We start from the raw sequence: 121,896 nt of genomic DNA, 5'->3' as shown, positions 1-121,896 counted from the left end.
CTCCAAGGTCACTAGCAGCGGTCTAACACCTTCGCCAAGTGGCCAGTCTTCTGGCGAGGGTCTAGGCAGTGAGTGTTGCCAGGCAGGGCACGACACCAATCATCCAATCCAATAGGGCGTCGCATCGCATCCACTTTCCGTCAATGCACCTTCCAGAAGGGATCATTGAATTGCAATTAGAAGCAGGGGACCCCCACCCTGGGGCTGCTGTGACCAGTAATCCCACCATAAGCCCCCACCTGAGATCAGCTTACTCACCACACGATCCATACAGGGACATTCAGCTGTTTTTAGGAAGACATTCTAACTTTACATGTCTCAAGTTGGATTGCAATAGCTGGGTGCCATCCCTAATTGGTCACATCAGTGCAAAATGCACGATATTCATGTCTACTTTTCCCCTTAAAATTAGCCAACACAGCAAAATATAAGCAGAAGCAAAATACCGTGGAATGAAATAAAACCGGAAAATGCTGGAAATACTCAGCAGGTCAGGCAGCATATGATTGAGGCAGCCACAACAGCCTGCAAATTTCTATGCTTACCCTGGCTGGCACCATATCTTGCCTGAGTACTGCAGTTGGCATAAGGAGTCTGGGGCATAAGGATTGAGGGGGGAAATTCTGGTGTATAAGCCCGAGCAAATCATTGCCAATGAGGACAAAGTTAGAGGCAGAACCAGTGAGTGCGGCACTGGTAGGCAGTGGGGAGAACAAATGTAGTTGGACACAGAAGTTGTGTAATGTGGTTTCTTTTTGCTCCATGCTCACAGGGATACACCAGTGTCTGTTGCTGAAGGGGCTTCTCTAAAATAAATCAGGCTCAGGCAGATATTTGCAGTTGGGCCCGGCTGCTTGTTTTTTTTTTGGCGGGGGGAGAGCTTCATTTAAGCTCTCGACTGCAGTGATGCTCCTTGCCAGGCTGTCCAGCCCCACAGTGTCGAGCCGCGTCCCTTTCGTTAACCTGCGCCTTTCCCAGCAGCTCAGCGGACCTTCCGCGCTCGACTTGAGGACGTTCATCGCCTGCAACACCGAGCCGGTGAGCGACCACTTGACCCCGGAGATCAGCCTGCGGCTCCTCACTCCGCGGTGCCCGTTCTGGACCCAGAGACCCGAACTGTGGCCCTTCCGCGACCCCTACTGGGCGATCTACTGGCCGGGGGGACAGGCACTGTCCAGGTACTGAGCGGCACCTCCACACGGAGTGGACTGTTTTACATTGTATCCCATGAGCGGTGGCTTGCATTTATTTATGTCTATATAGCAAGTGATTACACTTCAAAAATCATTAATTAGCTTTGAAGCACTTTGGGATGTCCTGAGAATAGAAAAGGCGCGCAATATAAATGCAAATTCTTTCATATGTGAATCCAAAATTCTCATAAGATCCTGATGTTTAAGTTAAAACTTTGGTACAAACCGTTCTTAACCAATTAATTTTGCCAACTGTCTCCCTTGAAGGTGGGGCGGGGGTATAGTTCCATCGGGAGCCATCTGGCAATTTTGCTTCGCATGTCAGCCCTGACAGTGAGTGTTGGCAGGCTATTTAACTACAGAGACCATCACAGCCGAGCACCAATCCTGTCCTCACCTGACACCCAACACACATGGCATTTCCCAGAATGGACCACTGGCTAGCCGTCCGAAGTGCCAACAATTTTCCCCTCTTTTAAGACTCGAGGCAACTTTTAATTTCACCCTGGCTGAGATCAGGTAACTCGGCACAAACTAGGGATTGAATCAGGAGACCCTCCTGCTGCTGTGCTCAGCAGCTGACGGGAGAAACCTGCTGAGCTATTCCAGCACCCTCGTTTGACATCTTAAAGAACCAACAACCTGCTGAGATCATTATACACACCATTCCGATACACGTAAAGGCTGCCTCTGTATATAGGCTGCATCCCAAACATGAGCCCACCCCAGGAAAAGAATATAGTTAGCTTGCGTATAGGCTACACTGATTTTTCTGCTTTTAAGAAATGTGGCCCTCTACAGGTCAGTTTGGTAAAAGGTTGCAAATTCCAACACATCACTTGATAAAAATCAAGTTTATCTCCCTCCTTCCCTAAACCAAAATAAAATGACACATTGCCCCTTTAAAATGTGGACAGCTAAATATGTACTAACACTGAAACATCTGATGCTGATTATTTTAGCTGCAGAACAATTTGCAACTGTTAATGGCATCTTGCCATTTCTCCATGCCATGGTTTCTGTACTGTAATTTATTTTTTATTCAGTCACTGGATGTGGGCATCGCTGGCAAGGACAGCATTTATTGCCCATCCTTAATTGCCCTTGAGAAGGTGGTGGTGAGCCGCCTTCTTGAACCGTTGCAGTCCATGTGGTGAAGGTACTCCCACAGTGCTGTTAGGGAGGGAGTTCCAGGATTTTGACCCAGCGACGATAAAGAAGTGACAGTATACTTCCAGGATGATGTGTGGCTTAGAAGGGAACTTGGAGGTGGTGGCCTTGTCCTTCTAGGTGTTATAGGTCACGGGTTTGGGAGATGCTGCTGAAGAAGCCTTGGCGAGTTGCTGCAGTGCATCTTGTAGATGGTACACACTGCAGCCACGGTGCGACGGTGGTGGAGGGAGCGAATGTTTAAGATGGTGGTTGGGGTGCCAATCAAATGGGCTGCTTTGTCCTGGATGGTGTCGAGCTTCTTGAGTGTTGTTGGAGCTGCACTCATCCAGGCAAGTGGAGAGTATTCCATCACACTATTTACTTGTGCCTTGTAGATGGTGGAAAGGCACCAATCGTACAAATATTAGCGAAGGCGTGCAAATATTTGCTTAAAATAGTGTAGTTGAGATCACGTGGGGTGGAGAGGTGCTGTGAAAATGGGAACACATTCAGGCCTATTTGCTTAACACAACAAGAAGCTGTGTATTCATGGTACCTGCACAATTTATTCATTGATAAAAGTATGGAAAGACTGAAGCTGACTGCACTACTGAAGTAAGTTATAGTCCTGAGGTGAACTTATCCCCTTTTGCCGTAGGACTGAGTTTGTTGAAATGTCAACGCTGGATGCCACTTTAATAAGCAGCAGAAACAAGTTCAACAATTGAAATTAGTATTTCATTTATTATAGTCCTGATGTAATACCGTTGTCACTTGGCTTACTGTGTTTGATGTATTCATACCAAATAGGTAAAAGTCATACTTAAGACAACATCCTTTAAAGTCGCAAAGTACTTTTTCGGCAGCACCTCCCAAACCTAGAAGGACAATGGCCGCAGGAGCATGGTAACATCATCACCTCGAGCTTCCCTTCGACGTCACACAACATCCTGACTTGGACATATATCGCCGTTCCTTCATCGTCACTGGGTCAAAATCTGAGAACTCCCTACCTTCTTCTTCATCTTAGGCAGTCCCTCAGAACCGAGGATGACTTGCTTCCACACTAAAAATGAGTTCTCAGGTGACTGATGAGTCCAATGTGGGACCTACAGTCTCTGTCACAGGTGGGGCAGACAGTGGTTGAAGGGGTAGGTGGGTGGGGTTCTTGGGTTGACGTGCGCTCCTTCCGCTGTTTGCGCTTGGCTTCCGCTTGCTCCCGGCGAAGAGACTCGTAAGGTGTTCAGCGCCTTCCCGGATGCTTCTCCTCCACTTTGTGTGGTCTTGGGCCAGGGATTCCCAGGTGTCGGTGGGGATGTTGCATTTTTTCAAGGAGGCTTTGAGGGTGTCCTTGAAGCGATTCCTCTGCCCACCTGGGGCTCTCTTGCCATGTCAGAGCTCCGAGTAGAGCGCTTGTTTTGGGAGTCTCGTATCGGGCATGCGGACGATGTGGCCCGTCCATTGGAGCTGATTGAGCGTGGTCAAAGCTTTGATGCATATTTGGAGCATCTTCACAAGGACTGCAGCAGTTCAAGAAGAAGGCTCACCACCACCTTCTCAAGGGCAACTAGGGGTGGTCAATAAATGCCGGCCTTGTCAGCGATGCCCATAACCCGAGAATTAATTTTTTTAAATGCACCTCTTAATTCCTCACCTCATATTCCTATTCCTGCACTATCCAGTGCTCTACAGCTACCAGTGACAGACCCATAACCACCAGTATTTCACCCTGGTGTTATACAGCTCAAAATGCTCTCTCCAGACACAATCTGGAAGAACAGATCTGTGCTTTTACTACTCTGTTTCTCAGTTCAAGATATATATATAGATATATCTTTCATCTTGCATACAGTGTGTGCCTCCTGTAAGTGTCACACTTACTTCCTGTAGCATTATCCCTGTCACACTTAATTGATAATACCTGTAATATTGGAAGACAGCATTTCTGAGCAATGCTACAGGAGATCTGGTAGTATAAAGATAAATTCCAACTATGCTGCATTCTAATTTACTGAAATTCCAGTGACAGCACTAAACTAGATATAAAATATTTGTAGACTTCAACTTAGCAGTAAAATTGATGTATTACACATTAGATTGCAAAATAAACATGCCTGAAGGACACTGCTCCTTGTGAACAAAATTGTTTTATTTAATCACTTAGTGTTTAGTAGCGTTAATACCTCTCTCCCTGCTTTCAAAAATGATCTCTTCGACCGTGTCACCTTGCAATTCCTTCACTTTCTGCTTGGCGTCCACCTGTCCTTGTAAAGCTCTATAAGTGCGTATGTTTTTCTGTCAAGGGCACTTTAGAAAACGTAAGTTGTTAAATTGTACTGAAAGAAGGAAGACTTGCATTTATATAGCACCTTTCACAACCTCAGGATGTCTCAAAGTCAAGTAAGTACTTTTAAAGTGTAGTCACTTTGAAGCTCCCACAAGCAGCAAAGAAATAAATGATCATCTGTTTTAGGTGTTGTTTGAGGGAGAAATATTAGCTAGTACATTGGAAGAACTCCCCTGTTCTTCTTAGAATAGTGCTGACGTAAGAAAACTACTAGGCACTTGGTGGCATAGTGATTAGCACTGTTACCTCACAGTGCCAGGGACCCGGGTTCGAATCCGGCCTCGGGTGACTGTCTGTGTGGAGTTTGCACATTCTCCCCGTGTTTGTGTGGGTTTCCTCCGGGTGCTCCAGTTTCCTCCCACAGTCCAAAGATATGCGGGTTAGGTTGATTGGCCATGATAAAAAAAAATTGGCCCTTAGTGTTAGGGGGGATTAAATACGTGGGGTTACGGGGATAGGGCTTGGGTGGGATGGCTGTCGGTGTAGGGACCGGGTGTTAGGGTTTGGATGATCAGCCATGATCTCGTGAATGGCAGAGCAGGCTCGAAGGGCCGAATGGCCTACTCCTGCTCCTGTCTTCTATGTTTCTATGTTGGTCTGAGTATTAAACAAGGCTTTAATCAACTGTTTTTCAACATGGAGATCTAGTTGTGTCCTTCACTAGTTCCTGTAAAAGAATGTCCTGCACAAGCTGGGCCCATGCCCGAGTATTTATACTCTCCCTGGAGAGCGCCACCAGCAGGTCGCCCAGTATTATTACATAAGTCATTTTCACATGAATGACAAGATTCATGTCAAGTGCCATTGGATCTTTTACACCCACCTGAGATGTCTAACAGCCAGGGCCTCAGTTTAACATCTGATCCAAGTGCAGGACTCCTTCAGTACCATATAGTTCCTGGAGTGTCAGCCTAGATTTTGTGCTCAAGTCTCTAGAATGGGGCTTGAACCCACAACCTTTACTGACTCAGAGGCGAGAGTGCTACCACTGTGCCAAGGCTGCTACAAAGTGGTCACAATACATGAACACTTTATCAGTGATCAATCTAGGCTTCAGTGATCCTGGGCTACAGAGGAGAATATAAGAGCCTCGGCTCCGGATTGCTGTCCAGTGACCCAATGGAGAATGTTGACATTGCATGAGGAGAGGATCAGGCGTGATTGAATAGCCTGTCGTCGCTCATGGACATTAAGAATGGTTAGTAGGAAAAGGTCCCATAGGGCAAGTGGCAGCTGTGGAAAATGTACCCTAAGAAAGAGTACGCCATCGGAAGTGGAAAGACGGGAACGGGAGAAAATTGTCTTGCAATGGTATAGTGATGCAGAGATACTGGGTGTCCAAGTGTCCTAACTCGCTTGTTCTAAACATTGTTCTTAGATATCTTTTGGATAATCCTGCAGTCACAAAAGCAAAGAAGGTGTTGGACCTGGGAAGTGGCTGTGGTGCCTCTGCCATTGCAGCTTTTATGAGCGGAGCAAGACACGTTCTTGCCAATGACATTGACCCAAGTAAGCATAAGTGAATCGGAAAAACTGACATCCAATTGTGTCTGTAGTCATAAGAGAATCAGAAGCACAGTATATAGAAAGTCTTGGGTTCAATTTCAGTGCTGGGTCAATTGAAATTTTCAAGACTGAGATCAATAGATTTTTGTTCGTTAAGGGTATCAAGGGTATATGGAGCAAAGGCGGGTAAATTGAATTGAGGTACAGATCAGCTGTGAACTAACTGAAAGATGGAACAGGCTCAAGGGGCTGAACTCCTGTTCCTAAGTCTTGTTAGGTATGGGCTCACAGATGCCAGTTGCTCTCTGCTACATTGTCCTTCTGTCAAATCTTTACGTGTGTACCTAAGTCACTGAGTGTTGACAGATTGTTTCACTGTGAAGGGCATCACCATCGAGCCTGATCCTACCCAGAATTCACATTCACACACTGCAGGGATCAGTGGTCTAGTAATCAGGACCAGGAATCTTGGATGATTTTTTATTCCCCCTCCCTAGCTCAGGAACGAAGTGGATAATTGCAGCACCTGAACTGATGTCCTATCTGAGATCAGCTAACTTAGCAAGGATTGTAAATCGAACCTAGGACCTTCTGATCTGTACGGCTTAGCGCCACACAAAAAGGTGAATTTAGTCAGTGTTGAAAGCTTTCAAAATTACAGCACTAAACAAACTCATAGACTGTACTCACTCTTTTATCATTGTGAAACAAAGTAAATGTGGGCCGAAAACAGTGGGCAGTCACTAGAAATAAAACAATTTCATATTAATAGCAACACAGGAACAGATTCATGAAAGCACAGTAGGAGTCCGTATTTTATAAGACACAAGGCAGACAGTTATGTGAATATGAGGCCATTTGGGAAGCATAGAATTTCGAAACAGAAAAAATGACAATCACATACTTGGCAGGAATCCAGGAACAATTTTCAAATAACTTAGATTCTTAACCCAGAAACAAAATGAGTCTATGCCTTTTCGCTGCAGGGCTCCTGTAATGTTTGGTATGGTATTTGTTTTGTGTTTTTGAAATGACTGGACCAGAGATGTAGGAAAGATAAGGAACTTTAATACTGTTCACTGTGCCTGCCACAACACTCAGATGCCAACACTCTTATTCTGCTCTCTCATCAATCTATATATGTAAAAAAGGATACTTCTGTCTGTCATTCCGTCTGTCTGTCTGTCTTGAATTAACTCGAAAGTTATAGAGCGTACCTACACGTGCGTTACGTCGAAAGAAAGCTGATGATTCCAGAACCGTCCTAAGCATATTTACGTTTCGGCCGGACAAAAATTGCGCCCGCGGTATCCAAAAAACGTTCAACATTCCGCTCATTATCCGCTCATTAGCATCGAGTGACGTCGAGGTGGACCAATCGTACGGCGGGTTCCTGGCGCGTGCGGCCGGGCCCTCCTATGGTCGAGTGATGGGACGATTGACCAATCCTACGCTTCGGTGACCTGACGGTCCACCAATCGGTGCCTGTGTGGGCGGGCCTTATCGTTCTGAACCGAGGTGAGTCGCCGCCATCTTGATTCCAAACTTTTCATTTCTTTTTCCTGCTTTCTGCGTCAAAAAAAAAAGTTCCTTTTAAAACAGAAATTCTTTAAAAAAAAAGTTAATTACTTTCAGAAATTGTTTTAAAAAAAAGTTAATTACTTTCTAAATCTTTTATCTAATCTCATTAATTTTCCTACCTTTCCCCGTTTTTGCAGATAGGCCTCTAAGCCTGGGCGTCTGTTGCCAGCCATGCTGGACCCTAGGCAATTGTTTTGTGGGAAGCTCCTCCCACCCCTCACCCCCCCCCCCCCCACTTCGGTCTCCCCCATCACGTGATGGTTGACCAATCCTATGGCATGTGTGGGCGGGGCCTGATGCTTAATAAGACAGAATAAATAAAAGTTACTTTAGTCTTCGCGAGCACTGGAGTGACTGCAGCAACTATTGCAACGTAAGTGAAGAGATAGAGAATAAATAATTCAGTTTTTATATCTTCTAACTTTATATCTTCTTTCCTTAAAAAACTTTTGGTTTTTAAAAGGCGAAAGTTTTTTAAGGAAAGAAGATATAAAGTTAGAAGATATACAAAAACCGAAAGTTTTTCACGAAAGAAGATATAAAGTTAGAAGATATACAAAAGCCGAAAGCTTTTAAGGAAAGAACATATAAAGTTAGAAGATTTCCGATTTTGTACCTTGCAGCTACTTTTAAAAAAAAGAAATTTTGCAGTTTTTAATTAAGAATTTTTTTTTTTCCGTGCTTCCAACCGACATGAGAAAATGGCCGCCGGCTTCTTCACGCACCTTCAAGGCTGGCCGCACCCACCCTGAAGGCTGGCAGACAGCTTTTTTTTCTTTCTGCCCCCGCCCCCTATCCCCTCTCCCCCCCCACCCCCTCTCAAGGGTTAACCCGGCAACCGGCTCTGGAGATCGGGAGGGGAGGAGGGTTAACCCGGCAACTGGGCCCGGCCATCTTTCATCCTGGCAGCAGTTCAATGCAGCGACACCACAGCGCCATATTTGCTCCTGGCGGCACGACAATTTCCTCGTGAAACCATCTTTGATCATGGCGGAACTTCAATGTGGGCCCGAACAGCGCCATCTTTAGTCTGGGCTGCCCGGTTTCTTCCTCCTCCCCCCCCTCCCTCTCTCTCCCCCCCCCTCCTTCTCTCTCCCCCCTCCCTCTCTCTCCCCCCCTCTCCCTCCCCCTCTCTCCCTGCCCCTCTCTCCCTGCCCCCCTCTTCCCTGCCCCCCTCTCCCTCCCTCCCCCCCTCTCCCTCCCTCCCCTCCCTCCCCCCTTTCTCCCTCCCTCCCCCCTCCCTCCCTCCCCTCCCTCCCCCCTCCTCCCTCCCCTCCCCCCTCCCCCCTCGCACCCCCTCCTCTCCCTCCTCCCTCCCCCCTCCTCCCCCTCCCCTCTCACTCCTCCCCCCTCCCTCCCCCCTCTCCCTCCTCCCTCCCCTCCCCCCCTTCCCCTTCCCCCCTCCCCCTTCCCCCTCTCCCTCCTCCCTCCCCTCCCCCCTTCCCCCCTCCCCCTTCCCCCCTCCCTCCTCCCCCCCTCTTCCCCCCAGTCGCTCTCTCTCTTCCCCCCAGTCGCTCTCTCCCCCCCCAGTTGCTCTCTCTCTCTCCCCCCCCCAATCGCGCTCTCTCTCTCTCTTCCAACAACAACATGCCCTCGAAAAAGCCTCGGCACTGCCGGGCACTCCAGCTAGTAGTCAATAATTCGACTGTCAAATTACACGAGTTTATCTAACACTTAAAGAAATTGGTTGAGAGAGTTTTCTTGCAAGCAGTATGGTGGGTATTTTTTTGGCAGGGTGGAGGGGTGTGGGCGGTGGAAAGAGAAAAGATTATGTTCCTGCCTATAAAGGCACACACCATCTCTTCCCATGTCATCCTACTTTGCAGATCCACCCCATACCAGGTCCTTCAGCTGAAACAGTAGAGTTGACAGACTGATTCCTGGTTACCACCCCAGTATTGTTCTAATGCTCTCCCAGCCCTGTCTCATATTGCCTGTCAACACTCACTGTCTGGGTTTACACATGAAGAATGGCCATTTGGGTGAGGTACTGGAGGAAGCAACGACCCTTTGGTATCTCACCCGAACAGTCGCTTTTCACTTGTGAGTCTTGATGGTGAGTATCAGCAGGCTATTCCACTATGATGTGGGACAGTATCAGACAAGTCCAATCCTATCCTTTCTGATGTCCAGTCACATACCCGTGACAACTGGATAATGAGCAGAAGCAGGAACTTTGGTCAGTATTATCCTTCCTAACTGAGGCCCGTATTGATGACCCTATTGAACTAATTGAGCAGGAGCCGACTGCAAACAGTGAAGACTCGGTTTAAAAAATAGTCCCGCCCAGAGCAAAACATCCAAGGAGGTTAGATTATGCTTGCACCATTCGATCCACTAGGGCAAGGTCCTCACATCACTGCTGCAAAACAACAGCCATCCACAGTGTGGGTACATCACTGCCTGGAAGGTTATTTACTCGAGGACTGAGGGCAAGAGTTAGAATCCTCATTTTTTTTTATTCGTTCATAAGAACATAAGAAATAGGAGCAGGAGAAGCCCATTCGGCCCTTCGAGCTTGCTCCACCATTCAATGAGATCATGGCTGATCTTCTGCCTCAACTCCATTCACCTGTCCCTATCGCCATATCCCTTGATAGAAACATAGAAGATAGGAGCAGGAGTAGGCCATTCGGCCCTTCGAGCCTGCTCCGCCATTCAATGAGATCATGGCTGATCATCCAAATTCAGTACCCTGTCCCTGCCTTCTCCCCATATCCCTTGATCCCTTTAGCCTTAAGAAATATATCCAACTCTTTCTTGAATATATTTAATGAACTGGCCTCCACCGCCCTCTGTGGCAGAGAATTCCACAGGTTCACCACTCTCTGGGTGAAGAAATTCCTCCTCATTTCAGTCCTAAATGGCTTACCCCTTACCCTTAAACTATGACCCCTGGTTCTGGACTCCCCGGCCATCAGAAACATCCTTCCTGCATCTAGTCTGTCCAGGCCTGACAGAATTTTATAGGTTTCGATGAGATCCCCTCTCAATCTTCTAAACTCCAGTGAGTATAAGCCCAATCGACACAATCTCTCCTCATACGTCATTCCTGCCATCCCAGGTGTCAGCCTGGTGAATCTTCGCTGCACTCCTTCCATGGCAACGTCCTTCCTCAGGTAAGGCGACCAAAACTGCACACAATACTCAAGGTGTGGTCTCACCAAGGCCCTGTACAACTGCAGCAAGACATCCTTGTTCCTGTACTCGAACCCTCTTGCTACGAAGGCCAACATACCATTTGCCTTCTTAACCGCCTGCTGCACCTGCATGCTTACCTTCAGCGACTGGTGCACAAGAACACCCAGGTCTCTTTGCACTTCTCCTTCTCCCAATCTATTGCCATTCAAATAATAATCTGCCTTCCTGTTTTTGCCACCAAAGTGGATAACCTCACATTTATCCATATTATAGAGCATTTGCCATGTTTCTGCCCAATCACCCAACCTGTCCAAATCGTTCTGGAGTTTCACGACATCCTCCTCACAGCATACCCTCCCACCCAGCTTTGTGTCATCTGAAAATTTGGAGATATTACATCCAATTCCCTCGTCCAGATCATTAATATATATTGTGAACAGTTGGGGTCCTAGGACCGATCCTTGCAGTACCCCACTAGTCACTGCCTGCCACTCGGAAAACGACCCGTTTATTCCAACTCTTTGCTTTCTGTCCGCCAACCAGTTCTCTATCCAAGTCAATACCTTGCCCCCAATCCCATGTGCCTTAATTTTGCACGCTAATCTCTTATGTGGGACCTTATCGAAAGCCTTCTGAAAGTCCAAATATACCACATCCACTGGTTCTCCCTTATCTATTTTACCAGTTACATCCTCAAAAAATTCCAGTAGATTAGTCAAGCATGATTTACCTTTTGTAAATCCATGTTGACTTTGTCCGATCCTGTCACTGCTTTCCAAGTGCTCTGCTATTACATCTTTTATAATGGACTCTAGCATTTTCCCCACTACCGATGTCAGGCTTACCGGTCTATAATTCCCCGCTTTTTCTCTACCACCTTTTTTGAATAGTCGGGTAACATTAGCTACCCTCCAATCCATGGGTACTGTTCCAGAGTCTATCGAGTTCTGGAAGATGACCAGCAATGCAGCTACTATTTCTAGGGCCACTTCCTTAAGTACCCTGGGATGTAGATTATCAGGCCCTGGGGATTTATCGGCCTTCAGTCCCATCAATTTTCCTAACACCATTTCCCTACAAATACTGATTTCTTTCAGTTCCACCCTTTCATCAGACCCTATGTTCCCCAGCATCTCTGGGAGGTTATTTGTGTCCTCCTTTGTGAAGACAGAACCAAAATATGCCCTTACTAGTCAGAAATCTATTGACTTCTGTTTTGAATATACCCAATGACTCAGCCTCCACAGCCCTCTGGGGTAGAGAATTCCAATGATTCACCACCCTCTGTGTGAAGAAATTTCTTCTCATTTCAGTCCTGAATGGCTAACCCTTTATCCTGAGGCTGTGGCCCCTGGTTCTAGACTCCCCAGCAAGGGAAACATTCTCCCAGCATCCACCCTATCAACTCCTGTAATAATTTTGTATGCTTCAATGAGATCCCCTCTCATTCTTCTGAATTCAAGAGAATACAGGCCTAGTTTATTCAAACTCTTCTCATACGTTAGTCCCGCCATCCCAGGAATCAATCTCGTGAACCTTCGTTGCACTCCCTCTATGGCAAGTATATCCTTCCTTAGGTAAGGAGACCAAAATTGTACACAGTACTCCAGGTGTGGGCTCACCAAGGCCCTATATAATTGGAGTAAGACTTCTTTACTCCTGTACTCAAATCCTCTTGTAATGAAGGCCAGCATACCATTTGCCTTCCTAATGGCTTGCTGCACCTGCACATTCACTTTCAGTGACTCATGTACAAGGACACCCAGGTCCCTTTGAGCATCTGCATTCCCAATCTTTCACCATTTAGGAAATACTCTGCCTTTCTGTTTTTTCTACCAAAGTGGATAACTTCACATTTATCCACTTTATATTCCATCTACCATGTTCTCGCCCACTCACTGAGCCTGTCGAGATCCCCTTGAAGCCTCTTCACATCCTCTTCACAACTGATACTGCCACCTAGCTTTGTATCATCAGCAAATTTGGAAATGTTACATTTAGTCCCTTCATCCAAATCATTGGTATAGATTGTGAATAGCTGGGGCCCAAGCACCGATCCTTGCGGTACCCCACTAGTCACAGCCTGCCATCCTGAAAAAGACCCGTTTATCCCTACTCTTTGTTTTCTGTCTGTTAACCAATTCTCAATCCATGCTAGTATATTACCCCCAATTTCATGTGCCCTAACTTTGTTCACCAACCTCTTGTATGGGACCTTATCGAAGGCCTTCTGAAAATCCAAATACACCACATCTACTGGATCCCCTTTGTCTATTCCACTAGTTACATCCTCAAAGAACTCCAATAGGTTTGTTAAACAGGATTTCCCTTTCATGAATCCATGTTGACACTGCCCAATCTTACTATTAGTTTCTAAGTGCCCAGTTATTGCATCCTTTATAATAGATTCCAGCATTTTCCCAACTACAGGAAACTTTGGTTTATCCGGAGTTTATATGTCCGGAATACTCGATCTAACAGCAAAAATCAGGAGCCGTTGTTTTAGTTCTCGCTCCTTTTTTTTTCCCAGTCAGGCACTGCAAGGTCTGTAGCTATAGCAACAGCTTCAGCTAGAGACGCTTGCAGCTGCAGCCGACTGTTTTGAAGCTGTTGCAACAGGGTTTGTTGATTCACACGGAACTTTTCAGTTCCGTATGTTTCAACATTATGCTGGTATGTCCAGCACTTTTGATGGTACGGCACTAGCTCGGTCCCGTCAGTGCCGGATATCAGAAAGTTTCCTGTACTGATATGAGGCTAACAGGTCTGTAGTTCCCCATTTTCTCTCTCCCTCCTTTCTTAAATAGAGTTACATTTGCTATCCTCCAATCTGCAGGACCGTTCCAGAATCTATAGAACTTTGGAAGATGACAACCAATGCGTCCACTATCCCAATGGCCACCTCTTTCAAAACCCTAGGATGTAGGTCATCTGGTCCTTGGGATTTATTGACTTTTAGTCCCATTAATTTTGCTAGTACTGTTTTTTTACTAATAGTAATTTCTTTAAGTTCCTCATTCTCGCCACACCCTTGGTTTTCTCGTATTTCTGGGAGGTTTTTTGTGTCTTCCTCCGTGAAGACAGAAACAAAGGCCTAGAAATTGAGTTTTGGCGCAGCCAGGGCTTTAGCGCCGGAAGTTAGTGCCGGAGCTAAGTCGCGCTGGTCGGGCCCAAAATTCAATAGTTCTGCGCCCAAACGGCTGCCGGCGCTGCTGAGAGCTGTTTGCGCCTGAAAACTGGCGCAACGCGCTGAATTTCGGCGCTATTCCGGCGCTGCGGCGCCCGCTGCGGTGCGGCAGGTTCGGGAAGTGCAGGCCTCCTCCTTCCCTTAAGGAGGAGCTGCCTGCACCCGGCCGCGGCCCGCGAAAATCTTTTTAAAAATGAGCCCGGCACCTCGGACAAGTGCCGGGCTTGCTTCTGTTCCGGGGGGGGGGGGGAAGTCCGGGGAGGGAGCTGCGGCCAGGCGGCCGGCGGGAAAGCGGCCGGCCGCCGCGGGGCCTTTAATGCGCCGGCGCAAAAACATGTTGGACTCTGTTGCCAGAGTCTTAGTTGCGGCTGCCACGGGCGAGGCGGCCGCAACTGAATTTCGGCGCTGGGGCCCGTCGGCATGGCAACCGGGACGCTGCGCACACCGATGACGTCATCGGTGCCGGCGCAGCGCTACCGGTCTACTGCGGCGGAAGGGCCCCAGGCAATTAGGCGCCGGCGCCAATTGCAGCGCTAGGCCCTCTAGCGCCGCAAAATCGGCGCTAAGGGCACTGAATTTCTAGGCCAAAGTATTTAATTAATTTCTCTGCCATTTCCTCATTCCCCATTATAAATTCTCCCGTCTCTGACTGTAAAGGACCTACATTTACCTTTGCCAGTCTTTTCCTTTTCACATACCTATAGAAGCTTTTACAATCCGTTTTTATATTTTTTGCTAGTTTGTGCTCATATTCCATTTTCCCTTTATCAATTTCTTGGTCCCCCTTTGCTGATTTCTAAAAAAATCCCAATCCTCAGGCTGACCGCTTTTTCTGGCAACTTTATAAGCTTCCTCCTTTGACTTAATACTAGCTTTAATTTCTTTTGTTAGCCATGGTTGGATCACTTTTCCTTTTGGGTTTTTATGCCCTAGAGGAATATATGTTTGTTGCAAATTATGCATTATTTCCTTGAATGTTAGCCATTGTATGTCCACCTTCATACCTTTTAGTGTCGTCTCCCAATCTACCACGGCCAACTTGTCCCTCATACCCTTGTAGTTTCCTCTGTTTAGATTGAAGACCTTAGTTTCAGATTGGACTACATCACTCTCAAACTTAATGTAAAATTAATGGGATGTGGGCGTCGCTGGCAAGGCCAGCATTTATTGCCCATCCCTAATTGCCCTTCTTGAACCACTGCAGTCCGTGTGGTGAAGGTACTCCCACAGTGCTGTTAGGGAGGGAGTTCCAGGATTTTGACCCAGAAACGATGAAGGAACAGCGATATACTTCCAAGTCAGGATGGTGTGTGACTTGGAGGGGAACTTGGAGGTGGTGGTGTTCCCATGCGCCTGCTGCCCTTGTCCTTCTAGCTGGTAGAGGTCCTGGGTTTGGGAGGTGCTGCCGTAGAAGCCTTGGTGAGTTGCTGCAGTGCATCTTTTAGATGGTACACACTGCAGCCACGGTACGCCAGTGGTGGAGGGAGTGAATGTTTAAGGTGGTGTTTTAAGATGGTGGATGGGGTGCCAATCAAGTGGGCTGCTTTATCTTGGATGGTGTCGAGCTTCTTGATCTGCACTCATCCAGGCAAGTGGAGATTATTCTATCACACTCCTGACTTGTGCCTTGTAGATGGTGGAAAGGCTTTGGGGAGTCAGGAGGTGAGACACACGCCGCAGAATATCCAGCCTCTGACCTGCTCTTGTTGCCACAGTATTTATGTGGCTGGTCCAGTTAAGTTTCTGGTCAATGGTGACCCCCAGGATATTGATCATGGGGGATTCGGCGATGGTAATGCCGTTGAATGGCAAGGGTCGGTGGTTAGATGCTCGTTTGTTGGAGATAGTCCTTGCCTGGCACTTGTGTGGCACGAATGTTACCTGCCACTTATCAGTCCAAGCCTGAATGTCGTCCAGGTCTTGCTACATGTGGGCATGGACTGCTTCATTATCTGAGGAGTTGCGAATGGCACCGAACACTTGCAGTCATCAGCGAACATCCCCACTTCTGACGTTAAGATGGAGGGAAGGTCATTGATGAAGCAGCTGAAGATGGTTGGGCCTAGGACACTGTCCTGAGCAACTCCTGCAGCGATGTCCTGGGGCAGTGATGATTGACCTTCAATCACCAGAACCATCTTCCTTTGTGCTAGGTATGACTCTAGCCAGTGGAGAGTTTTCCTCTCATTGCCATTGACTTCAGTTTTACTAGGGCTCCTTGATGCCACACTCGGTCAAATGCTGCCTTGATGTCAAGGGCAGTCACTCTCACCTCACCTCTGGAATTCAGCTCTTTTGTTCATGTTTGGATCAAGGCTGTAATGAGGTCTGGAGCCGAGTGGCCCTGGTAGAACCCAAACTGGGCATCAGTGAGCAGGTTATTGGTGAGTAAGTGCTACTTGATAGCACTGTTGACGCCACCTTCCATCACTTTGCTGATGATTGAGAATAGACTGATGGGGCGGTAATTGGTTGGATTGGATTTGTCCTGCTTTTTGTGGACAGGACATACCTGGGCAGTTTTCCACATTAGTCATAGTGCTCGATTTTCATTGAGCCGTGGAGTTCACAGAACATCACAGAAACCCCACAGTGCAGATAGAGGCCATTTCGGCCCATCGAGCCTGCACCGACACATATCCCACCTGATCCCCGTAACCCCTACACCAACACATATCCCACCCTATCCCCGTAACCCCACGTATTTAATCCCCCTAACACTAAGGGTCAATTTATCATAGCCAATCAACCTAACCCGCACATCTTTGGACTGTTGGGCTTGGAGGCGTGCGGGGGGTTAAAATCGCAAAAACTGGCGGCCGGGACCCCCCCCCGGCCGTCTGGTTCCCGACTCCGAGCAATTTTACCTCAGGCATGTCTGATGGTCCCGACTCCGTCCCGCATCCAACAGGTGGGACAGGTCGTTAAGGCCCTTAACAACCACTAAATGGCCTCTATAATCCTATTTTGAAAGACCCATGCGAATTTAACCCTTTTCCCACATGAAACACGCCTGGTGGGAAACACGAATGTGAAACCTGGCGGGAGCACTATTGGATTGCTGACTATCAGCTGCAGGTCAACCATTAAAGAGGAGATTTGATCAGCCATCATTTGCAGGTGGCAGGTCTGGGGCAACTTTTAGAAGGCTTAACCACACCTGTGGAAGGTTGGAGCCTCACATCCATCTCCAGTGTGACCTCCTGGGAAACCCCTCTCACCACCTTCACTCAGCGCTTCCTCAATGGAGGCATATACCAGAAGCATGGGAGCCATTTATTTCCTTCCCATCTGGGCATTAGAGGAGCTCGAGCACCAGCCACGGCAGCAGCAGAACCAGGATCAACAGCAGCACCAGCAACAGCAGCAGCAGCAGCAGCAGGAGCACCAGGCTGCTGCTCACCCACCTGAGGCTGCACAGGCCAGAAGGGGCCAGCGCCTGGAAGCCCATCGGCGCAGGAGATACCCCCCAAACAGGGTCCACAGACGCAGGGTCAGTTATCTCAACATGTCTGAGCAGCAGTGCCAAAGGCGGCTCCGACTTTCGCGAGAGGTAGTGACTGACATCTGCGCAATGCTACAGCAAGACCTGCTGCCCAGAAGACCAGGTGGACAAGCATTACCAGTGGCCGTCAAAGTCACCACCGCACTCAACTTTTTTGCCTCAGACTCATTCCAGGGATCAGCAGCAGACATCAGCGGCATGTCCCAGGTGGCCACACACACTTGCATCACGCAGGTAACCGATGCCCTCTTTGCCCTCGCACACAATCACATCCATTTCACCAAGGATCGAGCAAGTGTCATGGCGCAAGCGGTTGGATTAGCTCACCTGGCAGGCTTTCCAAGGGTGCAGGGCGTCGTTGACTGCACACATGTGGCCCTTAAGGCACCCCATCGCAATCCAGGTATTTTTGTCAACTGCAAGGACAACCACTCCCTTAACGTTCAGCTGGTGTGTGACCACAAGAAGGAAATTTTGCATGTTTGTGCCATGTACCCTGGCAGTTGCCATGACTCCTTCATCCTGCGCCAGTCTAGTGTGCCTCCGCTAATCAGTCCGCCAGACCAACTTAACGGATGGCTACTTGGAGACAAGGGCTATCCCCTGAGGACATGGCTAATGACGCCGTAGAGGAGACCATCCAACGAAGCTGAGGAGAGCTACAACTCCAGCCACATGTCCACCAGAGCCATAATCGAGCAAACCATCGGTTTGCTGAAGATGCGCTTCAGATGCCTGGATAGATCAGGTGGAGCCCTGCAGTACTCAGCAGCCAGGGTCTCCAGAATCGTTGTGGTTTGCTGTGCACTTCACACCATGGCACAGTGTCGTGGCTTGCAAATTCCTGAGGACCAAGTGGCTCCTCACATGGAGATGATGATGATGGAGGAGGAGGAGAAGGAGAAGAAGAAGAAGAAGAACAGGAACATCAACCAGTGGCAGCATTACGTGAGAACATTGCTGCCCGGGATGCAAGGAACGCACTCATCCTGGCCAGATTTGCTTAGCCTAGTCAAACAAACACTTTTGCCTCGCAGCTTCTTACCAGAGCATTAACAATGGCCAAGAACCAGAGGATTCCTAGCACTCTGACCACCATACTGACAGTTGCAAGTATGCCTAAGCCCTCAATGTGGAAGTCCCACTAGCGAAATGACAGACGATACAACTGCAACATTTGCCATCAGAAATTTTATGTACATTAACGAAGTGATGGCATTTTTGCAGTAAACACAAAATTGCACCCAAGTGACTACCCTTGTGACTATTTGTGCAGAATGTTCCTCTTGCGCGTGCTCCTACGTGGTGCCTCCCCTGTGGCTTCAGCAGATGTGGAGACCCCTTGCTCACTTTGCTGCTGCTCCTGTCTCAACACCTTTGGCGGGCGTCCTCTGGGGTGGCGAGCCTGTGAGGGCTCGTCAACAGTCTGCTGCTCCTGCGGCTGTGCAGGGGTTGAGACGCCTATCTCACTTGGGTGTGGACTCCGGTGGGGCTCTGACCGAGGGCTCTGCAGTGGCATGGAAGTGTGAGCGCTTGGAGGAGCCCCCACTTCCTTGAGGTCTGCCACCAACTTCCCTCTCATGGGTCAGGTCCCCCTCAGCATCTGCAAGTGGCTGGAGAGCACCTTGCTGCACATCAGGGGGGCCATGGGGATCCGTATCTGCAATGGCAGTCCTACTCAGAAGAACTTCCATGAAGGTCTGGTTTCTCTGTTCTCTGTTCAATAGATGCCCATCGCTCCTCAAGAGATGTTATTCTGTTCTGAACAATGACCATGTTTTCCATACCCTGCCGACTAAGCTCCTCCATGGCCATAGCCATCCTCTCCTCTACCGTAGCCATCCTTTCCTCTGCGGTAGCCATCCTTTCCACGGAGGTTGCCATCCTTTCCGTGGTGATGCATTCATGCGCCAATGACTCCACAAAGGCTCTCGTCATGGTCGCTATGGACTCCTCCATTCGCTCCACACTCGCAGCGACCCTAGAGACAAAACCTGCCAGAGACTCCTGCATCTGTTCCTGGAGTTCCATCACCGCTGATCTCATGGATGGACCCAGAGGCAGAGGGTCGACATGCTACTGCGCCGAGCTGGCAGAGTCCTGCGCCCTCCGACTAGGACTCTCCACCGCTGTCTCTGTCTCCACAATCTGCTGATGCTCACTTGTGAGCTGTGATACACCAGGTGACAACACTACTCCAAGTCCCGAAGGTCCCACCGAGGTGTGAGTGTCTGCGCTGGTGCTGGGTGCGCAGGTTTCTGGTGACGCTGCACCCTCAGAGGTTGCAGCTTCCTCTGAGGAGTCTGGCTGCTCAGCCTCTTCTTCCTGGCTAGGGGGGATGGATGCTTGTGATGGTCCTGTGGGGGAGTAAAGGAAAGAGTCAGAGATGTGATGCAAAGGCTACATGCACATAGCTTTTTGCAGATGCTCATAAGTGCATTTGTTACAGCTTCACATTCATTATCAGTGACTCATGCAATGTCAAAGAGAGAGATGGGAAACGTTTCTGTCACCAGCTTGCTGTGTTGTACCCGTCTGTCCGTCCCCCACGCGCGAATCATCCTCAATGCCCATAATTTCCAGGAGGGCCTCCTCCCAGGGGGTCAGGTGGGCTACTGAGGCTGTCCCTCCTCCTGTCCTGGCTCGCTCTCTTTTGTTGTGAGCTCTCTTTTCCTGCAATGAGGGAGACAAGTGGAGGTTGAGTGAGAATGAAGGAGTGAGTGTAGAGATTGCATAGCATAGATACTTAGGAGACAAAGATGGAGTGAGGTTGCAAGACCAAGGGCCCTCCCTGTGTGTTGTCAGTTGTGTTCAAAGCATCAGAGTGATAGGGAGTGTGAGGGCTGCATGGTGGAATAGTTATGTGAATGTGAGCATAGAGAGGGAATGGGTAAGGGTGCATGGATGTCAGTGTCAAGTGGGATGTGCAGGAAGAGATTGCTAAAGCGGAGTGCTGGTGAGGAAAGGCAATGGGGATCAGATTGAGGGTGATAGGAAATATATACTCACTTTTCCAGTGAAGGTCATGAAATCTTTTCCTGCACTGTATCCAGGTTCTGCGGGTGACTCCCAAGGAGTTGACCTCCTCAGCCACCTGCATCTACACTGCCTTGGTCTGAGTGGGAGGCCTCTTCCTCCCTGATGAAGGGAAGAGCACCTCCCTGTTGGCCGTAGCCCCATCGACTAATGCCTGCAGTGCCACCTCGTCAAAGCGAGGAGCTGCTCTTGCCCTGCCGCTTGTCATATTTGCTGCAGCTCCCTCACACTGCACAGTCAAGAAGCTTGGCAGTCTGCAGAAGAAGCAAGGCTTGCTGTGGACCTTAAATGCAGCAGCAATGATTATGTCATTGGAGGGGACTTTCAGTCATGAAAAACCCATTTGCAAAGGCTTCCCACATGTTGGAAATCAATTGGCCACTTAAGTTAAAATTGCATCAATCTCCCACATCCATTTAGATTCGTGTGGGAAACACGAAATTCGGATAACACAACACCATCCCGCACCTGAGTTAAAATCCCCCCCATAGACTCATAAAGTTATACAGCACAGAAAGAGGCCCTTCGGCCCATCGTATCTGTGCCAACCATCAAGCCCTGTCTATTCTAATCCCATTTTCCAGCACTTGGTCCGTAGCCTTGTATGCTATGGCGTTTCAAGTGCTCATCTAAATGCTTCTTGAATGTTGTGAGGGTTCCTGCCTCTATCACCCTTTCAGGCAGTGAGTTCCAGATTCCAACTACCCTCTGGGTGAAAAAGTTTTTCCTCAAATCCCCTCTAACCCTCCTGCCCCTTACCTTGAAACTATGCCCCCTGGTTATTGACCCCTCTACTAAGGGGAACATTTCCTTTCTATCTACCTTATGCCCCTCATAATTTTGTACACCTCAATCAGGTCCCCCCTCAGCCTTCTCTGCTCTAAGGAAAACAACCCCAGCCTGTCCAGTCTCTCTTCATAGCTGAAGCGTTCTAGCTCAGGTAATATTCTGGTGAATCTCCTCTGCACTCCAATGCAATCACATCCTTCCTATAGTGTGGTGACCAGAACTGCACACAATATTCCAGCTGTGGCCTAACTAGCGTTTTGTACAGCTCCATCATAACCTCCCTGCTCTTATATTCTATGCCTCGGCTAATGAAGGCAAGTATCCTATATGCCTTTTTAACCACCTTATCTACCTGTCCTGCTGCCTTCAGGGATCTATGTACATGGACACCAAGGTCCCTCTGATCCTCTGTCCTTCCTAGGGTCCTACCATTCATTGTGTATTCCCTTGTCTTGTTAGTCCTCCCAAAATGCATCACCTCACACTTTTCAGGGTTAAATTCCATTTGCCACTGTTCTGCCCATCTGACCAACCCGTCTATATTGTCCTGTAGCCTGAGGCTTCCCTCGCTATTTACCACTCCACCAATTTTCGTGCCATCTGTGAACTTACTGATCATACCTCCTACATTCATATCTAAATCATTAATGTACACTACAAACAGCAAAGGACCCAGCACTGATCCCTGCGGTGCACTACTGGACCCAGGCTTCCAGTCACAAAAACAACCTTCGACCGTCACCCTCTGCCTCCTGCCGCTAAGCCAATTTTGGATCCAATGTGCCAAATTGCCCTGGATCCCATGGGCTCTTACCTTCTTGACCAGTCTCCCATGTGGGACTTTGTCAAAAGCCTTACTGAAGTCCATGTAGACTACATCAACTGCACTACCCTCATCCACACACCTAGTCACCACCTTGAAAAATTCAATCAAATTGGTTAGACGTGATCTCCCCCTGACAAAGCTATGCTGACTATCCTTGATTAATCCTTGCCTCTCCAAGTGGAGACTAATTCTGTCCCTCAGAATTTGTTCCAATAATTTCCCTACCACTGATGTTAGGCTCACTGACCTGTAATTCCCTGGTTTATCCCTACTACCCTTTTTGAATAATGGTACTACGTTAGCTGTCCTCCAGTCCTCTGGCACCTCCCCTGTGGCCAGAGAGGTTCTGAACATTTGTGTCAGAGCCCCTGCAATCTCCTCCCTTGCCTCACACAGCAGCCTGGGATACATCTCATCTGGGCCTGGGGTCTTATCCACTTTTAAGCCCGTTAAAACCGCTAGTACCTCCTCCCTCTCAATACTAATTTGTTCAAGTATATCCCAATCCCCCTGCCTGATTTCTATGCCTACATCGTCCTTCTCCATAGTGAACAGATTCATTTAAACCCACATCTTCCGGCTCTACACACAGATTGCCACTTTGGTCCCTAATGGGCCCTACTTTTTCCCTGGTTATCCTCCTGCTCTTAATATATTTATAAAACACCTTGGGATTTTCCTTTATTTTGCCCGCCAGTGTTTTTTCATGCCCCCTCTTCGCTCTCCTAATTTCTTTTTTAAGTACCCCCCTGCACTTTCTATACTCCTCTAGGGCTTCCACTGTTTTTAGTCCTTTGTATCTGCCAAAAGCCTCCCTTTTTTTCCCCTAATCCATTCTTGTATATCCCTTGACATCCAGGGTTCCTTGGGCTTGTTGGTCCCACCCTTGACCTTTACGGGAACATGTTGGTGTTGTACTCTCTCTATTTCCTTTCTGAAAGGCATTGTTGGATAGATGCCAGTGTTATAGCTGGAGTGGGACAGCTTGACTAGAGGCGCGGCTAGTTCTAGAGCACAAATCTTCAGCACAACAGCCGGGATGTTGTCGGGGCCCATAGCCTTTGCTGTATCCAGTGCGCTCAGCTGTTTCTTGATATTATGTGGAGTGAATCGAATTGAAGACTGCCTTCTGTGGTGGAGGGACCTCAGGAGGAGGCTGAGATGGATCATCCACTGGGCACTTCTGGCTGAAGCTGGTTCCAAACGCTTCAGCCTTGTCTTTTGCACTCAAGTGCTGGGCTCCACCATCATTGAGGCTGGGGATATTTATGGAGCCCCCTCCTCCCATTAGTTGTTTAATGGTCCACCACCATTCACGACTGGATGTGGCAGGACTGCAGAGTTTTGATCTGATCCGTTGATTGTGGGATCGCTTAGTTCTGTCTACAGTATTTTGCTTCCACTTTTTAGCATGCATGTAGTCCTGTGTTGCAGCTTCCCCAGGTTGGCACTGCATTTTTAGGTACGCCTGGTGCTGATCCTGGCATGCTCTTCTACACTCCTGATTGAACCAGGGTTGGTCCCCTGGCTTGATGGTAATGGTAGAGTGAGGGATATGCTGGGCCACGAGGTTACAGATTGTGGTGGAATACAATTCTGCTGCTGCTGATGGCCCACAGCGCCTCATGGATGCCCAGTTTTGAGCTGCTAGATCTGTTCTGAATCTATCCCATTTAGCCCGGTGGTAGTGCCACACCACACGATGGAGGGTGTTCTCAGTGTGAAGACAGGACTTTGTCTCCATATTGACTGTGCGGTGGTCACTGCTACCAATGCTGTCATGGACAGATGCATCTGCGACAGGGAGATTGGTGAGGACGAGGTCAAGTAGGTTTTTCCCTCCTGTTGGTTCTCTCACCACCTGTCGCAGGCCCAGACTGGCAGCTATGTCCTTCGGAACTCGGCCAGCTCGGTTAGTAGTGGTGCTGCCGAGCCACTCTTGGTGATGGACATTGAAGTCCCCCACCCAGAGTAAATTCTGTGCCCTTGCTACTCTCAGTGCTTCTTCCAAGTGGTGTTCAACATGGAGGAGGACTGATTCATCAGCTGAGGGAGGGCAGTAGGTGGTAATCAGCAGGAGGTTTCATTGCCCATGCTTGACCTGAAGCCACAAGACTTCATGGGGTCCGGAGTCAATGTTGAGAACTCCCAGGGCCACTCCTTCCCGACTGTATACCACTGTGCCGCCACTCCTGGTGGATCTGTCCTGCCCGTGCGACAGGACATACCCAGGGATGGTGATGGAGGAGTTTGGGACATTGGTCGATTCTGTATGACTATGTCAGGCTGTTGCTTGACTAGTCTGTGGGACAGCTCTCCCAATTTTGGCACAAGTCCCCAGATGTTGGTGAGGAGGACTTTGCAGGGTCGACTGGGCTGGGTGTGCCATTGTCATGTCCGTAGCCAGAGCCGAGGTCAATGCCGGGTGGTCCTTCCAGTTTTATTCTTACTGTTTTTCGTCGTGGTTTTTTACAACTAAGTGGCTTGCTAGGCCATTTCAGATGGCAGTCACATATAGGCCAGACCAGGTAAGGACAGCAGATTTCCTTCCCTAAAGTACATTAGTGAACCAGATGGGTTTTTATGACAATCCGATAGTTTCATGGTCACCATTACTGATACTAGCTTTTTAGCCCAGATTTATTTAATTTACTGAATTTAAATTGCCCAGCTGCCGTGGTGGGATTTAAACTCATGTCTCCGGATCATTAGTCCAGGCCTCTGGATTACTAGTCCAGTAACATTACCACTATGCTACCGTTCCACAACTTTCTTCCAGTATCTCCATTATGTCTGCTCTGATGACTCCAATTTTCACACCGAGTTTCTGAATTGCCCTTTTTCTTCAGCTGAGATTTTTCCTCCACTGTGGTTGACAGAGGCTTGACCATATTTACCCCATTACATATGCTTCTGCTGTCAGCCCCATTCTCTCCTCACATGGACAGGGCCACCCTTCCATCCCACTAGCTTCTGCATTCACCAGTTCATCTTCCACCATTTTTGACAACTACAATATAATCACACTACCAAGCGTGCCTGCCCCTCCACTTTCTGAATTCCAGAGGGACCATTTCTTCTGCGGTATCCTTGTTGAAAAGATCATAAAAAATACAGATAAGGAAGCATTCGACCCATCTTAGCTTGTCCATCCACAAAGTTCCTAGAGCTCCCCCATTGCATCCAACAGCTTCTTAAACGATTCCAGGGTTTTCGCTTCCACTATTATGCCCAGAAGTCCACTGTGTGTGTTACTCATTCTTGTTCTTCTACCAGCTGTTGATTTGCCACTTCCCACACCATTGTCCAGGGCCTCAAACACTCCTCCTGAGAGACAGGAACTCAATACACTTCCCCCTGTCTATTATATTGTAATCATGGCTCACTACCAAATTAAGGTCGGGTGATCATTTTGCTGGACACCTCCAATTTGTCCATAAGTATGATCCTGACTTCTTGGTGGCCACCTCTTCAACTCCACCTCCCATTCCTACTCTGGCCTTTCTGCATTTGGTCTCCTACAAGGTTCCAAACAAGCGCAACGCAGTCTTCAGGAACAGTGTCTCATCTTTTTTCCTGGGCACTCTGTAGGCTTCTGATCCGAACAATGACTTTAGCAACTTCAGACCTTAGCTATCTCTCCCATTACTTAGAAACAGGGGTGCTAGGGATGCATGGCAGTCCTGTCAGCTTCTGGAGGGGGTGGGGGGGGGGGGGAAGGGAGACATAGTGATGCTTTGGGTGTTGAATGTGGACTTTTTTTCAGAACATAGTTTCCTTTGTGTGTGCTGGCAGACCGGACGTGTGTTTCCAGCATCTTCTCTTTTAATTTCAGATTTCTAGCATTGGACGTTATTTTCTCTTTGTTTCCATATTCTTGTCTGTTTCATGCACCTCCATTCTGGAGAGTTAATTTTGTGTGTATCTTTCCTATGCCTTTTCACTGCCTTCCTGAACTCGATGAGATGATCTTTGCATATCACTCACAGTTGTCACCTCTTCCCAACTTTTCAAAACACAAATGACGAAAGGTCAGCGACCTGAAACGTTAACCCTGTTTCTCTCTTCACAGATGCTGCCTGACCGGCTGAGTATCTCCAGCATTTTGTTTTTATTTCATATTTCCAGCATCCGCAGTATTTTCTTTTTGTACAAGTGTTTAATTCACTGCCTCCTCTCTTCCAGGGATGCCCACCTTGAAGAAGTTTTGCTCTTCTCTCCGACGGGATTTCCGTTTGTCTCTTTTACCTTGTTCATCTTCATTGCTTTCTGTCTCCCTTCTCGTGTTTGATCAGGTATCTACCAAAACTCGCTTTCACAGCCACATATCTTTCCTCAGCAACTGTATCCGGCTCCGACTTACTCCACGTGGATTCCAACTGAAATTTTACCCTACGTATTTTGGATCCACCCAGGACTACAGATATCTCCAAGATATTCAGCGTTCCTCGAACCACTGCTCTCGCCGTATCCTGAGATCCACGCTGAATGCCATGAGCCGCCACATGAACACTCTCGACCTCTCTCTTCAGCAGCACCGACTCACTCGATCTCAAAGCTGTCTTGGTCCGCAGTTCCATTTCATCCTTTGCCTCATCTGGCGCTTTAACAAAAAACTTTCTTTCTTTTCAGGTGTCAAGGATCGCAAGCTTCATTAACTCTTGGACACCAACACCCCTCCAGAACCTTCTTCCCCTTCACTTTCCTCTGACCCCATCCCTTCTCCCAATCTCACCCCCTGCCACGTTTTCACTATCCCCATGGACCCCGAACGATCAGTCCTTAGAAAAGGCCTGACCTTCATCCCCTTACGCCCCCACCTCAAATGAATTTCGAGCTCGGCACAATGCGGAGCTCTTTTTCCGCCACCTTCGTCTCCGTGCCCACTTCTTTGGCCAAGAGTCTTTCTCCCACACGGCTGACCCTTTCTCCCGTTTTCAGAATTCCCGTTCTACCTGGACCCCTCCCCCTGGCCTCTTACCCTCTCTAGATCTTTTCATTGCCAACTGCCGGCGTGACATCGGCCGTCTCAATTTCTCTGCTCCCCTCTCTCACTCCAACCTACCTCCCTCTGAACCTGCAGCACTCTATTCTCTCAGATCCAACCCCTACATTGTCATTAAACCTGCTGACAAGGGTGGTGCTGTTGTTGTTTGGCGTACCGACCTCTACCTAGCGGAAGCTGAACGGCAACTCTACGACACCTCCTCCTACCTCCGCCTGGACCATGACCCCACTACTGAACATCAAGCCACCATTTCCAAGACTGTCACTGACCTCATCTCTGGAGATCTTCCCCCCACAGCCGCCAACCTCATAGTTCCCCAACCCCGCACAACCCGCTTCTTACTCCTTCCCAAGATCCACAAACAGGACTGCCCTGGTAGACCCATCGTTTCAGCCTGTTCTTGCCCCACGGAACTTATCTCTTCCTATCTCGACTCTATTTTTTCTTCCCACCTACATCCACAACTCTTCCGACGCCCTCCGCCACTTTAACAGTTTCCAGTTTCCTGGCCCCAACCGCCTCCTTTTCACTATGGACGTCCAATCTCTCTACACCTCCATCCCCCACCAGGATGGCCTGAGGGCGCTCCGCTTCTTCCTTGAACAGAGGCGCAACCAGTCCCCATCCACCACCACCCTCCTCCGCCTGGCTGAACTTGTTCTCACATTGAACAACTTCTCCTTTGATTCCACTCACTTCCTCCAAATCAAAGGTGTTGCTATGGGAACCTGCATGGGTCCTAGCTATGCCTGCCTTTTCGTGGGCTATGTGGAACATTCTTTGTTCCAGTCCTACTCAGGTCCCCTCCATCACCTCTTTTTCTGGTACATTGATGACTGTATCGGTGCCGTTTCCTGCTCTCACCCTGAACTAGAAAATTTCATTCACTTTGCTTCCAATTTCCACCCTTCCCTCACCTTCACATGGTCCATCTCCGACTCTTCCCTTCCCTTCCTCGACCTCTCCGTCTCCATCTCTGGGGATAGGTTATTGACAAACATTCACTACAAGCCCACTGACTCCCACAGCTACCCGGACTACATTTCCTCCTGCCTCGCCTCCTGAAAGGACTCTATTCCATTCTCCCAATTTCTCCGTCTCCGCCGCATCTGTTCTGACGATGCCACCTTCCATACCAGTGCTTCCGACATGTCTTCCTTTTTCCTCAACCAAGGATTCCCCTCTACAGTGGTTGACACATCCCTTGACCATGTCTGTTCTATCTCCCACACTTCTGCACTCACCCCTGCCCCTCCCTCCCGGAACCACGATAGGGTTCTCCTTGTCCTCACCTTTCACGCCACCAGCCTCCACATTCAACAGATCATCCTCCGCCATTTCCGCCACCTCCAACGTGATCCCACCACCAAACACATCTTCCCCTCACCTCCCCTTTCAGCATTCCGAAGGGACCGCTTCGCCCGGCACCTTCCCGTGTAAGCACAGGAGATGCAACACATGCCCTTATACCTCCCCCCTTCCCACTGTCCAGGGCCCCAAACACCCCTTCCAGGTGAAACAGCGATTTACTTGTACTTCTTGCAATTTAATATACTGTATTCGTTGCTCACGATGCAGTCTCCTCTACATTGGAGAGACCAAACGCAGATTGGGTGACCGCTTTGCGGAACACCTCCATTCAGTCCGTAAGGAGGACCCCGAGCTTCCGGTCGCCTGTCACTTTAATTCTCCGCTCCACTTCCACTCAGACCTCACTGTCCTCGGCCTCTTACATTGTTCCACTGAAGCTCAACGTAAGCTCGAGGAACAGCACCTCGTCTTTCGCTTAGGCACTTTACAGCCTTCTGGACTCAACATAGAGTTGAACAATTTCAGATCATACCCTTGGCCCCTATCATATATATATTTTTTCCACACTTTTTTTTTCTTCTCTCCCACATGGCAGCTGTCTTTCACTCTGCCAGCGCAATTTACACTTCATCTGGAGCCATCCTTTGTTTCTTAACCTGTCCCATTACCATCTCCTCTCGCCTTGAATATCTCTTAATGTCTCTTAACCTCTCCTGCCTTCTATCCTATCACAGACCTTCCCTTTTGTTGTTTCATCCCCTCCCCTCTTTCCCAGCTCCCACACTTGCTTAAAAATCTGTTTCAGTTCTGTGATGAAATAACTCTGTGTTCTGGATTGTCCTCTTTTGATTGGACCAAGCAAATTAAACAAATAGACTGTAACTAAGACTGTAACTAATAAAACTTTAAATAAACCTTAGCAAATCAAATTAAAATTTGCTTGTCCAAATCAATTATGCACTCCAGTCCCCGCGGTGCCCACCGGTCGCGGAAGTTCTCAAGCGTGCCGGCGGACACCGCGTGCTCCATCTCCAGGGCCACCCGGGCGTGAACATGGCCGCGGAAGAGAGGCAGGCAATCTGGCTGGATGACCTCCTCAACCGCCCGCTGCCTGGACCAATTGATGGCTCTCTTAGCCAGGCTGGATTGTCTGTTGTTGTACTTGTTAATGTCTGTAAATGTTTTACAGGTGTAACCACTAATGTTCCTCCCTAGCTCCACCTTTATGGATCCTCCTGATTGGTGTGAGTCTTATTTATAAGAGCTGGGTTTTACTCATAAGGGCTGGGTCGGTGATGAATGATGGTTGCCCTGTGTTAACTTGATGCCAAGATTCTTACTTAATAAAAGCCCTGAGTTTGAAGCCTTGACCTGGACAGTGTAGAAGTGCCTTACTTCTTAGCTCTGGGTAATGACTCAATACACACTTGGATTCGTCAGACGGACAGGCCTTTTATTTTACTTCTCTTGCAAGGGGAATCAGCACCTCCACTCAAGGGGTGAGGCTACTATTCCAATGATACAGTGTAAACGTTCTATATTTATACAGTGTAACAAACAAGTTTGATTGAAATCCCTTTGTTCCTCTATCAGGATACATTTTAGATTAATCATCAGGTAGAAATAACATATTGACAGAAGGATCCTGGACACATAAGTCAACCGTTAATCTATAACAGGGCATGAATCGTGTAACCGGAGGTCCTCTTTAATCATATATAAGGGAGGCAAGCTTTGCTTTCGGTCACAAGTTATCAGGTCATTGGTACATCAAAGAAACTCATTATTCCACTTCTACATTCTCATTAGGTGGGCAGGCATCTGTTCTTGGCTGTAGTTCGAGTACGTGCAATAGCTCTAGTTACACATCGACACTTGCCCAGTGTCAAGTCTGAAAACTTTTACCCAGCAAGCACTTGAAATTAACCCCTTATATCATGTAGATTTCCTCAACAGAGAGTCAAGGCAGGGACTGGACCTGCTCAGCTCATTCTCAGCCTTGCTGTCTAAGGAGAAACAGAGTGGAAAGTGGTGGTCTCCTTCTACCATCAACTTCAACTACTGAGGTGCCTGGAGAGAGAGGACAGAGGAGGAGAGGAGGAAGGGGAAGGCGAACTTCATCATCAACCAGGGGAGAGGCCCTTCCCATCACTGCCTCCCCAAATTGGCCTCTTCAGGAGAGGGAGAGAGGGGAGAAACAACCACCGACCAACCTTTTGGAAGGAGGGAAGAATAAGAACATCAACAGGTGGGTGTTATTAGGTGCACTCTCCGAAAGACTTTGTTTTGTAGGTGGGAGGAGGAAAGAAGACAGAAGGCCGGAACACCAAGGGGTGTCTGTGTGTGTGTGTGTTGCTCTTGTAAAACACTAGGCCACACACACCACTATTAAAACACCCCTTCCACTGCCTGACCTGGGACAGCTGGAGCTGCCTAGGCAAAGTCAATCAACCCATTTAAGACCTGGTGTAAAGGACTGAGCCTGGGCATTCTCCAGCTTTCCCGGGTGAAGACATCTTCTCCCCCCACCAGAAGACCAACAACAGACTTTATTTTTCCATTGGAGAGTGCACCCCTGCAGACACCCACCCACCATCCTGAGTGACGACCCTGCCCTTGCAGCCTCCCTCCTTCCCAACCCTCCCTCTCTCTCTTTGCCTCTCTCTCTGAGGCACCTCTATTTTATATACATTAATTGCCACTTGAGCAGAGGGGAGAAGGCCCCTCTCCCAATTTTAGTTAATAAGGGGAGAGGTGTGTCTTCAATTTAACAGCTCCTTCTGCTCAAGAGAAGACACTAATTAACCTGAGGCCATTAACACTTTCAGGCCTGTGACTTGGGGTGAGTGTGACTCTTTAAAAAAAAACACCCATAATGGCGACTACTTCATCGCCGGTGATGGGGTCAGCAAAGTCATATGCGGCGGTGGCAGCCACAGCCACGGCTGCTCCCGCTGCTTCTGCTGCCCCGTCACCTTTCACTTTAATAACTAAAAAGCTTGGGGTGAAGAGCTACACTCACCCCCACATGACTATTGAGGCCTGCGTAAAAGCCATGGCTGGGGTTGTTGGCCCCTCAGCCATTGTCGCGGCCTCAAAAATGTACGGGAAGGCTGTGTTCTTCCTGGGGTCAGAGCAGGCGGTGTCCCTGGCCGTCGCCAAGGGGCTCACCGTGGGCGGGACCTTCCTGCCGGTGGATCCTCTCGAGGCCACCGCACGGAGGATCGTTATTTCCAACGTCCCGCCCTATATTCCTGGTGAGTTCCTCCTCCCCCACTTACGCCATCTTGGGGAGGTGAGGTCGGGGATCACACCTATCCCGCTCGGCTGCCGGGAAGCCAGCCTTCGGCACGTCTTCTCCTTCCGGCGCCAGCTCTTTATTCAGCTGGCGCGGGAGGAGGACACTGACGGGGCTTTCGTCGTCCTCCACGAGGGGACCGCCTATTGCGCCTTTTGGACGGCGGACGGTGTGCGGTGCCACGCCTGCAAGGAGGTGGGGCACATCAGGAAAAACTGCCCCACCTCCAAGGCCGCCGGATTGTCTGGTGCGGCCAAGGCAGGCGCCGCCGCTGCTCCTCTCCCCGGGTCTGGCTGCGCCCCCCAAACAACCGATGCGCGGTCGTCGGAGGAGGCCGATGCCATCAAGGCCTCCGGCGGGGGGGAGGGAGTGCGTCCGGGTGGAAGGAAGGCGCGGAGAAAAGCCAGACACCTTAGGGTGGGTCCCCCCGGGGAGGGCGAGCCCTTGAACCTGGAGCCCCTGACAATCGCGCTCCTCGCGGAGTTGGTCGGGGCAGACGAGGGTGGGAGGGACCTCGTGCCCGAGCCTGTGGTCGCGACCGCCGTGGCGGAAACGTCAATACCTGCGGCCGGGCTCGGGCCCGAGGAACCCGACAAACCTGCTCCACCGGAGGGAGCAGAGGAGGAGGCCTCTGGAGACATGGAGGTCTCCCTCGCTCCCTCCGTGCTAAAAAGAAGGCGCGACCCCCTAGAAGAGGAGGAGGACCGGGAGGAGGAAGGTCCCTCCGACCTGGGGGAGTCGTCGCCCACCGCGGGTACTGCGCCCCCCCCCCCCCCGCTGTCATCATCACTGGCGATCGGCAGGGGTCGCCTGTATCTCGGGAGGCTGAGGCAGATGTGTCTGTCCAGCACGTGCCTCCCGGGGATGGGGATGAGACCCTGCTCGTGGGGGGGGGGGGGGGGGTCACGGAACAACCCGCGGCAGAAATTTATATTCTTTCGGTGCCGTTACCCCTCGCCGGGTCGGGCGGCCTGGGGTCTGGGTCGGGCGAGCTCGAGGAAAATGAGCTCACCCAATATGACCCAGACATTCCCCAGGGGCTGCTCGACCTGGTCGAGGGTTTAGTTGAAGGCACCCCTTCCGCTGGGTCGGAGGCTGGTGGCGTGGAGGGGGAGGGCCCCCCGACTGTGTCTCCGGCGCCGGAGGTCCTAGAGGAATTTCCATTTGTTTACTCCCCGATTTCTCCGGACGTTCTGGCGTCTGAGGCGGAGGGGGACTCCGAACCGCTGCCGTCTTCTGGCCCGGCGCCCCCGGAGGAGCCCAGGGAGGAATCCTCTGCTACCGATCCTGGGGGTGGGATCCGGGCAGAGGCGGGGCCGGCCGATGCGGCCGAGCCGTTCGCTGCGCACTGCGCGACGAACGGGTCGGCTGCTGGTGGCGACCCCCCGGAGGAGGACGGGGACTTGGTGATGGGCGCGGAGGACGAGTTGGATACCATCGCTGACGAGGCGACGGATGACCTCGTGCCCCTCGCCGAGTCTCCCCTCATTCCCATCAGGGAACTCCGGGATTTTGTGGCCGTGTGCCAGGGTCGTCAAAACAAGACCCGGCTGGCCCTCGCCAGGTGGTCGGAGCTGGCGCTGCTCATCGGGTCGGTCCGCGCCGCCGTCAAGATCATGGGCGCGGACGTGGACGTGAGCCCACTCGAGCTGCGTCGGCTCAGGTCGATCCTCACTGGGCTGCTGAGGGAATGGCGGTCGACTAGCGGCTGCGCTCCCTCCTCCCGTTAGATGTAGGTAGAGGTTGCGCTATGCTTCTGATATGAAGATAACCATAGCCAGCCTCAACATCAACGGCAGCAGGGAGGCTCGCCGCAGATTTAATAACCTTTCGGTCCTTCGGGACGGGAAGTATGCAGTGTGCTTCCTGCAAGAAACCCACACCGTTCCGGGAGATGAGGCCACGTGGCTCCTGGAGTGGCAAGGAGGGGTCAGCATGAGTCACCTCTCCAACGTTTCCAGCGGGGTGGCTATCTTGCTGGCCCCACATTTTCAGCCGGAGATCTTGGGGGTCAAGGAGCATGTGCCGGGCCGCTTGCTCCAGGTCACTGTTCGCCTGGGGGGCGTGCCGCTCCAACTAGTGAACGTGTATGCCCCTCAGGCCGGTGCGCAGCAAGTGCGCTTCTTTGAAGAAGTGTCCGCTCTTCTGGGCTCCATCGACGTGGGCGAGTGCGTCATCCTCGGGGGGGATTTTAACTGCACCCTCGAGGCGAGGGACCGTCCGGGTCCCCTCCGATGCCCGGCGGTGATGGAGAAGTTGAGGGACCTGGTCGGGTCCTTCGACTTGGTGGACGTCTGGCGAAATCTCCATCCCGACTCCAGCGCCTTCACTTACGTGGGGTCTGGAGGAGGAAGGTCCAGAATCGACCGCCTTTACATTTCCCGGGCCTACGTCTCCTGCGGTCCGGCAGCTTCCATGCGGCCAGTGCCGTGCACGGACCACCACCTGGTGTGGGCGGAGCTCGTTCCGCTGCGCGCACCAGGGGGGGGTCCGTGTACTGGCATTTTAACAACCTGCTGCTGGAGGACGCGCGGTTCCGGGATTCGTTTCGTCGGTTCTGGGCCGACTGGAGAAGGAAGCAGGGGGGCTTCCCCTCCTTGAGGCTATGGTGGGACGTGGGCAAGGCTCACGTCCGTCTCTTCTGTCAGGAGTACGCGAAGGGGTCGACCAAGAGGCGGGAGGCCCGGGTCGGGTGGTTGGAGAAGGAGGTGCTCGACCTGGAGTCCCGTCTTGGTCAAGTCGTCGAGGATCTGGCCCTGCGGAAGGTGTACGAAGAGAAGAAGGGCGCGCTGAAGGATCTGCAGCTCGTCGGGTCCCGAGGCGCGTATGTGAGGTCACGGGTCCAGTTCCTGCGGGACCTGGACCGCGGCTCCCCCTTCTTCTACTCGCTGGAAAAAAGACTGGGGGTCCGTAAGCAGCTCTTGGGGCTGCTGGCCGACGACGGATCTCTGGTCTCGGATCCGGAGGGAATCAGCGCGGAGGCCCGCGCCTATTACAGGGCTCTGTTCTCTCCGGATCCGTCCAGCGAGGATGCGCGCAGAGTTTTGTGGGAGGACCTGCCGAAGGTCGGCCTGGAGGGCGCCGAAGAATTGGACGCTCCTCTGAGTCTGGAGGAGCTGACCGGCGCCCTCCGCCAGCTCTCCAGGGGAAAGTCCCCGGGGCTGGACGGGCTGACCGTGGAGTTCCACAGGGCGTTCTGGGACGTCTTGGGAGGCGACTACGCGCGGGTCCTGGGGGAAAGTTTGGCGACCGGGGAGATGCCCCTCTCTTGGCGCAGAGCGGTTATTGTCCTGCTGCCTAAGAAGGGCGATCTCCGCCTCCTTAAGAACTGGCGCCCGGTCTCCCTCCTCAGCATGGACTATAAAATTTTTGCCAGGGCCATGTCTGCTCGCCTTGGCACCGTGCTGGCCCACATGATCCACCCCGACCAGTCCTACACGGTCCCGGGCCGGACTATCCACGATAACATCCATCTGGTCCGGGACCTGGTCCACCATTCCCAGAGGGCTGGTCTGTCGGTCGCCTTCCTTTCCCTGGATCAGGAGAAGGCGTTCGACAGGGTGGATCACGAGTATCTCTTCGGGACTCTGCGCGCATTTGGGTTCGGGATGCATTTTGTCGCCCGGATCCGACTTCTGTACGCTGTCGCAGAGTGTCTGATTAAAGTTAACGGGTCCTTGACGGCGCCCCTTCGCTTCGGGAGGGGGGTGCGTCAGGGATGCCCCATGTCCGGTCAGTTATACACCCTTTGCGTAGAGCCTTTCCTGCGCCTCTTGCGGAAGAGGTTGACGGGACTGGCTCTGCAAGGGCCGGGCATGGAGCTGGTCCTCTCGGCTTACGCCGATGACGTGCTCCTCATGGTCACGGATCCCGCTGACTTGCGGAGGATGCGGGAATGCCAGCAGATTTACTCGGACGCATCCTCCGCCAAGATCAACTGGGAGAAATGTTCCGGACTCCTGGTGGGTCAGTGGCGGGTGGACTCCCTGCCGGAGTTCAGGCCCTTCGCCTGGAGCACCACGCACCTCCTCTACTTGGGAGTCTACTTTAACCCTGCCGAGGATGCCTGGCCGGCGAACTGGCAAGAGTTGGAGGCCAAAGTCACCACTCGCTTAGGACGCTGGACAGGACTGCTCCGAGTGTTGTCCTACAGGGGTTGAGCGCTGGTCATAAACCGGCTGGTGGCCGCCATGTTGTGGTACCGGTTGGTCACTTTGATCCCTCCCCCTGCGTTTGTTGCCAAGATGCAGAAGAAGCTCATCGACTTCTTCTGGGGCAAAAGGAAGCACTGGGTCTCTGCCGCGGTTCTGAGTCTCCCGCTTAGGGAGGGTGGTCAGGCGCTGGTGTGCCTTCGCACCCAGGTTGCGACTTTCCGTCTTCAGACGCTGCAGAGATACCTGTACGTCGAGAATCCTCCGAGATGGTGTGTGCTGGCGACGTATTTTTTCCGCCAGCTGCACGGCCTCAATTACGACATGCAGCTCCTGTTTGTGAAAGTGGGCGGCACGCGTGCCAGCCTGCGGGAGCTGCCTGTCTTCTACATAGAAACATAGAAGATAGGAGCAGGAGTAGGCCATTCGGCCCTTCGAGCCTGCTCCGCCATTCAACGAGATCATGGCTGATCATCCAAACCCTAGCACCCGGTCCCTACACCAACAGCCATCCCAACCAAGCCCTATTCCCGTAACCCCACGTATTTAATCCCCCCTAACACTAAGGACCAATTTTTTTTATCATGGCCAATCAACCTAACCCGCACATCTTTGGACTGTGGGAGGAAACCGGAGCACCCGGAGAAAACCCACGCAAACACAGGGAGAATGTGCAAACTCCACACAGTCACCCGAGGCCGGATTTGAACCCGGGTCCCTGGCGCTGTAAGGCAACAGTGCTAACCACTATGCTATGGTACAACCAGGAACTGCTATGGGTTTGGAACTACGTTGCTTCCAGGCGCAGCTCTCCCCCGTCAGGAATGGCAGCTATCCTTCGGGACCCGCTGCTCAGGAATCCGCACCTCCACGTTCGCGGGTTCGGGTGGCTGGCGGAGCGCAGGGCTGTGCCTGGCAAGGTGACGAGAGTCGGGGACCTGCTCGATGGCGGAGGAGCGGGCTGGATGGCGCCGGAGGAGTTGGCGCGGCGCATGTCTTGGGCCAACGTCCAGTTCGCGGTCAATGCCATCGAGTCGATGAAAGCGACACTGCGCCCCGGCGCCACAAGGTGTATCAAGGCGGCTCAAGCGCGTGGGGCGATCCCGCCCGAGCTTTCCCCCGTTCGGACGGAATTCCTCATCGGCGCCCGGCCCCGAAACTCCTCGGGAGCCGGCGCCTCACAACTTGAGCCGTCTCGAGGAAATACCCTCCGTGCCTTTTCATTCCGCACGGAAGTATTTTCTGTACGGGCTGCTCCTGCACACTCTCCACTTTGCCATCTTCGCCTGCCGTCCGGACACCGTCTTGCCTTCCGGCGGAGGTCCCCAATGGAGGGCTCTCTATGCGTGAGTCTTCCCTTGTTCTATTGGGGACTTGGCCTGGAGGGTGTTGCACGGAGCAGTCCCGTGCAATATATTTTTAAGTAGGTTCACGGACTCCCAGGCCGCCTGTCTTTTCTGCGGCCTGGAGAAGTCCGTGTTTCATATATACATGGAGTGTGAGAGGTTGCAGCCCCTCTTCCATTATTTGAAGGGGCTGCTCCTCGATTTTTGGTTGCACTTCAGTCCCATGCTCTTGATCTACGGTCACCCGGTGCGGAGGGGAGCGGGCAGGTTGGAGGACCTCCTTGTGGGTCTGCTCCTGGGCCTGGCTAAAAAAGCCATCAATTGGTCCAGGCAGCGGGCGGTTGAGGGGGTCGTCCAGCCAGATTGCCTCCCTCTCTTCCGCAGCCATGTTCGTGCCCGGGTGGCCCTGGAGATGGAGCACGCGGTGTCCGCCGGCTCGCTCGAGTACTTCCGCGACCGGTGGGCGCCGGGGGGACTGGAGTGCATAATTGATTTGGACAACCAAATTTTAATTTGATTTGTTAAGGTTTATTTAAAGTTTAATTAGTTACAGTCTATTTGTTTATGTTTGGTTCAACCAAAAGAGCGCCTTTATGGATCCTCCTGATTGGTGTGAGTCTTATTTATAAGAGCTGGGTTTTACTCATAAGGGCTGCGTCGGTGACGAATGATGGTTGCCCTGTGTTAACTTGATGCCAAGATTCTTACTTAATAAAAGCCTTTAGTTTTAAGTTGTAACCTCATGGATTCAGGCAGTTATTTGGCACATCAATTTTATTAAGTAACAACTTTGGAAGATGGATCGATCTTTGAAACCAGAGCGTCTGGATATCGATCCCCATTCGGCAGATGCATCGAAGAAATTTACGCATTGGCTTCGATGTTTTGAATACTTCATTGCATCGATCGATCCGACGGTTAACAAGTTGGGTCTTTTAACCAACTTGGTAAGTCATCAAACTTACTCTATATTTGAAGATATTACTACGTATGAAGAGGCCCTTGCAGCTCTTAAGGCCCAGTACCTTAAGTCGGTTAATGAAGTATACGCCAGGTATCTTTTGTCTACTCGCAGGCAATTACCCGAGGAATCCCTGGATGATTTTCTGCAGGATCTTAAGGCTTTGGCTAAGGATTGCAACTACAAGGCTGTCTCTGCCATATTGTATCAGGAAGAAGCCATCCGTGATTCTTTCATATCTGGCCTTCGATCTAATTATATTAGACAGAGACTCCTCGAGAATGACTCGTTAGTTTTAAAAAGTCATTGTTACGGCTCGATCGTTAGATGTAGCCCAGAAGAATTTAGAAGTGTATGCATCAGCCCATGCGTCTCTCTCAGCCTCGTGTGTTCCGAGTATGGAGGCATCCATAACGTCAATGGAGCCTCCACTTAATCCTACTGTTGCAGCTGTACCCCATGGGTCTAAGTGTTATTTTTGTGGCCAACCTAAACACTCCAGGCAAAGATGCCCAGCCAGAGAGGCTACTTGTTTTAAATGTAAGAAACGGGGATATTTTAGTAAAGTGTGTAAGGGTAATCCTGTACCTGATGTCTTCTCTGCTGCCGCCTATCGTTTTACTCTAGCCTCGGCTACAGTTGACCAGACCATACCGTGTTCCTTGTCGAAATCTATGATGGACATTAAGATTAATGGTCGTCCTACTGGGTGTTTGATAGACTGTGGCAGTACTGAAAGTTTTATACATCCCAACCTTGTTAACTCCTGTTCATTGAAGGTGTATCCTACTCGAAGTGAAATTGGGATGGCGTCCAAGTCCCTTACTTCAGAGGTAACTGGATATTGTAAAGTCACATTGACCGTTAAGGATACGGAGCATAAGGACTTTAAACTCCTTATATTACCTCAGTTGTGTGTGAACTTAATTTTAGGTTTGGACTTCCAGTGTCAGCATGAGAGCGTTACCCTTAAGTATGGTGGGTCTCAGCCTCCACTCACAGTCTGCAGCCTTTCTACTTTAAAAGTAAGTCCGCCTTCTTTGTTCGTGAACCTTGCTCCTAATTGTAGACCTATAGCGACTAAGAGTCGACGGTATAGTTCAGAAGATAAAACATTTATAAAAGAGGAAGTGGAAAGGCTTCAACGGGAGAGAATCATCGAACACAGTAATAGCCCGTGGCGTGCCCAGGTGGTGGTGGTTAAAACTAATGAAAAGAAAAGACTTGTGGTCGATTATAGCCAGACTATAAACTTGTATACCCAATTGGACGCCTATCCTTTGCCTCGTATTTCTGAGATGGTGAACCAGATAGCTCAGTATCGCGTGTTCTCCACCATTGATTTAAAGTCTGCCTACCATTAACTCCCTATCAAAATAGAAGACCGACCTTATACGGCCTTCGAAGCTAATGGGCGCCTGTATCAATTTCTTAGGGTGCCCTTTGGAGTGACTAATGGGGTATCCGTCTTCCAACGGGAGATGGATCGTATGGTGGATGAATACACGTTGGAAGCAACATTCCCGTACCTGGACAATGTTACTATCTGTGAGCATGATCAAAATCTCGCGAAGTTCCTAGAGACGGCAAAGAGGTTAAACCTGACCTACAACGAAAACAAGTGTACCTTCAATACTACACGTTTGTGTATTCTTGGTTGCGTTGTGGAGAATGGGGTAATCGGGCCGGATCCTGAAAGATTACGCCCACTTAAGGAATTACCTTTACCTCACACTGTAAAAGCTTTAAGAAGGTGTCTGAGGTTCTTTTCGTACTATGCCCAGTGGGTGGCTAGGTACTCGGATAAAGTCCGACCTCTTATTAAGTCGACGTCTTTTCCGCTGTCGGCGGAAGCTCAGGAGGCTTTCTGTAATATCAAACGGGACATTGAAAAGGCAGTGGTATGTGCCGTGGATGTGAAGATCCCTTTTCAAGTGGAAAGTGATGCATCTGATTTTGCATTGGCAACAACTCTTAACCAAGCTGGTAGACCAGTAGCTTTCTTCTCTCGTACATTGCAAGGACCAGAAGTTCGACATTCTTCAGTGGAAAAGGAGGCGCAGGCGATTATCGAAGCAGTCAGGTATTGGAGACATTATCTCGCTGGCCGACGTTTTACGCTTATTACTGACCAGTGATCTGTGGCCTTTATGTTCAATACTAAGCAGAGAGGCAAGATCAAAAATAAGATTTTAAGATGGCGAATAGAACTGTCAACATATGACTATGATATTCAGTACAGGCCTGGAGTATTTAATGAGCCATCGGATGCTTTGTCACGAGGAGTATGTGCTAGTCTAGGTATAGATAAGCTTCAAAGTCTCCACGATGCACTCTGCCACCCTGGGGTTACCAGAATGAACCACTTCATTAAGTCCCACAATCTACCCTACTCTATTGAGGAGGTCCGGACAATGACCAGAACCTGTCGTGTTTGTGCTGAATGCAAACCCTGCTTCTATAAGCCGTCCGAGCCAGCTCATCTTATTAAAGCAACTCGACCATTTGAGCGTTTGAGTCTCGATTTTAAAGGTCCCCTTCCATCGAGCGACCGTAATGTCTATTTTCTTAATATTATAGACGAGTACTCTCGGTTCCCTTTTGTTATCCCCTGTTCGGATGTGACCAGTGCTGTTGTAATTAAATGCCTCTGCCAACTGTTTTCTTTGTTTGGCATGCCTAACTATATACATAGTGATAGGGGTTCTTTCTTTATGAGCGAAGAATTGCGACAGTTTTTGCTATCTAAAGGAATTGCAATGAGTAGAACTACCAGCTATAACCCTCGTGGTAATGGGCAGGTCGAGAAAGAAAATGCGACAGTGTGGAAGGCTATCGTATTGTCTCTGAAGTCGCGAGGCCTGCCGACCTCTCGCTGGCAGGATGTCCTGCCAGACGTGCTGCATTCCATAAGGTCTCTTTTGTGTACAGCGACGAATGCCACCCCTCATGAAAGGATGTTTAGCTTTCCAAGAAAAGCTACTAATGGAGTATCGTTACCCACATGGTTAACGACCACAGGCCCTGTGCTGTTGCGCAGACATGTGAGAGGCCACAAGACTGATCCACTGGTGGAGGAAGTACAACTCCTTCATGCTAATCCCCAGTATGCGTACATTCAATATCTGGATGGGCGAGAGGATACGGTCTCTATTAAAGATCTTGCACCTGCTGGAGTTCGAAAAGAGTTCGACTCAGAGTAGAGTTTTTAATCGTGGTATTGGACCTTTAGAGACACAAACCCTCAGTGTGGAAAACACTGATGATTCTGGAAATTCAGATGACGCGGAGTTGGTACTCCGGGAGGAGCCTCGGCAAGAGTTACATCGTTCCCAGAGGACTATCAGACCTCCTGACAGATTGAATCTATAGCAGGGGGTGAATGTGATGAAATAACTGTGTTCTGGATTGTCTGTTGTACTTGTTAATGTCTGTAAATGTTTTACAGGTGTAACCACTAATGTTCCTCCCTAGCTCCGCCTTTATGGATCCTCCTGATTGGTGAGAGTCTTATTTATAAGAGCTGGGTTTTACTCATAAGGGCTGGGTCGGTGATGAATGATGGTTGCCCTGTGTTAACTTGATGCCAAGATTCTTACTTAATAAAAGCCTTTAGTTTTAAGTTGTAACCTCATGGATTCAGGCAGTTATTTGGCACATCAAGTTCCTGCTTTTTTCCCCAGTTCTGACGAAAGGTCATCAACCTGAAATGTTAACTCTGTTTCTCTCTTCACAGATGCTGCCTGACCTGCTGAGTATCTCCAGCATTTTGTTTTTATTTCAAAACACTTGTTGACTGGCCATTTAGCCTGTTAACTCCCACCCTGTGACATGAGTCAGCACCCTTGACTCATGTTCTCCTTTCACCTCCCCCCGCCTTTGTTTTGGTCAATCCTACTCAATCTTCCAGTTTCCATTCTCACAAAGGATCTTGACCCTAAGCATTATCTGTGATTTTTCTCTCTTTAGATGCTGTTGGACCTGTTCTGTACTTCGATCATTTTCCATTTTATTTTCAGATTTCCATTTTTTCCTCCATTTTTATTCATATTAGCATGGATAATGAGCATATGGGTCAGACAGGCAGAGGGCAGGTCAATAAAGGAAACCAGCCATCGACTTCTATTAGAAATGATGTAGGTGCACAAAAAGCTGCACAAATTTGCAGGTAATGGCTCCATAGGGTGGCTGTATGTATAGTTGCACTGTGATCAACAGGCAATTTATTATTCAAGTGCTGTCTCTTGGTCATCCACAATTCTGCTTGCTCTTTCGGTGCATTTTAACACAAAAAAAATGACAAATTGAACAATTTAAATTTTCTCCAAGTCCTTCTTTGGGAAACATCACAAAAGTGCCAAACCGTGCAATGCCAACGTTCTTCGAGAACAAACATTGCCAACAGCTCAGAAGCAAATTACGCCAAATAAAGGAGACGTCTGTATTTTAGTTTAAACCGTTTTGAAATAGCAGAATTGAAAATGGAAACGGTCTTTTCTTACCAGAGCACAGAAATAAAAGTCAGACACAAGTTGTCTGCAAAAGCAGACCAGGCTGATTGATTAAGAAATTAGTAAGAATACAAGGGCACTTACCAAGGTGCTAGGTGATTTGTACATGGTCAAGGCATTTACAGTCACTCGGAAACCAGAAGCTGTGAGCACTTTGCTCATCAGCATTCTACGCTATAATTCTTATTACTATTTTGTTAATAATGGATGATTGCCTTCTCTGATTTACGAAGCTATTGGATTTATTAAGTACTGGATAATTCACTTAGTCCGTGGATAATCTAATCTCCTTGTTGGGCTAAGATTCACTATGTCCACATATAACTTTGCACGTGGAAGGTCTACAAAGAGACAAACCTAACTGTGTATCCAGAAGTCCGTAATAATCAAGTCTAAAGGTGGTATTTTAACCCCTTCTGGACTGATTCCAATTTTCTTGTTTTTAATTACTGTGCTGATTCATTATTTAAAATCATTTGGCTTCTGTGTATTAATGAAGTTGTACATAAATGTGACTTAAGTGTTTTAGCCTGTACCCATTAGTCTGATGGCTTGCAGTTTTCTGCCTTTTGGGCAAACTGCAGTTGAAGAATAATTGTTTTTTAACTCTGGGCATGCAAACTAATACATGGCACGTGTATGGGCATATGTTGCAGATCAAAGAGTCTCTGCTTATGGAAACTGCCTTTTCACAGTGAGGAAAAAGTCCAAACCATAACACCAGTAAATAGCTTTAATTGATCAAAGTGATTGTATGCAGCTGGCTCCATGCAAACTGTTAATTGCCAATATTCATCAGAGTGATTGTGCGCACAAGTCAAGTCACACGTGCCAATTGGCCCATCACAATAAAGAGGCTGAACCAATGGAAATCTGCCTTTTAGTCTTCATCTCAGCAGCAGAGCTTAAGCCAACCATGTACAAAAAAAAGAGTTTAGGGTGACAATGAATAAAAATGCCACGCCTCCCCCAGGCATAAGAACTGATGAGATGCAGATTAAACAGGTCTAACTGTATAAATTACAAGAACATTACAAAATGTAGCAGATAAATGGGCACCCTGCCATAGAGCAATTAAGCAAAATCAGCAATTTTGAAACAACAGCATAGAAACACAACTAACCTAATTACACCTTCTTAAGGATAAATGTCAGGAGAACAACAGAGGGAACAATTATTTTATGACCAAGCAATCTAGAAAAGCTGTTAAGCAGCTAATAAGCCCAGTGATCAAGCTTAGAAAAAAAGCGGCAATAAATAATTCAATCTTAAGGAATGACCAGAGTTTGATCACAAGAGTCAGTGACGGAGGATTGGGAGAGTGAGTGACTGGTCCTAGAGTAATCCCTTTTGCCATATTTTGAGAAGATGGCAAAAACTAAGCACAGGGTGTAGCCTTGCCCAAAGGATGAAACAAAGGACTTGCATTTATACAGCACCTTTTCAAGACTGAGATTGATTTTTTGTTGGGTAAGGGTATCAAGGGGTATAGAACAAATGCAGGTAAATGGAGTTGAGGTTCAGAGCAGTCATGATCTGATTGAATGGTGGAACAGGCTTGAAGGGCTGAAAGGCCTACTCACTATATTCCAATAGTCAAGCTTGAATTGTAAAGCTGAAGGAAGAGAAGAGTAAGGGGAAAATATGTTCAGAGCAGGAAAGGGTGTGACAAGTCTGGATTTCCAGACAGCGAGGCTCATTTATAGTTCAGGAGTAAAGAAAGTTTAGAGGAGCAGTTAAAATAAATAAAATTAGAACAAGAAAGGCTGCGAGGGAAGTTAGAGGCTAATGAGGAATCACACACAAGAGGATGGCTTTTTCTTGTATTCCATCCAGAGGTGCAAGAGAAGTATTGAAAGATATGGGAGCATATTCAAATCTTGGACAGAATTGGGCTTTTTAGAGGATGAAGAGTGGTACATATTTAGATGGTGTTTAAAAATTGTTTTATTTTGCTCTCCTACAGTTGCAGCAGTCTCCATAGGAATGAACTGCGAACTTAACAAAATATCACCACTGATGGTGGCAACGGAAAGCTTAATTGGAAAGACAGAAGAAAAATGGGATGTGATTCTTTTAGGCGACATGTTTTATGATGAAGAACTTGCTGCTGATCTTCACGATTGGCTCACAGAATACAAGCGGTTTCACAGATCAGAGATTCTGATTGGGGATCCTGGAAGAGCACAGTTCACAAGTTACATTGCACAGAATTGGTTGCAGAAGGTCATAGAGTATGAGCTTCCCGAGACGACCAAGAAGGAGAATTATGGATTGACTTCGAGCACTGTGTGGAGATTTTTGTCATAGGACACAACTGGGATAAGTACTGGGCATTTCCTGTCAGGAGTGGGAATTCTGGCTGACTTTAGCCCAGCAAAGACCCGGAATTGAAACTAGGACCTTCAAATCGGTAACATTCTATCACAGCAGTGGCTTGCTTGAGTTGCATGTAGGGCAGACTAGGTATGGTCTTTCTTTTCTAATGCCAACCCTTTTCTAATGCCAAATTATCGATTCATGAGTTCCAAGTTGCTAGTCCAGTACCATAACCATTACACTACCGTACCCTTCCTGGCATTTAAAAACAAATTACTATTCAGTTGAACCCAATAGTTTTTTTTGTTATCAAGCACACACTTAATTTCATTTGTACCAATATTTATTTGTACATCACAGCAAAACATAATGGGGATGGTGCTAATATATCATACACAACTAAGTGCTACACTGCACATATACAAAAATTCTATACTGTACTCAGCAACTGAACTGAATCAAAATAAACATTTAATTGATAATTACCTGGTCACATAAATTTCACTGCAGAATGCTCAGAACGGCTGTTGCTATTGTATGGAAATTACAGAACATTAGTTGTCAATTACCAAATATTAAATGGTGGAAAAAAGTAAATTCAGTAAACGGTCCACGTCACTTGTTTCATTTGGTTGGGGCAGACTAACTGTTGCAGAGCTTCTCTTGAACGATCTATCAAAAAAGAAATAAAGCATAGCAAAGTTGAAGAGAACATTTATCAGAGTTTTATTCCTCTCCTGAATTTTCTTCCTTTGAAGACGTTAAGTCTTGATGATTCAACAGCTGCCAGTAGCCCTCCCATACCTCACATAAGGAGCCATTATTCACACAAGGCAATGCTGCGAGTGCTGGCAGGTTCATCGATCTTGGGAGGCATTGTAGCCGCACTCGATCATGTTTTTGCCCAGAGTGCAGAAAAATCAGCCAGGTTTCCTACTCCCGATTGCTACCCAATGACAGTAGCTAGAAAGCAAATTTGTGTATGTGTGAACAGGCTGCGATATTGCCATGGTAGATTATCCTATCAGCGCTCGCTCACACATCAAGAACAACCACTTGGGCAAGAGGCTCACAGGGAACACCACAGCCAAGTCTGAACCTGTCCTTACCCTGACCTCCATACATACAATTTCCAGCAGGAAGTGCTGGATAGCAATCAGGAGGAGGCACCATGGCTGATTTTCCCTTCCCTTGCCCCGAGGTGCTGAGGCCTACCGTGCCCACAGCTGAGGTCAGCCACCTCAGTACGGACCAGGGGCTGAACCTGGAATCTTACTGCAAGGCTCAATACCGTGCAGGACGGGGCATGTCCCCAGAGCCCTTGAATCCTTATTTCTTATTCCATTTTGAGTTTACAACAGCAGCAAAATTGAATACACAAGTCAGAAGGGTTGATCCTGCACGCTGACTCACCTGTGATAAGTGGGCACCCATGGAAAAGTAGAATGAAAATGTGGGGACAGAAAGTGAGTACACTTTCCACAGCTTCATCAGTTAGGTTCACGCAGCGGTCCATATGAATCTCCTAAAGAAAAGGCATTTGATGTTAAAACTACTTTGGAAGATGAAGTCTCATTACAAAAGACTGACTTGCATTCATATAGCTTGTGGTCATTTCCCCAGCAACATCTCAAAGCACTTCACATATAGTGAATTACTTGGAGGTGCAATGGTTATTGTTACATAGACAAACGCAGCAGCCATTTTTGCAAAAAGCAAGATTTAACAAACAGCAATGCGATAAATAATTCGATTTTATGGTTTCTCTTTTTGGTGTGTTTGTCATGGGAAGAATGTTGGCCAAAGAAAATGTCCTGCTCTTCAAATAGTGCATGAGTATCCATCTGAACCACAGTATCAGGGGGACAACACTTCTGTTTAACATCTCATCTGAAGGATGGCACCTCCGACAATGTAGCACCCCAACATTGTTGACTCAGCAATAAAACTGTTAAGCAGACATTTAAACAAAACAGCAATGTGTTATTTATCACCATCTACATTTCCAAAATCAGTCAAGCAAGCACAGGCACCTTATGGTAGTCAAGGTTTTTCAGTACCTTTTCTTATAAACAGGAATTACAAGGTTCATATTTTCAAATGAAACAATGGTGCTTTCTTCTGCACTACAGAAGTGCCAGGCAATGAATATCTCCAACAAGTGAGAGTCTAACCACCGCCCCATGACATTCAACGGTATTACCATCGCCGAATCCCCCACCATCAACATCCTGGGGGGTCACCATTGACCAGAAACTTAACTGGACCAGCCACATAAATACTGTGGCAACAAGAGGTCAGAGGCTAGGTATTCTGCGTGTCTCACCTCCTGACTCCCCAAAGCCTTTCCACCATCTACAAGGCACAAGTCAGGAGTGTGATGGAATACTCTCCACTTGCCTGGATGAGTGCAGCTCTAACAACACTCAAGAAGCTTGACAGCATCCAGGACAAAGCAGCCCACTTGATTGGCACCCCATCCACCACCTTAAAAATTCACTCCCTCACCACCAGCGTACCGTGTCTGCAGTGTGTACCATCTACAAGATGCACTGCAGCATCTCGCCAAGGCTTCTTCGGCAGCACCTCCCAAACCTGCGACCTCTTCCACCTAGAAGGACAAGGGCAGCAGGTGCGTGGGAACACCACCACCTCCAAGTCACACATCATCCTGACTTGTAAATATATCGCCGATCCTTCATCGTCGCTGGGTCAAAATCCTGGAACTTCCTCCTAACAGCACTGCGGGAGTATCTTCACCACACAAACTGCAGCAGTTCAAGGTGGCGGCTCACCACCACCTTCTCAAGGGCAACTAGGGATGGGCAATTATTGCTGGCCTTGCCAGCGACGCCCAGATCCCATAAGCGAATAAAAACTCACGTTCAGGAAGGGCAAAAACTCTAACTTCCCCTTGGTGGCGAGCTCTGTTTTTGACGGTGATTATGGTGAATTTGACACCACAATTGTACAGTTGCACCTAGTTGTGGTTCACCTTACTCCCAGAAAGGACAGATGCTTTTGATATCAGGAGGACATAAACAATAACAACATGGCTGAAAACTAGACTCAAATCACTATCTTACAAAGACAGCTGGGTACAATTCAGATGGCATAAACTGGAGAACAGATCCAAAGGATAACATGATTCAGAGCTTTAAAATATTGGAAGGAGTGTCGCTCCTCCCTCGGCCTCCCTCGCCCAGCCCACCCTCTAACTTCTTATTCCCTCCTCTCTCCCCTCCCCATGTCTCCCTTTGGTGTTGGTCAGCTTTTGCGGGTTTTCATAGTTGGCATGTCTGAGGTGGCCAAGCTTCTTTTTTTAAAACCCTGAAGATTGTGGGAGAAAAGGATAGATTGAGGGAGGGAAGGAATTTCAGTTTCAGGTGCTGGGAAAAAATGAGTTAGAGGAGGCGGCAGCTTAATGGATTTTTTTCAACACAGGAAGAAGAGTATGGAGGACGGCGCATTCGCACCATAAGAGATATGAGAGGGGAAAGTTCCAAGCTGCAATGTCAACAGTAGTATTGATAGAACAGAAACAAGGTTGACTGCATTTTTGACTGAGTAATATAGTTGGTTCAATCACAACACAGGATTGTTGGAAAGCTATATATTCTATACATCTTTCAACCCATAGTTGTCAAGTGTAGGAGAGAGAATCCGGATATGGACAAGACTCAAAACAGGGACTAGAGCTCAGGAATAGTACTGCAAAACTTACTTTTAAATTATGGGAACACACTCCATTCACCAATCCAATAACGCCAGCATCTGAAACCTGACGAGGTTAAAAAAAGGGTAAAGATTATCAAACAGGCGTCAAAATAAACCGAAGAGAAACATGGTTGAAAATTAATTGCTGTTAACAGTTTATTCATCTTCAAATTTCTTTAGGCCGACTGCTTTTGATATACGTGCCTGCATGTGCTTCTATATAGCTTACTAGACAGGTTCTGTACGCTCTTGCTTACAATGCCTTTTTGTGGTGTATGGTAATTTTATTCCTGCATAAACCAGTCTCTATTGTGGTTCTCACTGTCATCAAATGCGAATGGTCACTGAATTTTTTTCTCCTCTTTCTGAATGCACCGCATCCTTTCTACGTACAGTTCCACAGGCAGCAGTCGCCGTCCAGTACATTACCTCAGTTGCCATTATTTGTGTGAGCTTTGACATCTTTTGAGAATTGGCAGACTTTTTGACTGCAGTGTGACAGAGAGGAGGGTATCACAGCCAAGCCCTGTACGCTTCTCACCTGATGTCCACACAAGCACTTTTCAGCAGGGATCACTGGGTACAAATCAGAAGTGAGAACGCTTGACTGATTGTCCCTTCCTTACCCAAGGACCCCAGGCCAATTGTAGCATCCCCATCACCGCTCAACTCTGACCTGCTAACTCTACACAAAGGACTGAACCTGGGACCTCTGCTGGTTTGTTTGGCTCAGCAACTCCATTGATAAATTTGCCGACTCTCTCGCAGAGCCTATACCCTAATTTCAAACCCATTAAAATGTCATATCTATAAATCTATTGATATTAGAAATCTTGCATTTAGCACACAACATCCTGTTTGTCAAATGTACTTCCTGTGTTACAATTTTGTCCTGCATGAGTATTACTCAGGGCTGCCAACTCTGGTTTCACCATATGACCTCCCGCCACCAACCGTCCCACCCCCACACTCCCGCCATTGGCCGCCTGACACGTCCATCCTCGCACGCCCTGCCTTCCCACGGGCAATTGGAAAGTGAATTAGATGCTCCTTGACTGTCAAGTCAAACAGGCTTTCCTCTCAGTCTCCGATATTTTTTTTAACTCAAACAAAAGTGTTCAAAAAAAGAGGGAAAAAGAAAACAATTTTGTTTTAATGCCCCGGTCTGTGATTTTTGTCCTGGGCTCGCAGCAGTGTCCGGGAGATTAATTGTTAATTCCTGGAGACTCCAGGGCAATCCTGGAGGGTTGACAACCCTACTATTACTTTTAACAAGGTATGCTTACCATTATACTTACCGTCAGTCCTCACAATGCTAAGTGGTGCTGATGCTCCTCCAAGTTCCATCTCCCAAAACCATTTCTTTAGGTGGTGCTGCAGGTAAATTTTAATTACATTTTATTCCCTGAGCCAAGTAACTGTGTCAAGTAAAGTTTATTTAAATGTAACTTTATTAGAATTTATGTTTATTGCAACTGAATATTAAGTTTACTTCACCCAAATTTTATTTAATTTAACCCATTTACTTATTGGTCTCCCATCATGTGTCTAAAACAGAAAGAATTTGCATTTATATAGCTCCTTTCAGGACCTAGGACATTCCCAAAGCGCTCCACAGCCAAAGAAGTACTTTTCCTGTGACTGCGCCCTGCTTGGCTCCGGCTTCTGGTTGTTCACTTACTGACCCACCCTTGGCCCATTCAGTTTCTTGATCCAGCTCACTCTGCTTTTTTCCACACGAAAGGTTCACTCGTATAGACCAATGCATCAACAATGCCTAACTATTGGGACTGTCGTCTAGGTACACTATTAGATTGACACAAAATATGTTGTATATTAATAGTATGTAATTCATCGAAAGATTGCAACCATGGCAGCCAAATGGACATGTTTAGTACTTGCTGAATTAGAAAAGAATGAAGTATTAAAATGTATGCAAAGTTGAACCCTCTACCACTATCACAAGGAAAGGCTCTACAACAGCTCTTACTAGTAATTAATTTTTTAAAAAGCACATACATGAAATTCAATTCTATTTGAGAATTTAGACATGTTCGCTGAAAATCCCTTAGCTTTCCTTGTGCAAATACCAATACCGCAGCCATGTCCAATTTGGGTCACTCAGTTTCAGACCACAATGCCGCAGTTGTGTCTAAAACAGAAAGAAAGAATTCATATTTATAAAGTGCCTTTCATGACCTCAGAACATCCCAAAGCACTTCATGTAGTCACTGTTGTAATGTAGGATAAAAATGAGATCTCATGAACAGCAATGAGATGGCCAGATAATGTTTTAGTGATACAATATGTTTTATAATTGACCATTGGACTCTTCCGGCTAAATCTATTTATACAGTGTTGCGGCTGCCGCGGAACACGAATGGAGGCCGAACCGATCTGAGGAACACATGGCGTTTATTACATTCTCGAGAGATGGCTGCCCCAGCTCCTCTCTCTGCTAAACCCGAAAACAACTGAGGGCGACACCCGCGCTTTTGAGTACACACTGAGGGCGACGCCCGCTCCTTTGTCATGCCTTAAAGGCAGCATGCTTCTTAAAGGCAAGGTGCCCGATTTATTGTCCACGGACGGAAAAGTGGATTGCGCCCGTTTAGGTGGCGATCCGCCACAACAGCATCTTTAAGGTAGTAAAAAGTCTCAAGGCACTTCACAGGAGCGTCATCAAACACAATTTGGCACCGAGCCACAGAGCTATTAGGGTAAGTGACCAAAAGCTTGGTCAAAGAGGTAGGTTTTAAGGAGCGTCTTAAAGGAGACTAGCACCTGTCAGAAAGGTTGTGAATTTCTTGTGTGTCCGGGATAGTTTTCTACAACAGTATGTCCTAGAGGCAACATGGGGGCATGCCATATTAGATTTAGTAAGGAGTAATGAGCTAGATTTAGTTAACAGCCTAACTGTGCGTGGATATTTATCCAATAGAGACCATAACATAATCGAGTTCAATGTAGCGTTTGAAAGGGAGAAATGCAAAACAGCTAAGATTCTAGATTTAGATAAGGCTGACTTCAACGGGATGAGGCAGAGACTGTCCACAGTAAACTGGGCAAATCTGTTAATGGGTAAAACGACAGAAGATCAATGGGAGATGTTTAAAAAATAAATTGTGATACAGAACCAGTTTATACCCGAGGGACAAGAGCCCTCAAAGAGCCCTACTTGCCAAAAGAAAATAGCTATGGATGACTAAAGAGGTGAGGGACAGCATAAAACTAAAGAAAAAGCATACAAAAATAGCACAGATCCTGGCGAATGGGAAAGTTACAAAGAGCAGCAAAGGGTCACAAAACAGATAGTAAGAGCTACAAAAAGGGAGTATGAAAAGAAACATGCAAGGGATATCAAAATCAACACAGAATTTTTACAATTATATTAGGAAAAAGAGGGTATTCAGGAGCAATTTCCTAATCAGGTCAAAAATTTGCCCTCAATACTATGGGCTTCTACCTTTGTTAACAGTCTCTTATGTGGGACTTTATCAAATGCCTTCTGGAAGTCCATATAAATAACATCCATAGACATTCCCCTGTCGACTAATTTAGTTACCTCTTCAAAAAATTCAATCAGGTTTGTCAGGCATGACCTGCCTTTCACAAATCCTCTTTGGCCCCTTAAAAACTGAAAGCGATGATATTGTCAATGAGAATAAGGAAATGGCGCACAAGTTGAATAATTACTTTGCATCAGTATTTATAGTAGAAGAGGATAGCATGTCGGAAATCCCAAGGAAACTAATATTGAGACAGGGACTCTAAAATTAACGCAAGTAAAATAACAGTAATGAAGAAAATAATGGCACTAAAGAGTGAGAAATTCCCCAGGACCAGATGGTTTCCATCCCAGGGTTTTAAAGGAAGTAGGTGAGCACATTACAGATGCCCTAACTATAATCTTCCAAAGTTCTCTCGATTCAGGAGCCGTTCCTTTAGATTGGAAAATTGCACGTCACTCCGCTTTTTAAGAATGGCGAGAGGGGGAAACCAGGGAATTATAGGCCAGTGAGCTTAACATCTGTTGTCGGGAAATTGCCAGAGTCTATAATTAAGGATATGGTGACTGAACACCTCGAAAATTTTCAGAGAGAGCCAGCATGGATTTGTGAAAGATAAGTTATGCCTGACAAACCTGATTGAATTTTTTGAGGAGGTGACTAAAGTAGGGGACAGGGGAATGTCTATGGATGTTATTTATATGGGCATCCAGAAGGCATTTGATAAAGTCCCACATAAGAGACTGTTAACTAAAGGGAGAAGCCCACAGAATTGAGAGCAAATTATTGACTTGGCTAGGAAATTAGCTGAGCGGCAGGAGACAGGCAGTAGGGATAATGGGCAGGTACTCTAGTTGGCTGGATGTGACCCGCAGGGATCTGTATTGGGTCCTCAACTATTCACAATATTTATTAACGACTTAAATGATGGCATAGAAAGTCATATATCCAAATTTGCTGAGGACACAAAGATAGGCGGCATTGTAGATGAAGGCATAAAATTACTCTTCTTAGGCAGTCCCTTGGAACCGAGGATGACTTGCTTCCACACCTGTCACAGGTGGGGCAGACGGTGGTTGAAGGGGCAGTTGGGTGGGGTGCTTAGGTTGACGTGCGCTCCTTGCACTGCCTGTGCTTGGCTTCCGCTTGCTCCCAGCGAAGAGACTCGAGGTGTTCGGCGCCTTCCCGGATGCTTCTCCTCCACTTTGTACGGTCTTGGGCCAGGGATTTCCAGGTGTCGGTGGAGATGTTGCACTTTTTCAAGGAGGCTTTGAGGGTGTCCTTGAAGCGCTTCCTCTGCCCACCTGGGGCTCTCTTGCCGTGTCAGAGCTCCGAGTAGAGCGCTTGTTTTGGGAGTCTCGTATCGGGCATGTGGACGAAGTGGCCTGTCCATCGGAGCTGATCGAAGGTGGTCAGAGCTTCGATGCTGGGGATGTTGGCCTGAGCGAGAACACCGACGTTGGTGCACCTATCCTACCAATGGATTTGCAGCGTTGGTGGTACCTCTCTAGTGCTTTCAGGTGTCTGCTGTACATGGTCCATGTCTCTGAAGCATACAGGAGGGCGGGTATCACTACTGCTCTGTAGACTATGAGCTTAGTGCTGGGTTTGAGGTCCTGGTCTTCAAACACTCTCTTCCTCAGGTGACCGAAGGCTGCACTGGCACACTGAAGGCGGTGTTGGACTTAGTCATCGACCTCTGCCCTTATTGACAGTAGGCTCCCGAGGTATGGAAAGTGGTCCATGTTGTCCAAGGTCTCGTCGTGGATTTTGATAATCGGGGGGCAGTACTGTGTGGCGGGGGCAGGTTGGTAGAGGACCTTAGTCTTACGTATGTTTAGTGTAAGGCCCATGCTCTCGTACGCTTCGGTGAAGGTGTTGATGATGATTTGGAGTTCGCCCAATGAGTGTGTGCAGACGCAAGCGTCGTCTGCATACTGTAATTCGATGACAGAGGATGGGACGACCTTGGATCTGGACTGGAGGCGACGGAGGTTGAACAGTTTCCCGTTTGTTCTGTAGATTAGCTCCACTCCAGTGGGGAGCTTACTGAGGGCGAGATGGAGCATTGCAGCAAGGAAGATCGAGAAGTACGTTGGTGCAATGACACAGGCTCGCTTGATCCCGGTCCGTACGTGAATTGGGTCTGTGGTGGATCCGTTGGTTAGGATCACTGCTTGCATGTCGTCGTGAAGCAGGTGGAAGATGGTGACAAACTTTTGAGGGCAGTCGAATTTGAGGAAGACACTCATAACTGAGCAGTTATGGGCACCAAATCTTAGGAAGGATATATTGGCCTTGGAGGGAGTGCAGTGTAGGTTTACCAGAATGATACCCAGACTTCAAGGGTTAAGTTACGAGGAGAGATTACACAAACTAGGGCTGTATTCCCTAGAATTTAGAAGGTTAAGGGGTGATCTGATTGAAGTTTTCAAGATATTAAGGGGAACAGATAGGATAGACAGAGAGAAACTATTTCCACTGGTTGGGGATTCTAGGACTAGGGAGCATAGTCTGAAAATTAGAGCCAGACCTTTCAGGAGTGAATTCAGGAAACACTTCTACACACAAAGGGCGGTAGAAGTTTGGAACGCTCTTCCGCAAACAGCAATTTATGCTAGATCAATTGTTAATTTTAAATTTGGAGATCGATAGCTTTTTGTTAACCAAAGGCATTAAGGGATATGGGCTAAAGGCAGGTATATGGAGTTAGGTCACAGGTCAGCCATGATCTCATTGAATGGCGGAACAGGCTCGAAGGGCTCAATGGCCTACTCCTGTTCCCATGTTCCTAGGTCCTAGGAGAGGTAGAGAGGCGGAGAGGTTTAGGGAGGGAATTCCAGAGTTTAGGGCCCAGGCAGCTAAAAGCATGGCCGCCCACGGTGGAGCGATTAAAATCGGTGATGCACAAGAGACCAGAATTGGGAGAGCGCAGAAATCTTGGAGGGTTGTAGGGCTGGAGGAGGTTACAGAAATAGGGGCAGGCAAGGCCATGGAGGGATTTGAAAACAAGGATGAGGATTTTATAAGTCTTTTGTTATCAGCTCGTCAGTTTCCTCCTTCTGCGTAGCTGTTTTTCGCATTGAAAGAACTCAACGTACAGGCAGCAAAGTTACAACTTTCCTTTCAATGAATTTCATAACACAGCTTTAACAGTTTCACAGCACGTTTTTCATAAAGTGTAAGACCACAGAGCTTATGGATCCATTGACTCACGCAACTTTCTGCTGTATTACTTTTACAAGTTTTAGGCTCCGCTTTAAATATTCAGATACAGTGGTAATGGTCCCTCCCGTAAGTGGTCCAAGCATCTTACGTTCAAGATTGTGCCCAAACTGTCCAATTTCTAATTGCACAATAGCTTAACCTGGGGTCTAACAGTAGGATCCCTCATGATCAGAATTGGTAGTTATGCGTTTTGCATGTCGCTCCCCGATCTTTTTGAAGTTGGACTGATGAACAATTAGTGAGATGTTGAGCTGCTTTATTGTAGACAGCAAGTGAATGTAGATCAATGGTTATAATCAGTTCTCACCTAGATTCAACTAACTACAGAACCCGACTTGAGAAGAAAATAAAAAACATACATCACACTATCCTCCTTAATAGTCAGCTCACAACTTTTAATCAGCAGCAGCCTGATTCTGATCAGCTCGGAGCTTCGGATGAGCGAGTTATCCTTCTCTCGGTCAGGCTTTCTCCCCAGACCCAGCTAGCTGACGCACTCCCATTTTTCCCCCTTGTCCTTTCTCTGCTTGTGGGAAGGATATCCTCCCGACTCCTTCCCCGATCAGTGATTCGCCAGTAGGCCTGCCAACAAAACTGGCTCTTTCCTCTCCCTTTGAGATGTCAGATTAAAGAAACCATCTTCTGCTATACTCGGAAATAGACATGAACCATCCTGGCTTAAAGGATCTAGGATGAGGCAACGGACTCTCGTTTTCTATATTTGAGATGGACCGTGAGCTGCGACATTCCACAAACTGGCTTATCTAGCTTTAATACACATCTTCAATGCCCGTAGCTTGTGATTTTTTAAAACCTGTGCTAATTCACTTTGTTTTAAAACACAAAAATTAACCATTACTCCTTCCCAAATCATTTCCGAGTTTTGATCTCAGTCCAGGCATCAGTGGCCCCTACTGATAAGTCCTTGTTTATGAATATCCAGTCAGAACCAGATCAAACTCAGTTGTGATGCCCTACCCATGGTCAAATAGCCTGCTGTCACTAACCATCTAGGCTCATGCACGGATAAGAGCAAAGTACCAGAGGGCTACCTGTGCCCATGGAACCATACCAACAACAGTCAGCAGCTTTAAAGTACCAGAGGGCTACCTGTGCCCATGGAACCATACCAACAACAGTCAGCAGCTTTAAAGTACCAGAGGGCTACCTGTGCCCATGGAACCATACCAACAACAGTCAGCAGCTTTAAAGGGGGGGGGGGGGGGGGAAGAAAAAAAATCCCAAAATTGTGAGGGAATCACAAAACGGTATTTTTTAAACAAAAAGCACGTTGAGCAACAAGTTGTGGTTAGTGATGTAATTTCTATTGCTTAGTGACATTCTGGTGAAACTGGAAAAAACTAGCAATGAAGCGGACAGTGATGGACTGAATGTCTCACAGACACAGAACTGGATCTTCCACATGAAACTTTCAAATTACTACTGCGTTTGAAGAAGATTACATGAGCTGGATCAGACCTCCGTTTTGGAGAGCTATTGTGACCATTATCTCATTAGTTCCACTAGTTAAACTGTAGCCAGTTCGAGTCATTGTCAGGTTGGTGAGCATCTGTCCATAAAGGTAGTGCAGGGGTCCCCTGTGGCCATCCCCCTCTCAAACAGATATACCGTTTTGGATATTGTTGAGGGAGATGGCTAATCGGGGGAAGGCAGCAGCAGCCAACTTCCTGGCACTATGGGTGGTTCTGCTTCACAGGACGGGAGGAAAAAGAGCAGGAGAGCTATAGTGATAGGGGATTCTATTGTAAGGGGAATAGATAGGCGTTTCTGCAGCTGCAAACGAGACTCCAGGATGGTATGTTGCCTCCCTGGTGCAAGGGTCAAGGATGTTTCAGGGTGGCTGCAGGGCGTTCTGGAGGTGGAAGGGTGAACAGCCAGTTGTCGTGGTGCATATAGGTACCAACGATATAGGTAAAAAACAAGATGAGGTCCTAAAAGCTGAATATAGCGAGTTAGGAGGTAAATTTAAAAATAGGACCTCAAAAGGTAGTAATCTCAGGATTGCTACCAGTGCCACGTGCTAAGAGTAGAAATAGAAGGATATTTCAGATGAATACGTGGCTAGAGGAATGGTGCAAGGGGGAGGGATTCAAATTCCTGGGACATTGGAACCGGTTCTGGGGGAGGTGGGACGTTTTGCACCTGGGCAGGACCGGGATTGATGTCCTAGGCGAGTGTTTGCTAGTGCTGTTGGGGAGGGTTTAAACTAAAATGGCAGGGGTTGGGAACCTGAGCAAGGGGACAGAGGAAAGGGAAGCAAGGATAGAAGCAAAAGACAGGAAGGAGAAAAGCAAAAGTGGCAGTCAGAAAAATCAAGGGTGTAAATCAAACATGGCCACAATAAATAATAATTCTAAAAGGTCTAAGAGTGTTAAAAAAACAAGCCTGAAGGCTTTGTGTCTTAATGCGAGGAGCATTCGTAATAAGGTGGATGAATTAGCTGCGCAAATAAATGTAAATGGATATGATATAATTGGTATTACGGAGACATGGCTCCAGGGTGACCAAGGCTGGGAATTCAACATCTAGGGGTATTCAATATTCAGGAAAAACAGGCAAAAATGAAAAGGAGGTGGGGTAGCATTGCTGGTTAAAGAGATTAACACAATAGTAAGGAAAGATATTAGCTCTGATGATGTGGAATCTGTATGGGTAGAGCTGAGAAATACCAGGGGGCAGAACACATTAGTGGGAGTTGTATACAGACCCCAAAAACAGTAATGCTGAGGTTGGGGTAGGCATTAAACGGGAAATTAGAGACACGTGCAATAAGGGCACAGCAGTCATCATGGCTGACTTTAATCTACATATAGACTGGGCTAACCAAATTAGTAACAATACTGTGGAGGAGGAATTCCTAGAGTGTATACGGGATGGTTTCCTGGATCAATATGTCAAGGAACCAACTAGAGATCAGGCCATCTTAGACTGGGTATTATGTAATGAGAAAGGATTAATTAGCAATCTTGTTGTGCGAGGCCCCTTGGGGCGGAGCAATCATAATATGATCGAATTCTTCATTAAGATGGAGAGTGAAGTATTTGACTGAGAGACTAGGGTCCTGAATTTAAATAAAGGAAACTACGATGGTATGAGGCACGAGTTGGCTAGGATGGATTGGGGAACGTTACTTAAAGGGTTAACGGTGGATAGGCAATGGCAAACATTTAAAGATCGCATGGATGAACTACAGAATTTGTTCATCCCTGTTGGCATAAAAATAAAACAAAAAAGGTGACTCAACCGTGGCTAACAAGGGAAATTAGGGATAGCATAAGATCCAAGGAGAGGACATATAAATTGGCCAGAAAAACCAGCAAACATGAGGATTGAGAGCAGTTTAGGATTCAGCAAAGGAGGACAAAGGGATTAATTAAGAGGGGGAAAATAGAGTATGAGAGTAAGCTTGTAGGGAACATAAAAACTGACTGTAAAAGCTTTTATAGATATGTGAAGAGAAAAAGATTGGTGAAGTCAAGCATAGGTCCCTTGCAGTCAGAATCTGGGAATTTATAATGGGGAACAAAGGAATGACAGACCAATTAAATATATACTTTGGTTCTGTCTTCACAAAGGAGGACACAAATAACCTCCCAGAGATGTCGGGGAACATAGGGTCTAAGGAGAGGGAGGAATTGAATGAAATCAGTATTTGTAGGGAAATGGTTAGGGAAATTGACAGGATTGAAGGCCGATAAATCCCCAGGGCCTGATAATCTACATCCTAGCGTACTGAAGGAAGTGGCCCTAGAAATAGTAGATGCATTGCTGGTCATCTTCCAGAACTCGATAGACTCTGAACAGTTCCCATGGATTGGAGGGTGATATACCTATCAATTCATTCCATGAAAAGCGACGAGTTAAGATAGTAACTATAGGTTTTTATTGGCTAAATAACAGAGCCCACCCTCATGGGTGATCGGTTCCAACAAGGAAGAATACTAGCCAATCAGTCACCTTTATACCTGGGCAAGCAGGCGGAGCCATGGGCGGAGTCAGTTGAGGTATGCCTAGGTATAACACCGTGCGTGGCAAGAGGTAACCTTGTGTAGTGATAACAACAGTGTAAACAGTGATAACAACAGTGTAACAATAGTGAACGGTTGTGAACGATAACAGTGGTTTACCACAGAGGGTAGCTAATGTAACCCCACTATTTAAAAAAGGTGGTAGAGAGAAAACGGGGAATTATAGACCAGTAAGCCCGACATCGGTAGTGGGGAAAATGCTAGAGTCCATTATAAGAGATGTAATAGCAGAGCACTTGGAAAACAGTGACAGGATCGGACAAAGTCAACATGGGTTTACAAAAGGTAAATCGTGCTTGACTAATCTACTGGAATTTTTTGAAGATGTAACTGGTAGAATAGATAAGGGAGAACCAGTGGCTGTGGTGTATTTGGACTTTCAGAAGGCTTTTGATAAGGTCCCGCATAAGAGATTAGTGTGCAAAGTTAAAGTACATGGGATTGGGGGTAAGGTACTGACTTGGATAGAGAACTGGTTGGCAGACAGGAAGCAAAGAGTTGGAATAAACGGATCTTTTTCCAAGTGGCAGGCAGTGACTAGTGGGATACCACAGGGATTGGTCCTAGGACCGCAGATATTCACAATATATATTAATGATCTAGACGAGGGAACTAGATGTAATATCTCCAAGTTTGCAGACGACACAAAGCTGGGTGGGCGTGTGTGCTGTGAGGAGGATGCAGAGAAACTCCAGTATAATTTGGACAGGTTGGGTGATTGGGCAGATGCAGTATAATGTGGATAAATGTGAGGTTATCCACTTTGGTGGCAAAAACAGGAAGGCAGATTATTATCTGAACGGCAATAGATTGAGAAAAGGGGAAGTGCAACGAGACCTGGGTGTCCTTGTGCACCAGTCGCTGAAGGTAAGCATGCAGGTGCAGCATGCGGTTAAGGCAAATGGTATGTTGGCCTTCATAGCGAGAGGATTCACGTACAGGAGCAAGGATGTCTTGCTGCAGTTGTACAGGGCCTTGGTGAGACCACACCTTGAGTATTGTGTGCAGTTTTGGTCGTCTTATCTGAGGAAGGATATTCTTGCCATGGAGAGAGTGCAGCGAAGATTCAACAGACTGATACCTGGGATGGCAGGAATGATGTATGAGGAGAGATTGGGTCGATTTGGCTTGTATTCACTAGAGTTTAGAAGAATGAGAGGGGATCTCATTGAAACTTATAAAATTCGAACAGGACTAGACAGACTAGATGCAGGAAGGATGTTCCCGATGGCGGGGGAGTCCAGAACCAGGGGTCACAGTCTAAAGATAAGGGGTAAGCCATTTAGGACTGAGATGAGGAGGAATTTCTTCACCCAGAGTGGTGAACCTGTGGAATTCTCTACCAAAGGCGGCAGTAGAGGCCAATTCATTAAATATATTCAAGAAGGAGTTAGATATATTTCTTAAGGCTAAAGGGATCAAGGGATATGGGGAGAAAGCAGGGACAGGGTACTGAATTTGGATGATCAGCCATGATCTCATTAAATGGCGGAACAGGCTCAAGGGGCCGAATGGCCTACTCCTGCTCCTATCTTCTATGTTTCTATGTGGGCAAGGGGCTAACAGCAGATGGGTGCAGTCGGTCTCAGGTGCTGCCTGGGAGCCCTCCATTTCTCCGCCTCCAAAAAAACTTAACTAAAGGGGAATTCCCATTGTTTCAGTAACACAGACATACCAATAAAATGGCAGTGCCAGTGCACTTAGCACAATTTCTCCAGAACAGCTAGGTGAAAATAGGGAAGAACAAGAAAAGCGAGATAAAGGCTCAGAAACAGTCTCAAAGTGCTGCCACAAATCCTGCAATAAGGCTTTTTAAACGCATCCCAAGTGAGAAAACAGACAACTCTGCCGAAAACCGGGAATCAAATTCCAGACATCCTAGTCTGTACGATTTGAGACTAACATTTTTATTCATTAGAGAATAGATTGCCAGGCTGACGTGTGTGTCACAAGCTTGGTCTCGAGGGAGCGGAACTGGTGCTGGGTTTTCTGGGGCATCCTAATTTTTTTGTTTGCAAAAGTCAATCAAAGTTATTGTTTGACAGCAAATTTTCTACTAGTACATAAGAAATAGGAGCAGGAGTAGGCCAATCGGCCCCTCGAGCCTGCTCTGCCATTCAATAAGATCATGGCTGATCTGATCCTAACCGCCAATCTACTATCACAGAACCATCTCCTGAATCTAACAGAATTAGACACACGAAATAGGAGCAGGATCAGGCTACACGGTCCCTGGGCCCGCTCCGATACCCACAGGGCCATGTCCGATCCGAACCTAGACTCATGTCCGAATTCCTGCCCGCTCCCCGTAACCCTTAATTCCCTTTACTTCTAGGAAACTGTCTATTTCTGTTTTAAATTTATGTAATGATGTAGCTTCTACAGCTTTTTGGGGCAGCATATTCCATGGACCTACCACCCTCTGAGTGAAGTAGTTCCTCCTCATCTCAGTTTTGAAAGAGCAGCCCCTTATTCTAAGACTATGCCCCCTAGTTCTAGTTTCACCCATCATCGGGAACATCCTCCCCGCATCCACCCAATCCAACCCCTTCACAATCTTATGTTTCAATAAGATCGCCTCTCATTCTTCTGAACTCCAATGAGTAGAGTCCCAATCTACTCAACCTCTCCTCATATGTCCATCCCCTCATCCCCGGGATTAACCGAGTGAACCTTCTTTGTACTGACTCGAGAGCAAGTATGTCTTTTCTTAAGTATGGACACCAAAACTGTATGCAGTATTCCAGGTGCGGTCTCACCAATACCTTGTACAACTGAAGCAATACCTCCCTATTTTTATATTCTATCCCCCTAGCAATGAAAGCCAACATTCCATTGGCCTTCTTAATCACTTGCTGCACCTGCATACTAACCTTTTGAGTTTCGTGCACCAGGACCCCCAGATCCCTTTGTACTTCAGTACTTTCCACTTTCTTGCCATTAAGATAATAACTTGCTCTACGATTTTTCCTGCCAAAGTGCATAACCTCACACTTTCCAGTATTGTATTCCATCTGCCAAATCTCTGCCCACTTACTTAGCCTATGTCCCCTTGCAGGTTTTTTATGACCTCCTCACTCACTACTTTCCCTCCCATCTTAGTATCATCTGCAAACTTTGATATGTTACACTCGGTCCCCTCCTCCAAATCGTTAATATAGATTGTAAAGAGTTGGGTACCCAGCACCGACCCCTGCGGAACACCACTAGTTACTGATTGCCATTCGGAGAATGAACCATTTATCCCAACTCTCTGCCTTCTGTTAGATAGCCAATCCTCTATCCATGCCAGAATATTACCCCCAATCCCGTGATTTTTTATCTTAAGCAATAATCTTTTGTGTGGCACCTTGTCAAATGCCTTTTGGAAGTCTAAATACACTACGTCCACTGGTTCCCCTTTACCCACCCTATATGTTACTTCCTCAAAGAACTCCAGCAAATTTGTCAAACATGACTTCCCCTTCATAAAACCATGCTGACTTTGTCCTATTAAATGATGATTATCCAAATGTCCTGTTACTCTCTCCTTAATAATGGACTCCAAAATTTTACCTACCACAGATGTTAGGCTAACCGGTCTATAGTTTCCAGCCTTCTGTCTACTGCCCTTTTTAAATAAGGGTGTTACATTAGCAGTTTTCCAGTCTGCCGGGACCTTTGCTGAGTCCAGGGAGTTTTGGAAAATTATTACCAATGCATCCACAATCCCTACCGCCACTTCCCTCAAGACCCTAGGATGTAAGCCATCAGGTCCAGGTGATTTATCCGCCTTGAGTCCCATTATTTTACCGAGTACCACTTCCTTAGTGATTTTGATTGTGTTTAGCTCCTCCCCCCCTATAGCCCCCTGTTTGTCCAGTGTTGGGATATTCTTAGTGTCCTCTACTGTAAAGACTGATGTAAAATATTCATTCAGTGTTTTTGCCATCTCCATATTTCCCACCATTAATTTCCCGGTCTCATCCTCTAAGGGACCAACATTTACTTTAGCCACCCTTTTTCTTTTTATATAACTATAAAAACTCTTACTATCTGTTTTTATATTTTTTGCTAATTTACTTTCATAATCTACCTTCCCTTTCTTAATCAATCTTTTTGTTATTTTTTGCTGTCTTTTAAAGTTTTCCCAATCCTCTATCCTCCCACTAGATTTGGCTACCTTATATGCCCTTGTTTTTAGTTGAATACTATCCTTAATTTCTTTACTTAGCCACGGATGGCTGTCTTTTCTTTTACACCCTTTTCTTCTCAGTGGAATATATATTTTTTGGAAGTTGTAAAATAACTCCTTAAATGTACACCACTGATCATGTATCGTCTTACCCTTTAATCTATTTTCCCAATCCACTCTACTCAATTCCGCTCTCATACCTTCATAGTCTCCTTTATTCAAGCTTAGCACGCTTGTTTGAGATCCAACCTTCTCACCCTCTAATTGAATATGGAATTCAACCATGTTATGGTCACTCATTCCAAGGGGATCCTTTACTAGGACATTTTTAATTAATCCTGTCTCGTTACACAGGACCAGATCTAAGTTTGCTTGCCCCCTGGTCAGTTCAGTTACATACTGCTCAAGAAACCCATCCCTAATACACTCAATGAACTCATCCTCAAGGCAGCCCTGCCCAATTTGATTTGTCCAATTAATATGATAGTTAAAATCCCCCATAATTATAGATGTTCCCTTATTACAAGCCTCAACTATTTCCTGATTGATACTCCGTCCAACAGAGTTGCAACTGTTCGGTATTTGCTTTTTGTTTAGCTGGACTTATTTATCTTGAAGCATTCCAGAAGATTACTATTTTTTAATGAGGTATATGTGTTTATATCATAATAGGACTGGTTAAAATATATATCCGAACAAAAGCATCACACAACCGAGGATTTCCAATTGAAAACTGCTGCTTCTGGAGCAATTAAGGGAACTCTGTAAACCTGTTTGTAACTACTTGCTACTATTCTTCCTAAATGTAAAGATGTCAGTTTGAAACTAAAAATGACTTAACATGTGTAAAAAAGCAGCTGTTTTTGAGGACCTAGAATTACGTTACCTGACTGGCACAATAAGAAGCTACTTTGATGCAGCACTTTTAATGTAAATAAATGCCCCAATGTGCTTCACAGGTGGACGTATGAAAAATAGACACTGCGTCTGGAAAGAAGAGATTAAGAAGGGTCTTACAGGATAGAAGTGGAAAGGCAGTATCTTAACTAATGTCTACCCGCTAATTTTCTCCCCATCTCTCCTGAAGGTGCTGACTCATGCTTTAGTACGGTTGCAGAGGCATCAGTCACCCTAGCTGAGTCCAGACAGTGACTGTTGTAGAAGTAATCAGAATAGGAGGGGGAAAAATAGAGACACAAATGAGGAAATAAAGCCTCCAAAACATGATTTGATCTTCAGGAAAGAGCAACATAAAAATCGAAACAAAACTTTCATTAGTTCATTCAGCAATAAAACAAGTTGTGTTCAACCCTACGGGCCTAGAGAAACTGACTGCGGGGGGTATTTCTCCAGAACAGTGACTCAATATAAAAGTACAGTGAATCATTACGTACAAAAGCAAAATACTGCGGATGCTGGAAATCTGAAATAAAAACAGAAAATGCTAGAAATACTCAGCAGGTCAGGCAGCATCTGTGGAGAGAGAGAAAGAGTTAACGTGTCAGGTCGATGACCCTTTGTCGGAACAGTGAATGCAGTGTATTTTATTCCTGCTAAGTTACACTACGCATAAAAATAAAGCATTTTAATTTGTAGGAACGACCTTTAGTTTCACTTGGTGAGGTAACTGTACTAAGTAGGTATCTATTTATTACTTTTCTTTGTCTTTAATTAAGGAACATGTTATGATTTTTATTCCTCTAAGGTGTTATATTGTTGTGAACTGGTTTAGTGGAATATTGATTTATTAATGATGATCTGGTAAGTGAACTTTATTCATCACACTATCAAATTAAATGGTTACAGACGTGACAAGGATTCTCAGATAGCTCAGCGGGTTACTACAGCGAGTAGCTGAACCATAATAAGCAGGATCCCTGCCGAGTCAGCTGGAGTGCCAGAGAGATGCTACAATTGGCCCCAGCGCCCACAAGTTAGGGAGGGCAACAACTGCCCAAAGATCTCCTGCTGAGTGCCATCCAGTGAGCCCTGCTGGAACTGCACGTATATCGAACATTGGGTGATAACAGGCTCAGGCTTGGCTATGCTATTCAGCCGCCTCCCCCATGGTTGACCAACTGGCACCCACCATCTAGGATCACACATGAAGAATGGCTATGTAGACGAAGTACTGGAGGACACCCAGCACCCATGGAACTATATGCTGACAAGAAGCCACTGCCTTTGGGAAAGAAGGGCGAGGGAGAAATCGGCAACAATGTACATTTCAACTGTGGAGCAAATAAGTATACAAACTGCATAATTTATTAGAAATCAAATAAGCCATTCAATTGCCCCCTGTGGCTCAGTGCATAATTGCATTAGTGCAACTTAGCCATACAGACTTTGCACACCCCTTGTTCAATTCTCCTGAGATAGCGGATTTCAGCTGAGGCACAACAGGCTTTGATATCCCTGGACTGGAGAGCAGAAAGAACAGCCAGAATTCCTGATTGCCGTCCCATTACTCCTGTGTGAAAGGTGCCTGTGCGGGCAGCATCAAGCACAGTTGCAATGGCCGCACAGCTGAACTGCCTGCTGGTATATGCCATGTAGAGACAGAGTGGTCACTTGGACCAGGTACCTGAGGACTACGTGAAACCAAACCAGCTCACCATCTACAGGACAGGAGGTACAAGAGGGAAAAAACCAGAAGGAAGATGGACAGAGAAAGCCACATACATTTTTTTCGAAGTAGCAACAAAAATGATTAATCTGCTCATATGATGACTGTACCTTGGTAGCTGAAAAATCGACACTGTGCAAAAACTTGCAGTTCTTCCCCAGTGCGTGTAAACTGGCATCTGTAACGGCCAAGCAGCCACTAATGTTCACTATTTGTAGCAGTCTACATTGTTGTGCGAGGGCTACAATCCCTTCATCCGAAACATTCCGGCATCTTCCGAGACACACTTCCGACAAGCGGGGACAGGACGAAGCAATAACTTTTAACCCTGCGGAAAGCCACACAATCAGAGGTTCATATTTCACAGTGGCACCACATTAATAACTCAGTGAAAAGTTGCAAGTCATTCAATTTAGATTAACAACAAACTTCATGGAATGTCAAACCACTACACAATAAGTCTTTACATATAGGGGCAGTAATTCCTCCCCAAACGCGTGAGTACGGAAGGGGTACTCACGCGTCTGGCCGGAGGAAATGCCGGTTTTCAGCATGCACAGCGCATGCGCTGAAAACCGGCATTTCCTCTCCTCTAACCCAAGAGGTGAAGGGGGCAGCGCGTGCGCTGTAGGGGGCAGTGCGTGCGTCTTGGATTTCCTCTGTTTTGGGGGATTTGCGCATGTGTAAAGGCCTCCGGTCTTTACGCTTGTAAAAAGCACACAAGTATTTATTTTTACAGGTAAGTGGTGTTTTAGTGCAATTTAGAAAAATTTTTTTCCACAGGTTTATTATTTTAAAGAATCGACAATAAGGTAAGTTTAGTTTTAGACCCTTTTCATTAAAAATTAATTTTTTTCAAAAATAAAATTGTTTAAATTATTTTTTTAAACTTATTTATACTTAATTTAATGATTGGGATGTTTTTTAAAATTTTATTTAAAGTTTAAGTAGTGTTTTGGGGTGCAGTACTTCTCATGAGTTTGACAGTTCTTACTCTCAAACTTATGAATGAAGTTTCCCCTCCCCTGATTGGCTGAACAGTGCTCACCTGATCCCAGCCGGCACATCGCACTAACTACGCCGCTGGGTCAGGTTAGCACAGCGCGCCGACATCAGAACCGGGCCACTGACAGGAAATCCACTGTGGGCCAGGTTTCAGATGTCGGCGCGCCGGGTAAGTGCACATCGGGGGCTTGCACGCGCGGCAAGCCCCCGACACCAAGTTCTGGGCCAAAGTCTATATTATCATTCATATGAAGGTTTCATTTTTGTTTGGTTGCTACTTGTGAGGAGGTGGGGTGGGTAGAAAGAAAGAAAAAGACTTGCATTTATACAGCGTCTTTCACGACCACCGGACGTCTCAAAGCGCTTTACAGTCAATGAAGTACTTTTGAAGTGTAGTCACTGTTGTAATGTAGGATACGCGGCAGTTAATTTGCACACAGCAAGCTCCCACAAACAGCAACGTGATAATGATCAGATAATCTGTTTTTGTTATGTTAGTTGAGGGGAAAATATTGGCCAGGACACCGGGGATAACTCCCCTGCTCTTCTTCAAAATAGTGCCATGGGATCTTTTACATCCACCTGAGAGCGCAGACGGGGCCTCGGTTTAACATCTCATCCGAAAGACGGCACCTCCGACAGTGCAGCACTCCCTCAGTACTGCACTGGAGTGTCAGCCTAGCTTTATGTGCTCAAGTCCCTGGAGTGGGACTTGAACCCACAACCTTCTGACTCAGAGGCTACCCACTGAGCCACAGCTGAAAGCAGGAGCCCGGATGGAGCAGAGTAATGGAGGCAGTGGAAATCAGGAGTCCAGACAAAATCCGGAAGTTAGGACACTGTCACTATTCACTTCACAATGTAAAATGTGATTCCCCCCCACCCCTCCACTTTCTACCCAATAAACCGGATAACAATCCATGACCCACACATAATGCCCCATCAGTCACTGCAACTCTATCCCAGAGTGTTTAGTTTGGCGCAGTGATTAGCAACGGTGTGGGTTCTTCCGGTTTTCGGTCAACCTGTGATGTCATCCTTCTGTACATGTGCCGAGCCACCTGATGACACCACTCAGCGTACGCTAAAAAGCTACAGCTCCGCTAGTGACATCACTTGTAATGACGTAACCCTCACCTGTTGTTCTTGAATCAAATGTGCCTCACTGAACCAACCTTGCAGCTCAAATTATATAACATGGACAATACTGTGAATTTGTCAAATTCAGCCTCAGAGAAACGACTACAGCACCCCGCATGATCATAGGCTCACATATTTGAAGGGGCCCATAAGTGGAGTGTTTTCAGAGTCAAAGAGAGGTGGGAAGCTGCTCAATGTGGAGGCCTCACTCCCCCAGCAAGCAGGAGTTTTTGCAGATCATGCTGATAGTGTGCCATGCGTGACTCCAGGTTCACACTGGCACAAACTGGTGTCACACAGCCCGGCTTACCAGACTGCAGTTACTTCACTCACTTGCTTGTCCATTTGGTTAGCCCTAAATCAGGGAACTAGGTACTGTGCTGCTCCTCTACCTGGCCACGGAACTAGTTTTGCGCCCCCTTACTGCGTTCTCTTCGTACCTTGGTACATAACACTTCCAACAATTGCCACCAACCTCTAGGTTGGCAAGGGCCAAAATTCTGTGAGAATCACTGTAAAGCCTTTACAATGGCAGCAGTCATTTCTAGACAAGGTGCAGGGAAACACTGCGATACTGCAGAGCGGGCACAACCTTATGATGCACAAGTCAGTTGGTTGTCTTTTGTATCCCTCAAAAGCTGCTGAATGCTTAGAGAAAAAAACATCTGAGCAGCCTGGTGCCTCCAGAAGGCCCGTTCCTACACCTAATCCGCCCATTCTGTCACAGCATCTTGTTTACTCAAGCAACAGCTTAGATCTTCCCATTCAGGGAGGCGGTATTACTGACAGAGAGCAGATAGTACTGGGTGGATCCCAGAACAGCAGTGAGCAGGAGGGGCTGGTAGGCAACTTTGATGAGACATCTGTCTCTCCCAGAGCTGACATAAGCAAGAGGCCCCAGCTGAGGATTTCAAGACCAATATCTCAGATGCCTAGGCTGTTAAAGAGCAATGATTCAGGAGCATTGGTCTCACATGCAGGCAGTGGAGACAGTCTCTTCTCTTATGGTGCTGATGATGGGACAATTGGAGGAATCCTGAACCCGCATCTGCAATGTCATGAGAAAGGCAGGACATGAAGTGAGGAAGATAGAAACATAGAAGAGAGGAGCAGGAGTAGGCCATTCGGCCCCTCGAGCCTGCTCCGCCATTCAATGAGATCATGGCTGATCATCCAAATTCAGTACCCGGTCCCTGCTTTCTCCCCATACCCCTTGATCCCTTTAGCCTTAAGAAATATATCCAAATCCTTCTTGAATATATTTAACTAGCTGAAGTGCCCGGCGGTGCCGAGGCTTTTTCGAGGGCATGTTGTTGTTGGAAGAGAGAGAGAGAGCGACTGGGGGGGGGGGGGGGGGGGAGAGAAGAGAGAGAGAGCGCGACTGGGGGGGGGGGGGAGAAAGAGAGAGAGCGACTGGGGGGTAGAGAGAGAGCGCGGGTGGGGGGAAGGGAGGGCGAGTGGGAGAAGGGGGGCGGGGGGAGGGGGGGCGGGGGGAGGGGGGGCGGGGGGAGGGGGGGGCGGGGGCGGGGGGGAAGGGGGGCGGGGGGAAGGGGGGGCGGGGGGAAGGGGGGCGGGGGGAAGGGCGGCGGGGGAAGGGCGGCGGGGGGAAGGGGGCGGGGGGAAGGGGGCGGGGGGAAGGGGGCGGGGGGAAGGGGGCGGGGGGGGGAAGGGGGCGGGGGGAAGGGGGGGCGGGGGAAGGGGGGGCGGGGGGGAAGGGGGGCGGGGGGAAGGGGGGCGGGGGAAGGGGGGCGGGGGAAGGGGGGCGGGGGAAGGGGGGCGGGGAAGGGGGGCGGGGGAAGGGGGCGGGGGAAGGGGGGCGGGGGGAAGGGGGGGCGGGGGAAGGGGCGGGGAAGGGGGCGGGAAGGGGGGCGGGGGAAGGGGGCGGGGGAAGGGGGGCGGGGAAGGGGGGCGGGGGAAGGGGGGGCGGGGGAAGGGGGGCGGGGGAAGGGGGGCGGGGGGAAGGGGGGGCGGGGGAAGGGGGGGCGGGGGGAAGGGGGGGCGGGGGGAAGGGGGGGGCGGGGGGAAGGGGGGGGCGGGGGGAAGGGGGGCGGGGGGAAGGGGGGCGGGGGGAAGGGGGGCGGGGGGAAGGGGGGCGGGGGGAAGGGGGGCGGGGGGAAGGGGGGGGCGGGGGGAAGGAGGAAGGGAGGACTTGAGGCTGAGAGACAGGCACGGCCACGCCTGGTTGCCGGGGTAACCCTGCCGCGCCGCCCCGCACTGCCGAGAGCCCAGCTCTCCGAGCCCCGCCCCCCCCCGGCCGAGAGCCGCGCTCTCCAAGGCCCGGCCCCCCCGGCCGAGAGCCGCGCTCTCCAAGGCCCGGCCCCCCCCGGCTGAGAGCCGCGCTCTCCAAGTCCCAGCCGGCCCGCACTCCCGTTGCCGGGGTAACCCGATCCGCACTCTCGAGAGCCCCGCCCCCCCCCCCCGCCCGAGCCGAGCGCGGAATAGAGTCTCACCTGCTCCTGCTGCGCGCGCACCCTGACCCTCGTGGCTGACGCCGTTGCCCCGGGTAACGTGACACGGGGGGGGGGGGGGGGGGCGGGGGAGTGGTGAGGAGCTTAGCAGCAGCCCAGTTACCTCGCTCGGGCCTGGCTGGGCAAGAAAGGCCCAGGCTTTCAGGCCTAAGAAAAAAACGGGCAAAGGTAGGAAAAAGAATGTTCAGGTTAGATAAAATATTTACAAATGAGTGATTTATTTTAAAAGAATTTAATAAATTGAATTTTATTTTGCTGGAAATGTGTATTTGAAAAGAAAGACGCAGAAAGCAGGAAAAAGAATGCAATCAAGATGGCGGTGACTCACCTCGGTTCAGAACGATAAGGCCCGCCCACACACGCACCGATTGGTCGACCGTCAGGTCACCAAAGCGTAGGATTGGTCAATCGTCCCGTCACTCGACCGTAGGAGGGCCTGGCCGCACGCGGCAGCAAGCCGCCGTACGATTGGTCGACCGAGGTCACTCTGTCGCTAATGAGCGGATAATGAGATGCTAATGAGCGGAATGTTGAAGGTTTTTGGAATACCGCGGGCGCGATTTTAGCCCGGCCGAAACGTAAATACGCTTAAAACCGTCTCGGAAGCGTAAGCTTTCTTTGGAGGTAACGCGCGCGTAGGTACGCCCTGTAACTTTCAAGCGCATAGCCCGCCAGACGCACAGGCGATGACAGACAGAATGACAGAATGACAGACAGAATGACAGAAGTACCGATTTATATATATAGATGTATGTATTGGCCTCTACTGCCTTCTGTGGTAGAGAATTCCACAGGTTCACCACTCTGGGTGAAGAAATTCCTCCTCATTTCTGTCCTAAATGGCCTACCCCTTATCCTTAGATTGTGACCCCTGGTTCTGGACTCCCCGACCATCGGGAACATCCTTCCTGCATCTAGTCTGTCCAGTCCTGTCAGAATTTTATAAGTTTCAATGAGATCCCTTCTCATTCTTCTAAACTCCAGCGAGTACAAGCCCAATCGACCCAATCTCTCCTCATACGTCATTCCTGCCATCCCAGGTATCAGCCTGGTGAATCTTCGCTGCACTCCTTCCATGGCAAGAACATCCTTCCTCAGATAAGGCGACCAAAACTGCACACAATACTCAAGATGTGGTCTCACCAAGGCCCTGTACAACTGCAGCAAGACATCCTTGTTCCTGTACTCAAACCCTCTCGCTACGAAGGCCAACATGCCATTTGCCTTCTTAAACGCCTGCTGCACCTGCATGCTTACCTTCAGCGACTGGTGCACAAGGACACCCAGGTCTCGTTGCACTTCCCCTTCTCCCAATCTATTGCCATTCAGATAATAATCTGCCTTCCTGTTTTTGCCACCAAAGTGGATAACCTCGCATTTATCCACGTCATATTGCATCTGCTATGCTTTTGCCCAATCACCCAACCTGTCCAAATCATCCTGGAGTTTCTCGGCATCCTCCTCACAGCACACACGCCCACCCAGCTTTGTGTCGTCTGCAAATTTGGAGATATTACATCTACAGGAGACTTTGGTTTATCCGGAGGTTATATGTCCGGAATACTCGATCTAATGGCAAAAATCAGGAGCCGTTTTCTATAAGTTTTTTTTAGTTCTCGTTGCTTTTTTTCCCTCAGTCAGGCACTGCAAGGTCTGTAGCTATAGCAACAGCTTCAGCTAGAGACGCTTGCAGCTGCAGCCGACTATTAAGCAACAGGGTTTGTTGATTCACACGGAGCTTTTCAGTTCCGTATCTCTCAACATTAACGCTGGTATGTCTGGCATTTTGATGGTACGGCACCAGCTCGGTCCCGTCAGTGCCGGATATCAGAAAGTTTCCTGTAGTTCCCTTGTCTAGATCATTAATATATATTGTGAATAGCTGGGGCCCAAGGACCGATCCCTGCGGGTACCCCACTAGTCACTGCTTGCCACTCGGAAAAAGACCCGTTTATTCCAACTCTTTGCTTTCTGTCTGCCAACCAGTTCTCTATCCAAGTCAATACCTTGCCCCCAATCCCATGTGCCTTAACTTTACACGCTAATCTCTTATGCGGGACCTTATCAAAAGCCTTCTGAAAGTTCAAATACACCACATCCACTGGTTCTCCCTTATCTATTTTACCAGTTACATCCTCAAAAAATTCCAGTAGATTAGTCAAGCACGATTTACCTTTTATAAATCCATGTTGACTTTGTCCGATCCTGTCACTGTTTTCCAAGTGCTCTGCTATTACATCTTTTATAATGGACTCTAGCATTTTCCGACTACCGATGTCAGGCTTACCGGTCTGTAATTCCCCGTTTTCTCTCTACCACCTTTTTTGAATAGTGGGGTAACATTAGCTACCCTCCAATCCATGGGTACTGTTCCAGATTCCATCGAATGCTGGAAGATGATCAGCAAAGCACCAACTATTTCTAGGGCCACTTCCTTAAGTACCCTAGGATGTAGATTATCAGGCCCTGGGGATTTATCGGCCTTCAATCCCATCAATTTCCCCAACACCATTTCCCTACAAATACCGATTTCTTTCAGTTCCTCCCTTTCATCAGACCCTATGTTCCCCGACATCTCTGGGAGGTTATTTGTGTCCTCCTTTGTGAAGACAGAACCAAAATATGTATTTAATTGGTCTGCCATTTCTTTGTTCCCCATTATAAATTCCCCTGATTCTGACTGCAAGGGACCTACGCTTGACTTCACCAATCTTTTTCTCTTCACATATCTATAAAAGCTTTTACAGTCAGTTTTTATGTTCCCTGCAAGCTTACTCTCATATTCTATTTTCCCTTTCTTAATTAATCCCTTTGTCCTCCTTTGTTGAATCCTAAACTGCTCCCAATCCTCAGGATTACTGCTTTTTCTGGCCAATTTATATGCCCTCTCCTTGGATCTTATGCTATTCCTAATTTCCCTGCGGACTCCATTATTTAAGACAGGTAGGAGTGATAAACTAGGAAATTATAGGCGCAAGAGTCTAACATCAGTTGTGGAGAAGTTACTAGAATCTGTTATTAGGGACAGAGTGACTGAGCACTTGGACAAATATTAGCTGATCAGAGAGTGCCAGCATGGTTTATCCAACGAACCTAGTTGAATTTTTTCAGGAAATAACAAACGTGGTAGATAAGGGAGTGTCTATGGATGTTATTTATATGGACTTCCAGAAGGCACCAACAAGTTTCCACATAAGAGACCCTTAACAAAAATAAAAGCGCATGGAATTGGAGGCAACCTAGTGGCTTGGCTTGGGAATTGGTTAGGAGGTAGGAGACAGAGAATAGGGATAATGGGAAAGTACTCAAATTGGCAGTTTGTAACTCGTGGTGTTCCCCAGGAATCTGTACTGGGGCCTCAGCTTTTCACTATATTTATAAATGACTTGGATGAAAGAATAGGGAGCTGTATATCTAAGTTTGCTGATGACACTAAGTTAAGTGGCACAGTAAATAGTGTAGATGGGAGCAGAAAGTTGCAAAGGGACATTGAGAGATTAAGTGAGTGGGCAAAACTGTGGCAGGTGGATGTTAATGTGGGAAGTGTGAGGTCATCCGCTCTGAACCCAAGGAAGATAGATCAGAGTATTTCTAAATGGTGAGAAGTTAGGAACTGTGGATGAGCACAGATTTAGGGGTCTAAGTACAGGAATAACTAAAAACTTGTAGACACGTACAAAAAATAATGTAAAAGGCGAATGGAATATTGGCCTTTATCTCAAGAGGGTGGAATACAAAGAGGTGGAAGTTATGTTACAGCTGTACAGAGCTCTGGTTAGGCCCCATCTGAAGTACTGCTTTCAGTTCTAGGCACCGCACCTCAGGAAGGATATATTGGCCATGGAGGGGGAACAGCGCAGATTCACCAGAATGATACCAGGGCTAAAAGGGTTAAATTATGAGAACAGGTTGTATAGACTAGGCTTGCATTCCCTTGAGTATAAAAGATTAAGGGGTGATCTAATTGAGGTGTTTAAGATGATTAAAGGATTTGACAGGGTAGATGGAGAGAAACGATTTCCTTTGGTGGGCGAGTTCAGATAAGGGGGCATAACTTTAAAATTAAAGCTAGGGCATTAAGGGATGATGTCAGAAAGCACTTTTTTCCACACAAAGGGTAGTGGAAATCTGGAACTCACACCCCCCCCCCCCCCCCCCAATAAAAAGCTATTCAGACTGGGTGTCAATTGAAAATTGAGACTGAGATGGATAGATTTTTATTAGGCAAGGGTAATTAAGGGATATGGAACCAAGGCAGGTAAATGGAGTTTAGATATATGTCAACCATCATCTAATTGAATGGCGGAACAGGCTCGAGAGGTTGAATGGCCTATTCGTGTTCAAATGTTCCTGTGGCATTCCAGGAGGTCAGTCAGACATTAAGAGGAGGGTAGAAGAGCTGTTGTTACTTCTATAATGGCAATATTTACTGCCCCTGTGTGTTTGAATTTAGCAATTGTCCCCGGCACCCTGTTCATTTGAATCCTGCAGGTGCGCTGACAACATAACAATCAGGACCACAGAGGGGTCCTGGGAAGGAAATCATGACAGAAATCAAGGTGGCCAGTTCTGGTGCAGAGTTTTGGCCGAGGGGCCCTGCCCCACTACATTTGCCAGACCACCACCTAGAAATGGGTGGTTTTCATAAGGAAAGTCCAGGCCTTTATACCAGAGGAAGTTGTGAACAGTCTGTTGCTCAGACTTGACTCCCTTGTGCAGTGCTGGTCACTGAGGCATAAGGGAGCTAGTGATGTGCAGTGGCTGGTGCAGAGAAAAGCCACAAGGAAGATCACTAGTGCAGGAGGAAACAACAGATTGAAATGTAGGAATATCAGGGAATCATTCATCATTCAGAGGGATCAACACTTGATTCAGGGCGAGCCAACTGGCCTTGCTCATCCATCGTTATCTTCTGATTTTTTTTGAATGAGGAAGAGAAGGAGCACTGGAAGGGGGATGAGCAGCATTCATAGATACACTTAACCCAAATGGTGGAGCAAAGTAGTAGGAATGAAGAGGAGGCACTGTGCAGTTTGTGTTGCCTGTAATTCCCAACAGCTATTGCTGTCTCAATTGTCCAGTACTGGATGCGCAGAAATTTTCTCCAATTAAATATTGGAAAGACTGAAGCCAATGTCCGCGCCACAAACTCCTATTCCCCAGCTGCTGACTCTATCCCTCTCCCTAGCATCTGTCTGAGACTGAACAAAGTCATCACCCCTCTCCTCAAAAATCAACCCTTGACCCCTCCGTCTTTGCAAACTACTACCCCATTTCCAACCTCCCTTTCCTCTCCAAAGTCCTTGAATGTGTTGTCGCCTCCCAAATCCATGCCCATCTTTCTCAGAACTCCATGTTTGAATCCCTCCAATCAGGTTTCTGCCCCGCCACAGTACCGAAACGGCTCTCATCAAAGTCACAAATGACATTCTTTGTGACTGTGACAAAGGTAAACTATCCCTCCTCGTCCTTCTCGACCTGTCTGCAGCCTGACACTGCTGACCACTCCATCCTGCTCCAACGCCTCTCCACCGTCGTCCAGCTGGGTGGGACTGTACTCGCCTGGTTCCATTCTCATCTATCTAATCGTAGCTAGACAATCACCTGCAATGGCTTCTCTTCCCACTCCTGCTCCGTTACCGCTGGTGTCCCCCAAGGATCTATCCTTGGCCCCCCTCCTATTTCTCATCTACATGCTGCCCTCAGCGAAATCTTCCGAAAACACAGCATCAGTTTCCACAAGTATGCTGATGACACCCAGCTCTACCTCACCACTAATTCTCTCGACCCCTCCATGGTCTCTAAATTGTCAGACTGCTTGTCCGACATCCAGGACTGGATGAGCAGAAATTTCCTCCACTTAAATATTGGGAAGACTGAAGCCAGTGTCTTCGGTCCCCGCCACAAACTCCGTTCCCTAGCCACTGACTCCATCCCTCTCCTTAGCATCTGTCTGAGGCTGAACCAGACTGTTCACAACCTTGATGCCATATTTGTCCCTGAAATGAGCTTCTGACCAAATATCCGCGCCATAACTAAGACCGCCTATTTCCACCTCCATAACATCGCCCGTCTCCGCCCTGCCTCAGCTCATCTGTTGCTGAAACCCTCATCCATGCCTTTGTTACCTCTAGACTTGACTATTCCAACGCACTGCTGGCCGGCCTCCCACATTCTACCCTACGTAAACTTGAGGTCATCCAAAACTTGGCTGCCCGTGTCCTCACTCGAACCAAGTCCCGTTCACCCATCACCCTACATTCAGCTCACTGACCTACATTGGCTCCCGGTTATAGAATCATAGAATGGTTACAGCACAGGAGGCGGCTATTCGGCCCGTCGAGCCTTTGCAGGCTCTCTGCAAGAGCGCTTCAGCTAGTCCCACTCCCCCACCCTTTCCCCATAGCCCTGCAATTTTTTTCCTTCAGGTACTTATCAAATTCCCTTTTGAAAGCAGTGACTGAATCTGCCTCCACCACCCTTTCAGGCAGTGCATTCCAGATCCTAACCACTCGCTGCATAAAAATGATTTTCCTCACATCGCCTTTGGTTCTTCTGTCAATCACCTTAAATCTGTGTCCTCTGGTTCTCGACCCTTCTGTCATAGATACATAGAAGATAGGAGCAGGAGTAGGCCATTCGGCCCTTCGTGCCTGCTCCGCCATTCGATGAGATCATGGCTGATCCTTTAATTCAGTATCCCGTCCCCGCCTTCTCTCCGTAACCCTTAACCCCTTTTGCCCGTAGAAATATATCTAATTCCCTCTTAAATATATTTAATGAGCTGGCGTACACTGCCCTCTGTGGCAATGAGTTCCACAGGTTCACCACTCTCTGAGTGAAGAAATTCCCCCTCATCTCTGTCCTAAATGGTTTAGCCCTTATCCTTAAATTATGTCCTCTAGTTCTGTTCTCACCCGCCAAGGGAAACATTCCTTCTGCATCCAGTCTGTCTAGACCTGTCAGAATTTTATACACTTCTATGAGGTCCCCTCTCAATCTTCTAAACTCCAGTGTGTACATCCCTAAACTACATAGTCTCTCCTCATAGGTCATTCCCGCCATTCCTGGTATCAGCCTGGTGAATCGCCGCTGCACCCCCTCCATGGCAAGAACATCCTTCCTCAGATGAGGCGACCAAAACTGTACACAGTACTCGAGGTGTGGTCTCACCAGTGCCCTGTACAGCTGCAGCAAGGTATCCCTGTTCCTGTATTCTAACCCTTTTGCTATGAAGGCCAGCATACCGTTTGCCTTCTTGACCGCCTGTTGCACCTGCATGCTCGCCTTCAGTGACTGGTGTACAAGAACACCCAGGTCTCTCTGTACTTCCCCCTCTCCCAATCTATTGCCATTTAAATAATAATTTGCCCTCCCGTTCCTGCACCCAAGGTGGATAACTTCGCACTTGTCCACATTATAGTGCATCTGCCATTTATCCGCCCAATCGCCCAGTCTGTCCAAATCGCTCTGGAGCTTCCTGGTCTCTTCCTCTGAGCCCACCCCCCCTCCTAGTTTAGTGTCGTCTGCAAATTTGGAAATGCTGCATCCGACTCCCTGATCCAGGTCATTAATGTAAATTGTGAACAGCTGGGGGCCCAGGACAGATCCCTGTGGTACCCCACTTGTTACTGCCTGCCATTCAGAAAATGAGCCGTTTATTCCAACTCTCTGTTTTCTATCTGACAGCCAGTTCCCTATCCACGCCAAAACTTTCCCCTTTATCCCATGAGCCTCAATTTTCCATGCTAATCTTTTATGTGGGACCTTATCGAAGGCCTTTTGGAAGTCCAGGTACACCACATCTACTGGCTCTCCCCCATCTATTCTACCAGTTACTCCCTCAAAAAATTCCAATAGATTAGTCAAGCACGATTTACCCTTTGTAAATCCATGTTGACTCTGTCCTATCCTGTCCCCATTTGCTAACTGTCAATGGAACAGTTTCTCTCTATCTACTCTGTCCAGACCCCTCATGATTTTGAACACCTCTATCAAATCTCCTCGCAACCTTCTCTGCTTCAAGGAGAGCAACCCCAGTTTCTCTAGTCTATCCACATAATTGAAGTTCCTCATCCCTGGAACCATTCTTGTAAATCTTTTCTGCACCCTCTCTAAAGGCCTTCACATCCTTCCTGAAGTGTGGTGCCCAGAATTGGACACAATACTCCAGTTGAGGCCGAACCAGTGTTTTATAAAGGTTCATTATAACTTCCTTGCTTTTGGACTCTATGCCTCTATTTATGAAGCCCAGGATCCCGTATGCTTTTTCGACCACTTTCTCAACCTGCCCTGCCACCGTCAATGATTTGTGCACATATACCCCCAGCTCTCTCTGTTCATGCACCCCCTATAGAATTGTCCCCTTCAGTTTCTATTGACTCTCCTCGTTCTTCCTACCAAAATATATCACTTCGCACTTTTCTACGTTAAATTTCATCTGCCACGTGTCCTCCGCCCATTTCACCAGTTAAGCAACGCCTCGATTTTAAAATTCTCATCCTGGTTTGCAAATCCCTCCATGGCCTCGCCCCTCCCTATTTCTGTAACCTCCTCCAGCACCACAGCCCCCCATAGATATCTGCCTTCTTATAATTGTGGCCTCTTGCACATCCCTGATTTTAATTGCTCAACCATTGGTGGCCGTGCCTTCAGCTGCCTAGGCCCCAAGCTCGGGAATTCCCTCCCTAAATCTTTCCTCCTCTCTACCTCTCTTTCCTCCTTTAAGACGCTCCTAAAACCTACTTCTTTCATCTGCCCTAATTTCTCCTTATGTGGCTGTGCCAAATTTTCGTCTTATAATGCTCCTGTGAAGTGCCTTGGAACTTTTTACTACGTTAAAGGCGCTATATAAATGCAAGTTGTTGTTGTATTCCGAAAGATACTATCTGCAGCTGTGGAGCAGAGGGCAATGCTGCTGTCCATTGGCCCTATACCAGTCAGCCATCTTCCCCCAAACTCCATGTTTCAACCCTAATCAAAGTCAAAAGTGACATCCTCTGTGACTGTGGTGCACTATCCCTTCTCACCTTTATTTCAGTCGTTTTTAAACATGGTTTAAAATTTAAAGGGACTGTGCATGAAAAATATAATTAGAGGGAACATTGCTGGAGACTCTTAAGCACACAGCAGCGAGAGCGGGACTAGAGGCCAGAGGCAGGGATAAAAGGAGCAGCAACCCGAGGCCCAAGACCAGCAGCGAGAGCGGGACCCAAGGCGAGGATAAAAGGAGCGGCGACCTGAGGCCCAAGACCAGCAGCGAGAGCAGGCCCCAAGGCCAGGATAAAAGGAGCGGCGACCTGAGGCCCAAGACCAGCAGCGAGAGCAGGCCCCAAGGCGGGGATAAAAGGAGCGGCGACCTGAGGCCCAAGACCAGCAGCGAGAGCAGGCCCCAAGGCGAGGATAAAAGGAGCGGCGACCTGAGGCCCAAGACCAGCAGCGAGAGCAGGCCCCAAGGCCAGGATAAAAGGAGCGGCGACCTGAGGCCCAAGACCAGCAGCGAGAGCAGGCCCCAAGGCGAGGATAAAAGGAGCGGCGACCTGAGGCCCAAGACCAGCAGCGAGAGCAGGCCCCAAGGCCAGGATAAAAGGAGCGGCGACCTGAGGCCCAAGACCAGCAGCGAGAGCAGGCCCCAAGGCGAGAATAAAAAGAGCGGCGACCTGAGGCCCAAGACCAGCAGCGAGAGCAGGCCCCAAGGCAAGGATAAAAGGAGCAGCGGAGGGCAAAAAAAATAATCAAGGAGTAACATCACAGGACAGCAGGTAGGTGATTGGTAGGTATTACAATTTGTTCTCTCTCTAAGCTGGGGCAGTGGTTTAAACTAAGAGCTGAGGAACTATTACTATTATTTTATTAAAGTAAATAACTTAACTAGATAAACTAATTAATTAATCCAATTATAAATAATCATTTGAATAAAAACTTTAATTAAATTAATTCAGGCTATCAATAAACAAATAAATAAAAAAGGCTCGAGATGGCAGGGCAGGCTATGTCGGGACTGTAGTCTGTGGGAGTTTGTGGACAGCGAGACTGTCCCGGATTCCCACATCTGCAGCAAATGTCTCTGCCTTCAGTCACTTTGGCTCAGAGTCATTGAGCTAGAGTGAGACACACTTCGAAACAGAAGAGGGGGGAATTATTTCTGGACAGTTTTATCCAGAATACAGTCACACCCCAGAGGAAAGCACAGGTTCAGGAAAGGGAGGGTGTGACTGTCAGGGAGCCGGGTAGCAAGGACTTAGGAGAGGTTGAGGAGGAGGTCCCGCAGACACTGGTCCGATGTACTCGCTACCTGTGAGGACAAGGAGAAAGACTGCGGGGAGGACAGCCACAATGCAGGCCAAGGCACCGTGGCTCAGGTGGCTGTCCAAAGGGGGGGAGCTGGAAGGAAGAGCAGAATAGAAATGTGGTAGTGATAGCAGATTCTAGACACAAAAGGCATCAAGGGGTATGGGGAGAGAGCGGGAATATGGTATTGAGATAGAGGATTAGCCATGATCATACTGAACGGCAGAGCAGGCTCGAAGGGCCGAATGGCCTACTCCTGCTCCTATTTTTCTATATTTCTATAATTAGGGGGATAGATAGCATCTTCTGCAGCCACGAACAAGAATCCCGAAGGGTGCAGTGCCAGAGTAAGGGATATCTCGTGGCGGTTGGAGAGGAATTTGGAAAGGGAGGGAAAAAATCCAGTTGCCGTGGTCCATGGTGGAACAAAACGAGATAGGTAGGAACAGGGAGGAGGTCCTGCTGACGGAGTATCATGAGTTAGGAGCTAAATTAAAAAGCAGGACCTCAAGGTGGATTATTGCCCGAGCCACGTGCAAATTGGCATAGAAACAGTCAGATCAGGAGAATTAACACGTGGCTAAAGGACTGATGTGGGAAAGGAGGTTTCCTTTTCATGGGACACCGGCACCAGTACTGGGACAGGAAGCTGTACGGGCTCCACCTGAACCGGGATGGGACCCGTGTCCTAGTGGAAAGGGTAAACAGGCATGTTGCAAAGGCTTTAAACTATTAAGACGGGGGGGGGGGGGGGGGATCTACAAGAAATGAAACCAGCCTAAATATAAACAAAACTGGAAAGGGGAGCATAGGAGAGAATAAAGTAGAGGACATTGATGGCCAGGGAATAAATACAGCTATAGAACAGGAGTATAAAAAGATGGTTAAAATAAAGTGAGAGGAACGGCTATTAAAAATTAGTTAAACTGTCTGTACAGCAATGCACATAGTGTCCGTAATAAAACAGGGAAATTGGAGGCAATAATACGTTGCGAGGAACCAGACATAGTAGGGATTACTAAAAACATGGCTACAGAAAAATCAGGACCTGGAATTAAACATTGCAGGGTATAACATATTTAGACAAGATGGAGGGGGAAAAGGGGAAGGTGAAGTAGCTGTACTTATTAGAGATAACATAATGGCAATAGAAAAAAGTGACGCAGCAATCAGCAAGACAGAAATAGAATCCATGTGGATAGAGATAAAAGATAATAAAGGATTAATCACACTAATAAGGGAGGTGGAGGAAGAAAGAATAAGGAAATTAGTAAAAAACATAGAATAATCATGGGGCGATTTCAACTACCCAGATATTATTTGGCCAGAAGAGGTAGGGAAAGGGGAAAAGGGAATGCAGTTCCTACAATGTGTGCAGGACTCCTTTCTAACCCAATATGTAAAAAGCCCAACAAGGGAGGATTCGCTATTGGATCTAGTAATGAGTAATGAACCAGAGCAGTTAAGAGATGTAAACGTAGGGGAACATCTAGGCAATAGTGACTATAATATAATACGCTTTAAGAAAATAACTGAGAAGGACATAAGCATGACGAATACCAGGGTAACAGATTGGAGAAAAGTTGATTTTGAGGGGCTGAGAATACATTTGAGAAAATAAAATGGATAACAATATTGGCAAACAATGATGTAGAACAGCAGTGGGAAACATTTAAAATGGTGTTCAAGAGAGTCTGGGGAAAATATATTCTGCTAAAAAACAAGAACAAGCTCAACGCTAATGAGACACCATGGATGAATAAAGACATTAGGGAAAAATTGAGGGTAAGGAAAGAGGCGTACACCAATTACTGGACAGCAAGGAGAGCATGACAAGAGAGAATACGAAGAGATTAGGAGAAGTCAAAAAAAATTAGGAAGGCAAAGAGGAACTATGGAATTAAATTATGAAGGAACATAAAACAAAAGAGAGTAAAATATTTTACAGGCACATAAATTTAAAAAAGTAAGTTGGGATAAGAATAGGGCCACTAAGGGATGGACAGGATAATATCACAGGCAATGAAAGAGAGATAGCAGAAATATTAAATAATTACTTCCCTTCAGAATTTACCAGGGAGACAGAACAGGTGGATATGACATCGGATGAGGAGATTAGAAATGAGTTAACTGCATTTAAAATAAAGAGAAACATTATATAAACTAATCAAATTCAAAAAGAGGTTAAAACCCCTGCTCCAGACAGATTACATCCACGCATTTTAAAAGAATCTAGGGAAGAGATAGCAGAGGCATTACTACACATACTTAATAATTCATTAGAACAAGGTGTAGTGCCAGACGACTGGCGGATAGCTAATGTAATACCTATTATTTAAGAAGGGAGATAGAACATGTCCAGGGAACTAAACCAGTCAGCTTAACATCTGTGGTAGGAAAAATAATGGAATCCCTACTAAAGGAGAAAAAAGAACACCTAGAAACCAAAAATATAATAGTCAACATGGATTTCAAAAGGGAAATTCTTGCTTGATCAACCTCACTGAAGTTTTTGAAGAGGTAACAGAGAACAGACAAGGGTAGTGCAGTAGATGTAACTTGTCTGGATTTTCAAAAGGCCTTCGATAAGGTACCACATAATAGACTAACGAATAAGGTCAGAGCATGCGGAATCAGGGGACAAGTAGCAGAATGGATAACTAGCTGGCTTCAAGACAGAAAGCAGAGTAGGGGTAAAGGGTAGCTGTTCAGAGTGGCAGAAGGTGGGAAGTGGTATTCCACAAGGATCAGCGCTGGGACCACTGTTATTCACAATTTAAACTTTGGAATCAAAAACACAATTTCTAAATTTGCGGATGACACCAAATTGGGAGGGGATAGTCAATACTGAGGAGGACTGCAACAAATTACAGGAGGACATTAATAAACTTGCAGACTGGGCAGATAATTGGCAAATGAATTTCAACACAGATAAATGTGAGGTGAGAAAAATAGGGAGGTCACATATTACTTGGAAAATACAAATCTAAATTAGGTAGAGGAGCAAAGGGATCTCAGAGTACAAATCACTAAAAGTAGCGACACAGGTTAACAAGGCCATAAAATAAGTAAACCAAGCACTAGGGTTTATTTCTAGAGGGATAGAATTGAAAAGCAGAGAAGTTATGTTTACCTTGGTTAGACCACACTTGGAGTACTGTGTACAATTCTGGTCAGCATATTATAAAAAAGGAGATAGAGGCACTGGAGAGGGTCTAAACACGATTTACAAGAATGATACCAAGTGCGAGGGTATACCCATCAGGAAAGGATGAACAGGCTGGGTCGCTTTTCTCTTGAAAAGAGAAGGCTGAGGGGTGACCTAATGGAGGTCTTTAAAATTATGAAAGGTTTTGATAGAGTGGATACAGAGAGAATGTTTCCACTTGTGGGGGAAGAGCAAAACTAGAGGCCATCAATATAAGATAGTCACCAAGAAATCAAATAGGGAATTCAGAAGGAACTTCTTTACCCAGAGAGTGGTGAGAATGTGGAACTCGCTACCACACGGCGTGGTCGAGGCGAATAGTATGGATGCATTTAAGGGGAGGCTGGACAAACAATGAGGGAGAAGGGAAGAGGGTTAAGCTGATAGAGTTAGAGGAGGAAAGCTGGGAGGAGGTTCGAGTGGAGCTTAAATGCCAGCATGGGCTGGTTGGGCCAAGTGGCCTGTTTCTGTGCTGTATATGCTATGTAGTCATATGTAATATCAGAAATCCATGGGCCTGGTCTCGTCACCTGGAGACCAGTTAGTTAATGGGCTCATTTTTAAACAAATGCTCACTGGTCTTATCCTGGAATATTGTGATGCCTCCCAAGGACACATAAAAGGGGAGGGAAAAAAGTGTCTGGGTAGTGCTTCAAAGTACCCTAACATTCTATATTCAAAATACTTAAAACTTATCTTCTTTTAAATATACAGGCTGGGTCCTCTGCTTATCCAGCCAGTGATGAGCTTTCCTGGGGATGGGAGGCACCATATCAGCTCAAGGTTGGTCTGAAATCAGGTTGGCCTTTGTAGTCAATGGAGCGGATCTAAATTCCTCCCTATTGGTGACACCAGGGAGCTGCCGACTAGTGAGGCGGATATGTGACCTGCTCAGGTAAAATTTCATTTGTTTTTTTAAAAAGCTGCATAATTTTTACTTTCCTCCCCCTTTAATAACATATTTGAACATTACCAGAACGTGCTGGGAGCCTTTTAAAATGTATAATATTCACATCACCAGGTGATCTGTTCCCAGGCCACTGGAAACTGTGGGAGGCACAAGCAACTACTGGAGCATACATGGAAATGTGATCATTTCATTCCCACCGAGAATAGGACATTTACAGTCACTGTTACTTTTTTAACCAATTTAATTTCACCGCCTCAAAATCTTGTCTTCACAGAAGATACTGAAGTACCCGGTTTTGTCCTCAATTCCTTCCCCCTCCCCGTTGCGTTCAAAATGAGCTCTAAATCCAAAATACCTTCCGAGGTTATAGACAGCTTGTAGTCGCTGGAACTCAAGTTGATTTCCCTTAGTTGGGTGCAAATCTGAAGCATGACCAACCCATGATCTGTAATGTCACAGTCGCGGAGGTCCAGTTTCTGGAGTCCTGGGTGCAAAACCTGCATGTAAATCACCTACTATCAGTACACAAGTTAATGCTGTATTGGAATGGAGAACAATTCTTAAGTGATAACTGAAACTACGCAACAAAAGAAGTGCTCTACACTGCTTAAGGTTAGATTGCAGAGTTCTTGTGGGTGAGGCAGCGCAAGAGTACAGAAGTTATTCAGGAAGGATTTAATTGCTCCACCAATAGCATAGTAGGTAAAAGCAAATTAGCCACACAGACTAGATGATCTCTGGAGCAAAGCACCTTGGGGGGGGTGGGGGGGGGTCAGATAACTAAAATTTGCCTCCCACGCTGAGGGGGGGAAAAATTAGGGCTCCCCTTCTGATCGCTATATAGTGACTACTGTTGGAAAGTGTGCAAGCATGGACATTGGGTGAGGACAAGATCAGGCTTTGCTGTGATAGAAACATAGAAGATAGGAGCAGGAGTAGGCCATTCGGCCCCTCGAGCCTGCTCCGCCATTCAATGAGATCATGGCTGATCATCTAAATTCAGTACCCTGTCCCTGCCTTCTCCCCATATCCCTTGATCCCTTTAGCCTTAAGAAATATATCCAACTCCTTCTTGAATATATTTAATGAATTGGCCTCTACTGCCTTCTTTGGCAGAAAATTCCACAGGTTCACCACTCTCTGGGTGAAGAAATTCCTCCTCATTTCAGTCCTAAATGGCTTACCCCTTATCCTTAGACTATGACCCCTGGTTCTGGACTCCCCCGCCATCAGGAACATCCTTCCTGCATCTAGTCTGTCCAGGCCTGACAGAATTTTATAGGTTTCAATGAGATCCCCTCTCAATCTTCTAAACTCCAGTGAGTATAAGCCCAATCGACACAATCTCTCCTCATACGTCATTCCTGCCATCCCAGGTATCAGCCTGGTGAATCTTCGCTGCACTCCATCCATGGCAAGAACGTCCTTCCTCAGATAAGGCGACCAAAACTGCACACAATACTCAAGGTGCGGTCTCACCAAGGCCCTGTACAACTGCAGCAAGACATCCTTGTTCCTGTACTCAAACCCTCTTGCTACGAAGGCCAACATACCATTTGCCTTCCTAACTGCCTGCTGCACCTGCATGCTTACCTTCAGCGACTGGTGCACAAGAACACCCAGGTCTCTTTGCACTTCCCCCTTCTCCCAATCTATTGCCATTCAAATAATAATCTGCCTTCCTGTTTTTGCCACCAAAGTGGATAACCTCACATTTATCCACATTATAGTGCATTTGCCATGTTTCTGCCCAATCACCCAACCTGCCCAAATCGTACTGGAGTTTCACAACATCCTCCTCACAGCATACCCTCCCACCCAGCTTTGTGTCGTCTGCAAATTTGGAGATATTACATCCAATTCCCTCGTCCAGGTCATTAATGTATATTGTGAACTGTTGGGGTCCTAGGACCGATCCTTGCTGTACCCCACTAGTCACTGCCTGCCACTCGGAAAACGACCCGTTTATTCCAACTCTCTGCTTTCTATCCGCCAACCAGTTCTCTATCCAAGTCAATACCTTGCCCCCAATTCCCGTGTGCCTTAATTTTGCACGCTAATCTCTTCTGCGGGACCTTATCGAAAGCCTTCTGAAAGTCCAAATACACCACATCCACTGGTTCTCCCTTATCTATTTTACTAGTTACATCCTCAAAAAATTCCAGATTAGTCAAGCACGATTTACCTTTTGTAAATCCATGTTGACTTTGTCTGATCCTGTCGCTGCTTTCCAAGTGCTCTGCTATTACATCTTTTATAATGGACTCTAGCATTTTCCCCACTACTGATGTTAGGCTTACCATTCTATAATTCCCCGCTTTTTCTCTACCACCTTTTTTGAATAGTGGGGTAACATTAGCCACCCTCCAATCCATGGGTACTGTTCCAGAGTCTATCGAGTTCTGGAAGATGACCAGCAATGCATCTACTATTTCTAGGGCCACTTCCTTAAGTACCCTGGGATGTAGATTATCAGGCCCTGGGGATTTATCGGCCTTCAGTCCCATCAATTTTCCTAACACCATTTCCCTACAAATACTGATTTCTTTCAGTTCCACCCTTTCATCAGGCCCGATGTTCCCCGGCATCTCTGGGAGGTTATTTGTGTCCTCCTTTGTGAAGACAGAACCAAAATATGTATTTAGTTGGTCTGCCATTTCTTTGTTCCCCATTATAAATTCCCCTGATTCTGTCTGCAAGGGACCTACGCTTGACTTCACCAATCTTTTTCTCTTCACATATCTATAAAAGCTTTTACAGTCAGTTTTTATGTTCCCTGCAAGCTTACTCTCATATTCTATTTTCCCCTTCTTAATTAATCCCTTTGTCCTCCTTTGTTGAATCCTAAACTGCTCCCAATCCTCAGGATTATTGCTTTTTCTGGCCAATTTATATGTCCTCTCCTTGGATCTTATGATATCCCTTGTTAGCCACGGTTGAGTCACCTTTTTTGTTTTATTTTTATGCCAAACTGGGATGAACAAATTCTGTAGTTCATCCATTCGGTCTTTGAATGTTTGCCATTGCCTATCCACCGTCAACCCTTTGAGTGACATTCCCCAATCAATCCTACCCAACTCGCTCCTCAGACCATCATAGTTTCCTGTATTTAAATTTAGGACCCTAGTCTCTGAGTCAACTACTTCATTCTCCATCTTAATGAAGAATTCGATCATATTATGATCGCTCCGACCCAAGGGGCCTCGTACAACAAGATTGCTAATTAATCCTTTCTCGTTACATAATACCCAGTCTAAGATGGCCACATAGAAGATAGGAGCAGGAGTAGGCCATTCGGCCCTTCGAGCCTGCTCCGCCATTCAATGAGATTATGGCTGATCATCCAAATTCAGTACCCTGTGATATACCTATCAATTCAGTCCATGAAAAGCGACGAGTTAAGGTAGTAACTATAGGTTTTTATTGGCTAAATAACAGAGCCCACCCTCGTGGGTGATCGGTTCCAACAAGGAAGAATACTAGCCACCTTTATACCTGGGCAAGCAGGCGGAGCCATGGGCGGAGTCAGCTGAGGTCAGCCCAGGTATAACAGCGTGCGTGGCAAGAGGTAACCTTGTGTAGTGATAACAACAGTGTAAACAGTGATAACAACAGTGTAACAATAGTGAACGGTTGTGAACAATAACAGTGGTTTACCACACCCTGTCCCTGCCTTCTCCCCATATCCCTTGATCCCCTTTAGCCTTAAGAAATATATCCAACTCCTTCTTGAATATATTTAATGAACTGGCCTCCACCGCCCTCTGTGGCAGAGAATTCCACAGGTTCACCACTCTCTGGGTGAAGTAATTCCTCCTCATCTCTGTCCTAAATGGCTTACCCCTTATCCTTAGACTGTGACCCCTGGTTCTGGACTCCCCGGCCATTGGGAACATCCTTCCTGCATCTAGTCTATCTAGTCCTGTTTGAAACTTATAAGTTTCAATGAGATCCCCTCTCATTCATCTAAACGCCAGCGTGTATAAGCCCAATCGACCCAATCTCTCCTCATACGTCATTCCTGCCATCCCAGGTGTCAGTCTGGTGAATCTTCACTGCACTCCCTCCATGGCAAGAACATCCTTCCTCAGATAAGGCAACCAAAACTGCACACAATAACTGCACACAATACTCAAGATGTGTTCTCACCAAGGCCCTGTATAACTGCAGCAAGACATCCTTGTTCCTGTACTCGAACCCTCTCGCTACGAAGGCCAACATACCATTTGCCTTCTTAACCGCCTGCTGCACCTGCATGCTTAACTTCAGCGACTGGTGCACAAGGACACCCAGGTCTCGTTGCACTTCCCCTTCTCCCAATCTATTGCCGTTCAAATAATAATCTGCCTTCCTGTTTTTGCCACCAAAGTGGATAACCTCGCATTTATTCACATTATACTGCATCTGCCATGCTTCCGCCCAATCACCCAACCTGTCCAAATCATACTGGAGTTTCTCGGCATCCTCCTCACAACACACACGCCCACCCAGCTTTGTGTCGTCTGCAAACTTGGAGATATTACATCTAGTTCGCTCATCTAGATCATTTATTTATAATATATATATATTGTGAATAGCTAGGGTCCTAGGACCGATCCCTGCGGTAGCCCACTAGTCACTGCCTGCCACTCGGAAAAAGACCCGTTTATTCCAACTCTTTGCTCCCTGTCTGCCAACCAGTTCTCTATCCAAGTCAGTACCTTGCCCCCAATCCCATGTGCCTTAACTTTACACGCTAATCTCTTATGCAGGACCTTATCGAAAGCCTTCTGAAAGTCCAAATACACCACATCCACTGGTTCGTCCTTATCTATTCTACCAGTTACATCCTCAAAAAACTCCAGTAGATTAGTCAAGCACGATTTACCTTTTTGTAAATCCATGTTGACTTTGTCCAATCCTGTCACTGTTTTCCAAGTGCTCTGCTATTACATCTTTTATAATGGACTCTAGCATTTTCCCCACTACCGATGTTAGGCTTACCGGTCTATAATTCCCCGTTTTCTCTCTACCACCTTTTTTGAATAGTGGGGTAACATTAGCTACCCTCCAATCCATGGGAACTGTTCCAGAGTCTATCGAATTCTGGAAGATGACCAGCAATGCATCTACTATTTCTAGGGCCACTTCCTTAAGTACCCTTGGATGTAGATTATCAGGCCCTGGGGATTTATCGGCCTTCAATCCTGTCAATTTCCCGAACACTGTTTCCCTACAAATACTGATTTCTTTCAGTTCCCCCCCTCTCATTAGACCCTATGTTCCCCGACATCTCTGGGAGGTTATTTGTGTCCTCCTTTGTGAAGACAGAACCAAAGTATGTATTTAATTGGTCTGCCATTTCTTTGTTCCCCATTATAAAATTCCCCTGATTCGGACTGCAAGGGACCTACACTTGACTTCAATCTTTTTCTCTTCACATATCCACCCAACACTTGGGACAGCTGTCAACACCACTGTCTAGGTTCACAGGTAATGAATGGCACCCAGCTAAATATTCCCCCATACCCACAGAACGGTTTCGCCGTCTCTTAACAGCACTGACACCGGCACCAGGTCGTTCACACTGGATGGTTGTATCTAGCAGCACCAATGCCTCCAATGGCAAAGGTGTTGTTAGAAGCAACCTTGTAAGGTAAAGAACACATTGGTCAGCTGCTGACCGAGAATGGAAAATATATTTTATAAAAGAATGTTACCTACATTATGTAAAACAAGCCACCTTTTTGCTCACCTGACGCATGTTCGCATCTGTAATAATCCCCTGTAAGCTCATCATTCTAATTAATTTGTCTTTCAGGTTTGGTGGCAGACTTTGTACATCAGTGGAATACCTCGGGAGCGACTTTACCAGAGAGCAAATGCATCTGGAAATGAACAAAAATATCACACGGCAAGATTATGTCCAAAATCAGAGACAAGGCACGGGAAGGGCGGATGGTGGGGGAGTGGGAAAGGATGGCCAGAGAGTGTGAGTGAGGAGAAGCCGGGCCGGGGCGACCCACGGGGAATACAGGCGCACTCACAGGTGAAGCAGGGAGGAACCGTCCATCCCGGCCGCCCGTCCCGCACAATAACAACCGTCACCGCGGAGGATCATGGGAAATGGAGGCCGGGCCGCGCGGGGCTCATGGGAAATGGAGTCCGGGCCGCGCAGGGGTCATGGGAAATGGAGTCCGGGCCGCGCGGGGGTCATGCGAAATGGAGTCCAGGCCGCGCGGGGGATCATGGGAAATGGAGTCCGGGCCGCGCGGGGATCATGGGAAATGGAGTCCGGGCCGCGCGGGGGATCATGGGAAATGGAGTCCGGGCCGCGCGGGGATCATGGGAAATGGAGTCCGGGCCGCGCGGGGATCATGGGAAATGGAGTCCGGGCCGCGCGGGGGTCATGGGAAATGGAGTCCGGGCCGCGCGGGGATCATGGGAAATGGAGTCCGGGCCGTGCGGGGGTTCATGGGAAATGGAGTCCGAGCCGCGCGGGGATCATGGGAAATGGAGTCCGGGCCGCGCGGGGATCATGGGAAATGGAGTCCGGGCCGCGCGGGGGATCATGGGAAATGGAGTCCGGGCCGCGCGGGGATCTTGGGAAATGGAGTCCGGGCCGTGCGGTGGATCGTGGGAAATGGAGTCCGGGCCGCGCGGGGGATCGTGGGAAATGGAGTCCGGGCCGCGCGGGGGATCATGGGAAATGGAGTCCGGGCCGCGCGGGGATCATGGGAAATGGAGTCCGGGCCGCGCGGGGGTCATGGGAAATGGAGTCCGGGCCGCGCGGGGATCATGGGAAATGGAGTCCGGGCCGTGCGGGGGTTCATGGGAAATGGAGTCCGAGCCGTGCGGGGATCATGGGAAATAGAGTCCGGGCCGCGCGGGGATCATGGGAAATGGAGTCCGGGCCGCGCGAGGCATAATGGGAAATGGAGTCCGGGCCGCGCGGGGGATCATGGGAAGTGGAGTCCGGGCCGCGCGGGGATTCATGGGAAATTTAGTCCGGGCCGCGCTGGGGATCATGGGAAATGGAGTCCAGGCTGCGCGGGGGATCATGGGAAATGGAGTCCGGGTCATGCTGGGAATCATGGGAAATGGAGTCCGGGCCGCGCTGGGGATCATGGGAAATGTAGTCCGGGCCGCGCTGGGGCTCATGGGAAATGGAGTCCGGGCCGCGCTGGGGATCATGGGAAATGGAGTCCGGCGGGGCCTCAGATGGTGAGCTTCCCAGTGAGGGATTTATATTCGGACGCAAGAGCGAGGCCGAGGCTAATCCGTTGAAGCCGCCGGTGGGTGGATCTATGGAAGCGGGTTTCCTCTCTCTTTCCAAGGAGCGAGTGAGTGCTGGCCTGGCAGTGAGGGTGCAGGCTGTCCACTGGGTCCGGAGCCTACTCCAACCCACCCTCCATGTTCTGCCATTTCAATAGGGCAAGCTGATAAAAACGCAAACAAAATCCATGCTCACCACTATGGAGGGAATGCGTGCACCCAAAACATAGCAGGCTTAAAATCAGTTCTAGCCGTTAAAACAGACATTGTTGGCGAGGTCAAGAGAAGACAATAGGGAAGAGATTTCAGGACAAGCTCCCACACACAGCAGTGTGTTAATGACCAGATAATCTGTTTTAGTGAAGTTGGTTGAGGGATAAATATTGGCCAGGACAGCAGGGAGAACTCTGCTTGTATTTAGAAATGTAGAGCATAGAAAAATACAGGAGGAGGCCATTCGGCCCTTCAAGCCTGCTCCGCCATTCAATATGATCATGGCTGATCCTCTATCTCAATACCATATTCTCGCTCTCTCCCCATACACCTTGATGCCTTTTGTGTCTAGAAATCTATCTATCTCCTTAAATATATTCAGGGACTTGGCCTCCACAGCCTTCTGTGGTACAGAATTCCACAGGTTCACCACCCTCTGAGTGAAGACATTTCTCTTCATCTCAGTCCTAAATGTCCTACCACGTATCCAGAGACTGTGACCCCCCTCGTTCTAGAGCCCCCAGCCAGGGGAAACATAAACATCCTCCCTGCATCCAGTCTGTCTAGCCCTGTCAGAATTTTATACATTTCAATGAGATCTGTAATATATATACCTTTAAGGGGGGAACTATCTTTTACAGCTCATGTATACTGCAGTACCGGCAGTGACCACACCTGTATATAGCACTGAGTAGTAATCTGTACAGATCAGTTCCAGTGTGAGCCACGTTGAGTAAACACCTGTTGTACCGTTCTCCTGCAGCCTGTGTCTTATTATACACGGACACAACATTGGCGACAAGGCAAGTTCGAACCTACCTGCAACTCTGCATCACCTCCCGGGGATTTGTTTCTGGAGATCAGTGGATTGGAGGTCAAGGCCAGAGACTCGGGCGTCGACCACGGGCAACTGCCCAGTCATCCAGCAGAGACTCGAGAATTGCGGGGGAGGCTGTCGAGAGCCAGGCTTGGCTTTCCAGTCGAGGTGATCCAGCGAAACGGGCTGGCAACAGGTAGTGCGCAGACCCTTCCCGGACAGCGGCGGGCTAGAGCCCGACCGAGCGGCATAGCAAAGGGCCAAGCAGCGTCGATGGGGGAAAGAGAGAGAGGGCAGAGCGCACAGGGCGCAGCCGGTGTTCAGGGGCCGAGCAGCTTCGAAGAGAGGGAGAGAGAGACGCACAGAAATCCGCGAGGCGCCGCCATTGCCATGAGGACCGCCGAGAGCGGCGTTGGCAGCAGCGCAGGAGAAGCGTGCGAAACCTACAGGGCGCTGCCATTGCCACGAGAACCGCCGGGACCAGCGTTGGCAGCAGCGGGGGAGGAAGGAAAGCGCGGGAGACGCCATTTTAAGCCATTGGGAGACGCCATTTTAAACCACACCCAAAATGCCGAAGAGTGGCAGTATCACCACATTTGACAATGAAGTCGAAGATTGGACTACATATCTCGAACGAATAGAGGTATACTGCAAGGCAAATGAGGTGTCAGATGACAAGAAAGCGTCGGTATTGTTAAATTTAATGGGTGCAAAGAAGTATGGTTTATTACGAAATCTAGTAATCCCAACGAAGCCAATGGAAAAGAGTTTTGAAGACATAGTAACGATACTACAGGAACATTTAAACCCCACACCGCTGCTGATAGCAGAAAGATTCAAGTATCACAAACGGAACCAGCATAAGGATGAAAGCAATGCTGATTATTTAACAGAACTGCGCAAACTATCGAAACACTGCCAGTTTGGAGCGGGACTGGCAGATACCTTAAGGGACAAGTTTGTGTGTGGGCTTCAAAGTGAAGGAACCCAGAAACGGCTTTTATCTGAAAAGGACCTTACGCTGGAAAAGGCTTTCAGCATTGCGGTATCATATGAAGCAGCAGCACGGGGCGCTGCAGAGATACAACAGAGACCGCAAGAATATGGCACAAACGAAATGTCATATGGAACAGAGAAGTGCTATCGCTGCGGCAGAACAACACACGACCAGAATGATTGCTGGTTCAAAGACAAAGTGCGCAGACAGTGTGGAAAAGTAGGACGCATAGCACGAGTCTGCAAGTCGGGAAAGAAAACCAGCAATAAGAAACCTACCAAAGGAAAGTACAAGAAGGTACATAAGATGATGGAGAATAGTTCAGACGAACAAAAGAGTGATAACGACTCCGAAAGCAGGGAACTGAGTTGCCTGAAACTACATAATGTGATCACAATGGAGGATCACCGAACCATTTGGGTCACTCTGAAGATAGCAGGAGTCCAGGTAAAGATGGAATTGGACACAGGATCAGCCCTAACAGTCATAAACCGACGGGACTATGAGCGGCTATTCTCACACATACCCTTGAGAGACACAAACATTATTTTGAAGACGTACACGGGGCAAAAAGTCTACCCCAAAGGAAAAATAAGGGTGACCGTTATATATAACGGTAAGGAAACACCAAAACTAGACCTGTATGTATTGCAAGATGGAGGACCACCATTACTGGGACGTGAATGGATCCGGAAAATACAACTGGATTGGCATTCCATACAGGCACTGACTGTGGCTGACAAAAAGGATGACGACGTCACACCTGGGCGACTGTCAAAGATCCTAACTGACGTGAAAGAAGTGTTCCAGCAAGGACTCGGAACACTAAAAGGCATGACAACGACGATTAAAATTGAAGAAAACGCAAGCCCAAGACCTTATGCGATCCGCCCAGCCGTCGAAGCAGAGCTGGAGAGTCTGGAGAGTCTGGAACGTTCAGGTGTACTGTCCAAGGTAGACTGGAGCGAGTGGGCTACACCCATCGTCCCTGTGATGAAAAAGTCGTTGAGCAGCACGCCTGGGGAACCAAGGAAGGTTCGCATCTGTGGGGACTTTAAGGTAACAGTGAACCCGGTCCTTCACACCGTACAATATCCACTTCCGCGGATTGAAGATATTTTCGCCTCGCTATCTGGAGGGAAACGCTTCACTAAGATTGATCTGGCCCAGGCGTATCTGCAAATGGAGGTAGAAGAAGCATCAAAAAAATACCTCACAATCAACACCCATAAAGGTCTCTACCAATACAACCGGCTGGTATTCGGGGTAGCATCAGCTCCGGCTATTTGGCAGAGGGCAATGGAACAAGTCCTGCAAGGGATCCCAGGGACCCAGTGTTATTTGGATGACATCCTGGTCATGGGCGAAATGACAGTGATCACCTTGCCAACCTGGAGCAGGTGCTCACTAGATTGCAGGAATATGGGCTCCGAGCTAACCGCCCCAAATGCGAGTTTTTTAGAAAACAGATCTCGTATTGTGGCCACGTTATCGATAAAGAGGGGTTACATAAGTCCCCAGAGAAGATTGAGGCAGTAGTCAAGGCTCCAGCACCAGAAAATGTGTCACAACTGAGGTTGTTCCTCGGGCTGGTAAACTACTACCATAAGTTCTTGCCAAATTTGTCTACAATACTACACCCACTGAACACCCTACTGCAAACTGGGGTGCCATGGAAGTGGAGTGACGAATGTAGACGAGCTTTCCAGAAGAGCAAAACACTAATCACATCACATTACAACCCAGCATTACCAATTCGGTTGGCATGTGATGCGTCACCCTACGGCATTGGAGCAGTGCTGTCGCACAAATTCTCGTACGGCTCAGAGAGGCCAATAGCCTTTGCGTCACGATCACTAACCTCAGCCGAGCGTAACTATGCCCAGATTGACAGGGAGGCCCTCAACCTAGTGTGGGGAGTGAATAAGATCAATCACTATCTGCACGGGCAGAAATTCACCTTGCTGACTGATCACCAGCCTCTTGTCTCCATTTTTAATCCGAAGAAGGGCGTTCCGGTGATGACTGCGCAGCGACTACAAAGATGGTCACTTTTTCTAGGGGCGCACCACTATGAGATTGAATATAAGGGCACGAAACAGCATGGAAATACTGATGGGCTATCACGCCTGCCACTGCCTACTGCAGAGGAAGCACCAGCAGTGGATCCTGTCGAAATATTCCATTTGACTCTAGTTGAATACCTACCGGTAACTAACGCTTGTATCGAAAAGGAAACCCGAAATGACCCGACACTGTCTCGGGTATATGATTTGACGGTGAAGGGATGGCCAGCACATGGCGACTCACTGTTGCCAGCATTCTTGACAAGGAGAGAACAGCTGTCAGTGTGCCGGGGGACCTTGATGTGTGGATCCCGAGTGGTAATTCCACCCAAGTTAAGGGATAGAGTGCTCAATGAGCTTCATGAGGGTTATCTGGGAGGGGTAAAAATGAAAAGCCTAGCCAGGGCTTATGTGTGGTGGCCGGGAATCGATAAACAAATCGAGGACCTGACCAAGAGCTGCTCAGGATGCCAGAAAGTCCAAAATGCACCACCACAGGCCCCTCTACACCCATGGGAGTGGCCGTCATCTCCATGGCAACGGGTGCATATTGATTTTGCTGGTCCATTCATGGACTCAATGTTTTTAATAGCTGTGGATGCGCACTCGAAATGGCCTGAGGTCATCAAAATGTCCTCCACCACCACGGAGAAAACTATTGCAGTCCTACGGACCATTTTTGCCAGGAATGGCTTGCCAGAACAGATTTGCTCCGACAACGGACCATAGTTTGTGTCCGAAGAGTTCCGGAGGTTCTTGAAAAAGAATGGGGTAAGGCATTACACATCCGCCCCGTATCATCCAGCCACAAATGGATTGGCTGAGAGGTTCGTACAAACCTTTAAGAAGGCAATAAAGGCTATGTACAATGACAACATTCCGCTGCAGCACAAGGTGGACAATTTCCTGTTCGCCTACCGGAATGCGACACATGCAGTCACCAACCAGGCCCCAGCCATGATGTTCTTTAACCGAAGGTTAAGATCTCGCCTGGATTTGCTCAGACCAAACGTACGAAGAGATGTTGAGAGTAAGCAATTCCAGCACATCCATGAGAAGCCAACAAGGAGCTTCAATGTAGGGCAACCAGTCTTGGCCCGCGACTACCGAACAGAAAAATGGCAGCCAGGAACGATATGCACACGGCAGGGCCCACTAATGTACACAGTGGACGTTGGGGAGAGCATCGTGAGACGCCATGCTGACCAGATCCTAGAGTCACAGGAACAAGTCAACCCCATGCCTCGCCCATACGTACCTGGTGATGAACCCGACGTACAGGTCGCATCTACCCCAGAAACAGTAGCATCGGAAGCTGATGAACCAACCGACGACGGGGCCAGAATCGCCTCCGCACCAAGAGCAAGACACTCGGGAAAGGCACTATCCAGAAAGGATCAGGAAGCCTCCCCAAAGACTGAATATATAAATAGACTATTTTCAGCTAATGTTGCATGTTAAAAGTGTTAATTGTAATTAGTTTGATATTTAATTGTTAAATGAGTGTTATGGTACTGTTAATCTAAAAGGGGAAGAATTGTAATGTATATACCTTTAAGGGGGGGAACTATCTTTTACAGCTCATGTATACTGCAGTACCGGCAGTGACCACACCTGTATATAGCACTGAGTAGTAATCTGTACAGATCAGTTCCAGTGTGAGCTACGTTGAGTAAACACCTGTTGTACCGTTCTCCTGCAGTCTGTGTCTTATTATACACGGACACAACAAGATCCCCTCTCATTCTTCTAAACTCTAGTGAATACAGGCCTAGTCGATCCAATCTCTCCTCATACAACAGTCCTGCCATCCCAGGAATCAGTCTGGTGAATCTTCATTGCACTCCCTCTATGGCAAGTCTATCCTTTCTTAGGTAAGGAGACAAAAACTGCACACAGTATTCCAGGTGTGGTCTCACCAAGGCCCTGTATAACTGTAGTAAGATATCCTTGCTCCTGTACTCAAATCCTCTTGCAATGAAGGCCAACATACCATTTGCCTTCCTAACTGCCTGCTGCACCTGCATGTTTGCTTTCAGTGACTGGTGTACAAGGACACCCAGGTCCCTTTGTACATCAACATTTCCCAATCTATCACCATTTAAGTAATACTCTACCTTTCTGTTTTTCCTACCGAAGTGGATAACTTCACATTTATCCACGTTAGGAGGAGGTCATAGACTTAGGTAGCAGTGGGGAAATTAAAAACCAGAGCGTGTCAGGAAGGGGCAGAAGGTATGGAGTAAAAGGTAAAGTAATAAAAAGGGCAAAAGCAGGAACTAAGTGTCACAAAACATCTTTGAAAGTTCTCTATCTGAATGCACGTAGCATTCGTAACAAAATAGACGAGTTAATGGCACAAATAACTACATATGGGTATGATCTTGTGGCCATTACAGAAACATGGCTGCAGGGTGACAATGCCTGGGAATTAAACATACCAGGTTATTTAACGATCAGGAAGGACAGGCAGGAAGGAAGGGGCGGTGGGGTGGCTATGTTAATAAAGGAAGGAATCACTGTAATACAGAGAAATGATATTGGGTCAAAAGATCAGGATAATGAAACAGTTTGGGTGGAGGTAAGGAATAATAAGGGGAAAAAAACACTAGTGGGCGTAGTCTATAGGCCTCCGAACAGTGGCAACTCTGTTGGACGGAGTATCAATCAGGAAATAGTTGAGGCTTGTAATAAGGGAACATCTATAATTATGGGGGATTTTAACTATCATATTAATTGGACAAATCAAATTGGGCAGGGCTGCCTTGAGGATGAGTTCATTGAGTGTATTAGGGATGGGTTTCTTGAGCAGTATGTAACTGAACCGACCAGGGGGCAAGCAACCTTAGATCTGGTCCTGTGTAACGAGACAGGATTAATTAAAAATGTCCTAGTAAAGGATCCCCTTGGAATGAGTGACCATAACATGGTTGAATTCCATATTCAATTAGAGGGTGAGAAGGTTGGATCTCAAACAAGCGTGCTAAGCTTGAATAAAGGAGACTATGAAGGTATGAGAGCGGAATTGAGTAGCGTGGATTGGGAAAATAGATTAAAGTGTAAGACGATACATGATCAGTGGTGTACATTTAAGGAGTTATTTTCCAACTTCCAAAAAATATATATTCCACTGAGAAGAAAAGGGTGTAAAAGAAAAGACAGCCATCCGTGGCTAAGTAAAGAAATTAAGAATAGTATTCGACTAAAAACAAGGGCATATAAGGTAGCCAAATCTAGTGGGAGGATAGAGGATTGGGAAAACTTTAAAAGACAGCAAAAAATAACAAAAAGATTGATTAAGAAAGGGAAGATAGATTATGAAAGTAAATTAGCAAAAAATATAAAAACAGATAGTAAGAGTTTTTATAGTTATATAAAAAGAAAAAGGGTGGCTAAAGTAAATGTTGGTCCCTTAGAGGATGAGACCGGGAAATTAATGGTGGGAAATATGGAGATGGCAAAAACACTGAATGAATATTTTATATCACTCTTTACAGTAGAAGACACTAAGAATATCCCAACACTGGACAAACAGGGGGCTAAAGGGGGGGAGGAGCTAAACACGATCAAAATCACTAAGGAAGTGGTACTCGGTAAAATAATGGGACTCAAGGCGGATAAATCACCTGGACCCGATGGCTTACATCCTAGGGTCTTGAGGGAAGTGGCGGTAGGGATTGTGGATGCATTGGTAATAATTTTCCAAAACTCCCTGGACTCGGCAAAGGTCCCGGCAGACTGGAAAACTGCTAATGTAACACCCTTATTTAAAAAGGGCAGTAGACAGAAGGCTGGAAACTATAGACCGGTTAGCCTAACATCTGTGGTAGGTAAAATTTTGGAGTCCATTATTAAGGAGACAGTAACAGGACATTTGGATAATCATAATTTAATAGGACAAAGTCAACATGGTTTTATGAAGGGGAAGTCATGTTTGACAAATTTGCTGGAGTTCTTTGAGGAAGTAACATATAGGGTGGATAAAGGGGAACCAGTGGACGTAGTGTATTTAGACTTCCAAAAGACATTTGACAAGGTGCCGCACAAAAGATTATTGCTTAAGATAAAAAATCACGGGATTGGGGGTAATATTCTGGCATGGATAGAGGATTGGCTATCTAACAGAAGGCAGAGAGTTGGGATAAATGGTTAATTCTCAGACTGGCAATCAGTAACTAGTGGTGTTCCGCAGGGGTCAGTGCTGGGTCCCCAACTCTTTACAATCTATATTAACGATTTGGAGGAGGGGACCGAGTGTAACATAGCAAAGTTTGCAGATGATACTAAGATGGGAGGGAAAGTAGTGAGTGAGGAGGACATAAAAAACCTGCAAGGGGACATAGACAGGCTAAGTAAGTGGACAGAGATTTGGCAGATGGAATACAATACTGGAAAGTGTGAGATTATGCACTTTGGCAGGAAAAATCGTAGAGCAAGTTATTATCTTAATGGCAAGAAACTGGAAAGTACTGAAGTACAAAGGGATCTTGGGGGTCCTGGTGCACAAAACTCAAAAGGTTAGTATGCAGGTGCAGCAAGTGATTAAGAAGGCCAATGGAATGTTGGCTTTCATTGCTAGGGGGATAGAATATAAAAATAGGGAGGTATTGCTTCAGTTGTACAAGGTATTGGTGAGACCGCACCTGGAATACTGCGTACAGTTTTGGTGTCCATACTTAAGAAAGGACATACTTGCTCTCGAGTCAGTACAAAGAAGGTTCACTCGGTTAATCCCGGGGATGAGGGGATGGACATATGAGGAGAGGTTGAGTAGATTGGGACTCTACTCATTGGAATTCAGAAGAATGAGAGGCGATCTTATTGAAACATATAAGATTGTGAAGGGGTTGGATCGGGTGGATGCGGGGAAGATGTTCCCGATGATGGGTGAAACTAGAACTAGGGGGCATAGTCTTAGAATAAGGGGCTGCTCTTTCAAAACTGAGATGAGGAGGAACTACTTCACTCAGAGGGTGTGTAGAAGTGCCTTACTTCTTAGCTCTGGGTAATGACTCAATACACTCTTGGATTCGTCAGACGGACAGGCCTTTTATTTCGCTTGCAAGGGGAATCAGCACCTCTACTCAAGGGGTGAGGCTACTATTCCAATGATACAACGTAAGCGTTCCATATTTATACAGTGTAACAAACAAGTTTGATTGACATTCCTTTGTTCCTCTATCAGGATACATATTAGATTAATCATCAGGTCTTATGACGTATTGACAGAAGGATCCTGGACACATAAGTCAACCGTTAATCTATAACAGGGCATGAATCGTGTAACCGGAGGTCCTCTTTAATCTTAATCATGTCTTGGGAGGGTAGGTTTGCTTACGGTCATGAGTTGTCAGGTCACTGGTTACTTCAAAGGAACCCATTGTTTCACTTCTACATTCTCATTAGGTGGGCAGACATCTGTTCTTGGCTGTAATCCAAGTACGTGCAATAGCTCTAGTTACACATCGACTCTTGACCGGTGTCAAGTCTGAAAACTTTTACCCAGCAAGCACCTGAAATTAACCCCTTACAATATGTAGATTTCCTCATTCCCCCCTTTTGTCCTTTCTAAGGACAATCTATTTCGCTAAGTTTAAGAAATTCTACATCAAAGGTCTCACCCTTAATATCCTCATATTCAGACATCATTGGTACTGGAGGAGTTGACGTCAATAAGGAAAGAACTTTTGTACACAATAATTTTAAACAACCAATCAATAAACTAATTAGAATTATTATCATCACAATTGCAATTAAGACTTCCAAAATTTGCTTTCCTAGTGCTCCTCCCCACCCTGAAATCCAGTCCCACATGGACCACTGTTCAGGTTGACGTAGTTTCTTTACGGCCTCCTTTATGTGGTTTACCAGGTTGGTGATATTTTCTGAGCTATCTGGGATATAGGTGCAACATTCGGTTTTTATGATTGCACATGTGCCCCCTTCTTTTGCCAACAAATAGTCCAGAGCCATGCGGTTTTGTAAGGCAACAGTGCGCAAAGCCACCATTTCTGCGTTTACATCACTAAGAGCATCAGCAGTATCATTGGCTATTTGTTCCAACACTGCTGCCATGTTTATAGATTCTCTTGCTAGCTTCCCTGTTCCATACCAGGGAAATGCTATAGCAAAGAACCTTTCAGTTTCTGTAATGGCTCGTTTTGCTCGTGTCCCAGGGTGGCTATCCAAAGATGAAATATGATGTATATAGGGCACTACATATCCCAAATAACATGACCCAGTCCAATTTTGTGGTAACCAAGGGTATGCTCTATGCCCACAGATGAAATAGGTGTTATTATAGGCTTCAAATTTGTTCCATATCTGGTGCATCATTCCTATTCCTTGTTCTCCTTTCCAGATTTTTTTACTAGTCAAATTTTGTACTGTGGACAGGTTCCACCGTCCCCAATAGGGCCATTCGACTGCACCCGGTGGTTTAGTAGTAGTTTTAGTCAAAGTGTAGTTACATTTGCACTCACTCCATCCAACCATCAATCCTTCTCCATTGTCGTTTACCAGACAGACTTCTCCTTTTGTATTATTTACGGTTCCCATTGACGTCACTAATAGACTCTCTGGATTCCTTTGATTATCATATTGGGGATGAAACCATCCTTCGAATTTTGTTAGGTTATATCCTGCTCCCTTCCACTCATCTTCTAGTTGTTCTGGATCTGTCTTATTAAGTTTTCTTTTCTGAGTGGCTAATGTTGAAATAAAGGGCTCTGTAACTGGATTGTTACAAAACATTGGCCTGGCCGTCAGGGCCAGTCCTCCCTTTGGATTACCACTACAGATAACTCCTTCATTCGCAATTCTTTCACTTGGTGACACAGTATCGGGGCATATAACCCATAGCTTATCAAGCTTCTGTCCACTATCATCTTCTACTATCTTATTCTGCCTAATCCTAAGACTCAGGGGTTGATACGGGGGTACCTGCATAGTGTGATCCTGAAGCTGAACCTTCATAGTCTCGTTATAGCATATAATATAAAAGAAATCACTGTTTAAAAGTACACATTCTTCTATGCATGGTTTGCCCTTCAGGGGATCTGGGTAAATCAATATGGCAGTTTCAATTATCGTTAACAAAGGGAACAGTCTTGTTAAAGTCCAAATCCAGTTCATCTTGGCAGTGTATTGTCTTCAACTGATGCCTTCTTACAATGGGACGCATGTATCCATGTTGGTCGCTCCTTTACTTTCACAGCGGTGTTTGTGGTCAGGAATACTTGGAAGGGTCCCTCAAATCTGGGTTGAAGGCTATTCTTTCGCTTGAAGATTTTTATATAGACGTTATCTCCTGGCTCGAAAGTATGGCACTTTCCTTCAGCGGGATCGACCTGGGCTTCCTTCACCTGTTGATGGAAACTAGAAATGCATTTGGTTAGTGCAATGCAATAACTCAACATATCTTCCTCCATTTTATGAATGTCCATTTGTTTAGCTGTTAAAGGTGCCGAAAAGGGCAATCTTTGTGGTCTTCCCATGACGATCTCGTGAGGCGACAATCCTGTAGTTCTGTTGGTAGCAGACCGCATTGTCATTAAAGCTATGGGTAACAGATCAACCCATTTAAGTCCAGTTTCTTTACACAGTTTTGCAAGCTTGTTTTTCAGCATCCCGTTATATCTTTCCACTAGTCCAGCCGACTGTGGATGATAACTGCAATGGAGGTGCTGGTTAATCTGTAAGGCTTTGCATAGTTCCTTAATCACTGTTCCCGTAAAATGGGACCCATTGTCACTTGACAGTTTTGCTGGTATCCCAAAGCGAGGCACAATGTCCTTCAATAAACATTTAGCAACAGTGGTGGCGTCACTCTTTCTACAAGGAAACGCTTCAATCCATCTTGAAAACATATCAACAATAACTAATACATATTTAAAGCTCATGCACACAGGTAGTTCAATAAAATCCATTTGCAAGTGTACAAAAGGACCCATGGGGTTTGGATGGGATGCGGGCTGTACCTTCTTTATTTTTTTTTTTGCATTCATGGTCTGGCAGATAATACAATTTTCACAAATTTGTTTTGCCAATTTTGAGATTCCTGGTGCATACCAGGTCTTAAGGATATAGTCCGCCATCCCCCCTTTGCCCGCATGGGTGAATTTATGAACACATCGGGCAATTGGTGATAGTAATGATTTGGGTGCCACCATGCGGCCGTCATGATGAACCCATAAGCCGTCAGTGTTTTTAAAACAATGATTAACAACCCATTCCTTTACTTCATCAGAACTGGCCCTATCTTGATGGGTCAGCACATCATCTAAGGACGGGGGCTGCGGTATCTCTGGCTTTTCCCTAACAGGGAAGGCTGAAACTTGTCATTCAGTACTTGATATAGCTACTGACTTAGCAGCGCTATCTGCAGCAGCGTTTCCAAGCGCAACCTTGTCCAAATGCCCCGTGTGCGCTTGGCACTTAATAATTGCAATCTGTTTACGTCTCTGAATAGCTAGTAAAAGATTTTGCACTTCTTGTGCATTTTTAATCTGGGTTCCCGAGGAAGTCAGGTAACCGCGAATTTTCCAAATTTGTCATGCTCATGTCTGGTTATTTCTGAATAGTTCAATATCCATTGTCTACAATAGCCAGTCATTCCTAGAAAATGCTTCATTTCTCTTTTAGTTTTTGGCAACGATGTGTTGCAAACGACCTTTATTCTATCCGGCGTTAACTCCCTGTTTTAACAATGATTCCATCACTGGCTCAATTCCTTTTTCTGCTTTCTCTGACAATGGATACTGTGACCTTTTGGGTAATGGTGCAGCTGGATTAATTGTAACTTTATAGGGCTGTGCAGTCTAATAGTTAGGAGGTATTTTAAATTTAAAAACGGCTGATAATCTTGTCCTGTTTTGTCATAGCAGGCCGTGCAGTGCAATTTTGGATGCCATTTCCCTAGTTTCAGGGATTCCTGGTATTGTTTTATGGAGCTTGTAACGAATCCCCACGCTCCTAACAGACTGACAAGTTTGGGACTCAAACTTGGGTCGGCAATTTCCCATGCGTAAAGAACAGGGTGTTTTATTTCTGTTACTGGGTACGCATATGCCTTATCTACTTGGATTTCTACCGTTACTCCTGATGAGGAGCAAATGATTGTAGCATTCATTTTGCACAGCAAGTCTCTTCCACATAAATTCATAGAGACATCTCCTGATAACAGAAAGGAGTGTTCTTCCTCAAATTCTTCTACTTTTACTGTGAGGGGAGTCAATTGATTCAAGCATTGTAGTATTCCAGCCAATCCAGCTATCGGGGTCTTTTTCCCATTAATAGGCATTCCTTCAGAATATCCTTTCCCTAACACCGAAAAGGTTGCTCCTGTATCTACTAAAATGACATAGGTCTCCCAGCTATTTGCATTTTAATTTCAGGTTCGCTGCGTGAATTTAAAGAAACAACGGGCATTTGGTGGTCTGTGGCGCCTGGGGCTGCTGGTGTCAGTCAGTAATTCTGATCTCTATTTCTCCTAAATCCCTGTCCGTTTGTAGGGTAACCTCCTGACTGGTCCGAAAAAGGGTTATGGACAGTGAAATTAGGACCTTTATTCTCTAACGGAGGTCCATTATTGGAGGTTTTGTTCTGACGATTTTTCGCAGGGCATTGGTTTGCCCAATGTCCGGGTTGTCCGCAATTGTAACAATTACCAGATCGTCCATACCCTCTTACTCTACCACGTCTTCCTCTATATTCCCCTCTATTCATCCTTCTATAGTTACCTTGTTATCCTACCATAATAGAGGAGAAAGGTGTTTCTTCGGGGTAATTAATTTTTTTTTTCTTCTGACTCAACAAACATAGAGGCAGTCTTTTTATCTGGCTGTTCTCTATTTCTCCGTTAAACATTCCTCGAGGCAAGTAACTCTTTCTATGTTAAATGAACCATCTGAGAGAAAGGGTCTAGTCTTATTTACAGTCCATTTGGACCAATTTGGTAGGTGATCAATGGATGATTGACCAGTTCTTTAACATAAAGGCTGCTGGCGTGCCTTTCTCGGGTGGCTTACTGGTGCTAGCACCCATTGTAGCAGCTTAAATGGTTCACTTAAAACAATCTAAACTCCTGTGACAATCCGTGATCTGCGTTGTACGCCCCTACAGATCAGATTAATAAACTATACATACGTATCAAAATTACAGTCACATCCAATCTTCTTGGTCTTTACTTCAAATCAGTGTCACAAAGTCCTTGACCATTTGTCACTCCGAGTGCCTTTAGAGTTTCGGCGCCTACTTTATGGTCCCGGCCTTCACGTGGGGCATTTGCCCTCTTAATAACCGGCCTGAGGCTAGGCGACTGAAACTCAGCACTTCCCGACTGAATTTAGTCAACTGACTGCAACAAGGTTTTTTAAAAAAAATATTTACAACACATTAAGACATATCCTTATGCTTTAAAACTCGAGGGTTCTCAACCCTCGTGGAAGGTATTTCTAACTGGGGAAAATACTGAATCCACAATAGTTTAGTGGATCATGTAAAAGACATCACTATTTTCTCAACCATACATTCCGCCGCGGGACTCACTTCCCCGGCTTGGGTCTTTTCCAACCCCTTCTGCAGTTTTTTTTTTCAGCTTAAATATTTTAGTTAAAACATACAACAATTCCGTAACACTCTATGATCTGCGTGGGACGCCTCTACAGATCAGACATGATTAAACATTAATACATATGACAATAAACAATAAACAATACACTTGTTAAACAACAACCAAAGTGATACTAAATCCCCAACCTATGCAGCCTTACTGGACAAAGTTGATTGATAATAACAAGTAGTTAAATACTCACTCTCATAAACATTAAACATTGACACTGTGTTTCAGACAATCGCCCACTCTTCTTCCCTCTACCTTACTCCCTTTAGCCAAATTTTTTAGCAAAAAGGGCCTTCAATTTGTCCCAACTAACTTCACCCACTCTCTCTCCTTCTACCCTACTCCCTTTATGGAACCTTGCTAGTTCAATTTCCAGTAAATCGCTAGCTCCTTAGTTAATCAAATTCCTGACTTAACCTTCTCTCACTGGTACCTTTATACAGTCCTTTTCTGCACGATCCTGTTCGCGGGGCGTCAGCGCCTCATGGCTGATCCTCTGTTCCGTTTCTGAAAGGGAAGCAGTCACAACGGCAGTTTAACCTCCGAACCTTGTGAGTCAATTACCCGATGGCAGTGCTGTCCAATGGAATAAACAGACTATGCGCAGCTATGCTTCTGGCAGGGAAAGTCCCAAAAATGTGGCAAAACACCACCTTCGGCCGATGGGATTTTCCCAACCGAGCAACGTACTCGGCGTCTGTTAACTCACCAATTGGTACAGCAAGCCATCTCGGTGGAACCTCCAAATTGTAGAAGTGCCTTACTTCTTAGCTCTGGGTAATGACTCAATACACTCTTGGATTCGTCAGACGGACAGGCCTTTTATTTCACTTCTTGCAAGGGGAATCAGCACCTCTACTCAAGGGGTGAGGCTACTATTCCAATGATACAGCGTAAGCGTTCCATATTTATACAGTGTAACAAACAAGTTTGATTGACATTCCTTTGTTCCTCTATCAGGATACATATTAGATTAATCATCAGGTCTTATGACGTATTGACAGAAGGATCCTGGACACATAAGTCAACCGTTAATCTATAACAGGGCATGAATCGTGTTACCAGAGGTCCTCTTTAATCTTAATCATGTATTGGGAGGGTAGGTTTGCTTACGGTCACGAGTTGTCAGGTCACTGGGTACTTCAAAGGAACCCATTGTTTCACTTCTACATTCTCATTAGGTGGGCAGACATCTGTTCTTGGCTGTAATCCAAGTACGTGCAATAGCTCTAGTTACACATCGACTCTTGACCGGTGTCAAGTCTGAAAACTTTTACCCAGCAAGCACCTGAAATTAACCCCTTACAATATGTAGATTTCCTCAGGTGGTAGGTCCATGGAATATGCTGCCCCAAAAAGCTGTAGAAGCTACATCGTTACATAAATTTAAAACAGAAATAGACAGTTTCCTAGAAGTAAAGGGAATTAAGGGTTACGGAGAGCGGGCAGGAATTTGGACATGAGTCTAGGTTCGGATCGGTCATGGCCCTGTGGGTAGCGGAGCGGGCCCAGGGGCCGTGTAGCCTGATCCTGCTCCTATTTCGTGTGTCTAATTCTGTTAGGTTCAGGAGATGGTTCTGTGATAGTGGATTGGCGGTTAGGATCAGATCAGCCATGATCTTATTGAATGGCGGAGCAGGCTCGAGGGGCCGATTGGCCTGCTCCTGCTCCTATTTCTTATGTTCTTATGTTATACTGCATCTGCCATGTATTTAGGTGCTGGTAAGTCGAGAGTTTCCTGTAGTAAGTAGGTGGTTTCAAGAGATGACAGTTGGGGAGAGATTAAGGGATAGGGTGAGATGGCACTCAACTAGTCAAACTCTTCACCATTGTTTATTGCGGCATTAGTAAATTATCCTTGTGTCTGCCTGTTCAGGTGGGTGTCAAAGATCCAATGACTATTGAAGGAAGAGCTGGGAGTTTTCTCAATGTCCTAGCCAACATTCCTCCCTCCACCATTACCATCGAATCAGTTTAATGGCTCATTTATCTCATTGCTGTTTGTGGGACCGTGTGCACAAATTGGCTGTTATATTTGCCTATAAAGTGACAGTGACTACACTTTGGAAAAAAAGTAATACATTGGTGCTGTAAAATGCAATTCTTTCTTCACTTCCCAAACAAATTGCCAGAAACTGACCAACTTTTCTCCCTTATGAAGCACTACAATGGATGTCTGCTAAAACGATCGTTTCAATTTAGATTTCCTAGCTCATATTAATAATGTTCTGATACAATCTCTTTTTTTTGTCAGTATATAAGTACCAGCCTATCCCAAAGTGAATATGTACTTGTTGCATAAGAAATTTAAAAAACAGAGGAAAAAGTTATTTTCTTTTAACCTTGACTGTGATTTTTTTTAATGACTGGAAAAGCAAATTTGGGTGGAAGAGGACAAGAGATGGCAGTATTGTGCTGTTTTTGGGATAGTCATTTGTATCTCCAGTATTGGAATTTTAAAAAGCCGCTGCCCTTGACAAGTAATGAAAGATAAACGGCGTTCTTGGCCTTTAGAGAGTCTTTTATACCAACCACCAAAACTTGCACTTTCATTGTATATCATAGAGATCTTCAGAGGACTGGCAAACCAGTCTGAGGCTGCTGTTCTAATATAAGGGACTTGGAACCAAGGGAGTAAAATGCATTCGACCAACCCAAATTCTGCCAGCACACCTTTTTCAGCAAGACCTCTATCAGTGAAACCAGATTTAACCATCCGAATCAAACCGCAGCAGCTGTGAGTAACTGGATCAGTGCTCACTCAGTACAGATATACAGGTGCAGGGGAGTATTCACGTGCCTTGGGGAAATCCCAATAACTAAATAAAATTCATAACCCCCCCCCAACAGAAATCGAGAGGTATTTTGACATTGTCATAATGGGCCCCGCTGCTGAAATAAAAACATTGCCTCCATGCCCAACTTTGCGCCAGTTTATCTTATTCTCTGCTCCGCTAGAACAGAATCTAGAGTGTAGAGACTTCAATTCACATAGGGGAAAGTAAGGGAATTTAGTCCTGAGTGACTGCTTTTTACATGTATGCCAAGACAGTGAAGGTCACTGGGTTACTTAAGTACGGAGGGCATCACATCCAGCCCCGATGCTGATACTACCGAATACAGACGCTCACTCTTTCTGGCAGCTGTCACTGGATAGCAGTTGGGAATTTTTCAAACCTCCCTGGCCCAAGGACAATGAGTTCCATTGTGGTGGCTCCAGTGCAGCCCCAGTTGAGTTACAAACATAAAAAGGACATTGTTTATTCCATCAATGCTCCCCCTCTCCATTAAATGGTGCAACTTCATGCACTGCCTCCGCGAGCGGGGTGGGTTACTTCATGGAGCTGTTAAGATTGACAATACGGTTGTAATGAAGTTCATGATTAATGTGAATAAGGCAGATTACAAACCTGATTTCATATTTAAAATGGAGGGGTTTTCTTTCTGAATGACACACATTAAAACAGGTTACAATTGCCAGTCCCAATCAATGACACTGGCATTCTGCCATTGCCATTCACACTTCATCTAGAGCCATCTTTTGTTCCTTAACTTGTCCCATTACCATCTCCTTTTGCCTTGCACCATCTCTTAATCTCTCTTAATGTCTCTTAATCTCTCCTGCCTTCCATCCTATCACAGACCTTCCCTTTTGTTCTTTCCTCCCCTCCCCCGTCCCCTGCCCCTGCCCCTGCTTAAAAACCTGTTCCAGCTTCAGTTTTTTCCAGTTCTGACGAAGGATCATTGACCGGAAACGTTAACTCTGTTTCTCTCCCCACAGATGCTGCCTGACCTGCTGAGTATTTCCAGCATTTTCTGTTTTTATGTCAGATTTCCAGCATCCGCAGTATTTTGCTTTTGTAATGACACTGGCAGGTCTGTTTGACGTCAATGTCACAATTTTCGTGTTTTTACGCCATATATTCTGTTGTGTTCAGTGTCGCAGGCCAATCCCACAAGTGAACCTCATGCACCCTACACTCTGGAGTGCATTGTTTTCAACAACAACAACTTGCATTTATATAGCACCTTTAATATAGTAAAACATCCCAAGGCGCTTCGCAGGAGCGTTACCAGATAAAGTTTGACACCGAGCCACATAAGGAGATATTGGGACAGGTGACCAAATGCTTGGTACCCAATATCTGGTTAAATGATAGCCTGACCCCTGCTCCATACATCAGCTGCTGAAGTCTCACACGTGCCACCACATGAATTCACCTCTCTTTAAGGAAGGTGGACTGGAAGAGCAGTTTACCGAGAGGAGACACAGCTCCAGTCCAACAGCTGGCTTATTCGTGTAAAATAAAGGAATGAACATTTTTCACAGTGAGAAAAATCAGTGCCTACACACTAAAACAAAAGCAAAATGCTGTGGATTCTGGAAATCTGAAATAAAAACAGAAAATGCTGGAAATACTCAGCAGGTCAGGCAGCATCTGTAGAGAGAGAAACAGAGTTAACGTTTCAGGTCGATGACCCTTCGTCAGAATTGGAAAAAGTTAGAGTTGTAACTGGTTTTAAGCAAGTGCAGGGGCAGGGAGGAGGGGAGGTCTCTGATAGGGTGGAAGGCAGGAGAGATTAAATGACAAAAGGGATGATGGTGCAAGGCAAAAGGTAATGGAACGAGTAAAGAAACAAAAGCTGGGACTAGAGGAGGTGTAAATGACAATAGCAGTATCGTTACCAACAGCTGCTGTCCGAAAAAAATGGAGGGCAGAGGTTATGATCTGAAATTGTTGAACTCGATGTTGAGTCCGGAATGGTGTAAAGTGCCTGATTGAAAGATGAGGTGCTGTTCCTCGACCTTCCATTGAGCTTCATTAGAGCAGTGTAGGAGGCCGAGGTCAGAGTGAAGTCAGAGTTTTCATTCTCCGCCCCACTTCCACTCTGACCTCTCTGTCTTACACGCTGCTTGGTAAGGAGAAACCAGAAAGACGCAGCTCACCTTCTCCAGCTGAACCTTTCAAAGCCAAACTGGTTCAGACTTTTAAAAATGCAGACAGCTTTTTGCTGCTTCTCTGTCAAGGTCGTTTTTTCATGTCTTACAAATCCAACTGACAACTACAGGTAGACTACCTTTTATCCGAACTTCCGAAAACCGAAACCCTCTAAAAACCGAAGGTTTTTTCGTTCAGCATAAGTCGTGCGCACGACATGACCAGAGTGGCGCACGACTCCGACCCCCGCCGACGACCCCCCGCCGACCCCGACTCCCGCCGACACCCCCGCCGACCCACCCCCGACAAATTTCCCAGTCTTATAAAATACCTTCCGAAATCCGAAATTTTCCGAAAACCGAAACACGGCTGGTCCCGAGGTTTTCGGATAAAGGATAGTCTACCTGTACCACCTCTTACCTTTGATGGCCCCATTCTTTGCCCCCCTTTATCTATTGACATTCTTGAAAAGAAAGACTTGCATTTATATAAGCACATTTCACAACCTCAGGACATTCAAAGCACTTTACAGATAATGAAGTGCTTTTGAAGTGTAATCAGTGTTGTAATGTAGGAAACATGGCAGCCAATTTGCACACAGCAAGCTCCCATGAACAGCAGTGTGATAATGACCAGATAATCGGTTTGTTTTTAGTGATGTTAATTGTGAGATTAATATTGGCCAGGACACCGGGGAGAACGCCCCTGCTCTTCTTCAAAATAATGCCGTGGGATCTTTTACGTCCACCTGAGAGAGCAGACAGGGCCTCGGTTTAACGTCTCCTCTGAAAGACGGCACCTCCAACAGTGCTGCACTCCCTCAGTATTGCACTGGAGTGTCAGTCTAGATTTTTGTGCTCAAGTCTCTGGAGTGGGGCTTGAACCCACAACCTTCTGACTCGGGCGAGAGTTTTACCAACTGGCTTTACTAGCTTCCGATCTCAAGTGAAGCTCCTAAATCTCCTCTTAAGATTCAGTTTTTTCTTTCATGCAAAACACTTCTTTTCGCCTTAACTCGGCAATGTTCAAGTCCATCTAAGAAGTTGATATTGCTTCCATCCTTGGGAAAGCTCTTCCAGCATCATTTTCGCATTACTGGACAAGGTACAAAAAAAGTTTGTCAACTGACATACAATCCTGTTCATTAGAATCATAGAATCTTACAGCACAGAAGGAGGCCATTCAGCCCATCGTGCCTGTGCCGGCTCTTTGAAAGAGCTGTCCAATTAGTCCCACTCCCCCTGCTCTTTCCCCATAGCCCTGCAACTTTTTCTTTTTCAAATATATATTCAATTCCCTTTTGAAAGTTACCATTGAACCTGCTTCCACCATCCTTTCAGGCAGCGCATTCCCGATCAGAACAACTCATTGCTTAAAAAATATTCTCCTCATCTCCCCTCTGGTTCTTTTGCCAATTATCTTAAATCTGTGTCCTCTGGTTACTGACCCTCCTGCCAGGGGAAACAGTTTCTCCTGGGCAGTAAAGGGCTACTCCTGACTGTAGGGTAAACGAGGTCCACTTCTGGGAGGGATCGTGACACTGAGCCCAAGAGAATATTGAGCGTAGACTTGTGAAATTTGTACGATGTCTTGATACATCAGCAGCAGGATGACCCAACTGCTAGTGCTGATGGAGCACCATCAATGTACAATGTACAAGCTTGAATCAGCATTAGGGCTATTCTCTGTATTCAGCGGTGAGTGGCGGAGAACAAAGATTACTCAGCAAACCAGCCCACAGACTGAATTGTGCAGCTCTAACTACTGCCTACAACGTAGATGCTGTATCGTGCACTTCATGCAAACAAGGTTGCTTCTAAATGGATTTATTCCATGTATGGATCAGGGTGATTCTAATAATAAGAATGTTACATGTGCTGAATGGGGATATGATGATATACTAGGTTTAGTAATGAGTAACAAGCCAGAATCAATGATTAATCTGACAGTAAGGGAGCATCTTGCAAACAGTGACCATAACATGATAAGAGTTGGGCATTAGCTTGAGAAGGAGAAAGATCACACACAAACCAAGGTTTTAAATTTAAGTAAGGCTGACTTCGAAGGACTGAGATGTAAGCGGAACACATTAAACTGGGCTGAGCTGTTAACAGGTGATCCTACAGAAAAACAGTGGGGGGCATTCAAAGAAGCATTTAGTACAATGCAAGATGTAAGAATATAGATATGTGTTTACATTATTCTAATCCAGAACAGTGATGTAGGCAGAATTGGTTTAAACCGTGTTCTCGAAAATCCTGTCTTTTCCTATCAATGATGAGAACATTGGAGAGGGATGAATTTCAAGACTGAGGATCAAAGTTCCCTGTAATTTTTTTTGGGTGCGCGACCCATTCAAATTTCCGCGCATGTGCGGTTTTTCCATTAAAAGCTGGTGAGCCGGCTGTGCGGGACCTCCAGACCGCTGAGCGGCTGCACAGCTTAACAGGAACATTGCTGAGGATATTGTACCGTAAAGATAGGCTCATATAGATTATTAAATAAATAAACTAGGCAAATAATATTGAGCTTAAAAAGTTATTAGGATTGAAACAGGCTTTTGAAACACAGGCTTTTCACCACAGCAGGGGGTAGTGTAAGAGCCAGATATTGCTGCAATATAAAAGGCAATATGATGCTATCGAGCCTACATCAAGGAGTTTGTACAATAAAGCTATGGCCTGAGCTTCATCCCTTACGCCCCCACCTCAATGATGCTGAGCTCTTTTTCCGCCGCCTTCGCCTCCGTGCCCACTTCTTTGGCCAGGAGTCTTCCCCCCACACGGCTGACCCTTTCTCCCGCTTTCAGAATTCCCGTTCTACCTGGACCCCCTCCCTCTGGCCCCTTACCCTCTCTAGATCTTTTCATTGCAAACTGCCGCCGTGACATCGGCTGTCTCCATTTCTCTGCTCCCCTCACTCACTCCAACCTACCTCCCTCTGAACTTGCAACACTCCATTCTCTCAGATCCAACCCCGACATTGTCATTAAACCTGCTGACAAGGGTGGTGCTGTTGTTGTTTGGCGAACTGACCTCTACCTATCAGAAGTTGTATGCCAACTCTCTGACACCTCCTCCTACCTCCACCTGGACCATGACCCCACTACCGAACATCAAGCCACTGTTTCCAAGACTGGTTATTGACAAACATTCACTACAAGCCCACTGACTCCCACAGCTACCTGGACTACACTTCCTCCTGTAAGGACTCTATTCCATTCTCCCAGTTTCTCCATCTCCTCTGACGATGCCACCTTCCATAACAGTGCTTCCGACATGTCTTCCTTTTTCCTCAACCGAGGATTCCCCTCTACTGTGGTTAACTCGGCCCTCGACCATGTCCGTTCTATCTCCCGCACTTCTGCCCTCACCCCTGCCCCTCCCTCCCGGAACCACGATAGAGTTCCCCTTGTCCTCACCTTTCACCCCACCAGCCTCCACATTCAACGGATCATCCTCCGCCATTTCCGCCACCTCCAGTGTGATCCCACCACCAAACGTATCTTCCCCTCACCTCCCCTTTCAGCATTCCGTAGGGACTGCTCCCTCCGCAACACCCTAGTCCACTCCTCTATCACCCCCAGCACCCCTTCCCCTTCGCCCGGCACCTTCCCGTGCAAGCGCGGGAGATGCAACACATGCCCTTATACCTCCCCCCTTCCCACTGTACAGGGCCCCAAACACCCCTTCCAGGTGAAACAGCGATTTACTTGTACTTCCTGCAATTTAGTATACTGTATTCGCTGCTCATGATGTGGTCTCCTCTACATTGGGGAGACCAAACACAGATTGGGTGACTGCTTTGCGGAACAGCTCCGTTCCGTCCGTAAGGAGGACCCCGAGCTCCCGGTGGCCTGTCACTTTAATTCACCGCCCCATTCCCACTCAGACCTCACCGTCCTCGGCCTCTTGCGTTGTTCCACGGAAGCTCAGCGTAAGCTTGAGGAACAGCACCCCATCTTTCGATTAGGCACTCTACAGCCCTCTGGACTCAACATAGAGTTCAACAATTTCAGATCATAACCTCGGCCCCTATCACATATATATACATTTTTTATTTTTTTATCCACACTTTTGTTTGGCCTTTTTTCTTCCCTCCCACATGGCAGCTGTCCTTCATTCTGCAAGCGCAATTCACACTTCATCTTTAGCCATCCTTTGTTCCTTTACCTGTCCCATTACCACCTCTGCTTGCCTTGAATATCTCTTAATGTCTCTCAATCTCTCCTACTTTCTATCCTATCACTGACCTTCCCTTTTGTTCTTTCATCCCCTCCCCCTTTTCCCAGCCCCTAACTAGCTTCACAATCTATTCCTTTTCCTGCTTTTTTCCAGTTCTGACGAAAGGTCATCGACATGAAATTGTTTCTCTCTCCACGGATGCTGCTCTGGCCTGTTGAGTTTTTCCAGCGTTTTCTGATGTTATTTCGGATTTCCAGCATTCGCAGTATTTTGCTATCGCAATGATAGGAAGTAACAGTCTGGTATGAAAAGAGGTAAGGCCTCTCATCTCTGTTTGGCAATCTGTTTGATCAACTAGGTGGTCATAAAAAATCAGGTAGTGTTGCATCCAGCAGGAAGCAGACCATAAAGAAAATGGTATAAGAAGAGATGCAATGGTTTTACTTACGGAGTAAGACCTTTTGTTACCTTCAAGGCCCAGTGGTGAGAACAGGCTTGGAGAAGCCATTTTCATGGTTCCTCATTAAATCCTACGCACGTGAGTGTTGGACTTAAGGCTGATGCATGCTGCTCTATATGGGTATTTAAGATTAATGTTTTGTCAATAAATTAAGTGAATTATCAGACATAATATGGCCTCTAGCTTTTCAAATGTGTTAAAAGGGTAAGGAAGGAATTGTCCAACACAAAATCGATACATAACCCGTAAAAGCTAAAGTTCCACTTGTACAGTCAAACAACCATGGTCAACATGTGAGATAAGAGGCAGTATAAAGCTAAAGGAAATGGTTTACACAAATGCCAAGAAAAGTGTCAATCCAGTGGACTGGGAGAAATATAGAAAACAGCAAAGGGACACAAATAAAATATTAAGAGCTGCTAAAAGGAAATGAGAAAAAAGTTGCAAGTAATATAAAGGCTAATAGTGAAAGCTTTTATGAAGCCTGAGAGAGTGATTGGGAAATATGGTCCTATTACAGCCAGACACAGGTGATACGGTAATACATAACAAGATAATGGCAGATTTACTAAATGAGTACTTTGTAGCTGTTTTCACACTAGATAAAGAGGATGAAATACCAGTGATAAAAGGGAAACTACAACTGGGAGGAACTTATTGGATTTATTATAAGTAAAAAATGGTAATGATAAATAATGGGATTTAAGATAGATAAATCTCCAGGACCAGATGGTTTCCACCCTTGGAGGCATTCCTCGGGTAAGCATTCTCCAAGGCGGCCTTCGAGACACACGACAACGCAAAATTGTCGAGCAGAAACTGATAGCCAAGTTCCGCACCCATGAGGACGGCCTCAACCGGGATCTTGGATTCATGTCACGCTACATGTAACCCCACCTGACGTAGGGTCATCCAGCTTTGAGTCGTCATTGGCTTGTTCTCTCTACACAGATGCGGCCAGACCTGCTGTGATTTCCAGCAAAAAAAATGTTTTTTGTCTGTTTTTTTGTTTTTCATACAGACCCCAGCATCTGCAACATTTGACCCCTTGTGACCCCACCTCATTGTTCTTTGATGTAATGTTTTCCTGACTGACCTGTTTGGACACCATTCACACCTTTGATTGCTGTGATTATCTCTCTGCTGAGGTGTGATAAATAGCAGTTGGAAAGATTACCTGTAAACATCTGACATTAATCTCTGACTATATAAGCTGTGTCTTTATGCATTTCTCCACTTCACCTGACGAAGGAGCAGCGCTCCGAAAGCTTGTGATTTCAAATAAAGCTGTTGGACTATAACCTGGTGTTGTGTGACTTCTTACATTTGTCCACCCCAGTCCAACTCTGGCATCTCCACACCATTGTTAAAGGTAAGTCATGTCTGACTAATCTAGTTGAATTTTTTGAGGAAGTCACTAATAAGGGAGAACATAAGAAATTGGAGCAGGAGCAGGCCATTCGGCCCCTCGAGCCTGCTCCACCATTTAATGAGATCATGGCTGATCAGATTTTGGCCTCAACTGCACTTTCCTGCCCGCTCCCCATAACCCTTGACTCCCCTGTTGCTCAAAAATCTGTCTATCTCAGCCTTGAATATATTCAATGACTCAGCTTCCACAGCTCTCTGGGGTAAAGAATTTGAAAGATTCACGACCCTCTGAGAGAAGAAATTCCTCCGCATCTCTGTCTTAAATGCGCAACCCCTTATTCTGAGACTATGCCCCCTCGTTCTAGATTCCCTGACAAGGGGAAACATCCTCTCAGCATCTACCTTGTCCAACCCCCTCAGAATCTTATATGTTTCAGTATATAAGAGTCTAGGGGTGTTATCTATATGGACTTCCAGAAGGCATTTCATAAGTTACCACACAAGAGATTATTAGAAAAAATGAGAGAGCATGGAATTGGAGGTGGCCTTTTGACTTGGGTTGGAAATTGGTTGGGAAGTAGGAAACAGAGAGTGGGGATAAATGGTACAAACTCTGATTGACAAGTTATGACAAGTGGTGTTCCCCAGGGATCTGTTCTGGGGCCTCAACTTACCACCTTATTTATTAATGACTTGGTTGAAAGAATAGAGACTTGTTTGCAGATGACACTAAGGCTGGAATTTTGCCTACCTCAGCGGGTCCGGTGCGGGTGGTGTCCGTGGGGAGTCACGACCCCGCTGCTGGCTCCATCCTGCTGTTGAAAATGAACTTACCTTAATGAGGCCGATTAAGCCCGCCCAGCGTGTTACCCGGCCCAATTAGCTGGAATGGGTCTGGTGACATCGTTCATGACGCGTTTTCAGCCAGGATATTTAAAGGGATCATGACCACATTACATTTGAAGTTTAATCTAACATAATGCTGTCAGTGCACTACAGCATTGAGGTGCTGCAAACACTGACAATGACTGCACAGTGGCAGAGGGCTGCACCCAGGTTCTCCGATGATTCCCTCCATATGCTTATGGAGGGAGTCAGAGCTTGCAGGAAGGTCCTCTTCCCTTCCGATGGGCGGAAGAGACTTCCCCAGGAGACCAAGACAGCCTGGTTGCAGATTGCAGAGGAGGTCACAAGCAGAGATGTGTTCAGGAGGACCAGGCTGCAGTGCCGCAAACGTTTCAATGATCTCAGTAGATCATGAAACATTACTGCAAAGCCACACTCAACCTCATCCTGCTGTGCCACTCATCACATCCCCATCACTCTGCCTTCCCTACCCTACTCCTGCACATCCTTACTCACACCAACTTACCTTGCACCTCCACCCATCCCTCTCTATCTACATTATCACATCCCATCTCACTAGCCACCCCTCACACTCACCCTCATCCTAGTGCAATCATACCATCTAACAACACACAAGGGTAGCCACTTGGGTGTTTTATCCAATGTTTATGTAAAGTTTCTGTTAATGTGGTGTCAAACATAAAAATCTTTATTTTCAACACTTGGACAGATTTGTGTGCCTCTTTGGAAGTGGCTTAGTGAGTTGCAGTGAATGGTGAGACATAACGGCATCCCCCGCAATGGTGATGAATGTGAAAAGAATGGCTTGGGCATTGTAGGGATGCTTTATGGTGTTGGTGCCAACCTGGCACATCATGTGGCAGCCAAATGGGTGTACAGTGTAAAGTTAACTAAATCTGGCCATGATGAGGCCATCCCTGGCATCCCGGGCAGCAATGTGCTCGGGTGCTGATGTCCTCTGTCCTGTGCAGCATCAGGTGATTGTGGAGAAGGTTGGTGGTATTGTTGTTGGTGCTGCTGGTGTGCCTGGTGCTACCGGTGTTGGGGCTCATCGTGTTCCGATTATGAGGACCAAGGTGAGACAGTAAAAACGGCACCCGTGCTGATGGAATAGATGGCAGGTGAAGTACAAATGACAGAAGTATTCTGTCAATGGTGAGAGAGGTTCTTCCAATGAGGTGAGCCTGGATGAAGACTTTGCTGGAAAGACTTGGGCCTAGAAATTCAGTATAGCCAGTTTTGGGGCGGTAAAGTCGGGCGGGCGCTAAAGTTTGCGCCCGGCGCAAAGTCGAGGGCACTTCGCCGATATTCAGTAGCTTCGCCCTAAGAGGTTGCTGGAGCGCTAAAACTGGCGATGCACGACTATCTTTAGGCGCTAAGCCGGCGGTGCTGAGGGATAGCGCCGAGGCCGGGCGCAGCGCAGGTGCGGTCATTTCTTGATTGACAGCAGACACCGTGGCGCCGGCCAGCTCTCAAAGGGGGAAGGGTCGACTTGGTCTGCTGCAACGGCCTACACACTGCAGCCTTCCAGCTAGGCCTGAACACTGCTGGTGAGCAGAAGGAGCCATGGCAACGGTACAGAAGGCCCGTGAGCATGCCCTGCGCTTCTCAGCCCATGACTTGAAGGTGATGGTGACGGCCTTGGAGAAGAGACAGCACATCTTGTTCCCGGACACTGGCAGGAAGCCTCCCACCAGCGTCTATAGGAAAGCCTGGAGGGAGGTCGCCCGCAGGGTGTCGGCCACCGGCGATGCCCCCAGGGACAATGTCCAATGCCGGAAGAAGTTTAATGACCTGACCAGGATTGTCAGGGTGAGTACCCTTTCCAGTCTCCTCCTCATCCTTGCATGTACACCTGACATGATGGGCAAAGGGACCTGAAAGCCCTAATGGCCAGCCCTCAGCCAGCAGCTATGGGACAGTCATGAACATCAATTGCACATTCTGCACTTTACACCATGGGAGGCAGTGCACACCACATCAGGGCTACACACTGGCCAAGCTATTCCACCATGGGAGGCAGTGCACACCACATCAGGGCTACACACTGGCCAAGCTATTCCACCATGGGAGGCAGTGCACACCACATCAGGGCTACACACTGGCCAAGCTATTCCACCATGGGAGGCAGTGCACACCACATCAGGGCTACACACCGTACTTACAGGCCGTCCTTTCTCTTGCAGGCAAAACTTGCAAACAACCGAAGGCACCAGGAGGAGACCGGGGGAGGCCGCCCCCAGATCCAGGAGCTCACTCCCCTGGAGGAGCGCGTGAGTCGCCTCATGGGAGCCCGGGTGATTGGGCCCGTCGCCTGTGGAGATGCCGACCCTCTTCTGGGCCACAATGGTAAGGACATCACCTTTTGGACCTCTCTCGTCGCACTTGCGCATCCGATCTACCTCCTTTGCCACTGTCCGACCAATGCGCTGAATGCCACCAGTCATGCCTCCCTCGCTGACGCCCTCTCCTCACTCTAAAGCTACTCTTGTGCCTTCCTGCTTTCAGCTGGTGACAAGGAGCTACCTGAAGCTGCCAGTGACAGCCCCTCCGAAGAGGAGGAGGAGGAGGAGGAAGAGGAAGGCGGACCGTCAGGGCAGCACTCAGGTCCGGC

At 47.1% G+C, this 121,896-nt stretch overlaps 2 protein-coding genes across 2 annotated transcripts; one reads left to right on the top strand and one right to left on the bottom strand.

Annotated features, from left to right (window-relative positions):
• The first annotated feature begins 469 nt into the window (after positions 1-469).
• On the top strand, positions 470-45,159 carry etfbkmt (electron transfer flavoprotein subunit beta lysine methyltransferase). The gene is made up of 3 exons (XM_086008625.1): positions 470-1,178; positions 6,071-6,201; positions 44,816-45,159. The coding sequence occupies exons 1-3, from the start codon at positions 907-909 to the stop codon at positions 45,157-45,159; spliced, it is 747 nt and encodes a 248-aa protein (XP_085864751.1). The 5' UTR covers positions 470-906.
• amn1 (antagonist of mitotic exit network 1 homolog (S. cerevisiae)) lies at positions 43,569-91,611 on the bottom strand. Its single transcript, XM_086008624.1, has 7 exons — positions 91,519-91,611; positions 91,227-91,359; positions 85,848-85,989; positions 66,582-66,799; positions 48,893-48,949; positions 46,582-46,693; positions 43,569-45,840 (listed from the first exon to the last, which is right to left on the bottom strand). The coding sequence occupies exons 1-7, from the start codon at positions 91,590-91,592 to the stop codon at positions 45,767-45,769; spliced, it is 810 nt and encodes a 269-aa protein (XP_085864750.1). The 5' UTR covers positions 91,593-91,611; the 3' UTR covers positions 43,569-45,766.
• Positions 91,612-121,896: the final 30,285 nt, after the last annotated feature.

Source organism: Somniosus microcephalus, chromosome 16 (genome assembly GCF_052327205.1).
Source record: "Somniosus microcephalus isolate GS21.2 chromosome 16, FLI_Smic_1.0, whole genome shotgun sequence".
Taxonomy (NCBI): Eukaryota; Metazoa; Chordata; class Chondrichthyes; order Squaliformes; family Somniosidae; genus Somniosus; species Somniosus microcephalus.
The sequence above is the reverse complement of the archived record's forward strand: the minus strand, read 5'-3'. Positions and strand labels throughout refer to the sequence as shown.

Bases quoted from the DNA above. Each gene is read 5' to 3' on its own strand.
- amn1 (XM_086008624.1), bottom strand. From the start codon at position 91,592: ATGATCCTCCGCGGTGACGGTTGTTATTGTGCGGGACGGGCGGCCGGG. The intron at 85,990-91,226 runs GTGAGCAAAAAG...ATTTACATGCAG, and splicing joins CAGATGCGAACATGCGTCAG to GTTTTGCACCCAGGACTCCA. The intron at 46,694-48,892 runs GTAAGTTTTGCA...CCTTTTCTTTAG, and splicing joins TGTGTTCCCATAATTTAAAA to GAGATTCATATGGACCGCTG.
- etfbkmt (XM_086008625.1), top strand. From the start codon at position 907: ATGCTCCTTGCCAGGCTGTCCAGCCCCACAGTGTCGAGCCGCGTCCCT. The intron at 1,179-6,070 runs GTACTGAGCGGC...CATTGTTCTTAG, and splicing joins GGGGGACAGGCACTGTCCAG to ATATCTTTTGGATAATCCTG. The intron at 6,202-44,815 runs GTAAGCATAAGT...GCTCTCCTACAG, and splicing joins TGCCAATGACATTGACCCAA to TTGCAGCAGTCTCCATAGGA.